Raw genomic sequence first — 144,179 nt, 5'->3', positions numbered from 1 at the left:
CTCTGGGTCAACCCACAGTGCCAGGTCTAAGCTGCAAAAAGTAGTGATACAAATATGCAAGAAGAAAGTGGTTATATCTCCAGGGCGAGGAGCAGAGGATATCTGAAAAAAGAAAGCAAGGTCAAAGCTGTCTGGCAGAGCTCCAGCTTTGAATTATGTGTTTGGGACTTTGGTAAATGGCATTTGAAACATTTAAACACCTGTACCTATGGTTAGTGGTGTTTTGTTTTTTCTTTAAATAAACTTGTTACCCCAACAGTAACAGTATCACACTTTCCTTGAGGGATCTTGGATCTAGGGATTAGATTTAAGTTTTTAATTTTTTGTGGAAAATTCCTTTTTTCCAAAGAGACCATTACCAAGTGGCTATACCCATTACCTATGGTGATAGAGGACAACAAAATAACAAAAGTTACTTTGTCATTTTATGAAAACGTGGCTAAAAATTCTGGTAAATAAAATAAATATGCCCTGGATGACTAATGATTGTAAATAGACTCAGGTACATCAATCTCAATATGTATACTTTAGAATGCTATATTGCAGTGTGATTTGTACATGGGAAACATAGATATTAACTCAAATATGTACTTAATTGTCCAGAAGTTAGTGTTTTTTGGGGAAAATCCTTGAAATAAATCCCAACAATAAACTATTTAAAAATATTTCTGCAGTAGCAGTAATTCCATATGAATATAAATGTGTTATATAAGTGTATTCACACATTTTTCAGCCAGATTAAACTTTCATGCTAAATTATATTAAAAGCAGAAAATCAGTTTCTGTGATTACTCAATGGAATATTTTAAGTAGATGCCAAGTTGCAGCCATTTTAGAAGGCAATTTCTTTACAAGTTACTTTATTACACTTTATTATGTTTAAAGAAACAAAACATTAACGACTCAATGTTGCCAATTCAACGCTGGGGATGTGAATTTTGTTGGCATCATCTGTTATGGAACTAACATCAGCGAGATCAGCAATTAACCTTGGAAACATTTCAAAAACAATAAACTGACATGGAGTTTCAAATCTATGATAGAAAGCAAAATTTGTAGCATTCTATATTAATCTTACAGTCATTAGGTTCAACATCTGGTACGATACCCTAAAATAAATCCTTTATTCCTGCAGCAATAACTGTGGCACACCCATGTCCGTGCATATAATGCAGTTGAAGCTGGTGTCATTCGTCTTTAGGACAGTATTAAAGTGGAGATGGAGTTACACAATGATATATCAACAAGTTTTAAATACTTCTTCCTCTCCTTCCCTTCCTCCTCCTCCTCCTCTTTCTTCTTGTTATATTACTTGGTGACTGGTTATGTCTTTAACTGCATATTATTTTTTAGCAGATATTTTAACCTATTCATTCTCAAAGCAGCTGTATTGAGTAGAGATTAAAAGTGCAGGGTTCAGAGCAGAATGCAGAGTTCAAATCCTTGTTCTATAACCTGTTGCCTAGCCTGTTGGCTTCGGGGCATCTTATTTCCTAGACCACCAGTTCCTCATATACATACATACCTACAATAATAAAGAATACCCTCCTTATGGGACTTCTGTGAAGATTAAAGGTCTTGATATATAAAAAGCACTAGAGCTACATATGGCACATGGAGAAAGAGGAGTTTCTGTTAGCTGCTGTCATTTAGTGGAGAACATCGTAATATTATGTTGGTTTAGTTCTCCTTGTCCTCTAGGCTCAAATCTCAAGGGGAGAGGTAGTAGAGATGGGGATCGGGAGGTCATTAATTTATTTGTCCACAGTGTTTACAGGACTTCTTATTGCTGAAGGGTGTGACCAGCAAAACTTATGGCGTATCCATGCATCTCCAAGGAAATCCTCCTGTGTGGCCTCAGCAGCTGAATGATTTCAGCATAACTGCTTTTCTGATGTATTTTGTTCGTGTAAATTATATCATAATGTTCATTTGTCAGCATTCATCTTAGGGGAGGCAGTTTTCTCTGGGTGGCACATTCCAAGGACAAAAAAAAAGCAGTAATTGAACAAATTTCAGTCCTCCAGAGGTAATGATCAATCAAATGAAGTACTATAGATGGTCAGAAAAAAGAAACGTGACAGCAACTTACACCTCAAGCCCAAATGCCGTTTCATTTATTATTTATTATTTTTAGTCACTGCTTTTAGTTTATTCAAAAGTAATGAATCCATGTCTGGGAAAAAATATGACAGTGACTTGTTTTGATAAAAACACTCAAAACTCTTCCATGATTTTTAAATTGGCTTATCATTTTTTAAAAATAATAAAAGCACGGAAAAATTGTCTTTCATTTAAAGCTTGTCAGCTACAGGAAACATGTTGCAGCAGACAGTGCTGAATACGATTATTTGGCAGTATAGGAAACAGGCATGTGCAATGTGCTCTGAATACCCAATTTATGGATCAAGCAAATTAGCATCATCTATAATGTGGTGGTAGAAACTATTTGACTTTTGCTTTGAAAGAAGACCCATGTGGAGCCACTGGAGTTCGAGATCAGTCACAGTGATCTCAGCCAGGGTGACATCAGAGATGATAAACTCATGCTACATTGACTTTATAGTAAAGTTTTAACGTTTCTGGGTCAGAGGACATATGTTCAGTCTGTTTTCTCCCCTAAAAAAATAGGTAAATTAAAAGTATAATAAAACTTTTCCCATTCTGACATAACCACTATTTTGGAGCAAATACAAATTCACTGTATTTCAAATGACTGTACCCTACAGAATAACAAATATTTATTTTTATCTTAAATAATGGAAAATTTCCAACATACACAAGGTAGAGATACTGTAATGAACTCCATTACCCAGCTTCAACAACTGCCAACATATGGCAATCTTATTTCATCTAAATCTCCAACCTACTTCACTCTATCTTGGATTGTTTTGAAGCAAATCCCAGATTTGCTTATATAACCACTTATACATAACCACTATACTGGTATCACACCTAAACAGTTAACAAAGATTCCCTGATGTTCACTAATGACATTTCCCTGATTGCATCATAAATGTTATTTTATGGTTGGTTTGTTCAAATCAGGATCCACACACTGCAATTGTTTGGCCTTGGTTCTCTTTTAATATATGGGCCCTCCCTTTTTTCCCCTTTGTTGAAGATCCTGATTTATTTATTATGTGTAAATTTCTCATCAGATTTTTCTACTAATGGTTTTGACAGTGATTGGTGATCATTGCTCAAATTCATTATTTCATTTACAGGTTAAAAAGTAGTGATTCTAAGTTTGCCATTCTTCATAAGTTAACTGGAGTTCTAAAAAGATAACATTTCTCTCATCAATTATGTGGTACAGCCCAAGATACAGTTTGCAAAGGAAAGGCAGAAAAAATTCTTTCCTTTTTTTTTTTAACCAGTTTTCAGAATATTAAGTCGAGTACCTAGCATTCCTTGGAAATTACCCATTTTTTGGCATTATTATCACAAGTCCATAGAATTGTAACACACTTAATGTATTTCAATTATTTGTGAATACACTTTTTGATTTTCAAATTGTCCCATCTCTCACTAACGGAAGTCCGTTCAAGTTGAATCCAAGTCATTGTGACATGACCCCAGTAGTCTTTGGCTTCCTCACTGTCAGCACAGGATACTCGAGGCTCATTCTGAACATTTCCTATCCCAGATTTGGATCTAGCCATTTCTACAAGAGCGACTCTGCTCTTTAAATGGCAAATGATTTATAGAGACCAAAATCTGAATGCTTGAGATGCTCATTGCTATTAATATTAGGTTAGCTGCCTTTCATGAATAAAAGTTCTGCTTTGCAGAGCCAGAGGTAATAGTAATGTCACAAATAAAAATAACTAACAATTGACTAGTACCCTCTGTGCTGTGTAAACGTGTGGAAAGTCTGCAGGGTACAATGGTTTCTGTCATTTGAAAAACTGCTTATATGAAAATAAAATTTGGATTCACAACATCTCAAATCAAGTTAGTATAGTTTTAATACCTTATACGAAGAAGTCTAAGAGAGGAGATGCTTTATATCAAATTGAGTTAAATGAAATAAGGTTTGTTAAGGACCTAGCAATGTCTAAAAGATCACAGCTGCTTAAAAACAATTTACCTCCTTTCACCTTTCCCTACACAAGGAAAATGTACTGGAGGCATACTTAAATTAATATTTGAGTTTAATTCTTGACTTAACCCAATTTCCTATTTAATCCTCATCTTCAACTTTACTTCATTTTTTATAACCTGTAAAAATACTGAATCACTATGCTGTACACCTGAAACTAATATAATATTATAGGGCTTCCCTGGTGGTGCAGTGTGGTTAAGAATCTGTCTGCCACTGCAGGGGACACAGGTTTGAGCCCTGGTCCAGGAAGATCCCACATGTTGTGGAGAACTAAGCCCGTGAGCCACAATCACTGAGCCTGAGCTCTAGAGCCCGCAAGCCACAACTATTGAAGCCCGCACGCCTAGAGCCCATGCTCTGCAACAAGAGAAGCCACTGCAATGAGAAGCCCACGCACCACAACGAAGAGTAGCCCCTGCTCGTTGCAACTAGAGAAAGCCCGTGGGCAGCAACAAAGACCCAATGTAGCCGAAAATAAATAAAATAGATAAAAATTTAAAAGTATTATAAATTAATTATACTTAAAAAATTAAAAAATGAAATGAATGTACTTTGTGATAAAACTAAAGTACCTTTATGAGCACCTACAGAGGCTGGTAGCAAAACAAGAATTTATTGCTAGTCTCTAACTTAAGACTATATACCTTGAAAATGACTAAACAACAATAATAATGAAGTATTTCTTGTATGCTTACTATATGTTGGGCATATATATCTACAAATAGCTACTTGCCCACTGTTAATAGAACTTTTTGCCTCAATTCTCTCCAATTGTTCCTAAGTCTTTGAGACAGCTGGAGAAACCTTTGGAGTCCTCATTTTAGTTCTCAGCATCCTTCCTGCTCTTGGAGCCTCTTCCTAGCCTGCACAGCTTAGGGAGCTGTCCAGCTGCTGGAGCTGTCTCCACTTTGTGTTATGACTGACTGAGGTAGTTGGTCCTACGGTTTGAAATTAGAGGCCACAGCAAGGTAACTTAAACAGGTGGAGAACTCAGGGAACAGAAGAATTTGGTCAACAGGATTAAATGACCAGGAAAACAGAAGATGAAAGGATAAGATGCCGTAAAATCTTAGCTGAATAAAATGGCATGTAGACAATAGAGACATCTGGAGGGAAAATAGCACTTCTAAGAATGTAAGCAATGTTAAAATGACATTTGTTCCTCTTTTTGGATAAATTTAGCCCAATCAATCAAACAAAATGAGATATTAATTGTGATTATGTGATATGTTTTAAACAACTTCATCTGAATCACTGAATTTCATCTGTATGTGGGTAGAGGGCGGACCAAGTACAAATTTAGGGAAGAAGGGCCTCTGCTCAAGCAAGCTGTGTCCCATGGCTGTATCACTGAGCATTTTCTAGAGATTCTTCTGAGTTAGAAGTGAAATTTACAGGTTGCTCAACAACTGTGTTTGAACCTAATTGTTTACATTTGCTCTTTATAGTCTAGAACCACAATCCTCATAAAGCAGTTTAACAGACATTTAAAAATGTAAAACACAAGCACAAATGGCTAATTACTGGTTAATTTTTTTCCAGTTCTGGACCATCATTTTTGCCAAATCATTGAGGCCAGGAGTAAGGATTTTCAAGTGTTTTTTGAGGGAACAATTCTAATGGCTATTTATTATAGATCATAAAGGACTGGCAAAAGATGCATTTGAATCTAAACCAAAATTAAAATGTTTTCAATTATCTAAATGCTGCCAGATGTTTAAAAAGGGAAGATCTGTACTAGAAAGCATTACAGTTTCTATACACATTCACATTCACTGCACTCTAAGCCACCCTCCCCTTCTCCCCACTCTTATTCTCCCTCACATGCAAGAATGCGTACAGATAGCAAAAGAGTAATGGCATATACAAACTAAATGTGACAGAGAATCAATCGTTGAATTCTTCAATTATGAATAAGTCACTAACTGAGATCTTCCTTAATCTCAATCTTAGGTTAACTGAAGTTGAAAACAAAACTATATCCAATAAGGCTAAATGTACTACAATAGCCAATATCACTTGCAGTATTAATACCTTTTGCCTTGTTCATCTCTTCCACATTGATATCCTCAGACCTGCTACGTTCTCATCCTGTACCCACTGTCTGTGTGATCTCAGTATCAGACCCATGGATTTGGCTGACATCTATATACTGATAGCTCCCACATGTCTATTTTTAGCCTCTGTGTTTCTCTTAACAGATGTATACATTCAGCTACTCACTGGCTCTCTCCAACTGATGATCCACAGTCACATACAGCTCAAAATATTAAAGTATATTTATCAACACCATCCTTCCCCAATGTTTTCCCTCCTTTTTTTCTCTCACTCAAAGAATGGCATTATTGCTGTCCAACCACCTAAGCCTAAAAACTTAGTTATATTTTCCACATTCTTTATCCTCCTCTGCATTCAGCTGACTTGACTACCAAGTACTATAAACATGACCTCATTAACATTGCTCAAATCCACTCCTTCATCCTCCACACCCCTGCCATGCTACTGCCTTAGTACAGGCTTTTAGCAATCCTTCTTCAGACTATTGCAATGGAGTCCTAAATTACTTCTCCCTAAGCCAGTCTTTCCTAATGCCCACGTGAGCATCCATACTACTGTGAAGTTTATCCTTCTACCAGGGGAATCTTTCAATTGCTCCCGCCACAGTCAGAACCACAGCCAACTTCTATTGCTCCCATCTCAGCACCCATGGCTCACTCACGCAACCTAAATTTGCAGTTTCCAGAAAACTGTGTTCTTATCATCAGTTTCTCTGAATGGACTGTTCTCTCTACAAGAATGCCCACTCTCTCCTTACTGGCCTAATGTGTACTTGGTCTTCAAGATTCAGATAAACATCAAGATTCAGAGGAACTTTAAGACTCAGATACAGTGATATTTCTTTCAAGAAGCCTTTCCTGTCCCACCTGTGAGTTAGAAGTCCTGCCTCTGTCTTCTTATGGTCTCCTTACAAATTTCTATTTCAATATTGCATGAAATATAATAGCTGTATTGCTTGTTCTGCTTCCTCTATTAAACTATGAAGGTAACGACTATGTGTCTCTGATTCAGCATTTCCATATCTATAACACTGGCTCTCAAAATTCTTGGTCTCAACTCCTCTTTACACTATTAAAATTATTGAGTACACGAAAGATAATTTGTTTATGGGGCTATACATAACAGTATTTACCATATTTGAAGTTAAGACTGATAATTTAAAAATAATAACAAGCCAATCACATGCTAATACAGATAACATATTTTTGTTGAAAAGTGGCTGTATTTTCTAAAACAAAAACTTAATAAGAGTAGTACTGTTTTACATTTTTGCAGATTGCATTAATGTCTGGCTTTACAGAAGACAGATTCTTATTTCTGTTTCTGAATTTGTTAATGAGATATATATTAATAGTTTTAGTTGATATACATGAAGAAAATCAGGATTCATACAGATTACATAGTTAGAAGGAGAATATTATTTTAATACTTTTTTTTCAGATAATTGTGGATATTTTACTTTGAAAATACACCCAAACTCAACAGTAGTAGTTTCTTAAATATGAAATGCAATGTGAAATCTAAAACCATACTTTTCATACAATGTTATATTAAAATCCACTATATTTTGAATGAATCTTTTACCAATGCATAATTCTGTACCATCTTGCATTTTTTAAAAAAACATTGGTTCACTGACTTATGTAGATCTTCCAGATTTCAACATGTTTTTTGCAATACAAAATAGTCACATTAATTAATATCATCGGTCTCATTACACCTGTCTCAAACTTTTAAAATATTATAAAGCTGTCAAACTCATGTGGTGGATATAATTTTTTGAAAATTTTAATTTTTACTTGAAAGGTTAAAATTTACCATTGTCAACAAGTACTGTCAACTATTTTTCTTTAACTCACAGCTCATTTCATTCATTTTAAAGAAAATATCTGCAAAATATTCAAGTCTGAATAACCAGAATTTATCTGTTAGTTGTTCTTTCAAATACAAATGGTGTTCCATGAAAAAAGTGGTTTGTTCAGCTTGCATCTGAAACAAACACATTTGTTTTTTATTAAGCCAAACATCATGCTTCAGTATGAGACAGAAATTTATGCATATTTCAAACTGTGCACAGAGAATATTAAAATGATGTGTCCTCAAGGATAGAGATTTAACAAAATAGTTGGCTTTTATTTTTTAACTGCTTTATCTCAAGCATTCTTAAGTGAAATCTGTGTGGGCAAGGGGTAGTGAAGACTACAATGACTAGTAGTTTTGTATCCCTTTTGTATCCCTAACCTGATTCCTGCTAAGGAACCAGCAGTTTTATTTACTATTGTTTTTACACCATCAATGCAAATGTCAACAATGTAAATGTCAACAGAGTATCAGCTTAATATATTAAAGAGTTCTGACCTGGTGTACTCCTTTCTGGAAAAGTCTTGAAAAAAACCCAAAAACCAAAAAACATCTCAACAGACCACACTTGGAGAATTGCTGATCTAGACAACACCTTAAACACAATGAGTACTCAAAACACTCCAAATGAAGAACTGAATGAATGAACCTGTGTTGGTTTTATCTATAGCAGTGATAGTCCTTTTGGTGGCTCAAAGGATACAAATAAGTGTGTATGCATGTGTGTGTGTGTGTGTGTGTGTGTGTCTACAATGGAGACCTGCCTGCTGCGTGAAAGATAGACCTCTGAGTCAAATTTAGAATGAAAAACAGAGACTTTGTGCCAAAATTTCCATTCTGATTTGGGAATATCCTAAAGGGAAAGGATTAAGTTATTCCATTAATTGCAATACCATCAGCTACAAGGGAATAAAACACTTCTGCTTCATTTTCTATAAAGACTTGTCAGTGTACTCTATTTTAATTATTTTGAAAAAAATTATCTACATAACACATAACCAAACTACTATCGTGAACTTACAAAACAGGGGACAAAGATTGAAAGATCTAAAACACTCATTCAACCAAACTGAGTCAGGAATATTGACGGATGGACGTGGTGTTTTCTAGGAGATTTAGTTTTTTCCCCTAATCATTGTACCTACATTACCTCGTTTACCAGAGAGTTGGCCACAACAATCGTATATCCTGATGTTGCATAAATCACAAACTCAGGATTTATGCCAGGACCCCTAAGGTTGCAATCTCTTCTATCCTAATCTCATTCAAATGGCCTGTAACCCTGACCACCAATTTAGCTTATCTTAGTGCGGGGTGACATGAGTGTGTGTACGTTCAGAAAGAAGCAAGCTGTTTCTTCCACTTAGACAGGAAACCTTTATCAAAAAAGGCAGAGAGGCGGTTAACTCTAATTCTGCTGACATTGTGTGAAAAGGAAGTAGGTTATGTAGATGAACTTGGTTGGGTGATCTATCCCCTTTTTAAGAAAGGTATCTTTTTTTCTTGTACTCTTCCAAAGTGACAAGTGTAATCCTGGAGAAGTTCAGTAAGGAAACTTCGAAGGCAGCGAGAATTCCTGACAAAATAGTGCGTAAGTATATTAGGTACAGCATGTTTGAGATGCCCTTGTCCCAGGATTTTCAAATTGTGCAGATAGAAACTAAATAGATGTGAGGTGATTAGCCATCTACTCTAGGAGCACATGTGTGGAGAGCTTGTCTGTCAGTGGAGCAGGTTTGCAAATATACAGCCTGGGAGACTCACCAATGGCCTTAATGAAGCATGAACAATTCAGTGCTGAAAGCAAATGGTGAGGTTGGTTGTTTTTTTTTTTTTTTTTCTCTTTTCTCCCCGCTTCTGTAATACTTCTCTCACATACTCTTAAAAAAGTCATTTGACCCTTGCTGATCTGTGGAGGCAGAGTGCCCAATTAAATTACTTCCATTATACAAGAACATACAGCCAAATACTTTTTATAGCCCACGATTCCAAACCTATAATAAGCATCAAGGAGAAGTAGCACAAGAGCTTTTTAAAATTTAATAGAGACTTTTAAACAATTGGTAATACCAAGAAAAGGTCAGAGAGAGTGCCTCCCTGTCGAGGGCTCAACTGGCAAAGAAATTATGAAACTGACATTTTTGAAATGAGAGAAGATTTTTTTTTTTTTTTTTTTTTTTTTGCTGTATGCGGGCCTCTCACTGCTGCGGCCTCTCCCGTTGCGGAGCACAGGCTCCGGACACACAGGCTCCGCGGCCATGGCTCGCGGGCCCAGCCGCTCCGCGGCATGTGGGATCCCCCGGGACCGGGGCACGAACCCGTGTCCCCTGCATCGGCAGGCGGACTCTCAACCACTGCGCCACCAGGGAAGCCCTGAGAGAAGATTTTAATATTCATCCTTTTGGGGTCAGGGCCAGGCTCCTCAGAATAACAATGATATCCAAACAGAAGATGAAGACCTTCCAGGAAGAATAACCTTCAAAATAGGCTATACCTCTTCACTTGAGATTCATACTAGTACATGATAATAACTTACATACACAGAGAGGTGTCCATGTGCTAAGTCCATTGTTAGTGCTACATTTGGATTTTACCATTTGATCTTCACAGTAACTCTGTGACGTAGGTACTGTTATTATACTTATCATACAGGTGCCAAAACTGTGGCTTAGAGTTTAACTAATGTGTGTAAAGTGATTGGGGTAGTGAGTGGTGGAGCCAATATCCAAACCCAGGGTTGCTAACTCTCTAGAGGCGACACGCTTAACTACTGTTCTGGTAGCCTTCCAGGACATCTACAATTCTCTACTGCATCATTATTAATTCAGATGATAAATATCTAATAAGCACTGCTATCTGTTAGGCACTGTGAGATGCTGACATCATAAAAGTAAATAAATCATTCTGATTTATTCACAAACACACAGTTTCATCAGCGCATCATTTCTTGGAGTTGGTTCCATCAGGCATTTATTGTCGTGTCTGTTTTCACAGAGGAAAACTAAAATAGAGATTGTACAGGATATTATGCTCAATGGAACACAGAATTACTGCCCATTGACTTCAGGCAAGAGTTTTGTCCACTAAATATCACCATATGTCTTGTAGATAATCAGGAAAGTAATTGTTGAGGCCATAAAGGTGAGTCCTAGCCCCACAAACCTGGTAAACCACCTGGTAAACCTCTCTAGATAGAGGAGTTGCATTAATACTTTATACTTTGAAGTCTATGGTAGTCATATTTTTAAAAAGGTAAATCAAAATCAGTCAACATATAATAGAAAAAAACTAAATGTCCAACAAATGGGGTCTAGTTTAGTAATATAGGGCACATGAACTCCATGGGTATTATGAATTTACCATTTATTTTTATTTATTTATTTTTTTGGCCATGCCCTGTGGCCTGCGGGAATCCTAGTTTCCCCACCAGGGATTGAACCCAGGCCCTCGGCAGTGAAAGCACTGAATCCTAACCACTAGACCACCAGGGAACTAATTTACCATTTTTTATTCAAAAGTTCAGTGCCAAGATGAACATTATTTATAATACACAGATAAAACATATAACCACTCACAATGTACCAAAATTACATATTAATATAAGTAAATCTAGACAAAAAATTAGAAGAGCTAATATGCTAGATCAGGAGTTAGCAAACTTCCATTAAAGGACCTGAGATTTTCTATTCTATCTGTGCAAACGGATGAGCATGGCTGTGTTCCAATAAAACTTCATTTAAAGAACAGTCAGTGGGGCACATTTTACTTGAGGGCCCTGGTTTGCTGACTTCTGTGTCAGACTATGGGAGTATGGAAAAGTTTAACAAATTTTAAAAAGGGGAAAACGTGCACATCTCAAGAATCAGACTATACTGTTCCTCATTTGAATTCAAGCCAGCAACCATTTTTATTTTAACCCACTTCACCTTTCCTTCCTTGAAATAGTTTCCAAATTCCAGGCAGGATTTTAGGGCAAGGAGTCTGCCTAAACTATTTAGCCAGACAGCAGAACTCTCATTATTGTTGGGTAAATAATTCAAAATTCATGATCTGACTCTCAATCAGCCAATCAACAAGTATTCACAGACTGGTTACAGAGTGTTTTGCCTTTTCTAAGCACAGTAGGGATTCACACTTGTAAGAGTTTCCCTGTTGTCAAGAAGCTTAAAACCTAATAGATGAGGCAACTATATCACCTTAATTTATGCAGTGAGACATCTGGTATGAAAAGTATGAACATCCATAGAAACAAGTGGCGTATCTACTAACAAGAAACAAAAAAGCACATCAGGTTGCAGAGGGTGGAATTATTCTAGTATATAAAAACATATATACTCTTCTATATTTGCATCCATTTTAAGTAAACATATATTCAATTTTAGTTTATATATGTATATTTCTACCTAATATGTGTATTCATTGAATTTATAATATTTTGCAAACAAATTATCAATAATTTATTGGCTTTAGGCTCTTACTTAATATTCATTTTCCAAGCTTCAATTTAACTGTTACGATGGTAGAAAAACCGCCCAATCACTTGGTAAAGTATACTAGCATTGTACCACAAAAGCAAAGAAAATATAGTGCCATTATTCTCCAGACAATGATAAAGCTAGAATTTTTCTAATAGCAAAATTATTTTCAAAAAATCATTTCCTAGGTAACTTCCAAAGTGCAAAGTATGTTGAGGAAGGAAATTAAGTTAGAGAGGGAAGCAGCAGCCAGATCAACGAAGATGCTACCCTTAAACGCTCGGCTTACATTTACAGATGATGGGAAGAGTGCCATACGGAGCATGCGCTATAGAAGAACACTGCTGGGGAGGGAGTGACGAGGGGTTATTAGGCAAGATTAAATGAGAGAATAAGTGATTGGCTGCTTTAGTAATCAGGTCCAGAGATGACAAGGGCCTGAAATAAGGCCCTGGTATAAGAATGCAGAAAATTTAGGAATATTTACATGGTAAAATCATCAGGTCTTGGTAATTGATCGCATGTGGGAGATAAGAGAAAAAAAGAGGAAGCAACTAGAATTTCTAGCTTAGATGATTTGGTGAAAAGCTGAAATACGGCATGCCGAAAGAAGATTAAGGTGCTCTACTTGAGATATGTTTAAAACATCCATGTGGAAAAAATGCCAGATTGGTGAACCATTATTATAAACTAGTCTAACATCAGCATGTATTAAATGTGTTCTTTGCACCAGGAACTGTGCTAAGCACTTGACTATACAAGGTCATTGAATCCGCACGATAGCGCTACTGGTATACACATTCTACAAGTAAGGGACCTAAAGTCTAGTGAGGTTAAGTAACTTCCCAAAGCACACACAATTAAATACATGGCAAAGTCTGGACTTTAATCCATTAATTCATACTTCTCAAATTGACTCTTAACCACTATAATATCTTGTGATAATAAAATATCTCCATCAGAAGGACACTCCAAAAAATTACTGTTTTTTCTCAGTGCTAGCCCCACAGGTGCACTGTTTGGGCTCTGCCATGTGTCTCATCAACAAATGACCTGAGAAAGAGAATCACACTTACTATACTCCACTGGGAGCTCAGGACATGCTTCTGTTAACCGGGGAGGTTTTATAAGGACTAGAATATACTCATGCCCTCCTCAGCTGACATTCTTGCCAAGTTGACCACTGTTCCAGCATCTACAACATGGCCAACAAAGGCAAGGCTTCTGGCTTTGGCCAATATTGATCTGCACAGAGACAAAGGGTAGATTTGTAAGTTTTCAACTATATTTGAAAGTCACAGAGATTGTACACCTTGGCTTTAGTGACTATCAACTCAGGGCCCAAATATACTCATTCATAAAATGGAGTTTGTTTCCTGATTTTTTGTAGTGAAAGTCCCTGGATTTTCGTCAAGCTCCACAATTTGGCACTCAACCAAGCTGGAGCTGTAAAGATGCAAAATGCTACTCGTCTACACCTTGGGGCCTCATATTTAAGTTCTAGACAGCAGGGGCTCAGTGGTGAGAAGAGAGGGGGCCACAAAAGAGCTGTATTAGCCCTGGGTCAGTCACACTGACCACAGTAATTTCCAATCTAGTTCTAGAAACATTTCATACAATTCACCCCAAAGGACAGGGATCATATTTAATCACTTGACATCCTAGCATGATTAGTGTAGTGAGATACAGCATATAAAGCACCAAACACTGTGTCTGGCACAAACAAATTGTTCAATATCTGTTAGCTATTATTATTATAAGTTGTGGTAATACAGTTTAGTAATAACATTAGAGGAGCTTAATAAACATTTGTCCAATTGTTGAACTTGCCAGTCCTTGTGACCCATTATGCACTTTAAAGATAAAGTTGAAAATATCAAGTCCAAAAAAAGTAAAAAATCTAATTCTGTTTATGTCATTGCTGTCAAAGATAATATAAACTATTGATCTTTCAAAGAAAAATATTGACAAGACATTAAAATTAAAAAAATAAAAGCTATAATTCAATTATACTTTAGAAAACTATTTTATCCTCATAATAAAGTACCTCTAGAAATTACTTAGGCCCTGTTTTATGCTTACTGAAGGGAACTGTTTCCTGTGTTTGGTATTTCTGGTAAATAAATGAGTGATGATGCCCTGCATATGGCTACATAAATTGAAGTAATGGCCTCTTTCTCATGAAAGCAGATTTAGATAGCATTGACATTGCAACTCAGCAATATTTTTCACATTACACAGAGGAAATAAGAGATAGAAAACAGAGGGTATTGAGTAAATTCGTAAGTCTCCATTGACTCCAAGTGCTCATCTAGGTTCTCTCTCTCTATATATATCTCTCTCTCTCAATAAGGAACTATCAAGTTTTAATCAAAAAAATTACTACAGTGATGACACAATCAACCAAACCTAGTTTGAATTTTATTTCCCTTTTAACATTTTATAATCTCTTAGGTGATATCTGCTCTATGTCTACCCTGGAATGTACTTAAGAAACTCACGTAAAAGAAATGTGGGACTCAATACAGCACAGTTGTGTTTATGAATTGTGTTCTTAAAAAAATGCATAGCTTTTCCAGGCTTATAATTCACTTGAATGATCGTCATAAATGCAACTCTTGCATATGTTGGTTTAGCTCTAAATGAAATATATTACTTGTACATTAAAGTTATCTTTAATAGTTTAAATATTGAAGATTCTTAACTCCAGTATACTTGCATTGCAGACGAGGCATTTGTATTGCTCAGTGTGCTTAATGAACAGTAACTCAATGAATGAAAACTGGGATGAAAATAAGGTAATTGACTTGACCAAAGTCACAAATAGGAATAACTACAAGACTAGAATTTACATCTTCAGATTTTGTTATTTGTGTCCTTTTTACTATTAAACTGCGAGGAAAGATTTTTGAGCTGGTAAAAATAATACTTAAATTGGGGAGGGGGCAGATAGCAATAATATCTGTTTGTGCAGCTAACTAGGTACATCTGAGTGGTTAGGCCCACATGGCCAAGGGGCGCTAAGAAACGTGTCCCGTAGGTTCTTTTTGTTTTCTTAGCTATCAACTCAACCTGACTGAAACAAAGGCATATTTCACAAGAGTGGAAGAAAACTGGTTTCAGTCAATCCTTTTAGCATTTTCCAGGTGACTACATCTTTATAAATCGCCTGGCAAAATCAAGTGGTTAAACTGCTTCACAGGCTTTGGCTGGAACATTAAAGAAATTGAACAATTTATGCAGGAGAAGATCAAATAAGTTGCATTGTTTCTAAATGCTTATCCCTTGAACCAAAAGCTGAATGTGAACTGGGTAAATAATTATTTTTTTCATTTTCTTCTAGGATTTCATCATCTGGAATACTTTTCCCTACCTTTTGTTGAGGGTACAAATTTTACCCCTTTTCAAGGTCCTTCTTAAAAATACCTCACTGTCCTGGAAATCTCCCACATCAACTCCTTTCCCTTCCCTCACCTTCTGCAACATTTACTTTTTCATGCTACAATTTTATATTTTTTTGGTCTTGTTTGCATTTTTCTCCAATTGTTTCGCAGGTGCATATAACACAAATGAGTGCATATAATCTCCTACCAGATTATATAACACTTCTTTTGTATTTCCCATACTGTACAAAGAGAACACATTGATTATTCCATGATGAATTTTCAATGTAGGAATCATTTCAATGAAATGTTCTTTATTTGAACTGACAATATGTAAACGATTTTTCTCATTCTTTTAAATCTGTTACGAGGGCATTTTTTCTGACCTTCATTAAAATATAAACTCCCATTCTGAGTTACTTTCAGTTGGAAACTTTGTACCGCCTGTTAATGAAATGCATTTATATCATTCATGGGTTACACATTATTGTGTTTTAGAAGCCCTGAAACCATTAATGATTACTCAATAAAATGTCATTCTTAATGTTTAATGCCAGACCTATCATTTAAATGTGGTTCTTCCCACTTGATCATGAAATCTCTGGGATTATGATCTTAGCAGAGCTATCTGAGCTGGGGGGAATGGTGGTCCTACTGTAAGGTGAGCTGGAGAAAGCCATTCCTTTCTTACCTATCACTAACCTCATCTTCTGTATTCAGCATTCTCTTTGAAGAGAATTTCACTCACGGAATTATACAGGGAGTCTTTTATAGTATCTGTTCTAAGAACTGAAACACATTGGGTTTTCTGAGAAATTGACATCCTTACACAGCATGGAGTTTGGGCTTTTGACATATTCCCAGTTCTTCAGAAGAGTGCTCCTTTAATTGGATCACCTGAATAAAATTATCATTATTTAAAAATTCACAATATATAATTCCCATGTTATAATAATTGATGGAGCTCCTTCCTTAAATAAATATATATTCTTCTCAAAGCTATTTCAGTTGAGTGTAAATAAAACAAAAATAAAATTTTAAAATGTATACTGTCTCTCAACATAATCACTCCCTGCCATAGATATTTCAAGAAGAAAATTTAATTCACATTGAAAAAAGTGCATTCGAGAAAACCTAAGGGGATGGCACTTGTCTTTATTTTCATTATATTCAAGGAGATGACTACTTTGATGTAAGGATCAAATACAATACTCATGATTTCCAACGCGAATTTCATAAGACTTTGTTTTCTCTTTAAATCATGCCTGTTCATGAACTTTTACACAGTAAAAGCTCTAGAGAATCAAGTAAGAGAAAATCTAAAAGAGAAAAAAAACACACTCAAATTTCCCGTATCTCTACAGACAAAACCCTTGAAGACTTGGGAGTAAGCATTTGGAAATACAGGGATATTTAAAACATCACACTGAGCTCTTTGTTCACTTGGTAACTATTTGCAACATGTAAAAGTCCCGATTTTTTTGCCCTGAGAAAACTGGAGCCAAGTGGCATTAGAGAATTACTGTTTCATTTTAATAATCCAAGCTTCATTTGTAATATAACTTTTATTCTATCTTAAACTTTTTTTTGATTGGGTGCTCTTCTGTCTCTGAATAAATGACAAGATCATGAATTGCCAGTGGCTCTATGAAACCCAATATGAATAACATACGCGAAGAAAATAAGGCAAAGTTTCCAGTTTTAGCAAAATACATGCACACGTTCTATACATTCTGGATCATCTTCACTGAAACCATAAGCATTACCTCAAATCGCTACTACAGCATGGCTCATTAGTCTGCAGGTTGGATACACAGCCTGTCAAATCCCTTCCCCTGAACCATAATAAGGAGAGTAATGACACAGCTATAACACAGTTTGCAAGTCTTCGCCTTGCTTCCGAAACTTAACGCTATCATAGGTCTCCTGTGTATGTATTTTTAGTGCCTAGTTCCTAGTTCAGTGTTTAAAAATCCTGCTGATTCTGGAGTTGGAGCAAAGCTTTAGGAAGCAATCAACTGCTCTTGCCATGACAGGTGCCAAGCACACACACAATGTCCTTTTATTTGTGGAAATACACACAGATCTATTCTGCATGTGCTCAGAGCCCAACACAAACACCACCTCTTTCCCACAGGCAGCAGGAAGGATGTGGTCTGAAGGGCACGGTTGCTTCATCCGAGTGTTCAGTTCTTCAAAGACCTCTTGTTTTACACAGAATTGCTGAACAACTACTTAAGTTTAAGATACAACTAGGCCATGCCTGAAATCCCACTTTTATTTAACTAAAATTGGCATTCAAGTAGATCATGCAATATTTTTCCCCTTACCTTCAATGGACACAGGTCAAAAGTGTGCTCATAATCAAAAGACATTTCCGTGAGCTGGTGACCCAGTAATTCCTTATGTCTACAGGTCAGCTGCAACAATACAGGACTAAAATCGCCAGATGAAATGGCTGGAATTACCCAGTGGCTCGCTAAAATCAGCTTACTTTGAGTCTAATCCAAGGATAAATGTATAGAAAGCTCCAAGCAGTGGAAACTATAAACATTGTACATCTGCCCCCGAAAGAGTAATACTGGCAAGTCTGTCACTGCCAGGGAAACAAATATTTGCTAAATTCTAGGGCATTATCTTGATTTTCCCTGAATGCAAACGAGGGCTAAATAATCACAAGCTACTGTTGAATGGAAATATGGTTTAGTGGAAAAATGTAACATGCAATAAAATGGAATAATTCCGTCCCTCCAAACAACTATAAACTCAGAACAAGCAATCCATCAAACCTGATTATCCCGCATTCCTGGAGTTCATGCACTTTATCATTTCACTTCCGAAACCCTTGAACTCTAACTATGAACCTCTAATCCACAGGCCTGTGCTCTTTTTATTTTCTTGGAGTCATCCGCCTTTTCCAGTGTGTTAATCTACAGATGATGTCTTTTTTGAAGTTTAGCACCTTGCATTTCCCTGGAGCCCTAACTAACCCAGTATTTCTAAGCTCCTAAGAAATATGTAGGTTTTTCTACTCTGCAGATTAAGTCTTTTTTGTGACTTAAACTTACCTTAGAAAAAAGATGTACTGTTAGTTACCAATTGCTTCTTCAGTTTTGCATGCTAAGTCTACTCTCCTTTACGATTCCCCTGCAAAGTTATGGGCTCATAAGAATCTACAGTTTGAGAAAACAGCTTTGGCAACAAAACAGGGAAATTGCTGCTGGTGGTTACTCCTGAATTACTGGAAGTTGATTCTTGTGTTCTCTCCAGACACTTCTCTTTCTTTCTAACTAGTTTTACTATGTGTGATAGATAAAGTCACTTAGAACTACTGAGGTAGACATCAAAAGAAAGAAAAATGGAAATAGGATGAAAATATTCTATTGGTAATACCAAACTAAAAATAGCGCCTTCTGAGAAAGCATATACAACTCCATCCACCAGATGGAATGTTACTCCCAACCCCAGGGTATTAAATAAGTGTCCACGTTTCCTTCCCCAAGCAGAAACAAATAGCTCTGGACCAATTGCCTGTGCCCTGGTCCTGCAGAAATCCATATCTGGCTCTTCTAAGATGCCAGGAAAATTTCACCTTGTGTCATGTTCCATGCTGAGAGGTTTGTGTAGCTCTTGTGTAAACCCTGGCCTCTAAGACACATTCCAAACTGAATTTATTTCAAATTCCAAACTGAGTTTATTCCATTCCACTCACTTAAAATTCCAATTGTGATTGGAAAATACACAGTTCGTTTACCTTCTGCGCAGTGTTCAATGAACCACTTGCCATGTTTCAACCTTGTAAGCTGCATTTCAATCCTGAGTGTGTCTGTATATCAGTTGATTAAAGCTTTGCCATTATTTGACAGGAACATTATAATATGCACTGTTATCTTTCTCGGCATTTTTTGATACCATTTGTATACCATTATTTGCAAAATAATATGGTGGTTGTTACTCTTTTCCCTTACACCTATAACATTTACTTGTCAGTATGCAAAACCACGCTTCACATGAAGTGGAAATAAATGTAGAAAAATCCACTTCCCTGTCCTATTGTAGCTATGTCACTCTAGACACTGACATGGCGTAAAATGAGCTTGCTTGATAAACTGCTGGAGTTAAACACAAATTACTACCATTTAGCCAGGGCAGGACAAATCATTTCAGGACACTGCCTCAAGGAATGTCAGTTTCAGAGGAGGAAGGATAAAACTCAAGTCTGGGACTGGGTTCTTTGTTCAGTGTTGGTGAATTTCCTGGACAACGGTTAAGCTAGAAGTGACAGGTAGCATAAAAGAGTAAACCACACTTTGAGAAAGCAAAAGGTATAAGCATCCCCAACCTCACATTTCTGCCACACAAGGACTTTACCGCATAGGTCACTGCTCATATCTGAAGAAATGTCACTTCAATCCCTAAATCCCTAACCAACTGATAATAATCAACAACCACATTTAATTTACTCTTTAGTAACATAACTATGATAAATATGTGTGTCTGTTCCTTCTTAAATTCTGTATTAGTGTTTTCCAATGATGATGGAATTGTTTGGTAAGAAAAATATTTCTATTTCTGTCAAAGAAATGGCCCTATCTCCTTTCTGTGATACTGAAGTGTCCAGCAAGGCTCCCGTTATTCAAAAGAGTCTGTTCTGTGCTTTCTTGGTGCCAGCATAATAAAGTCAATACAACTGATTTCTTTCAAGGCCAGTGGCTACTTTCTCAGCAAGCATATGGGTCCAGCATAGGCATAAGCCTTTTTGAGAACCTCACAATTTATCTCAGATCTTACACTTGAACTTCTACTTCTTTGGAAGATGCACTCATGACTTTATTCACGCCAAAAAAAAAAAAAAAACCCACAAAACAGGGACGGTGATTAAGAATACCTATATCTTTCTGGAACTGAAGACATTTCAATTACTATTCCTGAAAATGTCATCTTATAACTCTCTTCAGAAACATATATTCTTCAAATATGCTTGTGTGAATGGCTAAAACCAAATTAAATAACAAACGTAAACCAAGCCAAGTAAACCAAAACCCTCTTGTGCATTCCCATCTTGGGAGAGAGCTGCCTTCCCCTGATTTCCACCTTAGCTGCACCTGGGCTCTTCCCTGTGTCTCCTAATGTTTACTGAAGTGCAGGCTCTTAACTAAAAAAAAAATAAAAACAAAAAAAAACACAAAAACATACTGTCTCAGGACTCACTGGCTAGCTTTCTTCATTATCACTTTAAAAAATACTATTTCCTCACTGTCCTATAAAGCATGCTCTCTTTTGAGGCTTGCACTGTTTAACTATACCCCATTTTCCCTTGCGAATGGCTGTAATCCCAGTGACCCCCCTTTCATCCAACAAAGACTTTGACATGTGGTTTAAAGTCTTAATATTCAATCCAAGACCCTGGGTGGCTATAACGTCCTTTTGAATGACCATCCAACGCCTCGCCTTACTCACTTTAATGATCTTCACCTCTATTCTGCTTCAGCCAGTCACATTCATGGCCACCCAAACTCTGTTCCCTCTTTACTTATTCACTCTGTGATACTCTCTCACCAGCACTGCCCCATCTTTTCAGCTTTCTCGATTTCATAGTTCCTCTACGTCTGTTCCACAACCTCATTAAGAATTTAACTCTCTTAAAAGTCGCATTTTCTTGGATTTCCCTGGCAGCACAGTGGTTGAGAATCTGCCTGCCAATGCATGGGACACGGGTTCGATCCCTGGCCCGGGAAGATCCCACATGCCGCGGAGCAACTAAGCCCATGTGCCACAACTACTGAGCCTGCGCTCTAGAGCCCATGAGCCACAACTACTGAGGTGACACACCACAACTACTGAAGCCCACACGTCTAGAGCCCGTGCTCCGCAACAAGAGAAGCCAGTGCAATGAGAAGCCCGTGCATCACAATGAAAAGTAGTTCCTGCTCGCACCAACTAGAGAAAGCCTGCGTGCAGCAACGAAGACCCAACACAGCCAAAAAAAAGGCCACTTTCTTTTTTCAATGGCAATGGTTGAATCGATGCTTCTGGCTCTACTCTTCCCTCTCTTCATCCTAGACGTCAGAGCCTATCACTTTAAACATGCTTTTGTCAATACCCACTGCTCCCCTGAATTCTTGCCCACCCTCCACATTCTCCTGCAAAATTTTAACCCAAGAACAATATAATAATTTTTATTTCTGTGCTGCTAAGTTCTGGAAAAATCCATGTGACTGCAGAATGGTGCTGATACAAAGCCCTGGTCTCAGTATCACTGGGACCTCAATGCTGTCCAACTCTCCTACCACATCCACTTTTCCTTCAAACATTATCTGTTCCTTCCAATCCAATATTAGATACCAACCGCCACTTGCTCCCTCTCAGCAAAGCCCTCATTTCCTAATTTACATGGGCTTGTGCTAGCCCATGAAGTGAGAACTTATTCAGCTTCATCTCCTCACTATCAATTTATTCCAACCCAAATCTTTGCCTCCTAACCGTCACTCTCTTTATCTATTCTATCAGATATTTCATTTCTCATACAAACCTTCAAGCTTTCCCATTGCAGCAGCTTCTATGCAGTGGTACATTGGAGCTGGTGGCTGATTCTAGGTGTGTATAACTTTTTTTTTTTTTTTGTGGTACACGGGCCTCTCACTGCTATGGCCTCTCCCACTGCGGAGCACAGGCTCCGGACGCGCAGGCTCAGCGGCCATGGCTCACGGGTCCAGCTGCTCCGCAGCATGTGGGATCTTCCCGGACCGGGGCATGAACCCGTGTCCCCTGCATCAGCAGGCGGACTCTTAACCACTGTCCCACCAGGGAAGCCCCTAGGTATGTATATCTTTTAACTGCATTCAGTAATATTACACTTATAGCTTGACTTCAGTCATGGTGGGATTATGTGCACCAAGGCAATGACAAAAGTTACAAATCAGGGCTTTTGTCTCCTCTCCCATCCGCGGGTTACTGGTTTATCAGGGCACCACTGCATACAAGCCTGCTCAAAACAAAAGAAACCAGAACACTGACAAAAATCCTTGCATCTAGCCTATCTCCTCTTCTAGTTATACTACCCTCTCTCTTTCCTTTTATGTTCTAACTACTTAAAAATGTACTGTGTACTCAGTCAAACATTCACTCCCAACCAATCTAAATGTCTTCAATTCTTACCACTTTTTCATTGAAGTTGATATTTTCAAGGCAATCGATAACTTCCTGGTTGATAAAGCTAATGGATACTTTTCAGTTTTTACTAACTCAATCTGTGGTATTTGATACTATTTGCCACTCCCTCCTTCTAATTCTCTCTTGCCTTGGCTTCTAGAATATCACCATTTCCTGAATTTCTCCTTACCTCTCTGGCCATTTCTTCTCCAGGGTTCCCCTCAACCCCGGGACCATTCATTTGCCCACTTTTGACAAGTTCTTCTCCAGTTTTCTTTCCTCAGCCTTTTTTTCTCTCCATTTATTTAACACCTCACTCATTTGAGTCTTACGCGATAGTGCCTTTATCCACACAATTCTATCACTCTCTTTCCCACATCTTTTTCACTTGTTGCACTTACCATTGTGTAACTGTCCATTTATTTAGATGGTCCAAGACACCAAGCACCTCTAACCCAAAACTCACCAAACTGAGCCCATCAAATTCCTAGCTCAACCTAACACTTAACTCTGTGACAGGCAACAAAGTGTTCTGAAACATTATCCCATTTGATCCTCACAACCATCTAGTAAAGTAGGCATCACCCTTCTCGCTTTACAGATGTGGTTATTGAGGTTTAGAGAAATTAAGCAATTTTCTTAGGTCAAATTTCTAGTATATAGTAAACCAAGTCTGGAAACTAGATTTGTTGTTTCCAGAGCCTTGACTCTTAATTACTATGATGTATTGCCTTAATCATTGAGCCTTAATGATATTGATTTTTTTTTTCTTCTGTGTCTCTCTGCGTCACTACTGTCACTACCTTGGTTCAAATTCTCATCTTCTCATGTTGGGATTGCTATGGAAGTCTCTTTCTCACTTCCATATACCTAGTCTTGCCTCTCTCTAGTCCATCATCCACACTGCAGCCAAAGAAAGCTTATGAAATCTGCTCATAACACACCCTACTCCAGGGTTTATCTGCAGGGGGTAATTTAAGTCCGAATATCACAGAATGTTCTGATTTTGTGTTCCCATCTCATTGACCTATTGAGATCATAAGACAAGATGACACCCCTTTTGCTGGGAGGTTGGTTTTTTACCAATAGAAGGGTCATCTGCAGAGTCAATTATGGGAAGAAGGTAATCTTGGGAAAGGAAATGAGGGCATTATAATAGAGTAAGGAAGACATGGCCTTATTGGCAGAATTTTGGAGGATAGGACCTTAACATCAAGAAGCATCTACATGTGTGAAATCACTCCTATTGGTGAATGTAAGTCTACCCTTGCAACCTGGTGGTATTTTCTAGGTTAAGTAGTGATACACCTTGTTATAGACTCCATAAGGATGAGTGTGGGCTTTCGGCCTCCAAAAGTAGTTACTTCTGGGTAGTTTTGAGTTACTCTCTGTGTTATAATTCTCTTCTGTTTTCCCTGAACTTTAGTACAGTCTTCTAAAAGAAAGAAAAATGCTCACAGTTATCCTCCTGGGGAATTAAGATCAGGGTCTTTGCCCACTCTTGGAGATAGCATCCCATGCCCTGCAGCAGAATGAACACAAGACTGGTGTCAGATGGACAAAGTGAAAGATGAAAGGCAGCCAAGATGCATTTGTGAACCATGAAATTGCCCAAGCTAGAAACTGGAAGTCATCCTTGGTCCCATCCTCACCTTCCCCGCCCCCGCCACACATCTTACCAACATCACCTCGAGTATCAAGCCAGCATATTTCTCTCCTTTTGTAATCTGTCCATCTTCATCTCCAGCCAGGACTGCTATGAAAGCCTCCTTCCTTGTAATCTTGCCTATTCTGGTTCCCTTGCCTCTCAATCTATCTTACACAACTTAGGTGAGTTGATATATTCTAAGCACAAATCTGATCACATACCCCTGGTTTAAGACACTTCTGTTTCTTCCCTACCTCTTGTGATACCTCTGCAGCTTCATTTCCCACAAGGCTTTCCCTGACTGCTGTACTGTGTTCGGGCAAGTTCTGGCCTTTTGTACCCTCCCACTCTTGTGCTCATAGTCCCCTCCCACCACAGGACTTTGGCCCAAGAGATCTTCCACATCTACTCTTCTTCCCTCACCAAGGTAATGCTGGCTTATCTTTCTGATCTCAACTCAACTGAAGCTTCTGCAAAGAAACCTTCCCTGAATATTTTTGATCAGCTCAGATCCACCTATTATCAGCTCTCAGAGCACCCTACACCGCCATCTCTCTTTTGAACATTATCAGAAGCATAGCTTTATGTTTGGGTGATTAGTAATATTTGTTTCTCTCTTTAGAAGGTGACCTCCATGAAGGATGGTCACATTCTTGCTCACAACTGCACACCTAGCTGTTTATGTCATGCTAGCTGTGCTGATCCTATAAATATCTACTGAATGAATGAATGAATGCAGACCCTGGGACTTTCCAGTTCTTCAGGTGGGGAAACTGGTAGAAGACTAGATTTCCTGCAGGCAAGGAAATTAAGCCAGGAAATTAAGGCCTTGAGGTAGAATCTGACTTAGTAAGCATTGCTGGTTAGACATAGATGGATGACTTACTCAAGTGATATAAGAGAAATCTGTTGTTTTAACACTATGTCTAGTCTCAAGATCAAGGTATAAAACCATAAAGAGCGGTATACATTTCTCCAGTTTCTTGCTTAGTCTCTTTTCCTTATAGAATATAATAGAACATCATTATTTAGGCTTAAATAGAATGACCATATGATTTATCATCCAAACTGGGACATTTGCTGGTCAAAGGGGGTAATATTAATAATTATGCTGGGACAACACAGGTAGACTGTGGAGGTCCCTGGTAAACTGGGACATGTGGTCACACTAGCTTTAGCTGACATAACAGAATAAAACAGGTAAGTGAAAAACTCTCTGAGCATGGGAAACTGTGTTTGGAGTCACAGAATGACCAAATCCATTACACAAGAAGGCTTCTTACAATGTGGTGTTGGCAGACACAAAAGGGAAACTTATGGTTATCGAAGGGGGGATACATTGGGAATTTGGGATTAACAGATACACACTACCATACATAAAATAGATAAACAACAAGGACCAACCATACAGCACAGGAAACTATTTTTAATATCTTATAATAAACTATAATGAAAAAGAATCTGAAAAAGAAGATATATATATATATATATATATATATATATGTATAGATATGTATAACTGAATTACTTTGCTGTGCACCTGAAACATTGTAAACCAACCATACTTCAATTAAAAAAAAAAAAACCAACCATACTTCAACAACAGAATCATGTGGTGTTGGTGTTTGTGCAAACTGTTGAATAAGTAATGTTATCTCCAATAACATATCATCGATAATATAATTGCATTCATCATTCCATATTTTATCTGGACTTTGTTCTGCTTATCATTTTATTTGATGACCACAACAAACCTAACTCAGTTCCTCAAAAGGCACTTACTGAGCACTGGACCAGGCACAACTGCAGATGTGAAGGACGCACAAGATATCAACCACTCCTACAGCATGTACAGTTTAATGATAAGGCAAGTAGTATCGCCCATATTTACAGATGGAGAAACTGGCACCCAGAACTCAGAAATGACTTGCGTAGTGTTATGCAGACAGTAAATCGCAGAGCTGGAATTATAATTCAGATCTCTGACTTCCAGTTCAGAGTTTAGTTTATTTGGCTAAGCTACCAAAATGGAGATGACACCCTTAAATGTGTTTTATGTTCTTGTCTACTACCACATAGAAACGCCCATGAAGAACGTTTACACAGTCTCTGCAGAAGCAGACTGTGCCCAGGCTCAGCAGGCAGTGTTTGTGTTGCCTGTGTGGACTTCCTTTTTAGGCACTGGGAACTGGCCCTGTGACAAGGATTTAAAGGGGCTTTAGAATGCCAACACATCTCTGATTGGCTCATCATAGATCATACCCATGTTTAAATCCTGGGTAAATTAAAAGGCCAAAAACATGTCCTTTTACTTTACGGTCAAATTCCACTTCAGGGGAGCAATGAAATAGTCCAGATATAGTCACTCTACCCTTGGGGATAACAGAACATCTCTACCACACAAAATATGGTAATCTGTCCACTATGGAACATTTTATCTTATCATTAACAGATGAATTCTAATCTAACAGATGAATTCTAATAAGGTTAGGGTTAGGGTTAATTTATTGGTGCTTTGGGGTTCTCTTTCAGTCTTTACAAAATAGATCTTTCTATTACCTTTCTCAGGTTCTTAAGGGAAATTGCTTTTGAGATTGCCATTATGGTGATAGAAGCAATATGCCATCGTGCTTATATCCTCCTAAATGTTGGCAAGAGGAGCTCATTAAAATGCTGAGTGTTTTCAATAGTCACACATATCCTCCCAGTTACAGAGACCTCTGGGTTTTCATTCATTCCAACCACAGAGTTCTATTAGTACATGATCCTACGGATAAACTCAAAGGCGAATTTTGATATTTTTAGTTTTTTTAAATAATAGATGTCACTTATTTTACACAAGTATTTCTAAGTAAGAGATGACTTCCACATGATCTAGTTTTCTCTTCTGATCTGAGGAGAATTTTGTAAAGGGCAAAAGGAAAATTAAAATAACTCACAAATCAATTAAGTCATGCAAATCACAACCAAGGATGACCAAAATAGAAGACAGCTGAAGTTGCCTGAAATTGATCAGGGACCAAGTTAACTGAGACAACAGAGTCCAGCGTATTTTCTTTTTAGCATCTACAAAAATCTTGGTCTTGTACTCCTGACAAAGACGAATAAGACTTGAGATAAAACAGTTGTTCCCTTTTTGGGTAGTCTGAGAGTTTCTCTTAAAGGGGGAGCTTCCTTTGTGGGAATGTGTCTGAACAAGCTTGCGAGGGATAAAAGCTTGAGATCACGAGGAGCCTGTCTAGGAGGAGCTGCCCTGAGTGAGCTTTGGGGAAGGATCTGGCTGATGCTTTACACAGGGAAAGGGAGACCGGGAGAGTGGCAGGGGACTGAGGGTTTGTTGTGTTTTGTGACCCTTTCCTCATAACCCCTCAAATCTTTGGTGAATCATTAACTAAGCTCATCAAATTCTGGAGAAAGTCAAATATTTTTTTCTGGCAAATTGGGAAGGGGCTGAGTGGTGAGTCTGGGTGCTAGGGAATTACTAAGGCACGTTGAGCTTGGAATGAAGACACTGGTGATTGAACAGAAATTAACTCGAGTAATTTTCAGGACTTGTGGGGCGAACTCTGGACTCTAAGACAATGCAAAGTTAGATACGGGTAAATAAAGTTTACCAGATCTCAGAGGAGCAGAAAAATTCCAACTTGTTACAGACATAATCCATGCAGAGCCCCAAGGGCTCATGGTGTGGAACGAGAGACAGACAGATGGGCAAGCAATGAACTAAACCTAAATAATCTCACCTGAGCCAGAGTGGTCGCATCTGCACAAAGCCATGGGGGCCCCAAGGAAGCCCCCATTTATCTCACCTGGGGACTCAGGCAGGTGTCACAGGGGAGGTGGCATTTTTGGCAGCTCTTACAGGGTGAGCACGAGTGGTCAAATAATTGGGAAAACTCAGAACAGTATCCCTTCAATTCCCTAAAATGAAGCCGAACAAAACCAGAAAAGAAGAGGATGGGCTTTCCCAGCAGAGGGCAGAGCATGAATGAGGTTGACAAGGAAGACAAATAGGTTGTCTGGGGAGTACTGAAAAATGCTGGGTACGTGGATGAGAAGTGCTCAGAGACAGGCTGTATTTTTTTGTCCTTATGCACAGAAAGGAGTGATTTCCCAAGAATGAGAAAATAAGAAAATTTTATTAAATTACTTAATCTAAACTTGATATTCTATAGCTATCAAATTCTCTGCACTATACCTGGTTAAATGATTAAATAATATGCAGTAAAATATTTTAATTTACATGCTTAATTGAGGCTTGCTTTTGAAGTGAACCTCAGGTTGCCCCCTTCCTGGATCCCTCCCCATGTGTCGCATACACAGACCCACATCACATCTATCTCTACAGTTTTAACAATATTAATCATTCACAATGCTATGTCATTACTCAGACAGTCCTGATGTATTTTCTTGCATTATCTGCCTACCTACTGATATGAAACTTTATGAAATCTCTGCCCAACTTAGATCGGGGAATTTTGCAATGATTGATCTTCAATGATACAAATATAGATAAAGATAGAAAGATTGTTTATCTTTTAGTATTTAATTGGGCTATTAAATTGTCTAATTCACAATCTTTTGTTCCTGGGTTCCCATGATAAGTTCGACAATATTAACCAGCGTTCAGGGTCAATGATGGTGAAAAGAAATTGCCATTATAAGAATCATCATCAGTTCCTTTCTTATCCGGCCATGGTATAGGAGGACCACAGAGTTTCTTTTAGTTGTATCTCATGATACAATGACATTTTGGGCCAAATGCCAATTAATATCATTTTTAACCCATATAATATGGATATTGTTTTGACTTATGGTATTGACTTTTTTAAACACTTAGGCTTTAAGGATAAAATTAAACAAGCAGCTTTGCTACCAAGCAATTATTTGTCAGTAATGAAGAATTTAGATATACCACTGGTTATCTCTTTAAACTTATTTCTATTTAGTTACTTAATTAGAACTTCACAACAAATAAGAAACTGCCAGAAACTGCCTAAGTCAGAGAACTCTTAAAAGCCTGCCTCTAACAAATTATTTCCAAAAGCAGCCAATAACCATTTAAAGGGATCCCAACCCCTCAGTTGATCCATGTCTATAACATGGATTTCATTCATTCATTAATTCACGTATTCACTCATTCATTCATTATTTCAACAAATACGGAGTACCTGCCACATAACAAGGACTATTTTAGCTTGGTCTATATGGACAGAATAGATAAAGTCATTGATTAAAAGGAATTGTATTCTAGAGGGGAACACAAAATTGCAGCAAAATTAATAAGATAACATTAGCTGCTTTACTGAGAAAATAAAGCAGGGTACGTATGTAAAAGGAGCAACTGTCTGGAGTATGACTATTTATTTTAGATCTGGTCGTCAGTGAAAGCTGCTCGAGGATGGAGACATTTGAGCAGACCCCTGCTCACCAGGGGACAGTCTGTGAAAGCATTCTAGACAGTGGCAACAGAGAGAGCAAAGGCTTGGGGTGGGAACCAGCTTCACGGTTTCAAGAAGCTGCAAGGTCAGTGTGACAGTACTAGGTTTGACTGTTAAAACTTTTGATGAATACTCGATTTAGTTGCAGAAAAATAGGAAGAGGAAGCATTATGTTTTTTAAAATATGCAAATGACTAGGCAGGACTAGATAGATAAGAGTTTTGGGTAACATTTTTTTTTTTAAGTTGGAAATTTCTTTTTGGCAACATGGACCTTGAAGGCTGGTTGATATTACTGAACTTGTCATGGGACCATAGGAACAAACTATTGCGAATGAAACAATTTAACAGCCCAACAAAAGATAACAATAAATAAGCTCAAGTCTACCTTTACCCTCAGGCTCAGAAACCATTTCTACACCCAAGGAGGAAGACAAGCTTAGAGACTCATAAAAGTTATTTAATTAATTAACCATTCTAGCCCTTTTGCCTCTGAGAAGTAGCTACCTTCTTAAGTTACCTTGCATCTTTCATAAAAGGAACTCAAATATGTATCTTACATACTCATAAACACCACTTCCAGGAAGGAGGAAAAGCTTTTTGATCTATTTTTGCTTAAGCCCACAAAGTAATATCAATTTGGATATCCTAATTTCTCAGAAAATTAATTTTATCATTTCTTTATGGAATATTTAATGCTAACATTGTAGGTTTATTTTCTTAAAAAACTCAAGACACATTCATAGTCACTCTGCTAAGACATTTTTCTAATTTGAAATATATTTTCTTTCCTGGTTCTGAGAAGTGGAAACCTGAACAATCTAACCTCAGGAATTATATTCTCAGGCAAGACACATAACATGAAATCTTAGTTAATATAAGAGAGAACTTGTTGCATGGTTATTTATAATTTTGAAAATATTGACACAATGAGATTACTATAAATGCCTAACAATAGAGAAATATTTAATAAGATGAAGGACTATTTTCTGAAATATTATATATCTAATAAAATGATAATTATAAATCTAATGAAGCAATGTAAAAGTTCACATTATGATGGGAAATTTAATTAAGGCTCCAAAATATAATGTCTGTAAACTTTTACACATACTGTGATTATAACTAGGAAAAAGAATAAAAATGTTAATAGCTGAGTGAAACTATGACTATTTTTTTCCTATTTTCTAAAAAATTGTGTAGTGTTATATTGGTAGGATTGGTTTTTGCTTTGTGTTGTCTCCTGGTTATTTTTTCAATCCGTAAAATGAGGTGTTACTACATAGACTCAAACATCCTCCAGGCTACATTCTCTCCCATGTTCCAGAATTATTACGTTCAGATGCTGCCATAGTCTACTCTTTGAAAAGATAAGTGGGTATTTCACTTAATAAAATATCCCAGAGCATTTATTTACCAAGTCAGAGACAGATTGAAAGAAAAAGCTAAAGTAGTATACATGAAAGCATTTACTGTCTATAACCTTATAAAAGATTGCTTCAAGGGCAAGGATACCCAATACTTTTCTATATTAAGTTATCCCAAGGTATGTTTATTTTCAATCTATGCTTAAGTTTAGCTACAGAGTCAGGGGTAAAGTAGGATAAGTGAAGGTATTTAATTACTGCTTTCTTTTCTACATTCTCAACAGAGTAATTGCTGACAAACTCTGTTGCCCAGAAAATGTCTACTGGAATTATTGCGTACCAAACAATACAAAAGCAACGAGAAAAGGAGGATGTTTTATTTACATCCTATTTCAAAACCAGTGCTTCCGTGCTATTCTGTTTCTCTGCAGGCCCAATATCATACATCTGCATTAAAAGTTTAGAATTGTTCCTTAAGTTTTCTTCCAACAAAATTATTGGTATATTCATTTGAAAATGTAGACTTTATTTACTTCTAAAACAAGTACCTCATTATTCAGAACATCTAGGTTTGCAAAGCTAAACAAACTGAAGGAAACTTTACACAAACAATAGTTACCACTTTTGCTAAGAATCATCACAGTGCCACAAAAGCCATGTGTTTTTCCATCCACAGATTCAGATTAAAATTTTTATTATCCAGTTAATTTCTTTTCAGCTTAAGAAAAAGATAGCAAGTCAGTCTGTGCGTAAGCACATGTTTAACTCTATGGGGAGTAACGTCTGGAATCCTTTTGCTTATGAAAATTAGAATTCATAATAATGAAAGAGTTATGTAACACTTATTGTGTTCTTTATATAGCTTATTTCACCTAATCCTCCAAATAACTATATGACATATTTATCCCCACCTTACATAGCACATTAACCTAAGTTTGAAAGATTAGTTCATTTGTCCACAGTCACCCAGAAAATAGATTATGGAGCTCTGTGTAAGGCTGCCTGCCAGACTCCAAACTCTGTTCCTTCCACTTCTGTATACTGTCCTCACTTTCCTCATATACGTTGAAAGACATCATTTTGTTTTTTACATTTTTTTGGAAATTACTTGTATAATAAATTTAGTTTCTGTATGTATCCCCTTAGCATTTCCCTGTCTCTGGTGTGTGAGAGTATGCCTGTTCATGCCTGTGTGTGTGTGCATGTGTAGGGCAGAGAGGAAGTAATTTTTGTTTCTAGTTTTAAGAAGTTAGTGGGAGTCTCTCCCAATTCTGCTTCATGGCTAGCAAATTCTCCTCCTTCCAAACTTCCAAGAAGACAGTCCATCCAACACCATTCAAGATGGTGTTTGAAAACAGGGTTTTAGATACTATCATAACGTGGAGTGGGGAAATGGTCTGCACATTGGTCATGGGTCCTTGCTGTGTTCAGTGTCTTTTCCAACTCTTGGAAGTTGAATGAAGGTATTCTTTTCCTCAATACATCTTCCTTCCATCTTGTAATAAATTAACCATCCTCCCTTATATCCAAATTCCTCATCTCAGAGTTAAATTTTTTAAATTTGCATTTCTCTTTGTCTTCAATATCATTTATGTCTACCCTTTCCTTCACAACTTTGCATCCCAATTGTGTATAAAAGCTTATTTGGTATTGCAAGGTAATTTAATCACCTTGCACATATTGGCCACAAAGCGCCACTGCCTAAAATAATGTCTATGTTCCTTATTATGAACATCAAGGCCACTTGATACATAAAGTGAATCTCTTTTCCAGCCCAAATTGTCACTTTTCTCTCCTTTACATACTGTTATGGGTTGATCTGTATCCCTTCCAAAAGATATGTTAAACTCCTAGCATCTCATAATGTGACTTTATTTGGAGATAAGGTCTTAACAGAGGTAATCAAGTAAAAATGGGGTTGTCCAGGTGGGCCCTAATCCAATATGACTAATGTCCTTATAAAAAGTGAAAATTTGGATACAGAGACATGGGAGAACACCATCTGAAGATGAAGGCAGAGACTGGAGAGATGTATCTACAAGCCAAAGAACACCAAAGATTGTTGGCAGGCATAAGAAGCTAAGAGAGAGGCATGGAACAGATGATTCCTTCCAGCACTCAGAAGGAACCAACCCTGCCAACACTCTGATTTTGGACTTCTAGCCACCAGAATTCTGAGACCATAAATTTCTGTAGTTTAAGTCCTTCAGTCTGTGGTCCTTTGTTACAGCAGTCCTAGGAAATTAATATATGCAAGTATAACTTGAACTATATTCAAAGGGGGCTATTTGCTTTTCCGCAACCACGTTCCATACTTTTTTCTTTTCCAAATTTATCTGGAGAGCCTTTTCTTTTCATATGCATAGAGAATTTCTCATTAACGTTTATGATTAGCACAAAGATGATTTCCACGTAAATTCTTCTGCAAAATCCCTAGTTGGAGTAAATTTATTTCCTCTAAGCTCTTTCTAGCACTTTATTTGTATCTTTATTATAAATACTAACAAATTCTCTCTTGCATTGTAGCTACTTGTATACACATCTTATCTTCCTCTAATAAATCAACCAAGTCCTTTGGGACAAGGGCTACCTCTTCCTCCTCCTGGTGCCGCTCATGATGTTGATCGGAGTGCTCTACACAGAGAAGGTGCTTCATATTTATTTTGCTACTTGTATTGCACAAGAGAGATCCAGCTACTTGGGAAAAGGTTGCAGAGAACTGTCTTCCTGCTTCTGCGATAAGAAGCTAAATACACTTTTGATAGTTTACTGTCTTCTCAACATTCTTTCAAATTACGTCTTCTTCATGGATCTGGTTTACCAAAATTTCCCTTTTTGTAATCCATACAAAAATTCAAATCACCATTTTGCAAAAAGTTCTTCCCTGACTGATACATAAGTTAAATGGGAGGAAGAATTCTCCCATTCATTTATAATTTTCATGGCCAGCTCTTCATTGTTTGTTTCACCCCACACTTCCCCAATGGCACAAGATGCAGAACCACTCTAAAGTTTGCACATGCTTTTGATTCATATGTGCAGCACTTTCTGCTTTTTGTGTTAGTTATCTTCAAAGTTATTTGTTGTGCAGAAATCACAGCTGATATAGACTACTTCCAAAAAAGCTGTGAAAGGGTGTTTCAAAAACTTTCCCCAACAAGATTTCTTCTTTAAAATGAACAAAGCTGGATTAAGCCTCTGAGACTTTCATAAAATGTCTAAAGGACAAATGTTTATTACCATCCCAAAGAACTATTCCCCCAAAGTTCTTCCACTTCTTTCCAGCTGAAATGTCAAGTTTATGAAAAAAAAGAGTTATTCCTGCATTAATTAATAAACAAGTACATTCTGAATAGAGGTGAACCAAACACAAGTTTCAACTAATTCTTACAAGATGACATTATTACTTATTAAAGTGATGTATATACATATCAATTTGTGTTATAATTTGATTAAACCATTTCAGCCTAAAGCTTTGAAGACAGGTATACCAAAATTTGAATTTAATGCTTATTATGTTATTATCTCACAAGAGCAAGAAGACTTTGCTTCCTTTATCTGGAATAAGAGGACACATATTTGGGGTAAAAAGAAGAGAAAATGAAAAATTCCCAGATAACAGTCATCAGCTGGTTGCCCTTATGCATTTCTTGATTTGTACTGTAGTAATTTCTCAAACCTCTACCCAAAACAATAGAAATCAAACCATATTAGTAAACACGAATGTTTTTGTGTTTTGCTTAACCTGGTGCCTCCTGAATGTGACTGGGACCTGGAAGTGCGTCGCACTTTGCTTTTTGCCCACAGGCACAGCAGTAGTGAAAGCTACATCACCCAGTTAAGGGGATTCCAGTGTGTAGGGATATGTAATTTCCAGACAATTTAGAAACTTCCTCTGTCACCCTAGTAACCAGAAACTGGTGTAAATGTGCAAGAGAATCAAGCAAAATGAGTGTCCCAGGAGAGTAGAAATATGGCTTATCTATGTTGCTCTCTTTATGCAAGATCGAGCCCAATGCCATTCTTAATTAGGGGCCTAATCAATTTATTTCTGCAGTGGGTGATACAACTTTGAATTAATTACAACAATATATAATAGAGGGGGATGGGATAACTCAGTCTGTGGAATTTTGAAAGCACTTTAAAATTTTATCAATTCATATATTATATCTATTGAAGACTGTAAATGTTGTTGAAATAAAGACACTATAAATCAGGACAAACAAAAGAAATTACTTATTGCATGCTACTTTTTTGAATGGAGACTCAAGTCTCTATAGAAATATATAACTCAGTGGGTTGAATTCAAGCCTTAAGATGTTATTGTGTAGCAAATGAGGAGAATTTTGTTTTTGTAAATGTTAGACATTGATTTAATATATGACATGAATTTAAAAAAAAGAATGGAGAAAAAGGCAATGCCTACTTTTCTAGACTTAAACTGCACACACATGCAATGTGTTCTGAATGAGCATTTGTGAAAGACAGCTCAGAGTAGTGGCCATTACTCAGCAAAGGGAAGAATTTACCTACAGAGTTTTTAAAAGAAGAACTGCCCACAGTGTCCTTCTTTGATAGGAGTGCCAGAATTGAATCAAGATAGCCATGCTTGTGGGGCAAGTAGACAGCTCTTCAGAAATATTGTTAGAAGAGCTGGAAATAAGTTGATCATCCCCAAATATTATCCTCAGTGTAAATTCCACACTCTACCCATCAATCAAATTAATTCCGTGATTAAATAGCGATTCATTTTAGCACCACATTCCTTTGAAAGATAACTGTATCAACCCAAGAGCAATATTTACCAAGCATCAACTAGAGGATTGATGCTATTTCAGGAAGTGGTTTAGACCAAAGCATTAATTGACCTGGTGCCTTCTCAAGGCACTTACTCTCCAGCCCAGAAGGAGGAACATAACACAACTGGAGCTATTAAGAGAGTGATAACAGAATATTCATTACCTAGATTTTAGCAGTTGACTTAAAGTTGACTCGTGTGGACCAGGGTAAATAAATTATATAGAGGAAAAGGATTAAATCTGGCCTTTAAAGAACAGGTAAGAACTGGACAGACGGGAAGGAGAATAAAGAATATTTTAAGCAAAAGAAATAGCAAGAACAAGAAAGGAGTGAGCATGAGCAAACACAGAAGTCCAGGCTGCCTAGGACAATGGGTGGGTTTGAAAGGAAGGGGATCATTGAGGCCATGTACCCCACAGAGAAGAATCAGCATGGCTAACTACCGCCTATTAAAAGACCAGGAGCAGAGTTTCCTATCACTGAAGGTGATTTAAGATTAAATGAATACTTGCTGAAGACGTTACATGGAAATCATCTTTGTGCTAATCATAATTACTCACAAAACTCTAGGCCTAATTAGATGAGGGACAGCTCCCACCCATGAGAATGAGGAGAAGAACCTGAGGGCCATTTGAAAGTCAGACCTCCCACATCTCAGTGTCAAGTCTTGGTGAAGGAGGAGACTCCAAGACAAGAAAGGAGAGCTGAACTTGGGGGGAAGAAGAACGTTTGCAGAACCCTGTTTCTGGGTACCTCCTCAGTATGGTCCTGCTCACCAGCTTATCAGCACATGACAGAGACAAAGCTTTTGCAGACAACACAATCCTGTGAAGGACTGATAGAACCAGGACACAAAAAGTTCTCCAATTTTGCCTTGGTGGACTGACTTTAGGAAAAGATAAGCAGTGGTAACAAATGCAAAGTCTTACTTAGGTTCAAAAAACTAACTGCACAAGTAAAAGACAGCCCAGAAATGACTCATCAGGAATGTCAAAGAGTGGAAAAATGTCTTAGGAACTTGAGTTATTATTAAGAAGACATATGAAGAGTAAACAAAAGCCAAGAGTATAAATGGCTGATAAAAGTACTACATTGATTTTAACCCATTAGTAAAATGTAATGAAATGAGGGAGAGGACAGCTCTCTTTTCCTCCAAACTGTTCAGATCACCTACAGTATGGAGGTGAGTTGAGGAATCTACCCTTTAAGACAAAGGCCACAGAAATGCTTCCAAAAGTCGGCAGGTAACTTAGATGACTCATAACTTCTAGCAGTAGGAAATAAGGGGGAACATGCCAAACTAAGGACATAATGCCCTTCGGATCTTTCTTTTTTTCCTCCCAAATACTCAAGGATCAAAAACTAGGCTGCAGGCTGTGGGTTTATGACATCTGCTTTCACAGGAACAGGCCCACAGTGGAGAGCATCCTGAGGATGACAGAATGCTAATGAGACTCAAGGTTATATCACACAGGGACAGGGGCTGGACTGATAAGAGTTATCCAGGAGAAGGTGGATTTGATTGCTCTTCTCAAATTTCTGAAGGTTTTCAAGTCAAAGTGGAATTAGATTTGTTCTTCATGGTCCCTCCAGAAGGTAGTATCAGTATTTACAGGACAAGGTGTCAGAGTTTGGGGCTTGCTATTTGGGGCAATTTTCCAACAGTCAGAGATGGATATCAGTAAATGAGACTGGCTTGTGAGATAGTGAGTTTCCTATCACTGAAGGTGATTTAAGATTAAATGAATACTTGCTGAAGATGTTACAGAGTGAATAGCATATATTAGATGGGATGTTGGTTGATAGCCTCTGAAATCCTTTGCACATCTAAGATTCTAGCATTATATAACATCAATGTCTCAGGTAGGGGAGAATGGAAAAGAACATTGGTACCCTGGCGGAAAGGTACAGAATAAATTATAAAACTGAAGGCATATGGATCCAGGATTCTTTTTCCTTCCAGAGTGAAGGAAAATATAATCCTGCTGAATGGGAAGAAAATTAAGAGTAGGAAAAAGGAAAGATAAAAGAAATTAAATGTCTTCCCTATTTTCCTAAGTCTGGTTTCAAATATAGCTCTGATATTCTAACTAATATTTAAACAGTTTTAATCATGTTTTTCTGTTCAGTGCTGTTAGGTTGAAGACATCCTTTTTCCATATTCCATTTGGCTATGTAAATTGGTACAGTTTATAAACCCTTAGCAAATGTTCTTCTCTTTGGTCAAATAATTCCACTTCTGAGAATTTGCACAAAAGTAATATGAAATATAGAAAAATATTTTATGTAAAACATATACATCACAATGATATTGATTGCTATTAACAATTAGAAACAATCAAACAGTATATAATATAGTCACTTGTTTTAGTCTGCTCAGACTGCTATAACAAAATAGCACAGACAGGATGGCTTAAACAACATTTATTTCACATGGTTCTGGAGGCTGGGAAGTCCAAGATCAAGGTACCAGCCAATTCAGGCTAATGAAGACTCTCTTGTCTTGGCTTACAGACAGCCACTTTCTCACTGTGTCTTCCCATGACCTCTTTGTGTTTGTATGGAGAGAGAATGAGCTTTCTGCTATCTCTTCTTAAAAGAGCACTAATACTGTCAGACCAGAGCCCCACTACCACAATCCCATCTAACCCTAATACCTCCCAAAGACCCCATCTTCAAATATCACTGGAGGTCTGAGCTTCAACATAGGAATTTGGGGGGGACACAAACATTTAATCCATAACACCACTCATCCATGAGTTTTATAAAATTATGTAATAAAGCTGAACATACTTTTGATACATTAAATAAAGAAGTCAGAAATTACACACGTAATATTATTAAAGTCATGGTGAGAAAAACTTAGAAAAAAACTCTTTAAAGAAAAATATCAATAGGCTAGCTGTGGTTGTGTTGTGTGTTAAGACTATGAATGTTTAAAAATTTTTATTTTCCAGGTTTTAATAAGTAAGTATATACAACTTTAAAACTGTGCTAGAGAGTTAAATTTGTGAGAACACACCTGCTAATTAACCCTCAAGAATTGACTGAGCCTCTACCACCTGTGTTATACAAGTGACTTCCAGGGGCAAGAGAGACACAGACAACCAGGACCCTGGCCATGTGGAGGTAGGGGCCATACACTGCAGTCACAGCCCATAAGACACATAGTCTACCCTCAGTAACTAGTTATTGAACTTATTGTTTCTTCGGGCTGAATACTACAGGGGCAATGGGAAACTCAGTGTGGTTCTTCCCCAAGCAAGTGTATGTATTTTATTTAGTTAACCTTTTTTTTTTTTTTTCGCGGTACACGGGCCTGTCCGGAGCACAGGCTCCGGACGCGTAGGCCCAGCAGCCATGGCTCACGGGCCCAGCTGCTCCGTGGCACGTGGGATCCCCCCGGACCGGGGCACGAACCCGTGTCCCCTGCATCGGCAGGCGGACTCTCAACCACTGCGCCACCAGGGAAGCCCAATAACCTTTTTTATTTGGAACAATTAACTTTTGCCAGATGTGTGTATACTCAACTGGAAGTACCTTATGTTTATTGTGACTTAAATCTTTTGTACTGCTGAACAATTGAACGGCTTCATAGCAATGTGTAATTTATTTCCTCTCCAAAATGCAATTGATTCACTTCACTCTGTGTCAATGAAGTACTGAGTAGAATTCCAGAATGTCAGGCATATCAGGTAGTCACAATTCTATCTTTTGAGGGCTCCACAGCTGTAAATTAAATTACTGCAGCATGTAAAAGAATAAATCTGCCTTAAACTTTTAAACAATTTTTTATATATGCTATTAAAGCACTGTAATATTTCAGATTAATGATTTAGGAATAATGACCTTTAAGGAGGAAACAAGAGAGTAATTTCTTGAGATTTGAAGTAATCTATTCTTAATTATGTAGTAATGTCAAGTACAGACATTGTAGCGTTCATAATAGCTGTCACAGTGCATGGTTTTACAAAATAATAATTACCTCTTAATGCCTGTTTCTGGAAAATGAATTTGACAAACTTGGTTTGTCATTTCTTTCTTAGAATCTTTTTTTTTTTAAATTGCCCCTGTGTATGAATAATTCTCCAGTTCCATCAGCATGAATCCAAGGATGTCAAATTTCCTTCTCTTCCTCGTTTTCTATGCTGCCAGTTCCTACTCACTCTCTGTCCATGAGGACAGTGTTTTTTTGACACCATAAGTATGAAGGGAAGGATAGAGGGAATTTAGTGATCTTTCCTTTTTCTATTTTATTTTTCTAGGGAAAGGATTGGAAAGTGGTTTATACCTCTGGACCCCTCTCCCTGTGTCTGTGTGGATAACTCTGTAAACCAGGCTTTGGAGATATCACTGATAGTAGGGCAGCCAAATGCTATGGAGACAACAGTGAAATCAGTGCGACTCTACCCTAAGCAAGGGCAAGTGCTTTAGTTATTTAGTCTCCGGCATTTTGGATTAATTATCAGTCCTTGTTAAAACTGCCTTTCGTATGCTTCCTGAGTCCGTGCCTCTGCCCTCCACCCCAATCCCACCCCATCCACTGGTTTCCATTCTTAGGGACTGGTTCCTCTGCAACCCAAATCCGTCCACTTTCTACTGCTGTCATCTATTTACCTTCGTTTTCCCTGAAATCACTTTTGCTCAAGTATTTTTCCTTCTGAAACATGTTAAACAGTGATTATATTTGGATAGTTGGATGGCTGGTACTTTTGTTTTCTTCTCAGTGCTTTTCTGTATATTCTGAGCTTTTACAGCACATATGTATTATCTAGTACAGAAAAAGAAATAGTATAAAAACTGAAAAATCACTTTTTTTCTCTTCTAAACATACAGACTACTCTGAGCATGTACTGCAAATGCCAAGTACAAAAATGTGTCAGTATGCTGCCGAATATGTGTATTTTAATTATTATTATCTTTAATGAAGATAATAATAATTATTATTTATTTTATGCTCAGAAACTTCCAGGTTCTTCTACAAGTGCTTTACATGTATTTTCTTGTTTAAATTTCACTTTGCCCCAGGAAGGGAATGTTTTTATAATTCTTATTTTAAAAATGAAGAAACTGAAACTCAGAAAGGTGAAGGAACTCATCCTAAGTCACTAGGCTGGTAAGAATGGCAGGGATGGGATGAACTGTAGGAGGAGGACACGAGTGTTCATGTTCCTACCAAGACACCTACTCTGCGGCCCCAATGAGAGCTTGCACTTAAAACAAATTTAATAATATATTTTATTTAACCCTATATATCCAAAATATTAGAATTTCAACATGTAGTCAAATAGAAATTACTAATATGATATTTTACATTTTTTTCATAGTAAGTCCTCATAACATGATGAACTTCATACTTGGAGTATATTTTAAGTGCTGCATAGCCACATGTGGCAAGTGGCTATATTATTGGATATTCTAGCCACAGATAATTTTCTACTCATAATTTTATATTATTTCTTGTAATGTCTCTTTTTTTGTTATTTATTCTTCTTTATTTAAAACAATCCCAGATTTATTGAGATACTAACATAACTATGTAAGTTTAAGGTGTACAATGTGATGATTTGATTCATGTATATACTGCAAAATGATTACAACAATAAGGTCAGTCAGCACCTCCATCCCCATATATAATTACAGTTCTTTTTGTGGTAATAAAACTTCAGATCTACTCTCTTTAACAGCTTTCAACTTCTACAAAGTGAGAGCATACAGGAGCTTGCCTTTTTATAGTACGTTACAGCTTACAAAAGATAGCACTTATATATATATATATATATATATATATATATATATATATATATATATTTTGTGCGGTACGCGGGCCTCTCACTTGTTGTGGCCTCTCCTGTTGCGGAGCACAGGCTCCAGATGCGCAGGCTCAGCAGCCATGGCTCACAGGCCCAGCCACTCTGCGGCATGTGGGATCTTCCCAGACCGGGGCACGAACCCGTGTCCCCTGCATCGGCAGGCAGACTCTCAACCACTGCGCCACCAGGGAAGCCCAGCACTTATATTTTTGACCGAAGATTTTCATACAAGCCACAGGGAAGGTATCATTATCTCTATTTTAATGATGCAGACCTGCAGCTTAGAGAGGTTAAGTGCCTTACCCACGGCCAGAATTTTAGCAAGTAACAAAGACAGGGCCAGAAATCATGTCTTCTGGCTTCAAATCCAAATATGTGCTTTCTATTACTTTACTTGATAAAGATGGTTTACATACTCTCTGTGTTGTAAATAATATTCTTAAGAGATAATTTGTTAGTGCAAAGACAGAAAGGGTGAAGAAGATGTTGAAGTTAGAGGTAATGCTTCTTATATATTATTATGCCTACAGATGTAATGCATACATTAAATGAAAAAAGAAATCAAGATAAATGATTTTGAGGCAATTAGGTCACTTGAATTGTACATATCCTCTAGCATATTTTCCAAATAAGTGAAATTAAATAACTGCGTAAGTCTAGTTCAAAATCCAATTATAGAACAGTGAATCTGAAATATTTCAAAGAAAATAAAAATTCTTTCTCTGGTTCTTAAACATAATTTTGAGAACCAGACTCATAAAAGTAAGTTTCCTTTCCTTTTCATTTTATCTAAATATGCCTACCCTGAGGCATATAAGGGAAAAAAGTTAGTTTTTCTAACTACAAAAATAGTTTAAAAAATTCTTACAGCATAGGTTGAATTTTCATCACTTAAGCTCATAGCAGGAACTTCAACCTTTATCACTTTACGTGTAATGACTGTAGTTGACTACATAGAGTTTAGGGTGATGATTTTAGTCACTGGCTCCTCAAGATCTCCCACATTTCTTGTGAAAGTAAGAAAAAATAAATTTATGAGTAGTATAAATGTGCCAACATGTCAAAGCAGGAAACCAAATTTTCCTAAATAAAAATAACCCACAAAATACCATTTTATTTTGTTAGTGTTGTGTATAGTAAAATATTTTTTTAAATTTTCAGAAAAAATTTTAAAAGTAAAATTAAAATATTCTTTAATATTCAACTCCAACTTTATGTGTCATTTCTAGGGTTCTTTTTGTTTGTTTTTGCCTGCAGCATAGATGTCAATGAAAAATAAACATACATCTCTAAAAGGTAAATAAAAACTGATGAAAATGAAAGTAGTTTTTATTAAAATTACCTATGTATTATTAATAAAATTGAGGATACTTTTCTTTACACTGAAGATGCAGATCAAGATTAGTGTGATACATCAATGAGAAGCCTGTGCATCGCAACAAAGAGTAGCCCCCACTCGCTGCAACTAGACAAAGCCTGCATGCAGCAACGAAGAACCAACACAGCCAAAAAAATAAAGAAATTAAATAAATCAATAAATATATAAATTAAAAAAAAAGGTTAGTGTGATAAATTTTAGGACGTTAAGTTTATGTTAGAAGACAAATGATGACTCAGAATTTTTTCTTCAGTTCCATTTTTATATGTTCATTAATGTGCAAGAGAATGGAACATTTTAATTGCTTTGATTTTCAAGCCCAGAGTCTCAAGGTAAAAATGAAACAAAATATTTTTAAAACAGAGGGAGGGAAATCTCTACTGTTCTAACACCAGACAGAAAAAAAAATTAATTTACCATTATGCAAGAGCAAATTTACATTATATAAGCACTTCACCCAGTAATGCCAGAGACCTTTTCTTATTTCTTGGAACATCTAACCTCATTTCAAAGATTCAGAACTTAGATGGCTCATTTACACAAGGCCACCATGTGGGAGCACAGACATAATCATATGCCCGATTTGGCTGAGGTCCCCATCACCTGTGACAGATGTTTTGTACTTTGTTCCTTCCAACCCAGGGAGCTCCCATGTGCCCTGGTGGAAAATGAGGCAGAAGACCTTGCCTACATTATGTGACTTCATATCTTAAGAGAATGTAAACATATCTTCATTATGACCGTAAGTTTTGGTTATATATTGATCTATTTTTTTATGAATAAGACAAGTTTGAGAGGTAGAGAAGCTTAAGGGTGAGGCAGTATGGACTCTACAGAGGCTAGAACTGGTGAGAGGCAGTATAGACCAGAGGAGGTATGGACTCAAGACTGCTGAGTTCAGCTCCCTTCCCTGAGACTTGCACAGGCAATATCCTACAGCCTTAACTTCCTCATCTGGAAAACAGGCACAATGATCAGTGTCTACCTCAAAGGAGGACTGCTATGAAGAAGAGAGAAATTAATAAATGCAAAATTCTTAGAAATTTCTATGGCTCAAGAAATTCTAGGTCTGAGGATTCTCTAAATTTGCCAGATCATAATAAATCCAGCCAGTATCATGAAGAGGCTTCTGCATTCAATTATAAGCTTCTATAGCAAATCACCAGTCTTTGAGACAGTTCTTAGATTAATATCTATTACTCGTTCAGTCTTTCATTCTGGGCATTCATTCCATTATGAGCAACTGTTATCATCTATGTGAATACACAAATATAAGAATGAAACAGTTATTTGTTCAGTGAAGTTTTAAACAGTAATGATATCCTATGAGAAAACAAAGCTAAGTTCAAGTTCCATTCCTAACTGAAGCCTTCCTTAGCTGAACTCCTATTGCACTGGGGGTAGGCATCAGATCACTTAGTCTTCAACTGGCAAACACAAGTCTTCAACTGTTTTTCAAATATGACTCTTCTTTAACTATATTTTACAATTCTGAGTGTTGACTTCTGTCCTTAAATGTCTTAAACTTCGCAGATACCTAAAGGTCTGAAACCTGCATAACACACATAACATAAAGCTCATGGCATCCCAATACATATTAAAAAAAACTATTGCTATGTGTAAAGGAACTGAAAATCATCTTTCTGAAGTATGGCTTTCTGTCCTTCATATATTTGTCAGAGGCTATCTTGTAATCATATTGGAAAAATAAGTTCCAGGGGAACTTATGAAATCAGGGGAAATTCTGTAAGTTTATCAACTAATCTATATCATCAAAGCATTAAGTAGGCCCAATTTAAAGATTAAAGGAGTATTCTGGCACTTCTCAGGTATGGCGTCAACCAAGTCTCTGTTTTCATTCTGATGAAAAATGGCTGAAGGTAAACCTGCCTCAAGCTTTTCTCACCACCCTCATCTTATCCCTGATACCTTGAGTTTCCCCACCTCTCACCTCTGTTGAGATAATTATGAGAAAAAATTTTCTAAGGTTTCTTCTCATGAGAACCAATTTGAAACAAATGAAATTATGACAGTCAAGCAGCAAACTTTCTTCTGTATATCAATGTGCTCAGGTTGCCATAACCAAATGCTATAGACTGGGTGGTTCGATAATATATACATTTATTTCTAATAGCTCTGGAGGCTAAGACATCCAAGGTGAAGGTTCCAGTGGATTTGGTTCCTGGTGTGGGGATAGAGGCCACCAATCCTACACTGTTAGGACCTGTCCTTATGATATCACTTAATATTTATTACCTCCTGAAAGCCCTGTCTCCAAATAAAATTGCATTGGGGGTTAGGGCTTCAACATATGAACTTGAGGGGAGACAGCTGAATCAATAGCACCCTGAAAAGGCAAAGAACTATTGTAGCTTTGTGAACAAAAAGGAGGTGGAGAGAATCTATTTTGAACTAAGTGGACATCATTTTGTAGAGTGCTGAGGGCAGTGACCGTCAAACTTTTCTTACAAAGCCATGTGAGGAAAATACTGAGGAGACAGAGATGTGCATGAATACAGAGCAAGAATATAAACACGGGGCATGATCTGATTTCCTACTCCTAAATGCACTTAAGATGTATTTCTCTGGAGTACATGAATAAATTCATAGAAATGGTTGGAAAAGACGAAGGAGTCAATCTGGGTCAGAATTTACTGAAGCCAAAAAACAGATGAAAATAGATCTTCTACTCACCCTAACTCTTTGAACTATTACTATTCAACTTTACAATCTCTTTTGGTTCCCTCTCCTGCTATTTCCCAAGTTTCACTGTCAAGGAACCATTCTCTTCCTGCAGTGGAAAGCCCTCCAGCCAGGAAGAGAGCAAACATGTACACCATCTTCTCTCAAGGAGCTACTCATGAGTTTCAAGAATGTTGAAGTTCTTGACACGTTCTTCAGTTTTCCTAACTTTTCCTGCCTTTTGTTCTGTTACTTATCTTTGTGATTATCCTTCAAACCCTCTTCAAATTCTCCACACTCCTCTTGAGTTATGGAACCAATACACTCATTAGGGTCTCACCAGTATTGAGCATAACAGCAGGATTACCTTACTACTTTTGAAAATAGCTGGCAAAACCTCAAAACAGAGAGGGACGACAGTTCCTTACTCCATCTCAGCTGCTATTTCTTATTCCAGGGGAGTCTGTCTTTTGCAACTGTAACTAACCACAAACCTTCAATTATTTTTGACATATAAATCATCTCAAACTAGAGTTTAAATCCCAGAGTGTTGTTCCTTGAAAGCTTAATTCTCTTAAACTCCATAGATTCAGTGCCCCCCCACAGAACTCCTTGGCCCATTGCATATGCAAAATTCTCTGGAGGATGAATGGCACTGTCCTCCACAAAGCCAATTTCTTCAAAAGAAAGATGCACTTATTTTTTTCCCTGCTCCACTGATTCCAGCCTCTGAATATTTATCTGGAAGATATTAAATGTTTTGCTCAAGATGCCTAAAAGGTGGTCACCTTTCAGATTCAAGAGAAAGAACCTGGAACAGATTCCAGGGAATTAGCCTAGAGGAAACTGACATACCATGACATTTGAAATTGCTAATTCATTTTGAGAGAGTTGCATCCCCTGGGGTCTATTGCCTCAGGATACTTGTCAAAACATGGAAATAAGTACTCTTTGATTTCATTACTTCACAATTGATCTTTCCAGACACTTGGTCTTGAGGGAAAATCCTCAAATGGTGTGTCTTAGGGGGCTGTAAGCATTGAGTCTAAGAGGGGACATTCTATTTCTCATCAAAATATGGAGAGAGCCAATTCTTTCACTACTTATAGGCGCCTCCAAATTAGGAGACATCATCATGACTGAACATAAAACCCTTAGAGTTCATTTAAAATTATGAATATTTTCTCCATAGCAACAACATTTAAAACTTAAAATGTATGAATTACTATATGATGAGATCCCCAGGTAGACGGGAGGAACTGTGGCTTAATGTCACTCTAATCTATCTTCAGCTAATTGCTTAGTAGTTACGCCCTCAAGCTGACACTTTATTTAAATTAAACTGAATACATGGACTATATTACCTATGTCTCTTACGATGAAAAGCTTGTAGCCTCTGACCTTTAAAATATTTTCTTTTTCTTGATTTTGGGTAAGACTCAGAAAATGTTCAAACAACATGTTGAGTAACAAAAATGCTCTGAGCAAACACAAATCATATCCATGATATTTAAAAAAATTACTCTTATAATTGAAACCTTTGAAAGTCCTTAATCACACTTACCAATGCCTCCCTTTACAAGCAGATGGGCTCCTACAAGTTTACCATGAAATCCTACTGCTTCCTGGAGATTGTGAATCAGCCCTTCAAGTCCCTCTGCCCAGCTCCGTGACCCTGGATGATTCCTTACCTGAACAGGACTACTTCCTGGCTTTTCACACCCAAGAGCAGCTTCCTCTAGCCAGCATCAAGGGCTCAGCCCTTGACAGCTCCCATCTGAGTCTGACACATTTTCCTGAGCGATGCTGGTTCCTTAGCTCTTTTGGTCCCGCCTAGGGACCTAGAAACCAAGGGTTTCTGCTTTTTTTAGGCTGTTCTCAGCTGGGGTCCAAGCATCCTTAATGACTTCAACTTCAGATACTCTGCAGTTTCTCATCAACTCTCTGGATTCTTTTCACTTGGATTTTATATATTTAGGTATTTTGTGATGAACAGATGAATTAGAAATAAATATACGTTAAAAGTTTCAGCCACTACATGTCACACAAACATTTTGAATTTTTAGGAATACTAACAAAAACAACTATATGCAACTGTTTTCAATGACGGTCCTTTTCCAAAGCAGGAAAAAATTATTTACTGTGAATTTCCATATAAGGAGTAATTTTTGAGAAACATAGTCTTATTTTTAAGTTTTTTTTTTTTTTAAGATGAGAAAGTACTTTTGCAAGAAATCTGCTCAATTTATGTTAATGTAGCCCTTTCTTTTTGTGATTATTTTGCCAAGCTGGGATCAATCTGGGAATTTCAAGTATTATACCTCCCCAAACTGGCTTTCACATTAAGTTGGAGCCACAAATTGGAATGTGAATGCATGGGACTCTGGGAGTTACAGCAAAAGGAAATGTACAGACTTTGAAGAAAAAGAGAAGTCCACGCAGCAACCTCTCCTTTCTCTCCGAGGGTTAGGTGACCCTTTGAGTATTTTTTAGGACCATATGGGCTTAGAAGCACCAGCAGGGTTCTTATCCCTTCTCAGTTTACATGCTCTCGTTTCCAGGCCTTGAACTACCATATAATAATATGAAATGCCACCAGATCTTCACCAACCAGACAACTCCTGAAATCCAAACCTTCTGGGGGCCTCTCCCAAACCTTCCCCTTGGAGTTCATCTAAGAACCTCAGATTCTTCATGTGCAAATCCTAACTCATGACCTCCCCTCCACTAACTCCTCCTACTCCAGGTCCTACTCCTAGGAGCAACATCAACACTGCCCTTTACACACCTCTAGCCATTCTCCCTTTTCCTGGAATCATAAATCCCTCAGACACTGAGTTGGTCACATGGCTACCTTCCTTGCAGCAAGGCGTGGCTATGCACGAAAGAGAAACACTCCCTTCTACTCCTCACGCTCTCGCACGTTGTTGATGGAATGCAACTCTTTCTCTAATCTCTTCTTCACAGAAAAGCCAGAATGATTCCTCTAAAAAAATCCTTATAGGACCTCCCTGGTGGTGCAGTGGTTAAGAATCCGCCTGCCAATGCAGGGGACACGGGCTCGAGCCCTGGTCCGGGAAGATCCCACATGCTGCGGAGCAACTAAGCCCGTGCGCCACAACCACTGAGCCTGCACTCTAGAGCCTGCGAGCCACAACTACTGAGCCCGCATGCCACAACTACTGAAGCCCACATGCCTAGAGCCCATGCTCCGCAACAAGAGAAGCCACTGCAATGAGAAGCCTGCGCACCGCAACAAAGAGTAGCCCCCACTCACCACAACTAGAGAAAGCCTGCATGCAGCAACGAGGATGCAATGCAGCCAAAAATAAATAAATAAATTTATTTTGTAAAAAAATCCTTATATTAGTTCATTCCGTAGCTCTGATTGGGGTTCAGGGCAGGCAGCCCCAGCATGTGTCACTTTGGCATGTGGATTATCTTGATCTGAAGACAATCAAGGCCCAACAGACTCAGGAAGAGTTTTTTACCTCCCCTTTAACTGTCTAAAAGTATATAGATAGAAGACCTGGTCCAGGAAGAGAACCATCACCATGCATAACTATAAAGAGTGTGGACTGGTGTGAGAAGCTGGGAGGAGCCAGGCAGGGTGTTTGCTCAAAGTCTCCTCTGTGTCCCATGGCTTCTACCTGTCACAGCAAACATTTGTTTGCCAAACATTTGCTCTTCCCACCATCCTGTGAATTGTCTTCCTTCCCTTTGAAGCCCCAGATCCCTCCTCCCTTCCCCTGAGCTCAGGATGGAGCATAAGCCTCAGATGCCTGACTGTCTGGGAGCTTCTCGTATCTATGTGAAATTCCCATATGTACAAAATTAAATTCGTTTTTCTCCAGTTAATCTGTCTTATGTCAATTTAAATTAAAATACCTACAAGGGTAGAAGAAAAATTTTCCTCCCTTACAGTTCAAAGTCTTACAATGGCTTCGCAGATCAATTAGTACAGAATTCAAAGTCCTTACAATGGTCTACTTGGCTTTGCATGAATGGCTCCTCCTCCACTCATCTCTGGCTTGATTCCATTTACTCACCATTTTCCTGCTCTCCCTTCTAGGCGTGATGGCTCCTTTCTGCCTCTCCTCCAATACCCCAACCCTAGGGCCTTTGTTGATGGCTGGTTCCCCTGCCTGGGCTTCTTCTGGTCTCTCTTCAAATGTGACCTTACTAAAAATGACCTTCTTGAACACTCTCTATAAAAAAACACTGAAGCTTCCCCCTTCCCCCCACTGCCATGATTCTCTGTTGCCTTAATACACTTAATAAGACTGATTTCACTTGACACTGTGTATTTACATATGTTCCTTCTATCTGCCCCTTACTAGGATATAACCTCTATGAAGGCATAGTTTTTTCTGTTCTATCTGCTGTCAGAGCCTCAGTACCTAAAAGAATGTCTGGTACAGAGTATGTAGTCAATAAATATCCCAGTTTTAGGATCTCTCAAAAGAGAAAGTATACTCTTTTTGAAGACATAGTGCAAAGTTGGTGAAGTATAGGAAATACCAAATACAAAATAATTTTCCTATATTTGTGGAGGGCGTTCATGTTTTTTAATGTGCAGCATTTTCAAAAATCTAATTCATGAGCCCCACTACTTTACAATTTTTTCACTCTTATTAAAGAACACTCTAATCAGAGAAATTTACATTTTTATTCATGTTCTTATCACTGTTTTATGCGAATGTTTACTTGACCTAAGCTTCAATGTAAATCTCTTTGTATACAAAGGTAGTGCTCAAAGCCAAGGCAACATTTGGCTCCATTAATATTTTATTATTCATCATTCTTCCTGCAACTAAAACTTGTGACACTTCAATACAGAATCCTCCCCAGAAAAAAAATAAACTGAGAAAATCTCATTCTGCATCTTTCAACAAAACGAATTAGTGACATTCAAATAAATCACATTTTTACTCAAATTTTAGTAAAACTTCCATGGAGAGACCTAGTGACGTTTATCTTATTTTAAAACAAATGGTATATTTTCAGTCTTTATTCTCTGAGCTAAATCTTTAATTGTGACTTAATCAATGGCAAATTTAACATAATATTGGGACCAAAGTGATAGAGTCTTTCATTTGACTGTCAAAAACATGAGAGTAAAAAAGATTTCAGTGCAAGATTAACTGTCCTAAGAACACAAAATGACTTAAAGGACTTTACAAGTGTCTGTGTTACTGAAACTTGTTATGCCCAGTGAGTATCTTTCTTTTTTTGACCTTGTAACACAGATTCCTCAAAGCACCACCATCACTACTTTGCTACCTGAATTTGAGTTATATACTATGTATAAACCAAAGCAAATAAATATCTACAAGTCTTGACTTTTTATTAACTTAGTACACATGAGTACTTTCATATTATTTCAATAAGAGTCTTAAGAAGAAGATTAACATTGAGAAAACAAAGTTGTTTATAAACAAACAAACAAAAAAACTAAGAGAAGACAAAGTTAACTGTAGAATTTTAGACTGAATGTAGAAAAGAATACAGTAAGGCAGACTCTAAGATAAAAACCTACCGGAGAGGAGCTTCAAGATGGCTAAAGAGTAATACGCGGAGATCACCTTCCTCCCCACAAAAACATCAGAAATACATCAACATGTGGAACAACTCCTACAGAACACCTACTGAACGCTGGCAGGAGACCTCAGACCTCCCAAAAGGCAAGAACCTCCCCACGTATCTGGGTAGAGCAAAAGGGAAAAGAAAAAACAGAGACAAAAGAATAGGGACAGGACCTACACCAGTGGGAGGGAGCTATGAAGGAGGAAAGGTTTCCACACACTAGAAGCCCATTCGCAGGCGGAGAGTGTGGGTGGCGGAGGGGGGAAGCTTTGGGGCCACGGAGGCGAGCGCAGCAACAGGGGTGCGGAGAGCAAAGCGGAGAGATTCCCACACAGAGGATCGGTACCGACCAGCACTCACCAGCCCGAGAGGCTTGTCTGTTCACCCGCAGGGGTGGGCGGGGCTGGGAGCTGAGGCTCGGGTTTCAGAGGTCGGAGCACAGGGAGAGGACTGGGGTTGGATGTGTGAACACAGCCTGAAGGGGGCTAGTGCGCCACAGCTAGCTGGGAGGGAGTCCGAGAAGAAGTCTGGAACCACCGAAGAGACAAGAGACTTTTTCTCGCCTCTTTGTTTCCTGGTGCTTGAGGAGAGGGAATTAAGAGCGCCCCTTAAAGGAGCTCCAGAGATGGGCGCGAGCCGTGGCTAACAGCGTGGATGCCAGAGACGGGCATGAGACGCTAAGGCTGCTGCTGCCGCCACCAAGAAGACTGTGTGTGAGCACAGGTCACTCTCCACACCGCCCTTCCAGGGAGCCTGTGCAGCCCGCCACTGCCAGGGTCCCCAGATCCAGGGACAACCTCCCCGGGAGAACACACGGCGCGCCTCAGGCTGGTGCAACGTCATGCTGGCCTCTGTCGCCACAGGCTCGCCCCACATCCGTACTCCTCCCTCCCTCTGGCCTGAGTGAGCCAGAGCCCCTGAAACAGCTGCTCCTTTAACCCCATCCTGTCTGAGTGGGAACAGACGCCCTGAGGTGACCTACATGCTGAGGCGGATCCAAATCCAAAGGTGAACCCCGGGAGCCGTGCGAACAAAGAAGAGAAAGGGAAATCTCTCCCAGCAGCCTCAGAAGCAGCGGATTAAATATCCACAAAAAACTTCATGTACCTTGCATCTGTGGAATACCTGAATAGACAACGAATCATCCTAAATTGAGGAGGTGGACATTGGGAACAACGATATATATATTTATATATATATATACTTCCCTTTTTCTCTTTCTGTGAGTGTGTACGTGTATGCTTCTGTGTGTGATTTTGTCTGTATAGCTTTGCTTTTACCATTTGTCCTAGGGTTTTATCTCTCCTTTTTTTTTTTTTTTTGGATACTTTTTAGTGCTTGTTATCATTGGTGGATTTGTTTTTTGGTTTGGTTGCTCTCTTCTTTCTTTCTTTTTATTACTTCAAAATAATTTAATAATTATTTTTTATTTTAATAACTTTATTTTATTTTCTTCTTTTTTTCTTTCTTTCTTTTCTCCCTTTTATTCTGAGCCGTGTGGAGGACAGGCTCTTGGTGCTCCAGCCAGGAGTCAGGGCTGTGCCTGTGAGGTGGGAGAGCCTGGTACAGGACACTGGTTCACAAGAGACCTCCTAGTGCCACGTAATATCAAACAGTGAAAATCTCCCAGAGATCTCCATCTCAATGACAAGACCCAGATACACTCAACGACCAGCAAGATACAGTGCTGGACACCCTATGCCAAACAACTAGCAAGACAGAAACACAACACCACCCATTAGCAGAGAGGGTGCTAAAATCATAATAAGGCCACAGACACCCCAAAACACACCACCAGATGTGGAACTGCCCACTAGAAAGACAAGAGCCAGCCTCATCCACCAGAACACAGGCATTAGTCCCCTACACCAGGAAGCCTAAACAACCCACTGAACCCACCTGAGCCACTGGGGGCAGACACAAAAAAACAATGGGAACTATGAACATGCAGCCTGCGAAAAGGAGACCCCAAACACAGTAAGTTAAGCAAAATGAGAAGACAGAGAAACACAGAGCAGATGAAGGACCAAGGAAAAATCCACCAAACCTAACAAATGAAGAGGATATAGGCATTCTACCTGAAAAAGAATTCAGAATAATGATAGTAAAGATGATCCAAAATCTTGGAAATAGAATGGAGAAAATACAAGAAACGTTTAACAAGGACCTAGAAGAACTAAAGAGCAAACAAACAGTGATGAACAACACAATAACTGAAATTAAAAATTCTCTAAAAGGGATCAATAGCAGAATAACTGAGGCAGAAGAACAGATAAGTGACCTGGAAGATAAAATAGTGGAAATAAGTACTGCAGAGAAGAATAAAGATAAAAGAATGAAAAGAACTGAGAACAGACTCAGAGACCTCTGGGACAACATTGAACGCACCAACGTTCAAATTATAGGGGTCCCAGAAGAAGAAGAGAAAAAGAAAGGGACTGAGAAAATACTTGAAGAGATTATAGTTGAAAACTTCCCTAATATTGGAAAGGAAATAGTTAATCAAGTCCAGGAAGCACAGAGAGTCCCATACAGGATAAATCCAAGGAGAAACATGCCAAGACACATATTAATCAAACTATCAAAAATTAAATACAAAGAAAAAATATTAAAAACAGCAAGGGAAAAACAACAAATAACATACAAGGGAATCCCCAGAAGGTTAACAGCTGATCTTTCAGCAGAAACTCCTCAAGCCAGAAGCAAGTGGCAGCACATATTTAAAGTGATGAAGGGGAAAAACCTACAACCAAGATTACTCTACCCAGCAAGGATCTCATTCAGATTTGATGGAGAGATTAAAACCTTTACAGACAAGCAAAAGCTAAGAGAATTCAGCACCACCAAACCAGGTTACAACAAACGCTAAAGGAACTTCTCTAGGCAGGAAACATAAGAGAAGGAAAAGACCTACAATGACAAACCCAAAACAATTAAGAAAATGGTAATAGGAACATACATATCGATAATTACCTTAAATGTAAATGGAGTAAATGCTCCAACCAAAAGACAAAGACTGGCTGAATGGATACAAAAATAAGACCCGTATATATGTTGTCTACAAGAGACCCACTTCAGACCTAGGGACACATAATGACTGACAATGAGGGGATGGAAAAAGATACTGCATGCAAATAGAAATCAAAAGAAACCTGGAGCAGCAATTCTTATATCAAACAAAATAGACTTTAAAACAAAGACTATCACAGGAGACAAAGAGGGACAGTACATAATGATCAAGGAATCAATCCAAGAAGAAAATATAACAATTTAAATATTTATGCACCCAACATAGCAGCACCTCAATACATAAGACAAATACTAACAGCCATAAAAGGGGAAATCGACAGTCACACAATCATAGTAGGGGACGTTAACACCCCACTTGCACCAATGGAGAGATAATCCAAAATGAAAATAAATAAGGAAACACAAGCTTGAAATGATACGTTAAACAAGATGAACATAATTGATATTTATAGGACATTCCATCCAAAAACAACAGAATAAACTTTCTTCTCAAGTGCTCAATGAACATTCTCCAGGATAGATCATATCTTGGGTCACAAATCAAGCCTTGGTAAATTTAAGAGAATTGAAATCATATCAAGTATCCTTCCAGACCACAATGTTATGAGACTAGATATCAATTACAGGAAAAAATGTGTAAAAAATACAAACACATGGAGGCTAAACAATACACTACTAAATAACCAAGAGATCACTGAAGGGATCAAAGAGGAAGTCAAAAAATACCTAGAAATAAATGACAATGAAAACACGATGATGACCCAAAACCTATGGGATGCAGCAAAAGCAGTTCTAAGAGGGAAGTTTATAGCAATACATTAAGAAACAAGAAACATCTCAAATAAACAACTTAACCTTACACCTAAAGCAATTAGCGAAAGAAGAACAAAAAAACCCCAAAGTTAGCAGAAGGAAAGAAATCATAAAGATCAGATCAGAAATAAATGAAAAATGAAGGAAATGATAGCAAAGATCAATAAAACTAAAAGCTGGTCATTTGAGAAGATAAAACAAAATTGATAAACCATTAGCCGGACTCATCAAGAAAAAAAGGGAGAAGACTCAAATCAATAGAATTAGAAATGAAAAAGAAGTAACAACTGACACTGCAGAAATACAAAGGATCATGAGACATTACTACAAGCAACTACATGCCAATAAAATGGACAACCTGGAAGAAATGGACAAATTCTTAGAAATGCACAACCTTCTGAGACTGAACCAGGAAGAAATAGACAATATGAACAGACCAATTACAAGCACTGAAATTGAAACTGTGATTAAAAATCTTCCAACAAACAAAAGCCCAGGACCAGATGGCTTCACAGGCAAATTCTATCAAACATTTAGAGAAGAGATAACACCTATCCTTCTCTAACTCTTCCAAAATATAGGAGAGGGAGGAACACTCCCAAACTCAATCTACGAGGCCACCATCACCCTGATACAAAAACCAGACAAAGATGTCACAAAGAAAGAAAACTACAGGTCAAAATAACTGATGATCATAGATGCAAAAATCCTCAACAAAATACTAGCAAACAGAATCCAACAGCACATTCAAAGGATCATACACAATGATCAAGTGGGGTTTATCCCAGGAATGCAAGGATTCTTCAATATATGCAAGTCAATCAATGTTATATACCATATTAACAGACTGAAGGAGAAAGATCATATGATCATCTCAATAAATGCAGAGAAAGCTTTCGACAAAATTCAACACCCATTTATGATAAAAACCCTCCAGAAAGTAGGCATAGAGGGTACTTTCCTCAACATAATAAAGGCCATATATGAGAAACCCACAGCCAACATCGTCCTCAATGGTGAAAAACTGAAACCATTTCCACTAAGATCTGGAACAAGACAAGGTTGTCCACTCTCACTATTATTCAACATAGTTTTGGAGGTATTAACCACAGCAATCAGAGAAGAAAAAGAAATAAAAGGAATCCAAATTGGAAAAGAAGAAGTAAAGCTGTCACTGTTTGCAGATGACATGATACTATACATAGAGAATCCTAAAGATGCTACTAGAAAACTGCTAGAGTTAATCAATGAATTTGGTAAAGTAGCAGGATACAAAATTAATGCACAGAAATCTCTGGCATTCTTATACACTAATGATGAAAAATCTGAAAGTGAAATTAAGAAAACACTACCATTTACTACTGCAACAAAAAGAACAAAATATCTAGGAATAAACCTACCTAAGGAGACAAAAGACCTGTATGCAGAAAACTATAAGACACTGATGAAAGAAATTAAAGATGATACAAATAGATGGAGAGATATATCATGTTCTTGGATTGGAAGAATCAACATTGTGAAAATGACTCTACTACCCAAAGCAATCTACAGATTCAATGCAATCCCTATCAAACTACCACTGGCATTTTTCACAGAACAAAAAAGTTCACAATTCGTATGGAAACACAAAAGACCCCGAACAGCCAAAGCAATCTTGAGAAAGAAAAACGGAGTTGGAGGAATCAGGGTCCCTGACTTCACACTATACTACAAAGCTACAGTAATGAAGACAGTATAGCACTGGCACAAAAACAGAAATATAGATCAATGGAACAGGATAGAAAGCCCAGAGATAAACCCACGCACATATGGTCACCTTATTTTTGATAAAGGAGGCAAGAATATACAGTGGAGAAAAGATAGCCCCTTCAATAAGTGGTGCTGGGAAAACTGGAGAGCTACGTGTAAAAGAATGAAATTAGAACACTCCCTAACACCATACACAAAAATAAACTCAAAATTGATTAAAGACCTAAATGTAAGGCCAGACACTATCAAACTCTTAGAGGAAAACATAGGCAGAACACTCTATGACATAAATCACAGCAAGATCCTTTTTGACCCACCTCCTAGAGAAATGGAAATAAAAACAAAAAGAAAGAAATGGGACCTAATGAAACTTAAAAGCTTTTGCACAGCGAAGGAAACCATAAACAAGACGAAAAGACAACCCTCAGAATGGGAGAAATATTTGCAAATGAAGCAACTAACAAAGGATTAATTTCAAAGTTTACAAGCAGCTCATGCAGCTCAATATCAAAAAAACAAACAACCCCATCCAAAAATGGACAGAAAACCTAAATAGACATTTCTCCAAAGAAGATATACAGATTGCCAACAAACACATGAAGGATGCTCAACATCATTAATCTTTAGAGAAATGCAAATCAAAAGTACAATGAGATATCACCTCACACCAGTCAGAATGGCCATCATCAAAAACTCTGCAAACAATAAATGCTGGAGAGGGTATGGAGAAAAGGGAACCCTCTTGCTCTGTTGGTGGGAATGTAAATTGATACAGTCAGTATAGAGAACAGTATGGAGGGTTGTGAAAAAACCAGAAATAGAACTACCATATGACCCAGCAATCCGACTACTGGGCATATACCCTGAGAAAACCATAATTCAAAAAGAGTCATGTACCACAATGTTCATTGCAGTTCTATTTACAATAGTCAGGACATGGAAGCAACCTAAGTGTCCATTGATGGATGAATGGATAAAGAAGATGTGGCACATATATACAATGGAATATTACTCAGCCATAAAAAGAAATGAAATTGAGTTATTTGTAGTGAGGTGGATGGACCTAGAGTCTGTCTTACAGAGTGAAGTAAGTCAGAAAGAGAAAAACAAATACCGTATGCTAACACATATATATGGAATCTAAAAAACAAAGAAACACAATGGTCAAGAAGAACCTAGGGGCAAGATGGGAATAAAGACGGAGACCTAGTAGAGAATGGACTTGAGGATATGGGGAGGGGGAAGGGTAAACTGGGACAAAGGGAGAGAGTGGTATGGACATATATACACTACCAAATGTAAAATAGATAGCTAGTAGGAAGCAGCTGCATAGCACAGGGAGATCAGCTCGGTGCTCTGTGACCACCTAGAGGGGTGGGATAGGGAGGGTGGGAGGGAGGGAGATGCATGAGGGAAGAGATATGGGGATATATGTATGTGTACAACTGATTCACTTTGTTATAAAGCAGAAACTAACACAGCATTGTAAAGCAATCATACTCCAATAAAGATGTTAAAAAAACAAAACAAAAAACCTTCTGAAAGACATACATTCTTTCCAAAATGCTAGTGGCAAAATAATAATAATATCTTTTTAAAATTAAAAACATTTTAATTAAAACTTAATTCTCAGTTTTTCAAGTTCATCCATTTATTTATTCAATTATTAAATAAAGCTGTACTGAGTGTCTACACAAGGCCCTCGCTTAAGTACTGGCAACATAAAATCAAGTAATATAGGATTCTTGCTCATGGGGTGTGAGAGCAACACAGTCTCAGCAAAAAAGATTATTTTCTGCTACACTAGTGTGGCTCAATTTCCATGTGCTCATCCATGACTTTAATTCTTCACAGGAATTCTTAAAACTCACTTACTCATTGTTTCTGGAATGCTTACTATGTGTCAGAACTTAGAGGATGCAAAGATCAGTCAGGCCTAATGTTGGCCTGTAGGATGGAAGCCTTCACGCTAGAACATCAAAGCTGTGTGACCTGGAGTTAGACACTTCATAGTCTCTGGGGACATCACTTTTTCCCTTTGTCCCTCCCTTTGACATAAAATTGAACTATTAAGGACCTTGGTGAGGTCTAAATTAAAATCACCATTCTCCAAACTCTCACCATGCCCAAGCATTCCTTTTATATACCTCATCTCACTGAATCCTTTCAATAGCCACTCCACAAAGTGGGCCTGATTGCCCTCATTGGCAGAATGAATGGGAAAGCAGAGGCCAAGATAAGTCAAGATAAGGCCAAGATAAGAAATAGGGAAACACAATTGGTAGGTTTTAATCTAGGTCTTGAATCTAGAGCTGCTGGGTGCAAAGCTGATGCCCATATCCACTAACTATACTACTTACTATATGGAAGTACTGCTAAACCATAGCTACACCAACATAAAATACTTTTACTCTTAAAGGAAGATGAACATGTGTACAAATAAATATGCACAATGTGCTTAGTAAGCTTGAATAATTTTAGCATTCAAATAGACAGCAACTAAAACACTAAATATTGTACTGATAATGCAGTTTCAATAAAGTTAAAAAAAGGTCATTAGATCTTTGTTGAAAATCAGCATGATAAAATATTTGTTCCGCAGCATGTGGGATCCTTCCAGACCGGGGCACGAACCTGTGTCCCCTGCATCGGCAGGCGGACTCTCAACCACTGTGCCACCAGGGAAGCCCAACACTACATCTTTTAAAGGTGTTAAAGTTTTAGGAGTCACCTTCTAAAACATTATATTTTTCTCTATTTGGACTTTTTTCCAACTAAAAAAGGGTGAGAGTGTGGAAGCTCAAGTTAATGAAACTCACTGCTAATCTTTTTGGATGCTTGGGCAAATTAATTTATTGCATCATTTCCCTAGCTGCAAGGGAACGATAAATCAAGAGGGATTCATGGATCACTTAGCATTTATTCAATACACAATAAAGCATTTGTTTAGTGACTGTTTTGGACTACCTTTAAGGAATACTATGATGAATACGATGGGGGTGCCAGTCCTCAAGGAACTCAGTCTCAGGGGTAAACAATCAAGGAAATCAACAAGTTGCGATACAGAGCCATAAGTGCTGGGTAACTATGAAGGGAGGGGTTGGGGAAAGAACGTGGTGAACTTAACTCTGCCTGGGGAGAAGTTGAGCAGGGCATGGGGAAAGACATCAGCATTCTGGTGAGATTTCATCTGGGTCTTGAAGATGAATACACATTTGTCAGGAAAGGGGGTTCAGGGTACTCCAGGCAGAATGGTGAGTAGGTGCAAGCACAGTGTTGGTATAATTCCGAGGAAACAGTAAGACACTGGAATGTGGAGCATACGTAGGACGCATGGAAGAGAGTAGCTTATACGAGCTTGCATAGAAACTCAGTCGTGAAACCAACTGAGTTTCCCCCTCAGTTATGAAAACCAAACATGGTTTCAGACATTGCCCAATGTTCCCCTAGGGGACAAAATCACCCTGACTGAGAAGCACTGATTTAGAGGAAAAGGGTTTTGCATTAAGAGAAGACAAGTTCCGATTATCACAGTTTATCCTTCTTAGTAATTAGATAGGAATCACTCATGACATAATTTTTCTGTAACCCATTTTTCTTTGTTACATGTAAAGTGAGGATATTACTTATCTCACAGGGCTACTCTGAAGACTAAATAAGAGATTCTGAAGTAAGCATATGTGTTAGGGGACTCACACAGGGACTGGACCATGACAGTGCCTTGTAAATGTGAGATGGTCCAGCATATTAAAGGGGAAACTCAATTTTGTTAATTGTCTTGCACTGTACAGATAATCAGTTTAGATTAAAATGGTTTTTATTAGTTGAAAAAATGTCCCAGAAGGATAGCTTTCAGAACCACCATGGTGATATTTTGTTTACAACTCTGAGACAAGCTCTCAAATGTCTTTATCTTTTTTTTCTAAACAGGAAATAAATGTACTGCAACCAGAAGTTAAGAATATGCTCAAAGTCATAGGTAACTCGTGGAAGATGAACATTAAGTTGACATTTTGGTCACTCATTACTTGCTTCTGTTTGCTACCATTGTTTGAAAACTGTGTGTAGTTTATAATGTGGTATTTGGAAATAAGCTATATGTTAATATATAATTAAGTAATTTACCAGGAGGAGAAGCTTTTTTAAATTAATGACATCTTTTTTTATAGATATATCTCTACTGGTTTTCCAAAATGAAAATAAGTCTTCAATCTTTTAAGGCCAGAATCCACGTGTAGGCATTCCCAACTCCCTTTATCTTATAGAATGATGCTTGTAAAATACGATCCCCTTTTTTACTTTTTAAAATGATTAAATTGTGTGCCGTGCTTTTATGAGGATTAATCACGACAATTTTCATATTGCCAAGGATTTGACAGAAGATTTAAAATGGGGTAGATTTCAAGAGCAGGACAATGATATAAAGCTTGTGCCATGAATCCAACAAGTTGCTGTCTAGGAAAATAAGTAGCACTTTACTTCTCTTTGTTCAATGGTCTCAGTAAAAGAAAATATAAAGACTTGTCTTTTTTTCCCCCCCCAAAAGTTCAAAGAGTAACAAATTAAAAATACACGTATCATACACTACCAAATGTAAAATAGACAGCTAGTGGGAAGCAGCTGCATAGCACAGGGAGATCAGCTCAGTGCTTTGTGACCACCTAGAGGAATAGGGAGGGTGGGAGGGAGATGCAAGAGGGGGGAGATACGGGGATATATGTATGCATATAGCTGATTCACTTTGTTATACAGCAGAAACTAACAAAACATTGTAAAGCAACTATGCTCCAATAAAGATGTTAAAAAAATACACATATTAAAATACATAAAATTCTGACTTCAATGGTTTCCTTTCAACCATCAGCTGAAGCATGACTACAAATATAAATAAAAAGGGGCTGATGATAGACACACATGGTTCAGGACAGCTGTATCTCATTCCTACATCAGTAATCCTCAAATATTAGTCCAATGTTCCCACAGTATCATAAGCACTCTTTGCTCCTCCATTCCTATCAGATGTGTAATTTCTGTTTTTACAGAATGAGTATTTTAATGTTAGGCAAATATGTCTTTTTCAGATAGCAGAATTGCCCAACAAAATTTTGCTTTAGCCCCCACTAAACTCAGAGTCATGTCTGATGATCAACAGCAGCAACTGTTGGTCCCTAGGGTCTGCCTAACTGTGACTGATATTTATTTCTCAATTGATTCTACAGTTTTATTAATATTTGTTCTGCCTTAATTTTCTATTTCGTTGATAATTACTAGGTTTTATTCTTTTTATAATCTATCTAAAGTATTTTTTGGGGGGGTAAAAAAGCAGAGTGCAGACATCAATACAAACAAGTGAACAGTAGAGAATGAAAATGTTTAAAGAAAAATAATTAATAATATAAAGAGAAATATGTTTGAACATTAAGATGGCTAAGTTAAATATGGTAAAGTTCCCAATGCATACTTGTAATCAAAGTTATCATTGATCATATTATTAATATTCAGATAAAGTAAAATAATTTGTTTTAAATATCTCTTCAATATAGGAATATAACTTAGGGATCCGAAATATATGAAATTATTTATCCCTGAGGCACGGTATGTTGTGATACTAAGAATGCAATATAATTTCAAAGTGAAATTTCACATTCTTCCGAGAAAAATAATTTTATGTATGAAGGGCTTATATTACTGTTGGCTGATAAGATAATCACATCCAATTGGACCATCTACTCTTTTTCTAAAATGCAAAAGTGAAGCAATATAAAGCATTTGGGACTTTAATTGGCTTTGAGCTTTGCCAAGAAAAGTCAGAGATTTAATAGCTAAGTAGATGGAGGCATAAGAATGATTCAAGTACTTCCAAGAGAGTTTACTTGGGTAGCATTATTACCTGATCAGACAACATTAGACTCTGTTCAATTATTCACAAGTGCAGAAATGCTATAGTGTTTTACCTCTTAATGTCCCACAAGCCCCTAGCAAAGTTTTTAAAGATAAGGCACCTCAATCAGGAGTCTTTAGACTAGAATGTCCCCTTAACATGACAGGTTAAAAAAAAAAGATTTTAAAGATGAAAATATTGGTGAAGGAGAAAAGGGAAGTGAACAGCCATGCCTTAATGAAATCAGGATGAGCTGCTCACCAAAATATAAGATTTGCTGGCCCTTTGACTTTGTCCAAATCCTTTAAAAATGATGCCCATCTCTCTGATTCCACAGAGCATACCAGATATAATATCTGATCTGATGAATTACCATTTTTATTGGTCATTATTTTATATATTTAGTTCATTGGCTAAGTCAGTTCTTAGCTTTGGTATAATTTTATCTGCTTGTGTCTAAGATTAAAATGCATTTGAATTATTCATCATTCATTTCACAAATATTTTCTAAAGTCTAATATTGTTCAAGCATGGAGGATCCTGGAAGAATGTATCTTTTGTTCCAAAATATTCACTCTTAAAAGTCAACACAAAGTGCTAGAATAATGATGGGAATAAGAAAAAGTCTGATATAATAGTAAATATCTATGACAAACATGTATATTTTTGGAGCCGTTTGATGTATTACTATAACATAACACAGATCTTCACAATCAACTCACCGTCCATATTGTTCCTGCCCTATAATAAATATAGGATACATTTATCTTTTATATTAGATTTGAAAAATTAATCCTAATTAATTTAGGGAACCTGTCTGATTAAAGGGAGTTAATGGCAAGTGAAAAAAAAAGTAGAAAATGCAAAGTGAAGTATGCTTAACCCAAGCGTTCATTTCAGACACTATTAATTTCCCTCTCAATAGCTGTTTCATATGGTGGCAATATGGTAGATTTTAGAGAGATTTTTAATCTTCCTCTGTCCAGATCCCAGGCATTCAATGATATAAAGAATTTAGAAAAATGGATTTATCTTACTGGAAAAGCTTTGTCTGTACTAATGTAGAACCCTAAAACATAATGGACATCCCTGCCTGAATCCTTTCAAAGAAATTCCTACATGAGAAGAATCTGTGGCCTTATTAAAACTCTATACACCACAGAGAAGAATTATATGCAAGGCCAATCCAGCTTGATCCCCAAAGGAAATATAAAGGCATCTTGTCAATAAGCACTATCCTGTACTGTGTCTAGGGATGCTCAGTGTGTATGTGCTTGTGCCTCTCTGTGTATTTTGTTCTCCATTTGTCCTCCAAAGTAAATATTTAGGAGAGAGCTGAAAATATCAACTGTTTCCTTAAATGTAGGATAGCTCTGCCCAGACATATTATTTGGGTAAATTAGGTCCCCTAAGGTAAATGAGATAGCTATTCCTCATGCATTAATTTAATACCTAGGTAACAGAGTTTTCAACATCTTTATTGGTCTCCATTACCTGAACATCGGAGGCACATTTTTGTCTTAACACAGATCCTTGAACTTTTTATAATGTCAACTGTGAAACACTGACGGTTTTATATTGAAGGAAAAAAATGTCACCAGTATGAAATAAAGTTGATTATGTTGTACATAAGGAGTGCTGACATGGACCCAAGTTTCCACTCAGCTTCAAAGAAGTTTGCATTTACTGGTTTATTTTTAAACTCTGAATAAAATAACATCACAGTATGTCAGAAGGTGTCTTTGATGAAAACTTTCTGATGACACCTTACCTTCTTCCCTTCCAATGGGAAGCGCACCGTCTCCAGTTATGGGTGGTTGGAGTCTAAAGGAAAGACTTCAGTAACTACCTCTATGGTCTACACAGTCATTACACAGTCATTCTGAGAAAAAAAATCTCCACTGCAGCTCAAATAAATAATCAGATTTACGTTTCTTGTTGGTGAAAAGGAGGAACTATATGTCAGACAGGCAAGAGATATGATCCTAGGTTTAACTACCAACCCCGACAAATACACATCCCTAATTCAGTTATTCTGCCTAAAAATTTACTAGTATCAACTTACTTTGCTGGGTGAATCACGCAACTACGAAGGAGTGACATTTAATAAACTTTGGTAGCTGTGCTCGCACATTAATCTTATAATAATGTCACTGCCAAACTATAAAATCCCTTTGCTCATGATAGTAGTGTGACATCAGGACACTGACTGGATGGCAATTGGTAGAAGTCGGCAATGCTTTTGGCCTAAGGGTCACTACCTGGAGGGGCAGGCAAAGGGAAGGTATTGTCATATTAGGCAACAGGCCCCATGTGGAAATGGAATTAAATTTCCTTGGTACCTTCAGTCACACCTTTTGTGCCCCTTCCCCCATTTGCTTCTGATACTTAATGTCTCAATGACTTGATCCTTCAACAAAGCCTCAGCTCAGATTCTTTATTCAACCAAGGTATCAATGTTCATCATCAGTTGATATCATTACTGCTATTATTATTGAAGAGCTTTAAGCCAGGCATTGACCAGATATGTTTCTATTTATAAACAATGACTCTGGCAGTTGGGTGAAGATGAGATTGAACAGGGACAAGGATAGAAATGAGAAGGTGATTTAGGGATGACAGTGGAAGACGGCTGAGACCAGAAAGTGGTGAATGTGACTTGGACTGGGGGCACGGCCTTTGCCATAGAGACATGAAGATGTTAGGTCAGTGGTTCGGAACCTCAGCTGCACATCAGAATCATCTGAAGAGCTTTCTACAGTTCTGAAGCCCAGCTCCACCCTCAGAGCTATTGGCATAATTTTCTGGGTGCAGCCTGAGCTCTCAGAAAATGACCTTTTCACAGTGAGGGCTGAGAACCACTGGGTCCCAGCAAGGCTTTGGAGGACTTGAGGGATTAGACGTGGAGAGGTTAAGACGAGGGAGGTAATTTGTATGACAACTAGAATTGTGGCAGTTTACTTTAGTTTACTTGTAGTGCAATTTCCAGAGGAAAAGAAAACTGGAAGCCCAGATTTGAATGTGAACTCTCCTGATGTTTTTGATTTGGCAATTTTTTAAACACATGCGTATCAATTTTGTGTATGCCAAAGAAAACCCACCAAAACTATAAAATAAACCTAAGATAGCCCTAACATTCAGGGGACCAGTCGCAACTTCTGCCTTAAATCAGGGAGGTTAAACTCTAATTATGGATTTCAGACTGTCACAGAATGTAGGAGTGAAATTCTCTGGAGACTCCTGGAAACACATCGATTAATTACTTGATACCTCATTAAGAATAAAGGTGACCTGGAGTACTTGGTGCATTGCAGTTGTGAATTTATTTTCTCCCTCCTTCTCTCCCTCCCTCCCCCCCTCCCCCTTTCTAAGGAAACATAACCTGTTTTTCCAAGATTGTGGGTTAAGGAGTAGAGCTAGGTCTTATGTTTGATTAAGTCTCAGGTCGGTGCTACTTCTCAAATGTGGTTTTCAGCAGACTTTTTTGGGGGGAGGGGGTGGGCAGGGGAGCTGTTATTAAGTTTTACTTTTGAAAATACGATTTATATACATTGGACACTTTTCTAAATACATACCAGAATTTCAACAAGTCTACCACATTCCCAACAATATTTTGAAAGTTGAATACAATAAAGCAATGCATCTTGTAATAAAGTATCTGTTAGTGATAAAATACCACAAACACACACACACACACACACACACAGAGTACTCATCAAAGTAGTCTGAATTGAATTAAATCAGGAGCTACAAGGCTTATGTCTCATGAAAATCAGAATATTCCCTTCAAGAGTATTCATTAAACAATGAAACTTTCAAATACTGTATTTTTTTTTGGTATTATGTCATATTTATGTCATTATATACCAAGGGAGTACTTGTCACAAAACCTAAGAGGATCAAAGGATCATTAATTAATTCCCATTTAGTTCATAATTTGGTACTCAATTTTGTCCAAGACTGAACTAATTTTGGAAAAAAAAGTTTACATCCTTCTGTTAGACTTTTGAACTACAGATACTATATTTATAAACATACCAGGGGATCTGTCATATTTCATATACTTGAGTTCCATAGAGTTGTATATTAAATCTTATTAGTTTCAGAACCATATGAGCATGGAATTTCCCTTCTCTACTGGCATGAACATATTCTTAATTTGTATTAATCCCATAACAGAGGAAATGAAGGGTCTGGGGAGTCTTGTAGGTCATACTATAAACACATACGCTAAGTAGAAAAGACAAAGGTCATCTCTGACACATGAATTTTACTCTCCAGAACAAATTTGATCCTCAGGTAACAACAAGAAAAGCAGAAATGGATATACATCCCTACGTATGATTCAAAGGATGGGTAAGCAAACACTAAAGCTTTTATGTACCTGTTTCAGGTAGGATCATCAAACCAATCCAATGTATCACGGACTGTGCTGTGTGCTGAACTTTCCTTGTAGAAAAAAACCAGATGCCATGTCACCACAAAAGCTGAAAACCAAACAAATAAAGAAGGAGTAAATAAATCTAAAACAAGATAAAAGAAGAAGTAGGATACTTGGATCACTTGATTGTGAAATGGCATTTTAATTAAATGATAGATTTCATAAATGGAGATTTATCTCAGACTTTCCCCAAATGGACTTCATCAAGAAACCCTTTCATTCCACAACACCTGTTAGCATCCTGCTGCAGGAGTGATCCACGGCATTTACTGGGGAAACAATGAGCTGTGTACCCTACTTTTCCACGAGATGCCACATCTCGTAGACTTTGTCATATGGTCACATGTTCTCAGGTTGAAACTTCCAATAACTGGGAGTACTTTATATGCTTCCCCATTAAAATATGCACATAAGGCACATATATTTAAAACACATATAGAAAGCTAAGTGTTGAGTTTCCTTCACAAGTTTCATAGCGAATTAGCGAAGAACCACTCACCTGACTAGTACAATTTATTTCATGGCAACAAGTATTTGACATTCATTCATCATTTTGATCAATATTTACTGAGTGAATAACATGAACCAGATATTGGGTTGAGAAAATGAATAGGACTTGGGCCTGCTTTCAAAAAACCCAAGTCCACTCAAGTGGGAAAGGCCACATTGGACCCTCATCAACTCTGAGGACTAAGTCATTGTGTTCACAGTGCAGACAGGGTACAGGGGTGGCATCACTGAGCAGAGGGTCTTTAAGCTGAGCCTTGAATGTTGAGTAGAAGAGTGACAGGCAGACAAAGAGATACGCTGGCAAAGCAGGGGTGAGGGAGGAGAAGGGTGTTATTCAGGCAGCATGTTCAAACACAGGAAGCTGGGAGGGAGAACGGCATGTTCTGAAAGTTGCCTTATATCGGGCCTACAATAATGTGAGGGAACAGAACATGCACAAAGGAAATGGCAGAACATCCTTTTACAGATTTAAAGGGCTGTAAATCAGTCCACGGCACAGCAGTACAAACAAAAGCACCCACTCCAATAATTGTATAGAAGCTGAACCTATTCCCAAGCTCCTCTACACACGTCATCGCATCCTGGCTTCACAAGGTTGAGGGGTCTGCCCAAGACCTGAAAATAACTGGTGTAAGTTCATCTGTATCATTTTTTCAGATTCTGCATATATGGGATGTCGTATGGGATTTGTCTTTCTCTAACTTACTTCACTTAGTATGATCATCTCTGGGTCCATCCATGTTGCTGCAAATGTCAGTATTTCATTCTTTTTTATGACTGAGTAATATACTTATTTAAAAAACAGAAACGGACTCACGGACATAGGAAACAAACTTATGGTTACCAAAACGAAGGTGGGGGAGGGATAAATTGGGAATTTGGGACTAAGAGATACACACTACCATATATAAAGTAGATAAACAAGGACCTACTGTATGGCACAGGGAACTCTACTCAATATCTTGTAATAACCTATAATGGAAAATAATCTGAAGTTACATACATATATGTGTGTGTGTGTGTGTGTGTGCGTGTGTATATATAACTGAATCACTTTGCTGTACACCTGAATCATTGTAAATCAACTATATTCAATAAAAATTAAAAATTAAAAAACTTCATACAATTGGAAAAAAAAAGTGATTCATGTAGACCAGTCCAGTGCCCTCTCTGTGCAGGGAGAGGTGCATGTGGCATGTGATATGGACATTCCGGTCTCTGTCCTATTTCATGACATATGCTTTCCCAACTGTACTGCCGTGTGGACTCCGGGTACAACCAAACCGCTGCCACCATCACCTTTCCTGTTTCCAATTTCAGGAAGTCAAGCATGGGGTACAAAAATTATGATTAATTCCACGTTTTCACCTCCTGGATTTTGATATCTTTAATAAAAGACTTCTCCGTGTGGCCATACTGAAGGCAAGACTGGTGACTGTGTACTGTCCAGCAACTGTGGAGAAACTGGTGATTCTGTCTACGTCCAGCTCTGATCCTCAAACGCCCTCTGTGGACGTAACTGTTACATATGAGCCTCTCTCAGGCCTGGTGGTTCTTGCCTCTGACTTCATCAGCACTTTAATAACTTTGCTGATGTAGTGTGTGGATAAAAGGGCTTTGAACTCTAGGCAGAGGTTGGAATTAGTGCATCTATTCAGAGAGGAATGGAGTCCAGCACTCATTTGTAACATGTAAAAATGAGGAGAGAAAGCATGGAGATGGGGGAAAAGCAGGTTTAGTAATGCAAAAATGAAGAAACCTTGTCTATGACACATAGCTTATATAAGAAAAACTCTAAAGGAGACTGTGGCATTCTCCAAAGGATGAGAAATATAGTTGCTGAGGTTGGAAAGATTGTAGAGGATTTTTTCCCTTCCTCTTCTTCTCTCTCCTCCCACTTTTTCTCTTTTAAACTCCTGAAGTGAAACTGCTTAGAATACATCTTACTCAGTTCAATTTCTCATCATGAAGGTGAGAGACTGGAAAAATATTTCAGTAGCCCTGAAATCTTCTTGCCCTCATGAAAGAGGAGAGAAGTTTTTATTTTCAATGCTTTTCCAGTTGAGAAACTGTATACTTGTTACAGGCTTTCTGAGACCTTACAACATATTAGGAATTATTTTGGCTTAAAGAAGTGTGATTGCTTAAAAAGGCAGCTTCTGCTACAGAGGCTCTCAAGATAGAAACCAATGCCAGGCAACAGATGAACAATAATGCCTAGAATACAGACAGACACTGGATGTAAGACAGACAAAATCCAAATGACAGTATCATCCAGATATGCAACTTCCAGCAATGATCTTGGTTACAGCTGCTTGACAAACCACACTTGTTACCACAGAAGTAAGATTGTTCTTGACATGCAGCAGAGAGCAGATGAAGCAGAAGCATTATTTGAAACCATAACGTAGAAGCAAATAAACGAATCAAAAATACCTGTGAGCAACCTAATGGAAGAAAACTTGGATAAGTCATTTAAAAGAGAAACTGGACTACACACAACATTCTAAAATGAGTAATTTATGGAAAAAAATTTATTTCGAATGTATTTCCCATTTGTTTGTATGAATACTTAGGAAATTCATGGGATCCAACAGATTTGACCTCAGTGATTTGCTGTATAATCCAGCATTTGCTGGCACGATAGAAATTGGTTCTCTAGAGAAACCTGACAACTAGCCCCTGTAAACTCTGGAATGAGAAATCGGGTTGTATGAAAATTTGTACCAAAAGAACCCGGATGCTTAATCCATGCAAGAAGAGGTCAGGGCAGGAGGATTGGTAGATGAGATGAGGGAGGTACAGGCAGAGGGAAGGAGAATTAATTATTTCCCTTATGGCACTAACACACCAGGCATTGATTACTCATCTGATCATCTCAACAACCTTGTGAAGAAGATATCACCATCACTAGTTTACAAATGAATTATTTTTTTTTGAGAGGCTAATTTACTTAATACACAACAAAAAGTGGCCTGAGCTGAGATTTGAAACTAAGTTTGCCTGATACTTAGGTGATTGTCCTAATTAAAACCACAGTAATTCTCAAACAGTAAGCAATATGTAAATTTAAAAATCTCAGTAGCAATCAAACAAATCCAAAATTTAAAAAATGACACAGATTGCATTAGCTACAATTATAAATAATAAAATGCAGATGAGACTATTGGGAAAACAATGTATAAACTCATATATTTTGGTGGTATTATACATATGTAGAACCCACTGAATCACCAATCTCACCCACACCTATATTTAGCGTCCTTAAATATATTCATATCTTTGGACCTAGTAATCCCACTCACAAATTATCCCAAAGAAACAATTCAAAATTAGGAAAATGTTCATTGTAGCATTATTCATAATACTAGTGAATAACAGAAACTATTTGTGTATCCCACAGCAGGGCATCTAAGAAAATGTTTGTATATTAACTTCACAGTATATTAAGTAGCCAATAAAGTAATAACTAAGTCACAATACAGAAAAAGTGGTATAGAAAACTGTATGTTCTGATTATAAGTAGGTACAAAATGTATACGTGAATAAATACTAGCCAGGTAACCAGAATAAAGAAAATTGTGGTGCTAGGATAGAGTAGTTGTGAGTGCATTAAAAAATCTTAACCCCATTCTCATAATATATTTTAAAATTGTACTCATTTGAAATACCTACTGAATAAAAATACAGACCCACAAACATGATATATATTTGGAATATGTGTTTACATGGTTAAATGGTCTCCAGCACATAAAATATTATTTTGTTACATTGTTAAGTGTTTGATAGTGGAGGAAGGAGGTAGGAGATGAAAGAGATATACTTAGTATGATGCTGAGATAATATATATATATATATATATACATATTTTAACAGAATGGTGAAAATCAATTTCAATGACAGTCCACAAAAAACTTAGATTAGATTACAAAACTAAGAAAATTTGTTGACATAATCGCGAATGCATGTGATTTTAAATGAATCTATGATCAACAGTCTTTTCCACACTGTAACATAACTTTCACCTTCTTACATTCCCTTTAAGCCATTTTCTAAAGGAAAAAAAAAGCTAAAGAAAATTGGCTGAGCCTCAGAATCTCCCATTTATTCATTTTCTTCTTTACGACATTACCCATCTCCCAAACAGGGTCTCCTCCATCCCTGGGAAGCCATTTAGTCTTCCCAAGGCAGGGAGAAGGTGCATTTGAAGAAACTATAGCTAACTCATAGTTATTGGCTTCTGTCTCACGTAAGAACAAGGGTGAACTAGCAAGTGTTCGTCGTTTGTCTCAGATGGTATCTATTCATCTCTCTCTAGTCGTGGTCTCATTCCTGGTTTCAGGCAGTAAAGTTCTAGCATTTGCTGCTCCAAAATATCTCCTACCCTCTAGAAGTGAGATTAAGGTGGAAAAACTACATTGCCTATCTCCTAGCTCAATAGCTCTTAGAAAGCAAAGGAACATCCTAAGTCTGTAAATCTCACAAATCATTAGAAATTCACAAACCACATCCCCTGCCTCTCCCCCGGCAGTTGTTTATACATTTACATATAAAGAGAAATGCAAAATTAAATGTAATTCAAGTACTGTTCAATCTCTTTTGTATAAGTCAGCCTTTCCATTAGTCTTCCTCTCCCACTCTTTCTTTAAACACACACACACACACACACACACACACACACACAGTGGAGAGGGGTATGGCTTCAGTAAACTCAGGAAGAGAAGAAACATTCTGCATCTCAAAACATGACTTAGTCTATCTCCCTTGACCTATGGGGCAGGGCTCCTTATCCATCTGGGTGCTCCTAGCTCATCTGACATTTAGAATTAGGCTCGCCACTGGCATGCATACCATTTGTTACTTCTTTTTTTTTTTTTTTTTTTTTTTTGCTGTACGCGGGCCTCTCACTGCTGTGGCCTCTCCCGTTGCGGAGCACAGGCTCCGGACACACAGGCTCCGCGGCCATGGCTCGCGGGCCCAGCCGCTCCGCGGCACGTGGGATCTTCCGGGATCGGGGCACGAACCCGTGTCCCCTGCATCGGCAGGCGGACTCTCAACCACTGCGCCACCAGGGAAGCCCCATTTGTTACTTCTTGACCAATTAAAGTTGGGTAGACATTTCTGTTTAACTCAGCCACATCCAACCTCCTGCTGACAGCGCAGCCTTCTCTCACGTCTGACTGCGATGCACGTTCAGCCCTGGGGTGCTGCAGCCCTCAGGTAAGAACCACTGACACATTCTGCAGCTGTCCGGGGTCCTATCTATGCCACACCAGAACGGAAGTTCCAAGGCTTTCCTCCGATTGACCAGGCTGAACTGCTAAGTTTGCTATGATGCTGGCAGAGGGCTGCATGTGAAATAGCTGCCTGTCTTGGTACACATGTCCTTCTCATAAATACAGTCCTCATTCTCTGGGCTGAAACTCCAAGAGAGGAAGTTGGGAGGCACCTATTAGACTGCTTCACTTTCCTTCCTTCCACTGTCATTCTTGTTTTGCAGAATTCCTCGGACTCAGCAAGGGGTCATGTCTTCCTTTTCTTTCTTGGTGTTGTAGTCTCTTAATATCAGAGAGTGAGCCTAGATGGAATAAGTTGAAGGGTTTTTCCACCATATATGACTGGCGTTTTCTGGGCTGACCCTTGATAAACTAAAAAAATCTAGAAAATTCTTTCTCGAAAACTAACTTGGATTTCCACTTTTAGCCATGACAGAGTACAGGGATGGAGTATAACCTATACCCTGGCACCCCCCCATCCCCCCCAAACCCCGAGAAAATATAATAAATGAAATAACTATTTTGAGGAATTGGATAAGTAGTGTAGGACTGTGATGACAGAGAAGGGAAACCAAGAAGAGAAGAGAAACTTGTAACTGGGTTCTTGGTTTGGATGAGGTTTCTGGAAAGTGGGCACAGGAAGGGGAAGTCAAGCACAGCTTGGTTGCCTTACTAAATTGAGGAAGTGGTGATCAAAGTTTGAGGAGTCTAGTAGTCCTATGAAGAAGATGCTCAACAACATTAGTTACTAGGAAAATGTAAATTAGAACCACAATTAGATGCCATGACACCATTAAAACAACTGATTATATTAAACTTGGCAAGGATGTGAGGTAGCTGTAACTCTCTTACACTGCTGGTGGGAATGTAAAATGATACAGCCACTATTGAAGACCGTTTTGCAGTTTATTATATAGGTAAATATACACTATGTAGCTGAGCAATTTTACTCCTAGCTATTTACCCAAGAGAGATGAAAATATATGTCTATACAGAAACTTGTGTATCAACATTCATAGCAAAGCAACTTCATGCATAATCAAACTGGAAAAAAATGTCCATCAGATGGAATGGAGAAAGCAAATCTTGTTACTGTCATACAATGGAATTAAATAGGGATGCAATGCAATAAAAAGGGATGAATCACTGATACTATTTCACAATACCATGTATAAACCTCAAAAATATTATGTTGAGCAAAAGAAGCCAGATATAAAAGTGCATACTGTGGGACTCAATTATTATAAAACTCTAGAAAAAAGAAATCTAATCTAAGGATCAGAAAGCAGAACAGTGATTGCCTGGGACTGGGGTAGGACAGGGTATATGTCAATTGACAAGGAAGGGCTACACAGGAACTTTGTGTGGTGATGGAAATGTCCTACAACTTGATTTAGTGGTAATAACATGGTAGATAAATTTGTTTAACCTCAACCAAATATGTACTAAAAGTGAGTGCTTGTTATTGTATATACATTATATCTCAATCTAATATTGAGATTAAAATTAACTTTACCTGGTTTCTTATTCTTTTATAATATCAGAACTGATCTCTTAAAATAGTTTTAAGTAATTTTTAATATTAAAATATTAATTTAGGTACAATAGGAAATACACAGGTCTTATATTTGTTTTAAAGGAATCCAGGGTTTGTGGGAAAAGGGTGCCACAGAAAAGAAATAAGCTGGCCATGTACTGCTACTTATTGAAGGCAGGTGGCCAGCACAGGGGGTTGATTACATTATTCTGTCTACTTTTGAATATGTCTGCAATTTTTTATTTAAAATGTTTTAAACATCTAGTGGATTCTGTTTCTTTAATTAAGATATTATTAATATATTAGTTAGCGGTAGATGTCTGCCTTAACTACTTCCTCTCCACAGCCTTATCTCCTGATTCTGTGTACCGTCTTTCTGCATCTTTGTTACATTTTCCATTTCATCCTCTACTTTTCTCCTTTTATCTCTTAGTCAACAGCAATTTTCACAGAATCCACTTGTGTGACATGAATAAGTCAAGACCTGAATAATTTGAGAGAAAATTAATTAAACCTCTCAGTCCTTTATATTTGACAATCACGAATTGCAGTAAGCCTACCTGCAGAACAGAGGCCCTTTCAGGAACAAATGAAACAGCAAGATGCAGAGAAATACCACTTTGTTAAGTAAAGCTGGATGACAGTCTGCTTAACGTGATGATTGAAACAAATGGAACAAGGAAACCAATTCAACACAGTGAACACAAAGAAAGAGTATGAAAAATTTAAAAGGGAAAGAAAACTGGACTCAATTATTTTCATCCTACCTTTCCCTTTTAAGGCATTCGGAGTCTTGCTAACTTCAGGCAAAGCTGGCTCCAGGCTCCCAGTCACATGAGTAGGGCTCTGGTCTGGAAGGGCTGAGCCCGGTTCTGGCTAACACAGAGTGTGCACAGACTCCATGCTGACATTATTTTTACAGATTTTATAAATCATTTTATAGATTTTCCAGTGAGACTGAAGCTCAGAATGAAGTCAGTCAAAATAGACTGATTAATGATATATTGAATAGATGGCAGTGTTCAACTATGGAGGCAGGGATGGTCTTTAGAGACATTAATGTCCCTTTCAGTTTCTTCGTGATGTATAAAATAGAAAATGGTGTTTTCCCCCTGATCCTATTATCTCTAGAACTACCCATTCTTTCTGTGTATAAGACCCCAAACTGTTTTTCTAATGAGCAAGAGTGGACAAAAAACATGTACTAATTACCAACAAAGAACATAAGTGCTGCAATCACACTCTGATGTGCTAAATTAGAACTTTGTTCTCCAGAACCTAACCCATTATGGACAAACTGAGAATTCTTCTTAATGTTAAACTAGAACAATAAGGCACAGGATGTTTAAGAGTGGAAGCTGTGCAGGGGCTACACACAATCCTGTTATCATAGACCTCTCATTTTCCTTTAGACACATTCCTTTTCTAAGTATATCTTCTTGTAAAATGTTTCACCTTAGGAGCAAACTTAAAGAACAAAAATTTTAAAAGGAGTCTGACTATAGAACAAGGGATATAGAAAAATTCCTAGGATAGGGACATATTACACCTGTCTCTTTACCAAGATATTCTACATTTAATTATTCCAAAGAAATGCATAGGTAGAAAGCATGATATACTAGTGTCTTTGTGGGATGTAGAGAAGTGTAATTATCTCCCTTGCCTTTGAGAAGTTCATTTTATCTTTTAGGCAAAAAGATAATCACATCATAAGTAACATGATAAAAAGTTATATATATGTGTATATTATGTATATAATGTGAATCTATCCATCTATGTATTCATCCATTCATCTATCTATCCATCCACCCATCCATCTATCCATCTATCCATCTATCTATCTACCTACCTATCTATCTCTCTATCTAATGTGTTGCCCGTGTTATTGGCAGTGAGGACTATAACTTCATGGGAAAAGCACAGATTCACAAAGGATAAACTGAGAAAGAAGGAAATGCTTTGTGGGAGATAAGCCAGATCTCAAATTATGACTACAACTCATAAAATAACAGGAGGGAGGTGCTTCAGGGATGGGGGACAATAAAAACAAAGGCTAAGAATCAAGAAGAGAGATGACACACCATGGGACCAAGGGAGAATGACACTGAGCTGAGATAGAGGAAATCAGGTTGGAGCCCGACTTGGGAAAGCCTTGAACGCTGGTCCTCAGGAACTTGTATTTTAGCCTGAGAGCAGCACAGTCACTGAAATGTTTTGAGTAGAAGACTGACACACTAGAGGTGGTTTTTACATCAAAGAGATCTAGAAGCTATGCTGACTGGACACTGGGCAAGAGGCTAAGGAACGAGAGGCCAAATCAAATTTTAAAAGCATATCGACCTTAAGTGATGACTAAGGAACATTTCTAAATAGTAGTAAATTCCTGATAAAATTAAGTGCTTAGAGTCTGCACACATTGCTGAATTTCAAAGTGATTCAACACAAAACACTGACGGCATACGGCTTAAAGCTGTATGAGAAAGACAACAGGGGTCATCACAGGGTTGTAAAGCCACAAGAGCACAAAGAAGGATGAGTTTGGTGTCCCTCAGGCCCTGGAAGACAGTGAAAGAGGACAAAGAGGAAGTCGATTTGTGCTAGAACCTGTGGAGTGGGGTCAGGTTTTGACAGGAACACACTGAAGACAAGGGGATTCGGACACAGAGAGATACAGGAAAAGGTCGGGAGGCAGCATTAGAGAACATGTCAGGGGGCTCCACGAGTGCCTGTCCCTGTATTTATAGGAGGTGGCACTTGCGGAAGGAGAAAATGAAGGAATATTTCCTTGAGAAAGTTACTTCTCCCCTTTGGGCTTCAGATTCTTCATGGAACTCTTAGGGAACTGTTGACCGAAACCACCTGCCTTAGCCAGGAATGAGGATAACTGCCTGCCTGAGTTGTCTTACAACAGGAGATCCCACTGCCTCTGGGAAAAACTAACTGGAAGAATTCGGGAGGGGCTGAAAGGAGGAGGGAGGGGGCCAACGACATGCCCTGTCAACCTCCCAGAAGCCCTCACGCCGGAATCCACCTTGGCTGAGAGATGCACGTGCCACCAGGAAGGAGCCTGAGTCAGACCCGGCATGGGCCAAGCAAGGTGATTGGCCAGAGGCAACCCAGAAACTCACCCCATTACCAGAAAACCTGAGACTGGGAGCCACGAGGGTTCTCTTCCCCTGCTGTTCTCTGCCCAGGCATCCCTTTCTAACAACGTCTTTTGCTTTGTCAGTATGTGTGTCTCCTCAGACAATTCATTTCCAAGTGTTAGACACGAGTTCACTCTCAGGCCCTGGAAGGGGTCCCCCTTCCTGCAACGGAACTTTATATTTTTACGGTTTAAATTCACACTGAAGACCTGCTCAGAAGTTAAATGATAATCACCCTGTAACTGAGAGCACTGAAATAGAGAGATCGTGGGGCACAGTCATGGGGGGAATCATAAGAAAAGACTAGGTCTTGATAGATCCTGGGAGACGACTGCAATGTAGCAGGCACAGAGAAACAGAGAAGGATGTTCAGGTGGGGTGGCATAAGGGACAGGTGCCAAAGAAAATGTGTCACCAGAGTTCTGAGTGTAAGTGCCTGACTTTGAGCTTTCTGACTGTAAGTTCCTGACATTAAGCTTTTGATTGCCAAGGCACCCATTTCAAAGTCTCAATAAACATACTGCCAGCTGTGTGACACAGCCGCTAATAAAGCCACTAGATAAGAAACCGTGCTGTCCCGTGCACGAAGTTCCCCTCGTAGAAAGAACTGGGTGACCTAGATAACAACCTACTGGAGTGACCCTGCTTTTCCCTTCCTGCACCCTAATTCCTGCTCTTATGTCTTAAATTTGCCAATAAACAGTGAACCTGAGAAACCCTAGTGACCCCACCCTTAGACGCCAATAAAGACAGAGTCTCGGGTCTACACGCCCTCCCCCTCTCTCTACCCTCGACCTTGCTGTCTGGTTCTCAGGAGTGCCATGTACCCTCCAGGACCTGTGAGTAATAAATTTTGTTCTTCCAAGTTCCCTAATGGTTTTTGCTACGGTGCATCTTGCAATAATAGGAACCACAAGGGCTGGTCAAGCCACAACTCTGGCTCTAGCTGGGGAAATGTCTGTGGTGGCCCAATACAAGTAATAATACAGGCCCAGGCATTCTTAGCCTATCAGTTCACTATCAGTCACTGTCAACCTGCTGACACCCAACAAGACAAATTCTCAACAGACTGGATACAAAAGAAAAAGGTGATTATTCACATATTTTTACATGGTCAAGGATCCAGAAGAACAGTACTTCCTTTGAGATAAAAAGGGAAAGGGGTGTGTATGTGTGTGTGTGTGTGTGTGTGTGTGTGTGTATTTCAGGAAAGAGAGTAAATAGATCTGTGTTTTCGAGATGCTGAGTCTGGGGTGAGGGGGACTCATTCAGCAATACAAACAACTAGTAACACAGAAATTAAGTTTTGGAGAGAGAGTTTAAAGATTAAACATGAAGATGACCTACCTGCGTTAACAGCTGGGAGAGTGACTTGAGAGATGTAGAAAAGGAAGCAAAGAGAGTGTAAAAGAGTAGAGGAAGACTCAGTTTTAGGGAATCACTATTTCAGGAGGCAGGAGGTGGAAAAGAAGAATCCAGTCCAAACCTAGAGACTGGCAAGAGAAAGCAGAAGAACCCAAGGATGCTAAGATACTGACTGCAATGTCAGAAAACCGCCTCAAATTCTAAGAAGTTTTCAGGTAGAAAAACTGGAAAAAAAAAAAAAAAAAAAAGGTCAGGTTAGGAAAAAGAAGGGTTCACTGATAACCTTTAAGACCAACGTTTCAGGATAATTAAAGTGGGGACACTAAATGACAGTGAATTAAAGATGAGAGGGGAGGGGAAGGCAGGGCAGGGCAGACAACGCTGATGAATCTGGCAGTGAAGGTGAAGCAGGAAAATGCGTGCGAGCTGGAGGATACAGCGCCAGGCACACAGCAGACACTGGAATCTTTCCGAAGGAGTAAAAGGAGGCTGGGAGGTGAGGTCAAGAAATATTTTACATTCAAAACACTTTTTTTTGGCCATGTCACGTGGCTTGTGGGATCTTAGTTCCCAGACCAGGGACTGAACCTGTGCCCTCGGTGGTGAAAGTGCAGAGTCCTAACCACCGGACCGACAGGGAATTCCCAAGAAAAAAATTTTAATTAAAAAATTTCATTGAGGTACAATTGACATATAATGTTATATGAGTTTCAAGGGCATAACACGATTCGATATTTGTAAACACTGCAAAATGATGACCACAATAAGTCCAGTTAACATCTGTCATCATACGTAGTTATTCACTCTTTTTCTCATGGTAAGAAAAAAATTGAGTTTTAATGTTTAAAACTCCAGGATTCGAAGTCAGGAAATAGGCAGAAAGGGCAGATGTTAGAGACCAGAGAGAGGATGAGAGTCCAGGTAGAAACGTGAATGTCTTAGTTGACGGGACATTTACTCTTCAGAGACAGAGAAAGGGGCAGAATAAGGACAGATGTGTTGAAGAGACTGGAGGAAAGATGTGTGGGCGCTAGGTTTCTCAGAGAAGCAGGTCATGGGGGTATTATTATTATTATTGTTATTTTTTTGGTGGTACGTGGGCCTCTCACTGTTGTGGCCTCTCCCGTTGCGGAGCACAGGCTCCGGACGGGCAGGCCCAGCGGCCATGGCTCACGGGCCCAGCCGCTCCGCGGCATGTGGGATCCTCCCGGACTGGGGCACGAACCCATGTCCCCTGCAACGGCAGGCGGACTCTCAACCACCGCGCCACCAGGGAAGCCCAAGGGGGGGGTATTCTAAGAGAGCTTTGGTCAGAAGGGTAGTGTATAGAATTAGGGGTGGAAATTGAAGGGGAACTTTTGGCAAAGCCACTCTGAAGAGTGGACTAAGCCATGGTGAAGGCTGACCGGAAGCGTGCTGAGGAGGCAGGAAGAGCCACAGTTACAATGAGCCTCGTCTACATGCCTCGTGGCTTTGCCCAATAATATCCTGTGACACTGAAACATGAGAAGAGGAGGGCTTCAAGGAGGGTGACGGGGCAAGTCCAGAGGAAGGGGTGAGAGAGGCTGGAGCATCAGAGAGGGTGGCAATGAGGGGTCTGGACAAGATGCCTGGTGTGGCCTGAAGGGAACTCGCAGCCCAGCCCCCATGGGAGACTGAGGAAGAAAAAGAGCTCAGAATTCACAAGGCAAGATTCTGAAGATAAGATGTGTGGCGAACAGAATAAACTTTCTACACGGTACAGGCCCCTCCACCAAAGGAACAAGGGTAATTGTGTTCTCTATGTCACAGAATAAAAAGTGAAAATGTTTGGAAAGTATTTTGGATATATATAGAAGGCCCCATTAGTTCAAAGGAAGCAAGACCAGTGTGCTTGCAACTTTCACTGCAGGGCACAAAGAATGGGGCCACACACAAGGAGGAATTTGAAAAACACTTTTGATACTGTTGAATCAGTGATAAACCAAACATGGAATAACAGCTATTTTCCTTCCCTGGCTGTGTACATGAACTAATAGAGCTGGACTGAATAGAACAATTTAAGTGAAGATACTGTTTTATGCTCGAAAAGAAAGGACTCTTAAGTATTTACAGGCAAAGAGGGTTCTTAGATAATTGAATGCTTATCTATTGCTTTCTGATGTCATAAAAGTTTTTTTTAAGTGGAGATGACATTAGGATTTTGGTAGCTTTCAATACTTCATGGGGACCACAAGCAAGACCCAGAGGATAAATCTGAGGATCACGTTTGTGAAACTTGGTTTCATGACTAAGAAGAAATAGAACACTGTTATTTTTATAAGTGTTTCATGTATATATAATAGAAAATTGTTCTGATATGTGATTGACTTTCACCTACCATTCAAGATTGTACAAAGATTTTATCCCACTGGTTCCCTAAGCTGATGAACTCATTGAAATTCCCCAGAGGCTTCTTTAGAGGGAAAGATTTCTGGTACATCTCCAGAGATTCTAATTCTAGAGGCCTGAGACTGGGAACAAGGATCTGTATTTTTACAAAAAGTCTCCAAAGAAATACTGAAAGAGTCTTCTACTGGTAAGGACTGACTATAATGAACAAACTGCAAAATAAATGTATTTTGATTGACATTGTACAAAATATAAGAGTAAACTGGCATTGCTTAACTCCTGTCCCAGATATAAGACTAGCTTTTTATTGCATTGGAAACCTAATATGAACGACTTTGGTTTTATTTATTCCTCCTTAAGAATATAAATCGGACTAAAGATAATTAGGCCATAAACTAGAAATTAATTTACTACTGTATATTCTTCCTTTCTCCTATGATTCCATTCCACTGGCCATTATAGCACTCATATGTGATGAGATCACCTTCCACTATATTTGCAACAGGGAAGCATTCATGTTTCACTCTCTTGAGATGGGCAGCAAGGGAAAGAAAAGTAAGAAAAAGAAATGTGAAGTAAATGGGATCTGGGAGTTCAGCAAACTGTTGACAAAATTCCTTGTGTTAATTCTTCTGATATTCTTGTAAGTTTGCTGACATAAAAGGCAAAGCTCTCAGGGTGATCTGTATTGAAAGAGGGGATAAGAAAAAGAAGGAACAAAAGAGGTGAGATTGAAAAGCTTGAGGAAGCAGAGCAGACAGGACAGCAGCCCCTCTCAGCTCCAACTCAGAGCTGCCCCAGCACCAGGACCACACTGGCTACCAAACAAAGACCTCCTGTTTCCCAGACATGGGAATCCATGTGAGATATTTAGAAAAAATGAAAGAACACCAAAAAACCCGAAAAGAAAGAAAAGAAGGATGAAAACTAACCAACCTGTAACAAAAACAAAATCACCAAATAAACACTCCTATCCTTTTTTAACAATTACATAAAATTGCTAACTTTAGTCAGTCTAAAATCGACTTGTATTTATTGGGCACCTATTCTGAGCAAGCTTAGGGGACAACAGTAGGAACCAAATAAATACAGTCTCTATGCTCATGGGTTACTTCAGATATTTCCTAAAAACTAGCCCTGATATTGTTTTGAGGCTATAAATCAGTTCTGCTGTATTAAAAAGAAAAATCAAGAAAAGACAACATACAGACTGGGAGAAAAGATTTGCAAACGATGCAACTGGCAAGGGCTTAACTTCCAAAATATACAAACAACTCATACAGCACAATAACAACAAAAACAAACAACCCAATCAAAAAATGGGCAGAAGATCAAAACAGAAATTTTTCCAAAGACATACAGATGGCCAATAGGCACATGAAAATATGCTCAACATTGCTAATTATTAGAGAAATGCAAATCAAAACTATGAGGTATCACCTTACACCAGTCAGAATTGCCATCATCAAAAGATCTGCAAATAATACATGCTGGAGAAGGTGTGGAGAAACAAGAACCCTCCTACGCTGTCAGTGGGAATGTAAATTGGTGCAGCCGCTACGGAAAACTGAAAATTGGGCTTCCCTGGTGGCACAGTGGTTGAGAGTCTGCCTGCCGATGCAGGGGACATGGGTTCGTGCCCCGGTCCGGGAAGATCCCACATGCCGCAGAGCGGCTGGGCCCGTGAGCCATGGCCACTGAGCCTGCGTGTCCGGAGCCTGTGCTCCACAACGGGAGAGGCCACAACAGTGAGAGGCCCGTGTACCGCAAAAAACAAACAAACAAACAAAAATCCAAAAAAACTGAAAATAGAGTTACCATATGATCCTTCAATCCAATTCCTGGGCATATATCCAGAGAAAACTCTAATTTGAAAAGATACATGCACCCCAATGTTCATAGCAGAACTATTCACAATAGCCAAGGCATGGAAGCAACCAAAATGTCCATCAACAGATGAATAGATAAAGAAGATGTGGCATATATATATATATATATATACACACATACATACCACATATATATAATGGACTATTACTCAGCCATAAAAAAGAATGAAATCATGCCGTTTGCAGCAACATAGATGGACCTAGAGATTATCATACTAAGTGAAGTAAGTCAGACAAGAGAAAGACAAATATATGGTATCAGTTATGTATGAAATCTAAAATATGATACAAATGAACTTATGTACAAAAGAAAAACAGACTCACAAACATAGAAAACAAATTTATGGCTATCAAAGGGGAAAGTGGGGAAGGGATAAATTAGGAATTTGGGATTAGCAGAACTACTACACACAAAATAGATAAACAACAAGGTCTGACTGTAGAACACAGGGAACAACTTTCAATATCTTGTAATAAACTATAAGGGGAAAGAATCTGAAAAAGAACACACACACACACATATATATATATATATATCTGAATAACTTTGCTGTACACCAGAAACTAATACAACATTGTAAATCAACTATACCTCAACTTAAAAAAATCAAGATACTCCCAATATCTTACTAAAACCTGAATAGGTAGCTACCACATCCAGTCAGGAAGGCTGAAAAATGTTCAGACAAGAGTCATTTTGTCATCTATACCTTTTGGGTTAATTCTGTTATATCACATGGTTAAAGGCTTTCATATAGCCTCCTATAACTATCATGTATAATCATTTTAGAAAACAGATACATTACACCGGTGACATTTCATACCTACTGAAGTCTGGATGAAAGACTGTTCCTACTTACGTGAGGCAAGCTTACAGTCATTACCAGAATTCTAAGATGGCTTTCAACCAGCTGGCAAGTGGTTGTTTTGTATTTACAATAATCTCTGAAACAGTGACCTTCAACCTTTTTTGACTTCTTACCGGCAATCAGATACGTACTTTTTTACATTGCAACCAAGTGTACCCATGTACCTGTGTATACAAATGAGGATCTAAAACTGCAACAAATGTTTCCTGTAACAACATTTATTCTCACAGTGCATGGTGTTCTTAGATATTTTGTTCCACTTTTTTCATTAATAAACTTTATTCTTTAGGGTAGTTTTAGGATTAAAGAAAAACTGAATAGAAACCACAGAGAATTCCCATATATCCCTCTCATCACTCCCCCCAGCCTCCAGTTTTCCTTATAGCTAACATCTTGCATTATTGTGGTATATTTGTTACAATTAATAAACACATATTTATACATATTTATTAACTAAAGTCCATAGTGTACATTAGGGTTCACTCTTTGTGTTGGCCATTCAATGGGTTTTGACAATGTATAATGGCATGTGTCCACCATGACAGTATCCTACAGAAGAGTTTCACTGCCCTAAACCACCTCCACCCAGGGCTCTATCTATTCATCACTCACTCCTTCCCTCTCCCTCAACCCTTGGCAACCGCTGATCTTTTTACTGTCTCCACAGTTTTACTGTTTCCAGAAAGTCATATAATTGGAATCCCACAGCACGGAGCTTTTTTACTGGCTTCTTCCACATAGCACTATGCATTTGAGGTTCCTCCATGTCTTAGAGAGCTCATTCTCTTCATTGTTGAATAACATTCCATTGTATGGATGTACACAGTTTGATATTACTGCATTCTATTTCATTAAAATAGTCTGGCTGTGAAGTAGGCAAACAGTAAACTGATTTCAGAACCTATGAGTGAGTCATATCTGCAGTGTGGAAACTATTGCCTAAAATGTGATGTTAGGTTCTTGCTGGACACAAAGGAACAAACAGCTTGGTCCCTATATTAGGAGTTTAGAATGTTACTGGGAAGGAAAGGTCTACATCTGTGAGATGCTTAGTAACCAAAGGGTAAAACAGAACAGAACTAGAAATCCATTAGTACTGTTGAGGAACATGAAGAACTGGCAAGTGCCCTGATAAAACTCTATAAGAGCAGGACCTTACTGTCAATTACTGACCAGGAGACTGAGCATGGTACTTTTGGATGCCTCAGTCTCCTCATGTGTAAAATTTATATAATATTAATATTTATCACACTGTGTACTATGAGAAGTAAATGAATCATGCACACAAAGCTAAGAAGAGGATCTGGCACTTAAGATTTCAACAAATATTAATCTATTATTATTAACCACTCTTATCTTTGCCTAGAATATAGTAAAACTTCGATAAATATTTTTTAAAGACTGAAGTATTCCACTTTTCATAGGCTTAATTTGGTCTGTGCAAGCTTCTGAGAAAAGCCAAGATGTGAGCCTTGAAGAAAGTATATAGTTTGGTAAGTGGAGAGAGGAAGAAGGATGTAAGTGGTTGAGGATATAGCATAATACTGGGCTGAGAAGTAGAAGTAAAAGGAGCATCTGGAGGACAGTGATCAATTTGATTAAAGTAGAGAGTTAGGATGTGCGAATGAGAAACGTATGCTGACTGCCTTTTAGACATGCTGGGGACCTTCACAAATGACAGATATTTAAACTTCCCCTTTCAATGGGCAGGAAAGAAAGACTTCAGTTACCTAAGCAGAAAGCAGAAAGTTCTAATGCTGTCAAGCATCTACTGTATGTAATGACTTAACTTCTCTTCTACGTATCTTGGAATAGTACCGGTTATCCTTGGAGAACTGAGAAGATAGAGTCAAATAATTTTCGGTGTTCTGTGGGTGAGAAGGTTGACCCATTGCCTACTATTGTAGCCATTTTCCATATGGGAATGGTTTAAATTTAAATTAAATGCAAAGAAAAAAATAATTTCTTCAAGTCACACTAGTTACATTTCAAGTGTTCAATAACCACAAGAGCCTAGTGGCTACTTCACTGAACTACAGAGATGTAGAACATTTCCATCATCATATCAAGTTTCTTAGGAGAAAGAAGGTCTAGAGGCTAGAAAGGCACCTGTCAGAGGGGGAAAAGGGGATGGAAGCTGGAGGCGAGAGACAGAGAGAGCAAGATGAAGTGCAGCTTATATTGAAATAGCAGAGACGAGTACATCTTTTATGGAGAGGGGAAGGCTCCAGGCAAGAGGACAATAGGGCAGTTATTAGAAATCTTGGGAACAACTGAGCTGAGCTTCAAGATCCCAGGAGGGACAGAGGATAATGGCAGAGCAGAGGCTTACTCAGAGGTGAAGGGGAAAAGCCCCTTCTCCCCAGAGACATAAGGAGCAGAGGACAGGCACAAAAGCAGACAGTTTGAAACAGAAGATAAAGACACTCATACCTGTGCAGGTATGAAAGCCTGGAGCAGAAGGAAAAACAGCCATGGAGAATAAAGAACTTTGACTGGACTAGTGTTTTCACACAGTGGATATGGAATAAGTATACTTACTGAAAATCAAAATCAGTAAAATTATTTTGAAGAAGCCAAGAGGATGCACAGATACTTTTTACAACTTGGCAACTTCTAGGTGCCAAAATAGTTGATAATTTTCATATCCATTAATCAAACAATTATTATTATGTATTGGATCCTAATATACCAGGCATTCTAAGCAAACATAATGAAATTGAAAGTATGGATTTATGGAAAGATCTTGGAGAACAACATAAATAAATGTTACATTACAGAGTACAGCTTAAACATGTTATCTCAGATTAGGGGTGGCAACCCTCTGGCGCTCAGGCTGCAACTCGTTGCTCTTGTCGTTTTATAGATATCATGAATCAATCTTGACATTCCTTCTGTCGAGCCCAAGGAAGCCTCAGGATGCCTTTCAACACAAGACCCATATTCAACCTACTAGTTAGTATGAGAAATAAAACCTATTTGTAAATCAGTACAAATGACATTAGAATTGTATAGTGAATCACACAGAGGAAGCCCATGGTAAAGCTACAGATTTATTTGATAACAATACACTCATCTCACTGTTTGAAATCCAAAGAGAATCACTCATCAGAATAAAAGAGTAGACCTCAATAGCTGGTCTCAGCTCTTTTAGATATTTAACTCATAATCTGGGAACTTTTCCTTATTAGAGAGACCCATAAATAGAGCATATTAATAACTGCAAATTGAAATTAACAAAGAGGCACATACTAGACCACTTAAGATAACCCCAATAAAATATACTCCATTGTTCTCAATTTTTCAGTAAGGATGTAACAACAAAGCTGTCAGAGTAAGAAGATAAACCTTGCAATTTCTCTCCAAGGAATGTAGGAGGAAGAATATGGACATGTTAGTTATTTAAAGGACATATGAAGCCCACAAAGCAACCAAGGGCAGTGGAGACAGATGAGATTTTTCATGAGATTTTGCTTTATTTTAAAAGGCAACCTACCACTGTGAACATTTTCTGAGGTCCAGTGACTTACCTGTCCAAACTTCAAATCACAGAATCAAACAGGAGTTAAAAATTGGTTTTATCATGAGATTTAGTACCTAATATAGATTTCTGATGGAGAAAAAAGTATCATAGTATAATAGGGAATTGAAGAAGAAAAGGGAGTCTCAAACGCCTATTCTGGTAGCAATCTTGACGAATAGTTCACATAAGCTGCTGACCTTTGTGTGTTGAATCATCAGGGCCCATAACTGCTGAGCCCACCTTGTTAGCCAGTCAGCTCAGTCCTTAATACCAGGTTCTGCAGTGGAAAAATTTTGGCAGGGTGGTGTTCTACCTTGGTTTCTCTCAATTTACTGGAAACATTCCAAATTGAGTGCAATAGTATTAAAGACTATTGTTTCCATTTTCTCAATATCCTGTGTAAAGCTGGGTAATTTTATAATGGCAATAAAATTACAGAAAGAACATTGAGACATTTTAGGTATTCCAGCTCCTCTTCATGTTCCACTGTAAAATGGCTGTTTCCAAAATAATTTATTCAGTATATGTCATTAAATAGAAGTTTAATGAATTTGAAATAGTATATACATATATAAATATATCATGCATAAATGTTGCTGCAAATATACCTATGGCCTTTCTTGTGAAAGGCCCTTTTTTATTCTTAGACTAAATCCTTTATATTATAAAAAGTATATTATATAAAAAGCATAGTATTATAATATCCTTCCCTAAAAATGTTGTCAGCAAAGATTAGTTGCTTTAAGTGATCCCCATTTTCAAAACCCCAAATTCATAATTCTCTCTTGGCCTCCTAAGCTATTTTGAAATCCTAAAATTTGAGAACCATTGCTATAGAAAAAAATAACTCTTTGATGTACAAAATCATCAGAACATTTCAAGGATACGTCTTTTAGAAATAAAACACAGAAGTTATAAAAATGAAGTATGATGACTACAGCTAGAAAAAAGTACTTTAGTAATAGTTTTTTTTTTAACTCAGGTAAGTAATATTTGTTCATTATGGAGAATCTGAAAAGAAGAAATTATTAAAATTTTAAAAATCACTTATAATCCCAATACTGATATATTTATATGTCAGTTCTTTTTCTTTACATTTTCTTAATATTTATTTTTACAAAAAAAGGGATGGCATCTAGTCGATTGTTTCATTTCATATTACTCGGGAAGCCTTTAGAAACACTGTTTATACAGAGAAGATGTTTCAAGATGACACTAATATCATGCCTGATTTGCAGGTTAATGAACTATAGAGATGAGAAGGCAGGTAGGCACCAAACTCTGCGAGTAAAGTGAGATGAAGGCAGATAATCCACAGTCTAAAGAATTACACCAAGGGTGAAACTGGCCTAGAGCCACGTGTGGGAGGATATCTGAAGTATATTTAATTTTCAACTCTGTGAAAATATCTTGAAACCAAGGAGCTCAAAAAGCCTTTCTTAGAAAGGCAGGAATAGATGAAAGTATGATTATCTCTCATTCAACAGATGGAAAAGACCAGGCTCAGCCAACAATCCAGGAGGTTAAAGAAGGGACTAAAGTTTCTGAGCCAGACTTGACCACTATTGTTAGATCCTGCAAATTTTCAAGAGAAACAAGAAACAATTTGACTTGACTTTGCTTGGCGTTTTGGCCTGCAAAAATACTAAGGCAGCCTGACATTTCCGCTACAACTTTTTCAGCTGTGTAATCAGTGGGGTCTGGGAGACCTCACTATACTTGGTTCAGCCCTTGAATGCCTTTTGAGACCAAGACAATGGAACTTATTATTAGCAAACTACCATAAGTCTCAGAGTATGACACACGAATAGAATTCTTCCTTTTTCTCTTTGCCTGTACAGGAACATAAAAATAGAATAAATAACTAGTGTATTTGCATATCTACTCACACTAACTTTAAAAAATATACTGAGAGATGGAACTTGGCAAGAGCAACACCCACTATGAGGTGAATCATTTTTATTTTCCTCTAACATTGAGGTTTCTTGCTGACATGAAAGAGTCAACTTAAACCTGTTAGAAAGGTATTTGCTGCAAACTGTTCTTTCCTTTCCATTCCCAGCGTTAAAAATTCAGCTCAGGGTCTTATTACTTTTCCTGGGCCACAAAGTATCTGCTCTGAGTTAGTCTCCCTACTCATTCCTGATTTAAAGCAACTCACACTTGGCTGCCAGATAAATGTTCTGAGACACATCCCTGGTCGTGACAATTCCCACCTCCAAAATAATAAATGACTAGCCATCAATGAGAAATTAGGAATTGAGCAAACAAGGTCCTTCAAAATCTGACCCACACCTATCCGTACCATTCATTTTTCCTTTCCACCCCTCTGTAATCTGGAGTTTCCAAAGTAGACTTTTTTTTTTTTTTTTTTTTTAATCCTTCCTTTATGTGCATCAGGCTTTTCTGGCTCTGTTTTTCCTCATGCTACTCCCTCCAAGAAGACTGCACTGCAACTCCCTCTCAGGAGTCTACTCCCCCAAGGCCAGCCATAAACACCTTCTGTCTCAGAAGCCCTGCTGACATACAACCAGATGCAGTCCTTCCTCTAATCCTCCTCAGAAACTTTCCTCAATGCCTACTTGTTTAATTTTGTCTTACTCTTTAAGTATATGCGTCTCATTTTCTGCTGCTATGGAGGTAAAGAGCAAAACGCTTATCCCTTTTAAGTCTAGATGATTTTTCAATGATAGACCTTCTGGGATCTACATGCAGAGGCCTCTGTCTCTGAAGAGGGAACCAATTTCCTCTCCTCCCTATATGCAACCAGAGTCCACCTTCTCTCTCCCTATCAAAGGGGGAATGGCCGTATCAGTCACTGAAACCATCATTATTATAAATGATCTAATTTACCATCTTATGTTATTTACCCTCTCATCTTCAGATGATTCTTCTGTGAAATCTGTTGTGTTAATTTCCACAATGAATGAAATGCTGTCTTATGAACCACTTCACTTGATTTTTACAAGTCTGTGAGATGGGATGATGTGACCATCCCATAATACTGAGGAGAAAACCGAGGCTCAAAGAGGTTAAGTGACTTGTCCATAGTAATGTAAACAGAAAAAAAACTTCCAGTGGCAGAAGTAAACTCAGGAAGATTATGAGATCTAACTGCAAGTGTATGCGAAGTATAAGATTGAGGAAGCATGGGCCTCCCTGGTGGCGCAAGTGGTTGAGAGTCCGCCTGCCGATGCAGGGGATACGGGTTCGTGCCCCGGTCTGGGAGGATCCCATATGCCGCGGAGCGGCTGGGCCCGTGAGCCATGGCCGCTGAGCCTGCGCGTCCGGAGCCTGTGCTCCGCAACGGGGGAGGCCACAACAGTGAGAGGCCCGTATACCGCAAAAAAAAAAAAAAAAAAAGATTGAGGAAGCAGAGGGAAAGGTCACAGTGAGAAGTCTTCCTCACTATTATTTCCTTTGCTCAGCAGAAGGGAAATAATGAAAAATACCTAAGATTTATTGGATGCTTACTAAACATCCAAGGCACTACATAAACACTTTACATGGAGCTATCTCATTTACCTTACATAATAGTATTTATGAGGTACCTATAACTACGGAGTACAGATGATGAAACAAAATCGGAAAATTAGCTTGCCCATGGTGGAATGGGGATTTGAATCCAGATCAATTTGCATTAAAGCCCACACTTCTCATCTCTACACCAGTACTTTTCTAATTTTAATCTGTGATTTAATGTGAATCACCTGCAGAACTTGTTAACTGCAGATTCCGATTCAGTAGGGCTGAGAGGAGGGCTAAGACTGCATTTGCAAGAAGTTCCCAGATGATGCTGAGGCTGATGGTCCAGAGACCACACTTTAAGTACCAGTTTCTTTATACTCCCCTGAGACAGTGCTAGAGTGAGCAACTCAAGTCACTGATGTTCCAATTTCTGGGGACTAGCTGGGGGCAGGGAAAGAGGGAAGGAGAGAGGATCCTGACTGTCTTAGCCAAGCCTACCGTTCAAGCTTCTCTGAATGCCCCTCACTGTTCCTTGTGCTACGCTCTATTGCTTCCAGCTTTGACTCTTCCCTTCCTTGTTTTCTCATAAGAATATTTTCATCTTGAAGCACAAAAGACATTTCAGATAATAATTATGGTATCATTTTGTCTGGAACACAATCCTATCTACACTTACCTTACATGTATTTCATAATGCCCTGCTTTGTTCTTTGACTTGACACACCAACTCATATAAAAGTCCTTAATTATCTAGATTTCCATCATTAAGCATCACTTTGTATTGCACTTGTTTGTAAAGAAACAAATAGAATGTGTTAGCTATTTTTTTCTAAGATGGAGAGATCCAGTGTAAGTCACAGGAGTTGCAAATGTGGGATTTATTAACCCATTTATTCACCCATCACTGTCCAGCAGCTATGGTATACCAGGCACCATGCTAGGTTTGCCCTCGTGATCCCTGTGTTCCATTTGGAAATCAAAACATAATGTATATATATTTTATTACACTATTTTTATATTATGTGCATGATGCTACAAAACACAGTAATTTAATTAAATAAATTTAGCTTACTTATTTTTAACTATTTTAGTGTACTTGTTCAGATGCTCTGATATAATATGGTAATTAATGTCACTTCTCAATATAAAATCTCATTACGTTAACTCAGCCTCTGCAGATATTCATTCTAAAATGTGCCCATGCACACACACAATCTCCCCTCATCTTTAGTGAAGTGAAAAATGAATCAATTTTTATTAAATTTATCAGCTTCAAAGGAAAGGCTTTGTGTCCTCGGCCACATCATCGGGCTTTGACTGGCTTCCATTCTGTTACAAATGAAGTTTTAAAAACTTTGCCTACAAATCACAAGTCACCTTCTCTCTCCCAATCTTCATTCAAAAGTTCCCAATCTCTGGCTGTCCAGTGGAGCCATCCCTGACCCTCACTCACACTTCTTTTTTCCCTTTACACTCACTTGCTGTAATGCTGAGAACCTTGTATGTAATGTCTTTTACTCTCACAACAATCACATGTGGCAGGTCTATTATCTACCCCATTTTACAGATGGAAATGAAAACTTAGAGAGTGAAATAATAACCACTAACATTGACTAGAAACATATATGCTCTACAAAATTTACAGTGTTCTCACTATTACTTATCTCGCCTATGGGTAGGGTCATCTTAAATCTCCACTTTTACACAAGAAGCGCCCAGGCAGAAAGGGCCAAGTGCTTGATCCAAGTTGACACAGACAGTTGGTGATGGAGCCAGGATCCCAGCATTGGAGTCCAGTCCGGAACCTGGGCCCTTACCCACCATCAGCTAACCTGATGAGGGTCCCACAGCTGAAGGAGAGTGGCAGAGCCAGGAGACAAAGGTCTGTCCAAAAACAAAGCCCCTAAAGTCAGTCACTGTGCACACGGCTTACTTTCTCCGGAGACATCCTTCTCAGTCCAAAGGACAGGTTTAAATCTGTGCATTATTTGAACTCAAAGGAGCACAGGGCAAGTAATAATAATTTGATACTTGCTTCCTTTTCTGACCATCATCATCTGTCTACCCACTGGCATCCGTGCCCCTGCACCTATCCAGGGCCAACCCGGCCCACTGTTCTCACCCACTCAAGGTCTTTAGTCCTGAAGTGCCCCCCTCTCCCATCCACTGTCAGTTTATCCTTCCTTTCTCAATTATTTCCATCATTTTACAAACAGGCTATACAGTCTCCCAGCTTCGGAAAGCCTCACTTGGTCCCAGGTCCCGCGTCTTCTACCTGGACCACACCACTACCGCACGACGTTTCTGCTCCCTCTCAAGGTCAACCTTGCCTACAAAGTCTTCTATACCACCTACCTCCATTTTCTCACCACCATTTCATATCAGACTTATATTTCTCTGACTGCCAATATTTCTATGATAAACACTGTACTACTCTTATTATCAAAATATATTAAAATGTATAGGTAGTATGCTTTTATATATGGCACCACACACACACATCTCATAACAAAAAATACTGTGACTCATTAAAACTGTGTGTATATGCCAATGTTACAGCTCAAATTCCTATATATCACAAATTTATGTTATCAGTCTTGTCCTTTCCTCATTCTTGAGACTGAAATCTTGTTCCAGAAGATTTCATACAGATTTACCACCAGGTCAGCATGAGCTCTCCTCTCCTGCCAGCCGCCCCTGTGTGAGTCCCTTCCACTGTGACTCACGGAATCTCTAATCCATTGTGAACAGTCTACCAACTGGCTTCCATTTTTTCCCCTCAACATCTTTGTTTTAGATTTACCTTGATAGCATCATGTTGCCTTTTGTTTTCTGCTCTTCAAACTTCCCCCTTTTCAGCGACCTCAGGCTCAAACGGAGGAGGAAAGACGGCTGGCTGTATTCAGGGCCACATCTAGGTGTACAATTGGTGCATGCTACTGCTTATTCTCTTTTGTTGTCCATGCCCTGTGGTTACACTTCCTCTCAAAACCACTCCTACCTAAAGATAAATAGTGCATCCTCTACCAGTAAGAAGCTGGTAGCACAGAGGTGCACACACAGTGGTAACGCAGCACGAACGATCTCTAAGATAATGGCTCTCAAGGAGCACATGGAGGAAAAACTAGTTTACACTTGGGGAGAAGAGGGCAGGAAGAGATATCCCCCACACACGTTGAAGATCAGTGGAAATTATCATGGTTAAGTCATGATCCAGTAACGGGAAGAGGCACCAGTGAGCTTGGGGGAGGGAGGGGCAGAGCATGGCCTGTTAGAGCATCTTTTTGTAAAGGGTAGAAATCAGGGTGGAAGTTAGGAAACGGTGGGAAACAAAGCTCGAGAATTAGGCAAGAACCAAATCACACGCTAAGAAAACTAGTTTTGTTTTTTTCAAGTCAATGGGGAGTCTGCTTACTTCAAACAATAAAACAGCTAATATTTACTGAGGGCTTACAATGTGCTGTCTATTTATTATCTTCACAACACTCCTGTGAGCCAAGTGCTATTTTTTTTTTCCATTTTATAAATAAGAAAACTGAGAGACACAGAAGTTAAGTAATGCCGAAGGTCAGACAGCTAGGAAGAGGCTCAATTTGAATGATAATGAGGCTTTCATTTCAGAAAGGTAAAGGGATGTATTCAGTTTCTGGGTTGCTCCTGTATGATGCACAGAAGGCTAGGACAGAGATATGGAGAAGTGGGGAGGGGCAAGAGGAACAGAGCAGTTCAGTTCCGCCATTGTGATTGGGGGTCTGGGGTGAAAGTCCAGCTAGAGTGGTCCAACTGGATGCACAGATGTGGACTAGGGAAAGATGTCTAGGCTGCGGGCAGAGATCTGAGTCACTGGGCTAAAGGTCATAGCTTAAGCCTGGAAGTTAAGTGAATTAGGCAGAAAAGAATTCTGAACAGAATTTCTGGCAGGGGCAGGGAAGGGGATTTGTACTTAAGCAATAGGCAGAAGAAAAAAAACAGAAAGGAAGGAAAAGAGGGAGAGAGAAAGAGAGAAAGACAATGAGGGGAAAAGAGTACCAGGAGATTCAAGCAGAGGAAAGTTCCTTGGAATACAAGGAAAGAGGGAATTTCAAAAAGGTCATTGGTAACAAATTTTGCACAGCAGTCAAGAAAGTTAAGACTCAAAAATTCTTGGGGTTTATCAACCAGGGGATCTTTCTCATTTTGGCAACTGCAGTTCCAGTGAAGTGGTAGAATCAGAGGCCAAAATGTAGCTGTTTGAGGAGTTCTGGGAACATGAGGAAACCGATGGAAAGAACAGGGTCATGGAAGATGGGAGAAAGAGAAGGAGGGAGACATAGAAATCAAAAGAAAACCTAGGCAGGGGTGTTGTTTGCTTTTTCTTTGCTACTTGAGCCCATTTTCCATTTACATATGAGAGGCAAATCTTCCAAAGAACCAGAAAGTGTGAAGACCCAAGAGGCAGCAAACACAAAACGGATGTAGGAAGGACTAAGGTCCAGACTTTCTCATGATGTCTTTTGAATCTATTCTTTCCTCCTGCTGGCAGTTTCCTCTTTTGTGTCTAATCTCCTTTTTCCTGAAAAAGTTATCAATGTATTTTCCCGCTTTCAATCTATTTCCACAGAGTGTTGCCCAGTTAATTTTCCTCATGTTATTCCCCTGCTCCTACTCTTTCAGTGTATTCTGTTATTTTCAAATTAAATTCCAGGCTCCTTTAGAAACATAATTATTCTCCTTTTGGTCTTACCCACTTTGCCCTGTTCTTAGAGCACCACCCCTCATCCACACAAGCCAAATCCTGAGGCTGTAACATTCTACCCTATACCTGTGATCCTCTGCAATGCCTACTGGGTTGGTTTTTTTTTCTGCCCATATAAACCCTACTTTTCCTGAAACCTCATAATATGTCACCCTCTTCTTATAGAGGGGTCTCCCTGCCCTTGAAGCCATATAAAAGTGTTATCTTTTATTCTACCTTGGCAGGTCATCAACACATCATAAACATTTTCCAAAAGTTATATATGTTTATCACTATGAAAAGTATCAAGAATATAAACATGCTAAAGCTACAATCCATGACAACTATGGGGTCATAATCTGTTTGGTATTTAAACAACTTGGTCACATTATTGAAATCTGGTCTGATATTTTTAACACTAAAAAATGTGTGTACCTTGTCATCAAAACTGGACTGCAAGCCCTTCAAGAGAGAAGCTGTGTATTAAAGCATTAGCACAGATCATCTGAAATTTCATCTCAGGAACATACAACAAGAATTGAATAAGTATTTTGCTGAAAGGAAACTGGACAGAATTTGCAATCTCAGAATAATAAGAAACTGTGTAAATTGAATTTTCTTTTTCCCCCCTATAATATGCTGGAATGTAAATATAGCACTTCCACAGCTTTTGCCTTTTATCACATTATGAGATTTTTTTTTTCAAGGCATTCTTATATGTGCTTTGGATTTATTTCTTCTTATACCTGCATGCATGCTGCATGTTGTTTGCTGTGAAGATTGTGCCTCCATTTTCACATTCTTTTCTATGATTTTCACTGTAAGCCTATGAGCTTCCTCATTTCTCTTAGAATGTAATTTAATTTATCCATGTTACGGAACTGTGTCTAAAACCTTCTTTTAGTTAAAAAGTATCATCTACGAACTCCAAATTTGGATTTTTATGAAATAAATCATCTCTATTACTTTACCTATCACTCCTAGTTTTTTTTTTTTTTTTGCGGTATGCGGGCCTCTCACTGTTGTGGCCTCTCCCGTTGCGGAGCACAGGCTCCGGATGCGCAGGCCCAGCGGCCATGGCTCACGGGCCCAGCCGCTCCGCGGCATATGGGATCCTCCCAGACCGGGGCACGAACCCGTATCCCCTGCATCGGCAGGCGGACTCTCAACCACTTGCGCCACCAGGGAGGCCCCCACTCCTAGTTTTCTACAGCTACTCTCGTTATAATTTTTAGTTATCCCCTAAGATTTATTTTATTTTTATGTCCATATTCTGATACTATTTTTGTGGTTTTCTTGTTCTGTGTCTTAAATGCTACTCTGTGATATATTTTGATCATTTGATCAACTTATTTTGATTTTTTTTGCATTTTATTTCTTTTGTGTATAGCATAACAAATGCTCCTTTTATTTAAAAATATGATCTGTAACTTTCTGCTTTATTTTGTTCCTGATTTGGATTTTCTTTTCCTTTTAGTTCAAATGTCCCACTGAGAATTTAAGTATTTTTTTAAAAAATGGATTGCTTTCACTTGGGTCATTTCTGAAAACGAATTTGCTTTTTCATCTATTTCCATGTAATGTATTAAAATCTCGCTAGAGAACCATTAGATTTACTACCTTCACTTACAGTGCCTTCTTAAACCTAATTGTGGGGCATTCCACATGTTGGGCAGCAGTACCCTGGTGTATAAGATTCACACTGGTGCCCTGAGACCCCTGTGTGGCTAGCAGGTTTTGGGCATGGGGCCCAATCCTCAGAGGCAGGTATGGCTGAGCGAGTCTGGTGCTGAGCCTCAGGTCTCGCAGGCTGCAAGGATAATGGGGACCCCCAGTACCTGCTGCTCCTCCGAGATGCTCTGAGCACAGAGGAGGTGGACTCTGCCACCCGGATGGCAAGTTCAGTGTCCAAACAGAGAGTGAGCTGCCGCCCCTCAGGGACCAGGGGCTGTGAGCAGATGAAGGAAGTGGAGGGACAGGTTGCCAAGGGGCTTGGGGCAGAACAGGGAGGAGGACCAGGTGGACAGGATCCAGGCCGGGGGTTCCTGGAGGGAACAGCTCTCCATGGCAGGCCCACGTCTTTGTCTTTACCTAAAGCTGGTACTTGTGTCCAGTACCTCCTGGAGACCCAGGCAAGGGACCCCTGCCTTGGTCTGTGCATTACAGTCTTGCTTCTCAGAGTGCAGTCACTGACGGCAGCAGCTGGGTGCGCCGCAGAAATGCAAAAGCGCAGGCCCACCTTAGCCCTTATGGATCAGAATCTGTATTTGAACAGGTGACTGTACACACATTTGCATTTGAGAAGCACCGCATCAGAGGACCTTCTCTGACCCTCACCCTTTCCAAGGGACTTGCCCAAGGGGAGCTGGGTTTCTTTTAGACCAGGCTTCATACTCAGGTCCCCAGAATCCCTTGCCCACAGGCCCAAGTCTGCTCATTTCTAGGGTATACAGTGGTGTTTTCACAAGATACATCCTCCCCTGCATCCAGGACCCGGCAGGTGGTCAAGAGACAGCTGTGACACAGTGGGGAGGGGTGGGTTAGACCTTCCAGGCTGAGCGTCCACACGAGGCCCTGGAGGAGCAGGAAAGAGCCAGGGGTGGGAAGGAGGGTGGGTCCAGGGCCTCCAATTATACTTTTGCTCCTGGTCCCTTTAGACAGGGTTGAGCCCACTTCTGTCCATTTAGAGCTGATATACACATCTAGTGAGGTCCAAGCTATGGGCAGGGGGATGGCTACAAAAGAATATATGCTTTCTATGAACATTTTAAATATTTGATACTAAAATGTTAGGTTGGATTCCAGAATCACTTGCCTTATTCTAAGAAATTTCAACATTACAGTTGTCAAGGAAAGAAAGTAATAGTCATCAGATTCTCTAGGTATAATTTCAATTCCAGGAAACCTCTGAATGGCTATAAAATCGGTTTTAAATTTTTTATCATCTCCTTGTTCTTACAAAGCGTCCCACAAATAGCAGCTATCAAGACTTTGGAGAGACCACTGACTGGAAATTACAAGTCAACGTTTCTAACATAATACCTCATAAGAAAAACTTATTTGTGAATTTATGCTTTTCATTAAAACATTTGAAAATATTTTATCTGGAAATTCAATACTTAGTTTTCTTCCCAATACTTTTTATTTTCTCTTCTTCTTTTTTTAAAACTTATTTTATTGAAGTATAGTTGATTTACAATGTTGTGTTAATTTCTGCTGTACAGCAAAGTGATTCAGTGATACATATATATACATTCTTTTTCATATTCTTTTCCATTATGGTTTATCACAGGATATTGAATATAGTTCCCTGTGCTATACTGTTGCTTATCCATCCTATATATAATAGTTTACATCTGCTAATCCCAAACTCCCAATCCATCTCTTCCCCACCCCCCCCCACCCTTGGCAACCACAAATCTGTTCTCTGCATCAATGAGTCTGTTTCTGTTTCATTATTTTCTCTTCTTTTAATACAAAGTATATGTATTGAAATTTTTTTTCACGAAATTCCATATGGATGCTCCCAAATCCTGTCTAATTTACCCAAGTACCTACCACACAAATATCACACGTGCATAATTAAGTGAAAAAAGGTGAGAAGCGTATACCCAGCTAAACAGAGTTAAGAAAAGCTAAGGGACCCAAAACAGGCAGAGTAGAGAAGGATACTCCTTCCCATCACATGCAGTGTGTCTTCAGGTCACAAATGTCTATTATTTCTGACTTTTATTAGCAGTATATCCTTTTATAAAGTGGATTTCCTTCCTTTGTACAATTTTTAAAACAGATTTTCCCCCTCAACAGATCAGCTTCAAACTTTTAAAAACATTTTCCTAACATATAATTATCATCTTCCAAAGATCCAAAAGTGCTGTCAATGTGACTGAAATCAGAATGTAAATATTTTATAAACAGCTGTCAAATCTCAATTGGCAGAAAACAAAAACCCCCCGAATTACTGTAATCTAACCACGAGGCTACATCATTTAATTGACAGATAAGACATTTTTCGAGCTTCCATTTTCCCATCAGCATTTTAATACATTTGCATGGTGTGCCATCCTGGATCGTCCCTGTGACAACTGACTTGGAAGATGGAATTAACTCTGAAGCTCTCTAAGGGAGAAGCCTAGCACAGTAATTGAACTCAGTTTCATGGAACATTTTTCACACTCACTGTATTTGGAATGTCTTACTAACAGGGACTAAATATTGGCATCAAGGGAATATTATGTTGGCCACTGGAAAAAAAAGGCAGCTTTGCTCTTAGTAGTTTGCTCATAGTACATAAATCTATGTAAGATCCAAAGAACTGGGCTCTGTCACCCATCACCACAGATCAGAAATGCCACTAGTGACAATACCAAAAGTGGTCCCTCCCAAGGATTTACTGCTATTTTCTGTGTGCACCGTTGTCTGTCTCTGTTCCCAGATTTGTTTTTTCATCTTTTCTTCTTCTTTTTTTTCCCTTTCTTTCCAGTCTAGAGCAATAAACCTATCGGGGACATCTATAAGCACTGTTTAATTTCTTTTGGGATATTTTACCTAAGGCATTTTTTGACTCTACATTCATTCAATAAATATTTACTAAGCTTCTTGCAGGGAACAGGCATCTTTATAGGTACTGCGGTTCAGGCAGTGAGGAAAAGAGACCAGAGAGGCCCTGCCCTCAAGGAGCTTAGACCATACAACAAACCATAAACACGTGTCAGAATTCTTCATGTCCTGCCTAAATCCCTTAAGCTATACAAATAAGTACTTTTTCCATATGGAGGTATTTTAATATGCCTTAAAAATAAAACTTCTAAGTTTTTTTTTTAATACTTATTTTATTTAGTTATTTGGCTGTGTCAGGTCTTAGTTGCGGCACATGGCATCTTTGTTGCAGCATGCGGGATGATCTAGTTCCCTGACTAGGGATCGAACCCAGCCCCGCTGCATTGGGAGCACAGAGTCTCAGCCACTGGACCACCCAGGAAGTTCCTAAAACTTCTAGTTTTTAAAAGGAATTAAACTTGGGATAGTGCTCATTTAGAGAGAGTGGTTAGGGAAGATTTGCAGCTGAGATCTGAATGGGAAACTTCAGGGACAGAGCCCTGCAAGCCAGGGGACTGCCGTGCCAGGGACCTAGGGAGAAAAGAACACAAAGGAACAGAATGAAAGACAGGGCCACTGGTGTTGAGGAAGCAGGGAGAAATGGCACAGGTAGAAGCCTGACTGTATCAGATAGGTAAGACATGGTCATGTGTTTGGGTTCTACTCTAAATGCAGAGAAAGGAGTTGAAGGGTTTTGAGCAGGTCTCAGGAGAATAACAAGCTCTGATTTAGGTTCCCCAGACACTGGTCTTGCACACAGAAGGGATTTTGGTGTGGCAAAAATAGAAGCCAGGAGACCAGCAGGAAGCTTACACAGTTGTCCCGGCAAGACAGAATGATGACTTGGAGCAGGGTTGTAACAGAAGAGACAGAAAGAAATTAAGAATTTCAGGATGTATTTGAAATAAAGAACAGGAAAAGGAAAATAACTGATAACTCTTTAGTTTAATGGCCCAAAAGAAAAAAGTTGACTTTAGTAGACAGAGCATTTCCCTGCATTAGCAATGGACATCCGACAAGGTAAGTTATTATTTTATATTAAGAGAAGATCAGAATATCATACAACCTCCATTTACAAACAAAGAACAAAGGTCCAGAGAGGTGAAACAGCTTTTTTAAGCCTCCAAAGAGCTGGCTGTCACCTGCATTTCCCGTCTCCTAGTTTCCAGCCCAGGGACTTTTCCATTATCCAGCACCTCCTCCCCCGACTCAGCTCAGTACCTTATTCAGTATCTTGCATGTCTTTCTTTGGAAAGGAATTTTATTATATAATTTATCTTTTTCCTGCATGTTTTTCTGAGCCTACTGAGTGAAGTAATGGACACTGTTAGAAGGCAAGTATTTAATATTAGGACTGTAGCTTAAAAGCTTAGTTTTGGTGGCCATATTTAGACCATTAGTCCTAAACTTTTATTTCAAAAGAACAAAAAGCAAAATAACGGCTTCCCTGGTGGCGCAGTGATTGGGGGTCCGCCTGCCGATGCAGGGGACGTGGGTTCGTGCCCTGGTCCGGGAGGATCCCACGTGATGCAGAGCGGCTGGGCCCGTGAGCCGTGGCCGCTGAGCCTGCATGTCCGGAGCCTGTGCTCCGCAATGGGAGAGACCACAGCGGTGAGGGGCCCACGTACCGCAAAAAAAAAAAAAAAAAAAAAGCAAAATAAAAAACTTGGAATTAGTATTTCTTTTACCTGCTTTCATAGGCAATTTCAATTCATCCTGATTCCCCCAAACCAGAGTTTTCTCTTTCCTTTTTTTTAAAAAATATGGAATAGCCCCAATTCGCTTAGTTGTGTTTTTTTTTTTTTTTTGCGGTACGCGGGCCTCTCACTGTTGTGGCCTCTCCCGTTGCGGAGCACAGGCTCCGGACGTGCAGGCCCAGCAGCCATGGCTCACGGGCCCAGCCACTCCGTGGCATGTGGGATCTTCCAGGACCGGGGCACGAACCCATGTCCCCTGCATCGGCAGGCGGACTCTCAACCACTGCGCCACCAGGGAAGCCCTCATTTAGTTTTATAAATGGATAATCTAGTGGAATTTCTGTATTATTGAAGAACATGCAAAGGATTAGTGCACTGATGATGCCACAACAACAGTACAGGCTCCTGGCATCATAATATGAGGACCAGCACTGACGTAGCAGAGTACAGGGAAGGGCACCTGACAGGTCCAAGTTCAAACCTTGCCTTTGACACTTACTATCATAGGACAAAGTTGTTAACATCTCAAAGCATCAGTTTCCTCACTGTTAAATGGGGATCATAATACTTCCCGGATGGCACTACTGTGAAGACTAAATAAGGTACAGAAATACATCTAGCATCATGACCAGATATGAATGCTAGAATCAGCTAAGTCTGCATTTGGCTCCGAGTATCAGAAGACCTAACAAGCTTGTCTAAGGGATTTATTTGTCTCCTACAACAGGAAATGTAATGGTAGCTTCACTAGAGCTTAAGAGTGTCATCAAGGTGTCAAGCTCCTTTTACCTTTCTGCTCCAATATCCCTGGTTGTGGCTTTTGTCCTTGTGATTACAAGATGGGGGCTGTGCTTTGTATTAATCATGTTTTTTATTTTCTGTATTTTACGATGTTTTGACATCTTAAAAGTTGCTGACCAGGGAGAAACTGTCCATCCCAAGACTAGCCAATTCTTAGAAATAGCAAAGGGTTTGGCCTGGAGCACATCTTTCGCATGTAAACCAAACAATCCTGAGTCTATAGTCCCATCTACCTTCTTATCTAACTCACACACCAAGTCGATATTTCCCCTGCCTAAATCAACACCCTGCCAAGTACCAGGCAACCAGAGACCACCCTTGCAGCCCAGGTCCCACCGACATTATTCTAACTGGCCAACCCTAATCTATTTACCCTGCCCTGCCTTTTCTTTCCTGAGGAAACTCCCAAGAAAGACACTGACCTAGACTTTCTCCTCATTTCTGTTTTCTGCCCCTTGACCAGACCTGGTCTTCCTCAGATGGCCCTTCATGGAGTGTCCCCTTCTCTCGGGAAATGCAAGTAATAAATTCTTCTTCCAGTGACACTGACTTCTCTGTGTCATCACTCAGTCACTTTCATAAATTAAGACCCTGCAGCTACAAATTTTAGAACTACTTTCCAGGTAGAAAGACGGGGCAATAACAAAGGAAAATGTTCCAAAAATATTCTCCTCTTGAAACTCTGCTCTTTTAATTCAGGAAGGGAATTAATTCAGGAAGGGAAACCCTCCCCAGGGCCCATCACTCAGAACTCATTAGCCAGAACTGGGTCATGTGGCTGCAGCAAAGGAGTCTGGGAAGTCTTACTGTCCTTCAAAACTTCAGGAATTTTTAAGAAAGGAATAGGGGAGAATGTATATTGGATAGGCTATCTGTACTGTCTGCTGAATAGAAAAAGTATTATGAACAATAACATTTAAAAAGGATTGAGCTTTTTCACAATGTTGCTCTTTCTTTATACTTACAATTGGATTTTGTACAGGATTCCAAATAAGGCAATATAAATAATCAAAAGATAATATTTAAGCTATGAATTAGACAAGCTATAAGGTCCTATATTTGTTAAAAAGTCAAACATTTTGCACTATTTAAAAAACCCTCACATTACTACAGTTAAGATACAATATGTTTTTGAAATAAAATCAACTTATTTCATATTTCAACAAATTCCTTCATTGTAATTTTGAATCTGATGAAATTAGTAAAATAAGTACCTTTATTGAGACACAAAAAGTTGAGCATGACTTATTTATATTAAGATGCACACAGTAACAATTATAAATTGTACTGAAAAACACCAACCTAGAAATTCCTATTCTTCATTAACCTCTGCTCACAGATCAAGCCATAAGCTCCCTTTTTAAAGCAAAAAACTCAACTCAAAAAAAGATCTTACCTTACAGTACCTTAGTGGAAGTTCTGAATGTCATTTATTTCGTCTCTAATCAGAAAACAGGTGCTAGAAGAGAACAAGAAAATAGGGTTTACATTAAGCCAGGACCCTGGAAAAGGGAAAGTCACTAGGTTATACACAATGATTTCTAAAAATGTAAGAACATCACAGAATTTTCTAGACAGTGACTTCAAAGATCATGGTACCCAACCGCCTCTCGTAACTGATGAGGACACAGGTGGTCAGAGAGTTAAGGCACCCGTTATTGGCAAAAGAAACACATCTATTGACTTCGGATGAAAGGCTCTTCCTGTAGTTCCACTCCTCATACCTGCCAAAGCTCCAGTCACAGTGAAAGGACATAAAGTAAGAAGAAGAGAAAAAAAAAGTTGCTCATCCCTTAATTTTACATGTTAGTGATGGTGCCTTCCTTTTTCAGTAAATGACTTAGCACTGTCTACTTTCAAAGAGAAGTCACAGGAATGATCCCTTAGAAGTTCCAGTCCACTGTCTTCTCCCAGACACTACTGGAAGTATATACATACCATTATCTTATGATTAGTTCAATTCTCACACAGAGATAGGATCAAATCTTTATAAATTGAATTATAATTGACACACAATATTCGATTAGTTTCAGGTGTGCAGCACAGTGATTTGATATTTGTACACATTATGAAATGATCACCGCAATAAATCTAGAGACCATCTGTCACCATACAAAGTTGTTACAATATACTGACCATATTCCCCATGCTGTACATTACATCATTCCGACTTACTTTACAATTGGAAGTTTGTACCTCTCAATCCCCTTCACTTATTTCATCTGTTCCCCCATCCCTCTCCCCTCTTGCAACCACCAGTTTGTTCTCTGTATCGATGAGTCTGTTTGTGTTTTATTTTGTCCATTTGTTTTTTACATTTTGCATATAAGTGAAATCATACAGTATTTGTTTTACTCTCTCTGGCTTATTTCACTTAGCGTAGTATCCTCTAGGTATACCTATGTTGTCACAAATGGCAAGATTTTATTCTTTTTTATGGCTGAGTAATATTCCAGAATACCACCTTTTTATCCATTCCTTTATCAATACACACATCAGGTGCTGCCATATCTTGGTTATTGTAAATAATGCTGCAATGAACATAGGGGTGCATATATCTTTTCAAATTAGTGTTTTTGTTTTCTCCAGATAAAAACCCAGAAGTAGAATTGCTGAATCATGTGGTAGTTCTACTTTTACTTTTTTGAGGAATCTCCATACTGTTTTCCATAGTGGCTGCACCAATTTACATTCCCACCAACAGTGTACGAGGGGCTCCCTTTTCTCCACATCCTCGCCAACGCTTGATATTTCTTGTCTTTTTTTTTTTTTTTGCGGTACGCGGGCCTCTCACTGTTGTGGCCTCTCCCGTTGCGGAGCACAGGCTCCGGACGCGCAGGCTCAGCGGCCATGGCTCACGGGCCCAGCTGCTCCGCGGCATGTGGGATCTTCCTGGACCGGGGCACAAACCCGTGTCCCCTGCATCGGCAGGCGGACACTCAACCACTGTGTCACCAGGGAAGCCCGGTGTTCTCTTTCTGACATTCAGTTGTATACGTTTTTAAAATATATTTTGGATTTCAGTCCCTTATCAAATACATTGTTTGCAAATATCTTGGGATATTTAATCCAATCTTAAAGAAAATCCCCTAACCCCTCTTTGGACACTGATATTCACATTTTAAAGTGTACAGAGCCAGACACTTGGGCCAGAATCTTAGAAAAGCACCTCTCTTAGAAGGTTGATCCAGAGAAGGAAAAAGGCACCAAGTTCCATGAGAGGAGGAGGAGGGAAGTGTGTTCTTGTGAGGGATGTCCTTGAGGACAGAGCATCCATCTGGAAGGAACAGTAAGTGCTACAGGAGAACCTGAGGATGAGACCTGATAAGATATTCCTGGATTTTTAAAAGGAGGACTTTGCAGTTTCTAGAGAGGTGAAGGGTAAGTCAGATGACAGGAGGATGAGAAGAGGCTGCAAGGTGAGAAGTAGAGGGATCCTAGGGGCATGTGCAGGGGGATTTCCTCAGCAAGGATGCAAGGAACTCCTCTGAGAGTGTGTGACAGGATAAGCCTAGAGATGGAGAAATGTTTGATTAATAATTTAAAGACAGATTTTTATTTTACATGTCTTTTTTAAAAAAAGTATCAACCTGCAAAGGACTGGGAAAAAAGAAAAGAAAAAGAAGTCATTGGTCCTTCACAGCTGGAGAAGCACTGTCTCAGGGAACATCAGCCACTTTACTGGCTCAAAACAACCCATCCCCCCATGCCCAGAGCCTCTCCCTCTACTACTGCTCCCAGCACTGGAACTATCAATCAAGGGACCCTCTCCTCCTTTTGGCAAAAGGCGGGCACCTGACTCAAGCGAGGCCTCTCAGATTGCTCCTCCCTTGGGGGTCCCAGTCTGAGGAGTGTGTCCTAAGGAAGGAAGTGGCTGGAGCCAATCTTTCATGAGAGCCGTTCACTTTATGCGTGGGGAAACTGAGGCTGAGGGTGTGAGTGAGCAGAGGTCACTTGAATCCAGGCTGTCTCTTTCCACTCATTGCCCTGCTCCTTTTAGATACAAGCATCTCCTTAGGAAACAGTATCTCTACAATGGGAACTTCAGGAGAAAATTCAACGGTGTATTAACACGCCCATTCCTACCAGAGGAAGTGATGGGTAAGTCATCAAACAAGGAAAATCAACCTTGTTGCCAAAAAATGCAATCCATAAAAGTCTAAAATAAAGAAAGTATAATCAAGGAAGTCTACCAAAAACCAATATGGAGGACTTTTTAATACTGTTTTCTGTCTCTCCTCTCTAACAAATAGACATTTTCTGCCATATGGGGCATGCCAGTGAGCCTAGAATTCATCTTTCACCATAGATTCCTTATCAAATCTAATGAGTTAAAGGGCAAGTGCTCAGTGAATTCCACTAAGCACGTGCCGGTCTTTTCACAGTAACTTACTAAGTGTCTTGCACCTAGTAGTTGCTCAATATGTCTTTGTTTTATGGGTTTTATCATTAAAATTAATAAATATCCAGAACACACTTGCCTAATTTACAATTAAGAGTGTCCCAACATGCCTACATATTGAGATTCACATATGAAAATAAGCAAATACATATCTCTCAATAATAAAAATTAAGTGGCACAATTAATGACAAAAGAAATGAACACCATTCAGTCATTAACGTGTCTGCTAATAAAAAGACCTTATTCACTAAATGAATTGGAGAACAATAAATAAGACTGAACACCCTGAAGTTTATCTAAGTTTCTCCAGATTAGATTCAGCAAAGCATTCATTTTGAAAACCAGAGAGGGGAGTGGCTTTCATCCTAGCTTCACATTCACTCTATTGCAAATTAATTGCACATGATATTCATTTGGGGTAAGCTTCAAATCTCTCAGTATAAATGACAGGTTCTTCCAAATTCCAGTAAACATGGTTCAAAAGGCTTCATAATCAAAATAAAATTGGCAAAAAAAAAAAAAATATATATATATATATAATTGGCGATTCTAGAGATCATTGTTGTAATTATGCAATTAGCCAAATGATGAGGAAAACAAAGCCAGAGACGGAATAACTTCTAGTATTGGGTTGAAATTAGACCCCAACCTCTCAGGGAGGACCTAGAATATATTCCCCTATTTAATTTCACAACATATCTTTAGTCTTTTAACCTCCTTATCTGATAACAAGTGCTTTGACAAAGTTGAGCCTGACAGCCTATTTCATGGGAATAGGATAAATATAGTTCCAAAAATGTATATATTATGCTAGGTCTGGTTTGCATTCAGTTCTTATTCAAAAATAGCATTCACTAAATATCTTTGCTCATTCAGATTTGTATTTTGATTTGTTCCCTTCAGAGCCCATCTTCTCTTTTTTATCCACACCGTCTAGAGAGGGAGAGACAGAACTAATGAAAACATGCAACAGTTCTTACGAATAAAATCATTCATTCCTTTGTAACTGAAGGAAAACAAAAATCACGGCAGGTGAAAGAGGCTGAGAGAATAAGTGTTGTTTCCTGTGTGCCAGACTGGTTATTACTCCCAATTTGCAGAGGTGGCTCAGGGATGAAATAACTGTCTCCAAGTTGACCAGTTGAGGAACTAGCTTAGATCCTTTCCATTTCAAATTCCATTTAATAATAGTAGGAACAACAATAGCAACAACAAACATTTACTGAATGCTCTCCAGGTGCTATTCCAAGCCCTTGACATACACCCAATCATTTCATCATCACAGCCCTATCTATTGCTACCCGCATTTTATAAAGAAACAGATGCTTGCTTGCTCTGTGTAGAACCACAGCTCTACAGGGATTATTGAGAGAAAACTTGGTGCTGCTTCATCTTTTTCCATTTACCATTATCCTCCTCTCTCTATCCTTCTTGTTTTACTTCATCCTGCTTATGAAATGAACACAACTCCTGGTCTGAATGAGTAGAGAGGTTCCTTTGGTCCATCAATCACTACAAGGATTCTGAGAAGTTGTTTGGCTGTTTTGGTCAATAGGCCTTGCTCAGAGCAGCACAACAAGAATTCCTGGTGGACACCAAGTGTTCTAAGATACGCTCTACCTGGGTATTCCTGAGAGCACAACACTGTGGAAGGGAAGAGACAGCAAATGGGAATGGCATTCTGGAGCTAAAGAAAATCATCCACTTTGGGAGTTTTTTTTTTTTTTTTCAATCAGTGAGTATTGTATCACCACTGACTGCAGCATGGAGACAAACAATGTTGCCTGCCACATCAGTAAACAAAGGATATTGTGGCCATCAAGTCAACTGTGCACCCTGAGGGGATTCAGGATGGAGAAAAGCAAGACACTGGCCCTAGATAGTTAAGATGCACATCAAAGGAATGATTTCAATGAGTCTAGATTCTTGCATCTTCCTACTCAGACAAAAATGCTAAATTCATTAACTTGACATGTCTGTTTTTCTTTAATTAACAGTAATCTTTTGATGTTCCGACTACCTAGTTATTTTGCAAAAACTCTTTGTATCCTGGCTCCTCCCTTATCTCTTCAGAGCAATCCCTCAGAAGCTGTCACCTAGGCTTAAGTATGTCTGCCGAATAAAACATAATTCTCAATTTTTAGGTCGTGCATTTTTTTCAGTCGACAAGTATCTAAGGAGACACTGCAAACCCAGAATGAGATCCAGTGGGCCAGGCTGGCTGATGGGGAGCACAGTTTCAGAAGTCTTCCAGGCAGGTTCCACACTTGTTATCAAGATGGCAGCCAACTTGGTGGTTCATATAAGCTGACAAGACCTCAGCCACTGGTTGGGAACATGGGCAAGATTCAGTATTTTGGGGTGAGTGGACTGGTAATGGTGGAGCAGATCAGATCATTAAGTCCCTTACCTTCACAGAAGTTGTGCTGGCGTGGTGGTGGATGGCATCTACATTTAAATTAGAATGAGGAGAGCAAACCAGGATTTGAGGAAGATAAACTACAAACTGTCTCTTGCCAAGGCCTACCCCAGATCTCTTGCTGGTTCTCCCAGAAACCACTAACAGGAGGGGATGAATCTCCTCATTTACTGCACAGAGACTGGGCAGGCCTGAGACCTGCAGCCTGCTAGTTTTCAATTCTTACCACTCCCTGAGCCTGAGGCCTGCAGGAGTGGATACTGAGACTCCTATAAAGTCTCATTAGACCAAGAGTTCTAGAAATTCGAGGCAGTATCAACAGACAATTAAGTGAAAAGTATTGTTCTCCATTACAATTTTGACAGAGTCTTAATGGGAGAAGGAAACATTACCCCCATTCATGGAAAAGGACCGCTTGTCAATCCAATTTGAGCAAACCTAATCTCGTACTGCTGAGGTAAAAGTTGGAGGCTAAATTCAGCTAGACACACAAAACAGGGTGAAGAGTATTACCCAAATTTTGTAATTTTACTTTTTGCTGTGTAGACACAGAAAATTGACTGAAAGGAATTTAACCAATAATATGAATGTTTGTTGGTTAGTTCTTCCTGTAATTAGATGTGAGTTTTGTGTTCTATATTTTAATTTGTTTTATAATTCTGAAAAAAAAAGTATTTAACAACTAATTAGTATTTCTACAGTGCCAGTTAAATAACAGAAACTTGATGACATTTAACATCTAAGTGAGGTTTAAACAGTTCTTTCAACACTAAAGCTATTTTAAAAGTAAAACTTTTTAAAAGATAGTTTTAAATGTAACTCTTTAGAAAGATATATGCATATATATATATTGCATAAAATGTTAAACATAAAGACATTTTAACAATTTAATGAAATAACGCATGACTTTATAAAATCAGACTTTAAAAATTATGACTGCTGGCTGGAAAAGGCAGTTAAATGTCAATTCAATTTATTGCTTTTACTAAAAGATGCACTGAAAACTCAGAAAGCAGAAACTTAGCATAAAGTGAAACATACACAACTTTAGTATCCTATAGGATCCTATGCCTATTTTTCTGTTATGGACTAAACTGTGTCTTCCTCAAAGTTATAATAAGTTGAAGCCCTAACCCCCAAGGTCGTAGGGTTGGGCCCTCATCCAATAGGACTGTGTCTTTATAAGAAGAGGAGGAGACATCCAGTGCTCCCGAGAACAAGCTCTCTTGCTCTCTCTCTACCCCCATCCCCCATGCATAGAAAAAAGGCCACAGGAGGACACACTGAGAAGGCACTGTCTGCAAGCCAAGGACAGAGCCCTCCCCAGAAACCAACGCTGCTGGCACCTTGATCTTGGCCCATCAGCCTCCAGTTTAAGCTTAAACTGGTATTTTGTTATAGCAGCCCTAGAAGACTAAGACACTCCCAATTTTATATTCAGTTCTACAGTGAACAAAAGCCTTCAGAAGATTGTCTAGCTTTATCTGTAGTTTTGGCTTTTATTTTTCTTTAAAATCATAAAATCATAGAATGTTGAAGCTGAAAAGAATTAAAGAATCACTTAGCCCAAGTCCTACCATTTCTGAATTTTGTCCTTGTCTTCCAGGTGGTGGATTTAAAATAAAATATGACCTTTGTGTAGAACATGATGATAGAAGAGAAATATCCCTGCTTGCTAACTAACACCTTTCAGTATAAGGATAAAAAACAAACAAGCACATTTCAAAACCACAGCTCCTTTCATAACAATTAATTTGAAGGCAACTCATACCACTGGATATTATGTGGGACCTATTATCTGAATTAAAGGGTGAAAGAGTAATTTATTGCATGTGACTCACCATAATATTTCTTAAACTGGTAAGACAGGGTGGTCAGAAAGTAGTTAATCTGTATTACTGGTAGAAATGAGGCGGGAAGAAGAGGGGCCATGGGTTACAAACTTTCACTTTTCCTTTTATCCAGAAAAACTATTATTTTCTACCTTTTTATTCATAGTGGAGATAGAGTTATTTATGAGTTGATACATGCACTTATGAGTAAGTTTAGGAGACTAACTTATTTATAATTCTAAAGAACCTATGGAAACAGAGTGGGAAGAATCCTAAGGGGCAGGAAGCTGTTTTGTTCACCCTGCTTCTGTCATTCATTTTCTGTTCTTAGGTCTTAATCTCTGTCAGCCTGAATTCTAGGCAGCCTAGCAATTTAGAAACAGAATTAAATGACCATTCCTGTATAACAATACATAATAAAACGTTTTTCTTTTTTTCTAAGTTATAAAGTAATAAAGCTCATGTAATAAACCAAACAATGCGTAGTTACATAAAAGGAAAAAAATGATTTTGTCTTCCTCCCATTCTCACTCCCAAATTTAATCCCTTGAATGTTTACAGTTTGATGTTTATCATTACATGTGCTTTCACTTTTCATTCAAACTTACCCATTGCCTTTACTGTTATCCTGTCATTTATATGATTAGGCATATTCCCTTCTCACTAAACAATACAGCACAAATTCCTCATCCATCCCCGTGGATCTAACACATGCTTCGTAAGAGCTGATGAACTCACCTCAGCATGGATGTGCCACAATCTATCCAATCCTTTTACTGTTTATGAGAACAGGATTGTTTCCTTTTTTCTATAATAAACAATTTAGCAACAGTAATCCTTGTGTCTCTGTTCATGTATGTTAATTTTTATAGTTATATATTCCTAAGACTGTAACTTATAGGTCCTAGGATCATCACATTTATTTTAGTAGAAAATGCTATTCACTTATCAAAAATATTTAGCAATTTGTTTCTCACTTCCCTCACTGTAATTGGATATTATCTCTGTCTATCTATTGATCAATAGATAAGTCTATCTGATTTTTGGCAAGAAAAACAGTGTTCTCAGCAGCATCTCTTTATTATCTGTTGGTTCTCAGAGGCAGTCTTGTACCAAGGGCAGACTGGAAACAACCTTTAGCCAATGTTCCAATGCTGTGTCATAAAAGGGAAATAATCCTTGGAAAAATATATTTCAGGAAAACAACAAGAACTACTATTCAGAGAAAGAATTTTTAAAGGCTTGTGTTGTATCAAGTGAAAATGAGTTAACACTCCTTTCAGTAAGTTGCTCTACATGGAAAAACACAGGAATCAGAAACGCCTTAAAAGACCACTAAAAAATTTGCAGTCTAAGATCTCTCCTTGGTAATGAGACAGCCAAACTCATCAACTACACTTTGGAATTCATTAGATGATGACGAATTAGTAATCATATTAGCTCAGTTTAAAACATCTAAGGCAGATATGTTTTTAAAAATTAAAATTAATAATAATAAAGGCATATTTTTCTCTATGCCTAGAATTTGCTTGTTTGGAGAACAGTTTTTCTTTCTTTCTTTTTTTCCCCCCACTTTTTACTCTTCATTTCAGGACTCAGGAAATTTCCATGCTGGGTCTTCAGCAATAGAAGCAATTTGGACTCTGGGTAGTTAATGTGATTCAGTGTCTTGCTTTTCTCATCCACAGCCTGAAGTTAAAATCATCAACCTACCTCAGAGGAATGATAAAAAAATAATTGCACCTTGTGAAAAAGAAGAAGGAAATACTACAGCTAAATGATAATGTGCCCGTCTTTTAAATGATGGGAATGTGTGTGATTTTTAAAAATCTAACATTCTTATTTTCTAAGATTTTTTTTTAATGGCCATATATTACATTCTAATGGAAAAGTAACTTGAAAACAAAGCCCCGACACGATGAAGGCTGAGCTCCTGTCCAAGTCAGACAGGGTCTGCCACACCAGATGCCCTGCTGGTCTCTCTCAGCTTCTGTCCTCACCACACTCCCTCTCTAGACTGCTAGGTTCTGAGACTCCCACACTCCCTGTAGTTAAAAGTTATCCCCACTCATCTATTCATGGGTCCATCTCTTTCACAAGACTGTAGGTAAGGACTGGGTGCCCCAAATGTGCCCTTAGGTTCACGTTGCTACCAAAGTAGACACACAGAGAAGACCAGAGCAAATAATGAGGTCCTGCCTGGTAAACTCTTAACTGCAGGCACTTCTCAGAGAGAAATGCAGCTAGGCCAGACTCCTTGGGAATACAGGTGATTAAAATAAACAAACAAACTTAACTGCAGGCAGAGACTGAGAAGATTTATAAATGCTTCTAGAAGATACAAGATAAGCAGGGTACTCAGTTACTGTCATGAAACAGTAATTGTATGGGGAAATAAAAGGGACTGTCACAGCCATTTGTTCCAGACACAAAAGGAACCTCCAGGGGACCATTCGAGTGGTCATCTGATCTACAATCTGTCATCCATTGTGTGTGTGTGTGTGTGTATAAGGAACACAATGGAAATTAATATTAGAACTCATCATCATTCACAGTGCTGTATACTTGTGCTTATTAAAAATATTGATATTTAAATGCCACACTGTAGATCAAAAGTTTTTGATACAACACTTTATCATCTTTATAAAAAGTAACTCTTGCTGGCATTGTAGTAGAGAGCCACCTTAACTGTCTGGATTCTAATAAATGACCAAGATGACAGTGTGTAGAGGAGACAAAATCGAGCAATCAAAGGACTCTCCATAGGTGTTTACAGTATTTTCTGGACTTCACCCCAAGTCCTAGGGGCCCCACAATATTCCAAGAATAGATTTGGTGCTCAAATAAATTTGGGAAATACTGGCTTAAATACTATGTTATCATTATCTTTACAACAGGATTAGTCAGAAATGTTAAAACTGAGCAATGCATTGGAATTTCCTCAAGGCAGGTATATCCTGACTCTTGCTTTTCCCAATCTTGTTTGGCCAGGTGAGGTTTTTTCTTAGGGGAACCAGGGTAAATGCTGCATTGCACAAACAGCTCAGGATCCTTCTGTACTTCAGAAAAAAAAAAATCTATTCGTCAGAGTCTAGCCTAGCTTGAAAATTAATTTGCTCTTGAGTCTGGATAAGTATTTCTCTCAAAATTCAAAGACTCCATGACATCACGAAAAATAAATTTATTTTTCTGAAAAAGAAATACTGCATGCTATGTTGCAAAACAAAAACTAATCGATCTGGGATAGAAAAAACATTCAATGATAATATTTAGAAATACATATTTTCGAATACCACATTTTGAAATGCAACCATGACATTCTTAGATACCCTCTTGAAAATTGAACGAACTCTTCAAAATGGATTTAGCTAAAATTCCAAACTCTCAAATATTTGGAAAGGTCAATTTTGATATGACGAATTATAATTTTGTCAATTCCTATTGTACAGCTGTTCTCAGGAAATATAATACTGTTGGTGGCGTAAATAACATATTTAATCAGTTTCCTTGGAGTTTTTCTTGTTAAATACCTTTCAGGAAATGCTCAAATGTCCTAAGCTAATATAGTTTTTTCTGCTGGCTTAAGCAATGCCTTTGGTTGGTAAATGGTTAACACATGCTGCTGAAGAACACCCCTCCTGGAGCCCAGGACCCCCAATCTATGAAGCAAAAAAAAAAAACAGATGAAGGAGCTCCTTAAAAGAAACTCTCATTTAAAAACTATATTTTTAAAGAACAGTCACATGGCAAAATGTACTCTATATTATATTAAGATAAAAAACCAACCTAGGTATGTTGTCTGGACAACCTGTCCACAATCTTAAAAGCACAAATACACACATAAAGTAATCTTTAAAAAGACACAGAGGGCTTCCCTGGTGGCGCAGTGGTTGAGAGTCCGCCTGCCGATGCAGGGGACACGGGTTCATGCCCCGGTCTGGGAGGATCCCACATGCCGCGGAACGGCTGGATCCGTGAGCCATGGCCGCTGAGCCTGCGCGTCCGGAGCCTGTGCTCTGCAACAGGAGAGGCCACAGCAGTGAGAGGCCCGCGTACCGCAAAAAAAAAAAAAAAAAAAAAAAAAAAAAGACACAGAAAATTTAGGTTTAACCAAATGAATGTGCTGACTGAGCAGGTCCAAAACAGTCAATTATCAGCAATTTCATATAGGTCAAATTGCAGATCAAAATGTTAACAGTGGGTATAACTTGGGAACTGAATAATGGTTTATTTTTATTCTTTGTGTGTGTGTTTGTCGCTTATTTTCAAAATCTCACAATGAGCACTCATTGCTTTTATACAATACACTTTTAAACTTTTACAAGAAGACACAGAAGCAAAAATGTTAATGAAAGCACTAGGTTGTTTACTGGAGGGGAAGATAAAGAAACCAAAGGAAGAGTGTGGACTGTGATTTAGGTATCATTTTCAAAAGTCATATGTGGATTCCAACATCTCACTATAAAACTGATATGTAAGAAAGGATCCTGGCTTCCCAGAGTTTAGGGAAAAAAATGTTTGCTGCATCCAGTGTTAAAAGACTTCCCTCAGTTTGGGTCCAAGTAGTGGAACAAAAGGATGACACGAATTGTATCAGGGAATAGGCACTATGGTAATGAAGATATTTGTATTATTCATGTAGTATTATTCTCCTTTCCCACTTAAGATATTGGACTCTCCTTAGTTCATTTGTGAGTTCCCAGATTAAAATCCTGAAAATACCTATAGAAGTTATATTTTGTCTTGGGCTGTGTTTGTTGTTGAACAATCAATGCCTTCTAGTAAGCAAGGCTATATCCCGGTCTTTGTGAACCAGAAGCAGTCTGGAGGATGCCCAGGGCCAGGCCAGGGGAGAAGCTTATTCTTGATTGATGGCTGACAGCAATGGAGGGGTCCCTGTCTTCCCTTAGAAAGGTCCATCTGGATTTTACAGAAACGGTCTCATTCTAGTAACACCCATTTTTCTGAGATCACCCCTGCCAAACTCATGGGCAAGGTTAAGGGAAGAAGAAAACAGACTCTAATAAAACTCTACTTGTTAACCATTGGTTTGTTTTCTATGTCTGTGAGTCTATTTCTGTTTTGTAAGTTCATTTGTGTCATATTTTAGATTCCACATATAAGTGATATCATATATATTTGTCTGACTTACTAAAGTTAGTATGATAATCTCTAGGTCCATCCATGTTGCTGCAAATAGCATTATTTTATTCTTTTTTATGGCTGAGTAATATTCCATTGTGTGTGTGTGTGTGTGTGTGTGTACCACATCTTCTTTATCTATTCATATATATGTATAACTGAATCTCTTTGCTGTACGCATGAAACTAACACAACACTGTAAATCAACCATACTACAATTAAAAAACCTCTACTTGTTAAAAAACAACAGTAAGACTTATTTAAGGAATAGTCAACCAGATAACACTTGAAAATATATGTTGACTTTTTCCCACCTAATGGAGACTAGAAAGAAGTGAATACTTTTCAAACTAACAGTAGGGTATTTTTATTTGAATATTAAACCTTTGTATTCCATTTTGCTTTTTAAAATACACTAATCCCACTGTGAAATATTCATTACTTTGAAAGAGATTACCTACATTTTTGGAAATGAGACACTCATTTAGGGATTCAAAAATACTCTAAGTGTAAACATTTCTGTAATACATGAAATCATTCCACCTTTGCATGTATTAAAGCACACTATTTTCCTTTAATCACACGAGGTATACTGAGAGAATACAAGTTTTGTTGGACAAGGTAACGGCCGGGCATTGTAACAACCTAGAAGGGCAGCACGAATCACTGGGAATCTGAGGTACAGTTTAAAAAAAGATGTTGGAACTTAATTCAAGATTTACGTTTCCTAGGTCTAGTAAAAGCCTGTTCTGTGAATAAGCATTAAAATTATAACAATTATTTCCATGTCTTCCTAGTGTGACCTGACAACCACTACCCCACATACACAATATGATGAATCCTTAAACTCAGATTTTTATTTTGTCGGAAATTTCATATGTAACATTGTTCTTTTGCATCTTTTGGTTGCTCATCCAAATACTATCCAATTGACGTTTTCATTTCATCCTTTACAGATAAACAGTTGTAAGGGATCAATATTGGTTGCAAATTTGTTTTCAAATAAGTAGCTACCTTCCCAGCTTGTGTATTTCTTCCTAAGTCAGACTCATGAGAGATTAATTTTTGACGTGTAACTAGTCAGCTTGAGACACAAAACTCGATCTTGAAGAAAGTACGGGCCAGATAAAGGGATACTTAACTTCCCTATTCTTATCCTTTTCTCTTACATGCAATGCTCCATCTTTCTTGATTATTGTTGTCATATTTCCATTTCTGAATAATTAAAGTCATTAATATGTGTATGTGTGCACATGTGTAGGATGGAAAGAGAGAGACCGAGAAAGACAGCATGAGACAGAATGAGATAGAGTAAGAAACACACACACAGAAAGATTAACAGAGGGAGAGAGACATAGACAGAAACATAGATAGATACACACATACACAGTGACAGACATTTGCTTTTCTTCCCCTTATGGTCTCTTTGTTTTCATTTCTCTTGTACCTACAGACCTTTCAGCAACTAACATTACTCATTTTGAGGCCTGGCTCATTTTAGGCTTTGCCTTTGTGTGCTGGCATGAGACTGACAGTGAATTAAGTTATATTATGTGGTACTTGAGGCTGGGAGATTTTAAAAATACATCATCTGTGTGATCCTCATTTTTCTGTAACTACAAACCCTATATTTAAATATGCATAACGATGCACATTGTCTTAATTCTATTTTTTAAAAAAAACACACCAGTGTGTTGCTCTGAAATTGCTTGTTCCTTCTCCAAGTCATCAGTTATTCCTCAAAGATAATCAGCAATAGGGCAGAAAAGGCTATAAGAAGGAGCGCACCTAATTTAGCCTTTGCTTGTGCACAGTCAGTGTAGTTTGAACTTGGCTTAGCAAAAACTTGGGGTGCATGAATGTCACATCACCTCTTCACTCACTGCTTTCGTCCCCCTCGGAGTATTGGAAGAGTCATATGGAAGATGAGGAGAGGACACCCCAAATCACATCTGCCTGTTCTGCAATATAGTTTCAGGGAACAATACCCTAATCTTGAGTTTACATTCAAAAATGAAAGAGCATACATACCTAGCACTTAACATATTCCAGATGATTTTCATGAATTACCTCCTGTAATTCTCATGATAACTCAATGGCAAGGGTACTCTTATTATCATCCCTGTAACTGAGTAGCTTCCTCAACATGACACAAGTGGTGAGGGGCAGCGTTAGAAGCTAGGCGTGAGGCCCCAGAACTGGGACTCTTCTCCCCCAAATGCAATTCCACACTGCTGCTGGGTGAGTGAATCCCACCTCATCCCACAAGGAAACACACAGTGGGGAGTAAGTTCCATGGTGGGTACAGAAACACCATGTAAGTGTGAGACAATAGTCAGCATTCTTTTAGGTGCATCCTGCAGGGAAAGGGAAAAGAAATGATAGAGAAGAGAAGAAAAAAAACCCAAAAACCCAAAGAAATGAAGCTGCTTCTGGGATGGTGAACAAGACCCTGTCTCGGTTGATATTTCTCACTGCATAATGAAGAGTGAGTTTCACAGGCAGTGAGGAATGGGCTGGGTTCTGTTTATCTGTGGGTTTGATTGCTTTTTTCTTACCCGTCTGAAAAAAGGGCATGCAATTTACAGAATGAGAAAAAAGATATTTTCTGATTTAAGGAAAAGTTTTAAATCCTAAATAGGACTTTGCAAAACTCAGAAAGTGTTGCTATCTTTGACTTATAGAAGTGGCAATTCATCATGCAAAAATGCACACTACAGCTATCTATCAATTAATAAAACTACCTAATAAAAATTAAGCAAAAGCTGCAAAATGATATGTGGTATTATGTCTTGTGACATACCAATGAAAGTAAAATTTAACATCTGGCATATGTTTTCTAAGAGCCTCCCTTCTAAGAAGGTTAGGGCAGCAGCAATTGTGATTATCCCTTTGACATGATAAAATACCGAGATTTATGATAAAAAAAAAAAAAGACGGCGTTTCTATTTCTGAGTATCTTTAAGCAGAGAGAGAAGTTTATTGCCAGGTTCATGAGGAGATGATAAAGGCAGAGATCCACATTAGAAAAGCCACAGGAGCCATTCTAGCTCTATGACCTAATCATTTTATGAATGAACCTAATTGCATAAATTTACATAAATTAGAATTTTATAAATTGTACTTAGAATTCTTAACTTCAATTAAAATTTTCTCTTTACTTCATTTTTCATTAACGTTGATATCATAAACATCTTAATTATAACCTGTTGACAATAAGTTTTAGGTAGATCTGTCCAAATTTGCCATGTTAGAGAATTTTGTCTACACAGGCTACATAGAGAAATGACCCTCCTTAAATTTTCTCTGAGGCAAAAAATTCTACTTGTAAACTTTGGATCTAGCCAATGCTCAATGAAGTGTCTGTTCATATGATACTATACTCTTGGAAGTCATGTTGTAAAAAATAGCACGTAAGAGTGTATCATATTCAATCTGTATAATGGATAAGAACTCAGATTACAATTTACATATTTTTCCAGTAAGCTAAACTTTGTTTTCTTTCCTCCCATTACATATATTTAAGCAATTTCATTGCTTAAAAAGGAAAATAAGATAAAACTGAACATTTTCTTTTGTACAAAGGTTAACTGGAGGGAGAAAATTAAGGCATGATTTATACTCTGCTGATAAAAAGATTATTGTCCAGAGCAGTTTTTTAAAAGAAGAATTTCAAGCTTTTAACAGAAGCACATATTTCAAGCTTTTAACAGAAGCACATACTGGAACTAGAGAGCCTGATGTGCATCCTAGCTCTGCCACTTAGTCATGACCTCAGGCAAGTGTCTTCCCTTTCTGAGCCTCAGTTTTCTCATATCTAAATGGGATCACAATAGTACACCCAAGCTGTTGTGAGGGCTAATTTGTTTAAAGCATGTAAAGGGCTTAAAATGGCTTAGTGCCTGGCAAGTTTTAGCTATTATTATATCTATATAAACCTACAAGGTTTTACAAATATACTATAGATATGGAAAAGCATTAAAAAGAACTTGATAACCATGGCATGAGAAATGTGACAGCAATATATCATTTAAGAAGAAATTATAATCTCATATATACAAGACATACACATTAAAAAATAACAGGCATAAATAATGATGTCAGCTCTTGAAGCATGAACAGTAACACTAGAAAGGGTTCACATTTTGGACCATTCTTTTAAGATCAATTTTAAAGGATATGGAAATTTAGTTTGATGAATTTATGGATTAAAAGGTGATTTTAAACAGCATCAAATTAGCTCTAAGTTTTAGTTTATAGAACTATACCTGAAAAGTGGGCAAAAAATTGTTATACTCAATAATAGGATGAACAGCCCAACAGAAAACATGAACAAAATATTTCAAAATATATTAGACACTTCACTAAAGAATATACACAGATGTTAAATAAGCAACAAGACAGATGCTCAAAATCATGAGCCATTAAGAAAATGCAAATAAAAATCAGTACCACTACACATCTGTTAGAATAACTAAATACTGATCACAGCAAGCTTTAGCAAGGATGTAGAGGAACTGGAACTCCTATCTGCTGCTAGGAATGTAAAAACTATAACCACTTTGAAAAGCAGCTTGGGAGTTTCCTACAAAGTTAAACATACACCTACCATAAGACATTCTAATCCTGGGTATTGAACTAAGAGAAATGACATCATTTTCCATACAAAGACACATACACAAATATTTAGAGAAGATTAATTTTAATAACTCAGTGCTGGAAACAAGCCAAATGTCTGTTAAAGATGGATGGATAAATAAATAGTAGTGTATAAGCATAATGGAATAATAATAAGCAACAGATGGGATAAACTGTTGATACACACACAAAAAATGAATAAATATCAAAATAATTATGCTGAGTGAAAGAAACAAGATCAAAAAAGAGTACCTATTACAGGATTCCATTTATATGAAATCCCAGAAAATGCAAACTAATCTAAACAGACAGAAAGCATATCAGTGGTTCCTGGTGATGGAGAATGACTCGTGGGAGGTGGAAGGGAGGGATTACAAAGAATTACATTACAACACTTTAAAAAGTGATGGGCATACTTATTATCTTTTGTTGACAGTTTCATATATGTATACATTATGTTATAAGACAGAATGGTACACTTTAAATATGTGCAATTTATAGATAAAATTCTTGCTTTAATAAAGCTGGAAAATAATAAATCAACTGTATATTCAATTTATAGTATTTTTCAATGTCCTGTAATTTATACAAATAGAAACTAAAGAAAAATGGGGTGCGGAGTCAAGATGGCATACAAGGAAGATGCGGAATTCACATCTACTCACAACTAGGGCACTGACCAGGCACCAGTGGCAGACCATGGGCAACTAATGGGATGGGAGGAACCCCCAGCGACTGGTTATTTCAATTATAGTTTTATTTTTCCTAATACATTTTCTATCTTTCTAATTTTATTTATTTTTTATTCTTTGATATTGTACTGCTCTTTTTTTCTTTCTTTCTTCCTTTTTTTTTTTTTTTTTTTTTTTTTTTACCATGCCACAAAGCTTGCTAGATCTTAGTTCCAGGCAGAAGGGTGAACCCAAGATCCTGTGGTGGGAGGTCTGAGTCCAAACCACTGGACTAACAGAGAACCTCAGACCCCAGGGAATATCAATCGGAGTGAGGCCTCCCGGAGGTCCTCATCTCAGCACCAAGAACCAGCAATATCCAACTGCCTAAAAACTCCACTGCTGGAAACCTCAGGCTAAACACCCAGTAAGACAGTAATACAGCCCCGCCCATCAAAAAAAAAAAAAAGAAATGGCAAAAAAATACAGATAAAGAAGCAAGGTACAGACAAAGAAGCAAGGTAAAAAGCAACAAGACCAAATAAATGAAGATGAAATAGGCAACCTACCTGAAAAAGAATTCCAAGTAATGATAGTAAAGATGATCCAAAATCTCAGAAACAGAATGGAGAAAATACAAGAAACATTCAATAAGGACCTAGAAGAACTAAAGAACAAACAGTGATGAACAATATAATAATTGAAATTAAAAATACTCTACAAGGAATCAATAACAGAATAACTAAGGCAGAAGAACGGATAAGTGAACTGGAAGATAAAATGGTGTAAATAACTGCCAGGGAGCAGAAAAGAGAAAAAAGAATGAAAAGAATTGAGGACAGACTCAGAAACCTCTGGGACAACATTAAACACACCAACATTAGAATTATAGGGGTCCCAGAAGAAGAGAAAAAGAAACAGTCTGAGAAAATATTTGAAGAGATTATAGTCAAAAACTTCCTTAACATGGGAAATGAAATATTCAATCAAATCCAGGAAGAACAGAGAGTACCATACAGGATACACCCAAAGAGAAACATGCTGAGACACATATTAATCAAACTATCAAAAATTAAATACAAACAAAAAATATTAAAAGCAGCAAGGGAAAAGCAACAAATAACATATAAGGGAATCCCTGAAAGGTTAACAGCTGATTGTTCAGCAGAAACTCTGCAAGCCAGAAGGGAGTGGCAGGACATATTTAAAGTGATGAAAGGGAAAAACCTACAACCAAGATTACTCTACCCAGCAAGGATCTCATTCAGATTCAATGGAGAAATTAAAACCTTTAGAGATAAGCAAAAGTTAAGAGAATTCAGGACCACCAAACCAGCTTTACGACAAACGCTAAAGGAATTCCTCTAGGCAGGAAATACAAAAGAAGGAAAAGACCTAGAAAAACAAACCCAAAACAATTAAGAAAATGGTAAGAGGAACATACATATCAATAATTACCTAAAATGTAAATGCATTAAATGCTCCAACCAAAAGACATAGACTGGCTGAATGGATATAAAAACAAGACCTGTATATATGCTGTCTACAAGAGACCCACTTCAGAACTAGGGACACATACAGACTGAAAGTGAGGGGATGGAAAAAGATATTACATGCAAATGGAAATCAAAACAAAGCTGGAGTAGCAAGTCTCATATCAGACAAAATAGACGTTAAAATAAAGACTATTACTAGAGACAAAGAAGGACACTACATAATGATCAAGGTATCAACCCAATAAGAATATACAACAGTGGTAAATATTTATGCATCCAACATAAGAGCACCTCAAGGCATAAGGCAAGTGCTAACAGCCATAAAAGTGGAAATCAACAGTAACATGATAATAGTAGGGGGCTTAACACCCCACTTTCATCAAGGAACAGATCATCCAAAACCAAAATAAATAAGGAAACAAAAGCTTTAAATGACACATTAAACAAGATGGATTTAATTGGTATTTACAGGACACTCTACCCCAAAACAACAGAATACACTTTCTTCTCAAGTGCTCATGGAACATTCTCCAGGATAGACCATACCTTGAGTCACATACCAAGCCTCAGTGAATTTAAGAAAATTGAAATCATATCAAGTAACTTTTCCGACCACAATGCTATGAGACTAGATACACACTACAGGAAAAATACTGTAAAAAATACAAATACATGGAGGCTAAACAATACACTACTAAATAACCAAGAGATCACTGAAGAAATCAAAGAGGAAATCAAAAAATACCTAGAAACAAATGACAATGAAAACACAATGATGCAAAATCTATGGGATGCAGCAAAAGCAGTTCTAAGAGGGAAGTTTATAGCAATACAATCCTTCCTCAAGAAATAAGAATCATCTCAAATAAACAACCTAATCTTACATGTAAGGCAATTAGAGAAAGAAGGACAAAAAACCCAAAGTTAGCTGAAGGGAAGAAATCATAAAGATCAGATCACAAATAAATGAAAAAGGAATGAAAGAAACAATAGCAAAGTTCAATAAAACTAAAAGCTAGTTTTCTTTGAGAAGATAAACAAAATTGATAAACCATTAGCCAGACTCATCAAGGAAAAAAGGGAGAAGACTCAAATCAACAGAATTAGAAATGAAAAAGGAGAAGTAACAACTGACACTGCAGAAATACAAAGGATCATGAGAGATTACTACAAGCAACTATATGCCAATAAAATGGACAACCTGGAAGAAATGGACAAATTCTTAGAACAGCGCAACCTTCCAAGACTGAAACAGGAAGAAATAGAAAATATAAACCAATCACAAGCACTGAAATTGAAGTTGTGATTAAAAATCTTCCAACAAACAAAAGCCCAGGACCAGATGGCTTCACAGGCGAATTCTATCAAACATTTAGAGAAGAGCTAACACCTATCTTCTTCCAAAATATAGCAGAGAGAGGAATACTCCCAAACTCATTCTATGAGGCCACCATCACCCTGATAATAAAACCAGACAAAGATGTCACAAAAAAAGAAAAACACAGGCCAATATCACCAAGAACATAGATGCAAAAATCCTCAACAAAATACTAGCAAACAAAATCCCACAGCACATTAAAAAAGATCATACGCCATGATCAAGTGGGGTTTATCCCAGGAATGCAAGCATTCTTCAATATATCCAAATCAATCAATGTGATACACCATATTAACAAACTGAAGGATAAAACCAAATGATCATCTCAATAGATGCAGAAAATGCTTTTGACAAAATTCAACACCCATTTTTGATTTAAAAAACCCTCCAGAAAGTAGGCATAGAAGGAACTTACCTCAACATAATAAAGGTCATATATGACAAGCCCACAACCAACATCATCCTCAATGGTGAAAAACTGAAAGCATTTCCTCTAAGATCAGGAACAAGACAAGGTTGCCACTCTCACCACTATTATTCAACATAATTTTGGAAGTTTTAGCCACAGCAATCAGAGAAGAAAAAGAAATAAAAGGAATCCAAATTGGAAAAGAAGAAGCAAAACTGTCACTGTTTGCAGATGAAATGATACTATACCTAGAGAATCCTAAATATGCCACCAAAAAACTACTAGAGCTAATCAATGAATTTGGTAATGTTTTAGGATACAAAATTAATGCACAGAAATCTCTTGCATTCCTATACACTAATGATGAAACATCTGAAAGAGAAATTAAAGAAACACCCATTTACCACTGCAACAAAAAGAATAAAACACTTAGGAATAAACCTATCTAAGGAGACAAAAGACCCATATGCAGGAAACTATAAGACACTGATGAAAGAAATTAAAGATGATACAAACAGATGGATATACTATGTTCTCGGACTGGAAGAATCAACATTGTGAAAATGACTATACTACCCAAAGCAATCTACAGATCCAATGCAATCCCTATCAAATCACCACCGGCATTTTTCACAGAAGTAGAACAAAAAACTTCACAATTTGTATGGAAACACAAAAGACCCAAAATAGATAAAACAATCTTGAGAAAGAAAAACAGAGCTGGAGGAATCAGGCTCCTGGACTTCAGACTATACTACAAAGCTACAGTAATCAAGGCAGTATGGTACTGGCACAAAAACAGAAACATATAACAATCGAACAGGATAGAAAGCCCAGAGATAAACCCATGCACCTATGGTCACCTTATCTTTGATAAAGAAGGCAAGAATATACAATGGAGAAAAGACAGCCCCTTCAATAAGTGGTGCTGGGAAAACTGGACAGCTACATGTAAAAGAATGAAATTAGAACACTCCCTAACACCATACACAAAAATAAACTCAAAATGGATTAGAGACCTAAATGTAAGGCCAGACACTATCAAACTCTTAGAGGAAAACATAGGCAGAACACTCTATGACACAAATCACAGCAAGATCCTTTTTGACCCACCTCCTGGAGAAATGGAAATAAAAACAAAACTAAACAAACAGGACTAATGAAACTTAAAAGCTTTTGCACAGCAAAGGAAACCATAAACAAGATGAAGACAACCCTCAGAATGGGAGAAAATATTTGCAAATGAAGCAACTGACAAAGGATTACTCTCCAAAATATACAAGCAGCTCATGCAGCTCAGTATCAAAAAAACAAACAACCCAATCCAAAAATGGGCAGAAGACCTAAAACAGACATTTCTCCAGAAAGATATACAGACTGCCAACAAACACATGAAAGGATGCTCAATATCACTAATCATCAGAGAAATGCAAATCAAAACTACAATGAGGTATCACCTCACACCAGTTAGAATGGCCATCATCAAAAAATCTACAAACAATAAATGATGCAGAGGGTGTGGAGAAAAGGGAACCCTCTGGCACTGTTGGTGGGAATGTAAACTGATACAGCCACTGTGGAGAACAGTATGGAGGTTCCTTAAAAAACTAAAAATAGAACTATCATATGACCCAGTGTTCCCACTACTGGGCATATACCCTGAGAAAACCATAATTCAAAAAGAATCATGTATCACAATGTTCATTGCCGCACTACTTACAATAGCCAGGGCATGGAAGCAACCTAAGTGTTCATCGAGAGGTGAATGGGTAAAGATGATGTGGCACATATATACAATGGAATATTACTCAGCCATAAAAAGAAATGAAATTGAGTTATTTGTAGTGAGGTGGATGGACCTAGAGTCTGTCATACAGAGTGAAGTAAGTCAGAAAGAGAATAACAAATACCGTATGCTAACACATATATATGGAATGTAAAAAAAAAAAAAAAAAAGGTTCTGATGAACCTCGGGGCAGGAGAGGAATAAAGACACAGACGTAGAGAATAGACTTGAGGACACCGGGAGGGGGAAGGGCAAGGTGGGATGAAGTGAGAGAGTGGCATGGACATATATACACTACCAAATGTAAAATAGATAGGTAGTGGGAAGAAGCTGCATGGCACAGGGAGGTCAGCTCGGTGCTTTGTGACCACCTAGAGGGGTGGGATAGGGAGGGTGGGAGGGGGATGCAAGAGGGAGGGGATATGGGGATATACATATGCATATAGCTGGTTCACTTTGTTATACAGTAGAAAGTAACACAACACTGTAAAGCAATTATAGTCCAATAAAGATGTTAAAAAAATGATGAAAAATTTAAAAAAATAGAAAAAATGGGGCTGTGCAAGGAAAATAATTTTGAATTGAATTGCTTTATATAGCATGTAGAATCTGTGAAGTTAAAAATATTCTTTGTGCTAACTTCATGTCTAATAGCTTTGTATTTAAATTTTTGTTCTGATGAATATTGTCATTTTCTCTAGAATTGAGTAATGGAGCTGATCAACTTTGCCCTTTGTTAATGTTCTTGCGTGTGTGCCACTGTCTAGTGGTGTCATTGTTACTCTCTGCATTAGCAAGGTGGTACTCAAAATTACCAAATGAGTTTTTCCATGTTCTAAATCACAGAAGTATCAAGGTTTATTGTTTTATGGTTTGGAAGAGAACTATGGTACTTCCTTGCATGTAAAATATCCATGTTGCTTACTTTAGGGCATACAGAACAATTAAAACAGATGGAAGTATCTAGCAGGAAATATCCTTGCCAACAAGAATTTTGTCAGAGCAACTCTTTTCAGAAACTGTAATTTATTAAAACCCACAAAAGTTCATTTCAAGTAACTATGTTTGGAATATTTTCAAAAGCAACCTCTGAGCGAAAGAGTTATATGTGATAAGCACTTAAGGATTCAGATGTCAGAATACTTGGGTTAAATTTTGCATCTACCATGGAATATTTTCAAAAGCAACCTCTGAGCGAAGGAGTTATATGTGATAAGCACTTAAGTATTCAGATGGCAGAATACTTGGGTTAAATTTTGCATCTACCATGATGTTTATCAAGAAATCTCAGCCACTGACAAATAAGTTTGATTCATTTGTAACTAAATGATTCCAAAATAAAATTATACATAAACTTCAAAGTTTTACTGCAAATAATATATTGAACATAAGATGTTGTTGCAATTTATTATATTTACTATGATACAAGGTTGGCCCCATAAAATAAAGGAACTTAGAACCTGAGAGAGTATGAAAACTGCTGTGCTTATTAATAAATATTTGGGCATTTCTTCCAGTGAAAATGCACCTTCCTTTAAAAATACACAGACTCCTAGAAGGCAATGGGAAATTGCCGAATGAAAGCTTTCTCTAATTCTAAATGCAAACAAAAGAATGAACACTTATGTTCCAATATTAAAACAGAACATAGGGTATAATTTATTTTTCGTGCCTAATTGCTCTGGCTAGGACTTCCAGTACTATGTTGAATAAAAGTGCAAAGAGTAGGTATTCTTTTTTTGTTCCTGATCTTAGAGGAAGCTTTCAGTTTATCATTGTTGAGTATGCTGTTGGCTGTGGGTTTGTCATAAATGGCCTTTACTTTTTTAAAAATATTTATTTATTTATTTGGCTGCTCCGGGTCTTAGCTGTGTGGCATGTGGGATCTTCGTTGCCACGTGCAAGGTCTTTTTAGTTGCAGCATGTGGGATCTTTTAGTTGTGGCATGTGGGATCTTTAGTTGTGGCATGTGGGCTCTTGGGGCATATGGGATCTAGTTCCCTGACCAGGTATTGAACCCAAGCCCCCTGTATTGGGGGCGTGGAGTCTTAACCACTGGACCACCAGGGAAGTCCCATTAAGTGGCCTTTATTATGTTGAGGTACATACCCCCTATACTCAGTTTGCTGAGAGTTTTTATCATAAAAGAATACTGAATCTTGTCAAATTTTTTCTTCATTTATTGAGATGATCATATGATTTTTATATTTCATTTTGTTACTGTAGTGCACCACATTGATTGATTTGTGGATGTTAAAACCATTCTTTTTTTTTTTGCCGTACGTGGGCCTCTCACTGTTGCGGCCTCTCCCGTTGCGGAGCACAGGCTCCGGACGCGCAGGCTCAGCGGCCATGGCTCACGGGCCCAGCCGCTCCGCAGCATGTGGGATCTTCCCGGACCGGGGCATGAACCCGTGTCCCCTGCATCGGCAGGCGGACTCTCAACCACTGAGCCACCAGGGAAGCCCTAAAACCATTCTTGTAGCCCTGGAATAAATCCCACTTTATCTTACAGTTTTAAGTTTACAACCACGACTTACATTGCAAAAACACTTCAAAATAAATCTAAGGAATGCAAGTTAAGTTTAGATATTTTTCAGATCAAGGAATAAACTGCAAAATTAATTTATAATACACACACATATACATAAAATGGAATGGCTGATTTAAATTGAACTTTCTTTGGTTTTCACTTTTATATTAGTGGCATACCAGTGAGATAAATAATTTAAATAAAATAAAAATAAATTTTTAAAAGTCAAATAAAATAAAATTTTTATGACAAAGAAAAAGCTGAGTCAGGAATTTTTAAAAATTTGCCAGTATTCCAAATTATTAAAGAAACTGGGCCCACAATTAACATCAGTCTTACATGTACTTTTATTTTCCCTAGGTATATAAAAGCAAGGAATACTGCACCCAAGAAAAAGTTGTCTCAACAAGATGCCTATGCATTTGTTAATGGGAATTTGACAACTTTTAAAGAAATATACAAATAATTGGGTACTTTTTCTACAGTTACCATGTACCAGGAATTATTATAATCACCTTAAATTTACTAATTCATCCCTCCCAACAATCCTATGCAGGATTATTGCATTATTATCAGCCTGGTATAGCTGAGAGTACCGAGGCCCAGAATGATGAGGTAGTTTGTCCCAGGGAAACAATGGGGTTAGCCTGTCGGGCTTGCCCATAACACATGGACTTTTATTTATTTATTTATTTATTTTTGCGGTATGCGGGCCTCTCACTGTTGTGGCCTCTCCCGTTGCGGAGCACAGGCTCCAGACGCGCAGGCTCAGCGGCCATGGCTCACGGGCCCAGCCCCTCCGCGGCATGTGGGATCCTCCCGGACCGGGGCACGAACCCGTGTCCCCTGCATCGGCAGGCGGACTCTCAACCACTGCGCCACCAGGGAAGCCCCTGGACTTTTATTAATATTCTTTTAATGTAGAAACTTTATTCTGTTCTTTAAGCTTAGAAAATAACACATTTCTACCTAAATGAAACCTTAGCAGCAAGAGGGAAGAGAGGGCATGTGGATGACAGTGAAAACCCAGTACCCTGTTCAGATAGAGTGTGTGACAGGATTGCAGTCAGGAAACTAAAACTTAGGTGTTGCCTGATTTATGTAATCACACATTTTTTATTGATTTTAAGAGCATTTTTGGTGCACAGAAGAGACTATTTTTAGGTTTACTTCGGAATTAAAATTTCAAATTGAATTTGGAATTCAGTTCATTAAATTTACAAATCAAAATCAAGGTTTCCTTAGGCATTTTACTTAGCCTATCTTACTTTATAAATCTGGTAATTTTAGCAATCATCAGAGTAGTGAGTCTCAAAGTTTTAGGTCTCAGGATCCCTTGACACTCTTAAAAATTACTGAGGACCCTAAAAGAGCTATTCTTAAATGAATTACACCTGTCAACATTTAGTGTTTTAGAAATTAAAACACATATTTATTTAATTCACTTAAATCAAAAAATAAATTCATAAAAAATTAACATAAATAATAATGTTTTGGTGGAAAATAACTATGTTTTTCAAAACAAATAAAATGTAGTAAAAATGTTGCATTGCTTTACGTCTTTGCAAATCTCTTTAATGTCTGGCTTAATATAAGACGGCTGGATTCTATCTGCTTCTGTAATCTCTCTGTTGCAATATAGTATACCTTCATGAAGTCTATGGGCAAGTCCACTGGACATGCTGAGGGGTAGGAGTGAAAAAGGCAAATAGTCTCTTAGTAGTATTATGAAAATAGTTTTGACCATATTAGACCCCTTAAAGGACCTGGAAGGACCCCAAAGGGTACCAAGGCACACTTTGGAAACTGATCCCAGGGTGACCTTGAATGATAGGTGTTCTCAATTGGTATGTCTAATCCTTTTAAAGTGTTATACATGCTTGAATGGAAAATTTCCCTAAGTATTAGGTAGTTCTCATAACCTAATAAATTAACCTTACAAATGCCAGAAACTTTATCTTAAATATTCTAATGGAAAATATAAACAGTGAGATTTCTGGTCAAAATCCCAAGTTTAAATGATTACACATTTTAAAGTAGAATTATCAGACTGCAACTCTACTAAGACAATCTTAAAATGACATGTCTGTAAATTACCAAATATGCACAGATTCTCCTTAAAACAAAAATGTTAATATTATGGTCTTGATTTTTTTAAACATTTATATTTTATTTTTATTTTTATTTTTTTTTTTGCTGTACGCGGGCCTCTCACTGCTGTGGCCTCTCCCGTTGTGGAGCACAGGCTCCGGACACACAGGCTCCATGGCCATGGCTCGCGGGCCCAGCCGCTCCGCGGCATGTGGGATCCTCCGGGATCGGGGCACGAACCCATGTCCCCTGCATCGGCAGGCGGACTCTCAACCACTGCGCCACCAGGGAAGCCCTAAACATTTATATTTTAATTCCACATCTTCTCAGAGTTGAAAGATGCTTGCTTTGTCAGCCTGATTGTGAGTCCTTTCGACCTGCTCCTTTGGCCAGGGTTTTCATGGGATTTTGTTGCTCAATCTTATGAGAGGCACTCAACTCCACATGGTCATTATATCAATGGCTCCATCACTGACTATCAAGAGGGGAGAAAACATAACCCTAAATTCCATAACCCTAAATTCAGTTATGGGCATGACCTATTTTTTCCTTCTACTAAAAAAGTCTGAAACTTTCACACAGGCTGATGGCTTGATTAGATTTTGAATATATCTAGATCTTAAGATATGTAAATGTCTTCTTGCATAAAAACTTTTGAATGTGACAATAATTCTTCACTCATTTATATTATCTGGACCATACAACCATACAGATATTTAACATGTTAGCTGATTAAATTTTGGATAGCTCATGTGGTTCTTCCTGGCATAAAAACCACTGTAACTCAACCCATAAATGACCTCATGAGATATGTATTTCATCCTACCTTTAGAAATATATTATCAAATCCAATTTTTCTATTAAAAATCTTAGTCATTAAATAGGGAATTCTGACTGAAAATAAAGAGACCTTAATGAAATGAACTCACACAATCATAAATTAAGAAAGCAACACTGAAGAAACTTACTCTGTAATTAATCATTCCAGAAATAGTACCTTTACAAGGTACAGAAATTTAAAATATTAGTTGGCGTTCCACTTTCCCCAACAGCACCATTTCAGAGGAAAGATATCTGCAAATGCCTAGATTAAAGGAACAATGGAAATATCTAAAAATTCTCAGGTTGAAATGCTTCTGATGACATTGATGCTGGGACCTGTTTCTCTTGGATTATTTGTAAGCCACAGAAAATGACCCCAGTCTCTGGAGATGCACAGTCTACCACTTCATTAGAGGGCAACTGCCACCTGACATGCTGAGTGTACAGGGGAAAGAGAGCCAGCTAAGATTCCCTTGGCTCTAGACATAAATCTCAGAGAAGCAAGTATTTTGCTAGACATATTGTCAGAGACTGTAGAGAATCTTTCCGTTTCTCAATAATTTCAAAAATAGGTGAAAATATATTCAGTATTCATCTAGCCCAGGAAATACAGGGGTCAGGTAGATGAAATCAATGGAGTGAACGAATATCATGGCAGTATACTAAAGTTGTGTTTAGAAAACTTAATTTTTTTCACATTGCTTTTGTCATTAAAAAAGAAAGAATCCAACTTCAGTTTACCCAGATGGGCTAAGTTTTCTAATCCATTTACAGTTTTATTAAATTTCCAACCTAAGAAATATTATTTCTTAGAGTGTAAATAATCAACATCTTTCACTCATGGAACACAAAGACACAGGCAAGAAATGTTTACTCCTTTATCTTAAATCTCAAACTCGACAACAAGGATGTCTAATTCAAAGAAAAAGGATTTACTTAAGGAGAGAATTTTTTTTTAATATATTTCAATTTTTAAATGTACAATTTATGAGTTCTCTTCATTTTTATTAACGTGTAACTAGGTATCTTCTTGTTCTTATCAAAGTTCACCTTTTACTGCATGTCTGAAACTTCATAATACCACCAAAAAAAATCAAATAGTATTTGGGCCATAAAACCACTCTCTCCAGCGGCAAATGACTAAGCTATAGAAAAATATTTATAATTATAATTTTCACTCCAAACAGAACTTAATGTAAAGCTGTTCATTTATTGTGAAATTTATCATATCTATGAACTATCCATAATGTGTCTGTGTCTATGTGTGTGTATAAAATTTTGTTATATATGTGTGTGTGTGTGTATGTGTAGATAGATATAGATATAATGATATATGGTTAAGGTTAAAAGAAATGCCCATGCATCTCAACTTACCTTGAGGTTCATTAATCATATAAGGCTCTTTTTCATGGGCCACTAATACATTTTCTCTGGTAAAACAGAGGGTCAGTTTCTAGACCCAGACTGAAAAACCCTTGGCTATAATAAAGGTCAAACCCAGAGCTCACTGGCATTTACTATACATGCTTACTTTAGAGACAAATTCCTTCCAAAGGCTAAGGAAGACTGAATAACCAACCTCAGGTGAGAACTTGGTGATGAGTAGTCTATAAATAGCATGTGTCTATTTTGTCCAAGACAACTGAATGCCCACCAGGATACAGGATACGTGGCCTTGTCTATCACTGAATAGCAGTAGTAGTTACAGCATCTGTTTAGAATAACTCAGATAGTCTTGAAGTATCACTTTATTATTTATTCTTGCCTTATCTATCTTTTCCAAAAAGTTAACTTTGCCTAAATTCTTGCCTTTAATTGCAGGAATTCCTTACAAAAAACTTCAGATAAAAATAAGAATTATACTTCTTAAAAATGTTATCCTATTGTGATAAGGGACTATTAATATTTCCATGTTACTTCTTTTCCATAGCAAACAACAACAATGAACTAGAAGTACTATAATACAACTCTATATTCATTCACTATATACTTAAAAAATTAAAAAATAATTCTAAAAATTAAACAAATTGAACTATATCGAAATTAAAAACTTCTATACATCAAAGAGTATAATCAACAGAGTGAAAAGGCAACCCCCAGAATGGGAGAAAATATTTGTAAATCATATATTTGATAAGGGATTATATACAGAATATTTAAAGAACTACTGTAACTCAACAAAAACAACTTGATTGAAAAATGTGCAAAGGACTTGAATACACATTTCTCCAAAGAAGATATACAAATGGCCAATAAGCATATGGAAAGATGTTCAATGTCACTATGATTAAGGAAATGCAAATCAAAACTACAATGAAATACCACCTCACATCCATTAGGATGGTCACTATCAAAAACAAGAAAATAACAAGTCATGTTGAGGACGTGGAGAAATAAAAGTGCACTGTTGATGGAAATCTAAAATGTTGCAGTCCCCATAGAAAACCGTATAAAGGCTCCTCAAAATAATTAAAAATTGAATTACCATATGATCCAGCAATTCCACTCCTGTGTATATATATCCAAAAGAATTGAAAGCAGAATCTCAAAGAGATATTTGCACACCCATGCTCATAGCAGCACTATGCACAACAGCCATGAGTTCTGGAAGCAATCCAAGTGTCCATCAACAGATAAATGGATAAATGAATGTGGTATATATCAATACAAACAATGGAGTGTTTATTCAGCTTTCAGATTTAGGCTACAACATGAATGAACCTTAGGACATTATGCAAAGTGAAATAAATCAGTCACAAAAAGACAACTACTGTATGATTCCATTAACAAGAGATATCTAAAGTGGTCAACGTATAGAAACAAAGAATGGTACCACGTATAAAATACCTAGCTAGTGGGAACCTGTTGTATAGCACAGGGAGCTCAGCTCAGTGCTCTGTGATGACCTAGATGGGTGGGATGAGCGGGGGATGGAAGGGAGGTCAAGAGAGAGGGGATACATGTCTACATATAGCTGATTCACTTCGTGTACAGCAGAAAGTAACACAATGTTATGAAGCAACTACAGTCCAATTAAAAAAAAACAAAAGAAACAAAGAATGGTGGTTGCCAAAGGCTGGGGGGAATAAGGAGTTGTTTAATAGGGACCGGGTCTCAGTTTTGTAAGACGAAAAATTCTGGAGATTGGTTGCATAACAGTGTGTATGTACTTAATGTAACTGAACTGCACATGTAGAAATGGTTAAAGTTCCTTACACTATTATTGCAAATAGCTTGAAAAAGTGGATTTTTCTACAGATTTTTAGAAAAGTGCTTCTAGTCCTATAAGACATACTTCCAGCAGGCTTCATAAATAATTGTTTGAATACTGAGCATTACTTCAAAAGGTATGTATTAAGCATCTACTGCTTACATGTTTTTAAAAATGCTACCTTTTATTGTGTAAAGATCTATCAATGAACACTTTTTTTGGTTTGAGTCCAGGATGTGCTTTTCATGACAGATATCTGTTTTCTCCTACCTGAATGCATCACTAATTAAAACCCCTCATTAGGTCAGTATTTCACACTCCCAATTATTTAGTTTCTTCTCATACCAAAATTCATGATCTTAAATGGAGACTTCACCCCTAACAATACTGAAAATTGGGACTTCCCTGGCAGTCCAGTGGTTAAGACTTTGCCTTCCAAAGCAGTGGGTACGGGTTCAATCCTTGGTCAGGGAACTAAGATCCCACGTGCCTCACAGCCCAAAAGCCAAAACATAAAACAGAAACAATATTGTAACAAAATTCAATAGCAACTTTAAAAATGGTCCACATGAAAAAAGAAATCTTAAAAAAATATACTGAAAATTGTCCAGAATTGTTACTAGAATTAATTTTTTATTATAAAATCATAATCTTAAAGTCAGACATAACTCCTCTTACTCAAAACAAGATTTTTTTAAAAAGGACCAAATTATTGGCATTTATATTGATATTAAAGGTTTTATGAGAATAAAGGAGGACACTATGGAAGCTTTAAATTGAAGATTAACATGGTGGAAAGATTATTGCACAACTAGGAACAAAAGGATTGAGACCAAATTGACATAAAAAGCATACATACAGACAACAATGAGAAGCACAAGAATGTCTAAATAACAGCCATGAGAACAGCCACCAGAACAGAGCAAGAGCCATCATTTACCCATTTACTGAGCACTCAGGCTTTGTACCCTCTTAGATGTTTTCCAGGTTATCTATTTTATTGAATCATCACAGTAAGTACATGTGATATACTCTTTCTCCTCATTTCAGAAATAAGACTGAGGTTCAGAGAAATTAAGCAATTTGTCCAATGTCACACAGTCTTGCTTTCATGAGCCTACTTTTATTTCCCCCCTAATTGGTCACAGAACTACAAAACTGTAAAAAAAAAAAAACTCAGAAGTTTCTCTAAAACACATGCCCTTTTTCTGGCTCTAAACTCATTCCCATTTCTTTCCACTTTATTATTCAATACTCTCTGCCAGATTTTCATGCATATTGACATTTCCTTTAAGGAAATACAGTTTAAAAACCACTTCTGTCACAGGGGATCAAATCAGGTCACAGAAATTATTTGCTTGTTTTATGGATCAGGAAACAACCCAACATTGTCATTACTTGTACCACCACCACTCAAGAGTCCATGCTTCTCTAAAATCTCCCATCAATCACCCGCCCCAGACCTCAGCAAATTAGATGGAGAAAACACAAGCTTTGAGAGTGGAGGATGGCGGGGGGGCGGGGAAGAGGGGGGCTTGCTGAAAGGAATGATCCAGCATGAGATTCACTCCCTTAGGAAAAGTAATACCTTTCCTGAAATGTGAAGATCCACTTAAGAAATTACATAATCCTCTCCACTGGATTCTTGAAAGTAATATTTCAAAGGAGAACCATGACCCCAGACTTCTATCACTAGGCTTTAAAATTACTCTTCTCCCTCTTTCCCATCCCACATATTTAAATCAATGGGTTTAAAAATCTCAAATACACTTCACATAATGTAGGAAAACATGTCATGCCTAGAGATTAATGCTAAGTGAAACATGAATAGAAACAAAGATGGAAGGAGTGAAAGAAAAGTAGAAAGAAAGAAAGGAGGAACAGAGGGAGGGGGGAAATGTTCCTGTGATCTATCCAGAGGTACTTGCATACAGGAGAAAATGCCTCTTTCTTGAGCTTCCCTGAGTAACCCTCATTTCATCCGTCTTGTTTTCATCCTTATTTTCAATTTAACATCTTCCAAGGAAAAAAGTCATCCACTGGGGAAAAAAGAAATCTTTCTCATTTCCATTCCTTTTCTTGGATATTAACCTAAGTGACAAAATCTGAAAAAATACCTATTGGTTCACATGGTGGTAGCACTGGGAGAGGGGGACCAGCAGGTCACACAGAGCACAGCCAGAGCCAGTCTCTCCGGAGCTAGAGTACAGGGCTTTCTGTACTGATTCAGCTTATAAGCACTTAGCCTTAACTAGTTCCACCCTGAGAAGGGGCAGGTGGTGTGGGGAAAGCCTGGAGGGGCTGCGAATCATAAAGGACACTGTTTGCCATAGAAGCCTTCATTCTCATTCTTGGAGCGGAGGAAGTCACTGCAGGGTTTTAAGTAGGTAGGTGACATCAAATTTACGTTAAGAAGTTCATCCTGCAATAAGAGGGTGGAGGAGGGATTGGAGAAATGCAGAGCTAAAGACAGAGATTAGTTAAAAGTCATGTACCAAAATGTTCATTGCAGCTCTATGTACAATAGCCCGGAGATGGAAACAACCTAAGTGTCCATCATCGGATGAATGGATAAAGAAGATGTGGCACATATATACAATGGAATATTACTCAGCCATAAAAAGAAACGAAACTGAGCTATTTGTAATGAGGTGGATAGACCTAGAGTCTGTCATACAGAGTGAAGTAAGTCAGAAAGAGAAAGACAAATACCGTATGCTAACACATATATATGGAATTTAAGAAAAAAAAATGTCATGAAGAACCTAGGGGTAAGACAGGAATAAAGACACAGACCTACTAGAGAATGGACTTGAGGATATGGGGAGGGGGAAGGGTAAGCTGTGACAAAGCAAGAGAGAGGCATGGACATATATACACTACCAAACGTAAGATAGATAGCTAGTGGGAAGCAGCCACATAGCACAGGGAGATCAGCTCGGTGCTTTGTGACCACCTAGAGGGGTGGGATAGGGAGGGTGGGAGGGAGGGAGATGCGGGAGGGAAGAGATATGGGAACATATGTATATGTAAAACTGATTCACTTTGTTATAAAGCAGAAACTAACACACCATTGTAAAGCAATTACACTTCAATTAAAAAAAAAAAAAAAAAAGGTGCATCCGTCTGAGTCCTGGCAGGAAACAGACTGGCACACTTGAAGGGTTTAAGAGAAGACATTTTACCGAAGGGGCTATTTACAGAGGTGTGAGCAGAGACAAAGAACCACCAAAAAAAAGGTGAAGCACCAGAGACCAGTAACAATGAAAACCTGTTACCAGCCCAAAGCAGAAAGGGGCAGGAGGGAGCCATGTCAGAGCCTGGAGAAAACTGGGGATGGAAGGAGGGCCTCCCTGGAGGAGCTGTGTCCCTGGAGAAAGGTAAACAAATCAAAACCATGGGGACCCAACCTCTCTCCTCACTCCCTGTCATCCTCCAGAGCCTCCCATGAATCTAGTTCAATAAGAAGAGCCCACATGGAAGTTAGCCTCCCAGGGCTCAATCTAGGAGGAAGGGCAGAGAATGTACTGGGATGGGGGTGCCCAAGGGAGACTAACCGTCAGAATGCCTACTGATACCATCACTGTTGAGAAGATGTGGGCTTTAAAGGGAGTGGCAGCGAGGATGGAGAGGAAGAGGAGGATACCAGAGATGATCTGAGAGATAAACTAAATATGACTTAGTTTTGAACTGGATGTGAAGAGGGGGAAAAGAGGAGCATTCACAGACGACTTGGAAGTTCCTGGTTTTGGTAGTGAGTGGCATGGCTTATAACCAGGAGAAGAAATATACATGAATATGTAGGTTTCGGGGAAAATTAGCTTTTATGCGTGCATAAGAGGAGTGGCCAAGTGGGCATATACTGTATGTTACTGGGTGTGGGTCTTATACTACCTTGGCAGGAGGTATGGGTAAGAAATCAACTTTGGGCAGAATCAGCAAATGAGTAGAAGTTAAAGCCAAGGGAAAAGGATGGAGAGCCCTTGGACATGGTGTCAGGAAAGAAAAACGGAGGGTCAGGGAGTAACCCTGTGGAACACTATTAATGTTTAAGGATCCAAGAGAGGAAGAAAAGCCACCTAGAGCCTGCAAAGGAGACTGACAAAGGATGAGAAGTAGGCGAAAGTCTGGGAGCAGAGAGCTGTGTCGAGAGTCACCGTGAGAGACAGCTGAAATGCAGAAGGGTAGAGAAGTGGAGGAGGGTCCAGTGAGTCTGGTGATGAGATGGTGGTCTTTGTTCATCTGAGAAAGAACCGTTTTATTGGGTGATGAAGGCAGAATCGTCATGGCTGCCGGTGGAGCTGAAAATGGGAGAGAAAGAAATGGACAAAGCCAAGTCCCTCTAACCTCTGAAGAAGTTTGCTGGTGACGGGAAGGTGTGCAGCAACATCTACATGGGAACATAGAACAAAGGGAAGGATCTCTTTTCAAAAGAAAAGAAAGCTGAGTCCAGGCTGTGGAAAGGAGCTAAAAGAGAGAGGGGTTGAAAACACAGAGAAGAAATAAAATCCCCAAAGAGATATCACAGAGGAGGGAGCAGCTGAGACAGGATGATGGAAGAGCCAAACTGTGAGCGAGGGGTGCCTGAACTTGGAGGTGGTAGCGTGGGAAGTCTTGGTTGTGTTTGGTGGCCTCTGTGCAGACCTTGGTGGCGGCACAGGTTTGGGTTGGGGGTTGGGGGAGAATACGATTAGCCCTCAAGCTCATCTCTTCTGACTTTCACAGCCCACATTTGGAAAAAGCACTCTCAATTTTGGCAAAAAAAAAAAAAAAAAAAAAGAGAGGAGAGGGGGGAAAGACTAGGGGCACTTTGGTGTGTAAAGGAGAAAAATTAGTTCAGAGCAGTTTGCATCCACTCAAAATCTGAGAGCCAATTAAAGTGTAAAGATGGAAACCTTTAGCGCTGCTTCCACAAACAAGTTGGGGGGCACTGACCCTGCTCTGAGTCATCTGTGACTCTGTCCATGGGTCATATTCATGTCTTATCTGTAATCAGGAACCTTTAATCAAGTGACCCTACCTTTAAATTTGGGGTCATGGAGACAGCAAACTCCATTTAACATCACTTCATTGAAAATACAGTTACAAAGTTATTCATGTCCCAAGTTCTACTAAGACAAGGTTGCAATCCCAGACTTAGAATCAGAGTCTCCTGAGCCCTAGTCCAGCATCCTTTTCATTACATCAATTTCACAAGAATATAAAAGTAATGGATCCTGATGTGTCTCAGGGCACATTCAAGATGCAACGGAGCCAGGAAATAACACACTTTCTTATCCTCTCTGAATCAACAAAGATCCAACTTGAAGCCTCTGTTCTGCTGGGCTGACAGGGAAATCATAACATAACAATAACAATCTCAATAACGACTGAGGCCTTTCCCAGGTCCCGGTGGTGTCTTACGCAGCACCAAAACACGAGGGAGCCCCTCACCCACCCTAGCAGTCATTTGTCAGCTATCCACATTGGGTTTTGCCCTCAACGTCCCGGCTCTGTGCTATGATGAGGCACAGGAATTAACTGTACAATTAAGAACTAGATGTCTAAGCCTAGAATCTTTCTAGAACATCCTCTGAAGACGTGCTGTGTCCCCCACTGAATTATACAAGGGACCCCATTCTCAGAGACCTCAACTGTCAAGAGTTGTACTTTTGGGGGAAAGGAAAGCTCTAGCAAATCATTTCTTCTCTTCTTATTGCCCTCATAAGATACACTGTGGCAAAAAATCCTGTCAACAAGTTTAGGCTTTAACAGAAAACAGGAAATATTCCTGATAGAAAAAAAAAAAAAAAATACAAGAACCTAACCAGAGGTAAGAAAATACTAAAGCATGGCTATATGCTTGAAGTGGGGTCTGGGGACAGCTGGGAGAATAAACACAAGTTAATTTTGTAATCATTTAGCCTAATTTTAATGAGATTAAAAACAATCAAAAGGTATCATTAGAAACAATTCATGATGAGAAAGCTAATTTGCAGTCCCTTCATTAAAAACAACCACCAAAAAAACCCACTAGACCAGAAACTTCTGACACTACTGTTTTTACTGTGGTTTTACTTTATACTTTGGACAAGATTTCTCAGCATCCTCTACATGTTAGCTACTGGTAATTGTGCTATTATATACCATTTTACGTTTCGGACATAAATTTCCCTCTTGATAAAGCCACCGAAACAAAAATAAAGGTGCAATTATTTTTTTCCAACATAAAAAGTGAAAACAGATTGGAATCACTAAACGACAGAGAACATTCCGTATACCCTCTTGTATCCTCAGGGCCCTGCTCATAGGAAATGTCCAAAAAGGCATTGTGATGATGATCATAAATGGTAGGATGATGTAAAAAGAGGAATGTTCCCCAAATATAAGTTGAAGTGAATTATAATTGAATTCTCACCCATAAATCTTTCACTTTAATTTAATTCAATTTACTCAGATATGTTTATTTTACTTTTTATTCTGATTCTTCAGTTTAAACTCTGAGCTATTTGGAAAATTTTTAAAGTTACTTATTTTCTTTGTGAAAAGGCTCTGGTTCTCAGATTCTCCCTCCTTCCCTCCTTCCCACAGAAACACATATAAGAATGAAGCTTCTTTTGTTTTCTGTTCCCTGAATCTTGCTTAAAAAATTGTGGTCACTTCCGCAGCACTAACAAATATATAAATTATTTGTGTTTATGTGCAGATACTCAAAAGAAAAAAACATTTTTGTGTTCTCTTGTCCATTAAATATTAACCTACTTTAAAATCATCAACAAAGAGTACCTCTGCTTCCTCAGAAAGTGCTGCAAATTCTGAAACACTGTGACATAACATGCACTGCTGCAAGAAAGCACCCTTCTCAAAATGTGTGATGGTTAGAGCTGGAGTCCATTCTCTGATTTAAAATTAATCAATTTCTTTATGAATTAAAATTTAGTATTATCAGGTGATATACTTATTGCTGCTAAAATTTTTTTATCCATCAAAAAGAAACTGCAGAGTTATGCAGCTATTTTTTTTAATTTGTCATACTCTCCAAGGAGTAAAACAATGGCTTGTTATTTTTGCTAAGAATATTTTAAACACTAGAGGCTCTACTTTGGTTCTCAGGACTTTCCTTATGGATGAGCTAATTGTTGTCTCTCCTTTCGTACTTGCAGCAATCTTTCACTTAAAAAATAAAATAAAATAAAACTTTCAGGGACATATGGCTTTTCTTCCACCTCCATGTTTCAAATTTACTTCAAAACACCTACACAGAGTTGGAGGTTCCTGAAGTGTCAACAGCTGAAATGTCCCAGGAGCTGCAAATGCTTTTCTCGTGAAGAGTCAGAGGTGGAAAATTACTAGATTTAAAGAAGGCATTCTTAGAGGGGTTATCTCAGCATTGATTTATTTCTAGTGACTTCAAACAGTCTAGTGAAAGTTGAGAGATGGAAGAAATATTACATATCAAATTTAAAAAATTTTGAGTTTCATAAGTCCATCCAGGTGAAATGTATTTTAAAGTGGATTTTATTTTCTCTAATTAAAACTAAGAAGCATGAACAAACACTGATTCCTAGTATAAAGACGCTGTATGTTGTAGGCAAGGTTCTGTCTCTTAAATAAAACACATGTAAGAAAGACTGGTGTAACAGTGGTCAAAATTATGGGACTCTCTGCAAAAACTTGCAGTATTCTAAAAATCAACTCTAAAATTAAGGAAGTAAAGTAGAAAGTAGAAAAATAGAACTAAATTTTGACAATGATGTTTATATTGAACATATTTCCCCTGGTATACAATCCAGTTTTCAAGCAGCACTGGAGCTAGTTTTACCATTTTATGGCAAAATGGTTAAGGTAGGTTTAGATTTGTGGGAGGAAAATTCTAATCTCTTCCACCGAAATGAATAAATACAAAATGTAATTACAATGACTACTCACAATGTTCACAACC

The sequence above is a fragment of the Mesoplodon densirostris genome, chromosome 1 (assembly GCF_025265405.1).
Source record: "Mesoplodon densirostris isolate mMesDen1 chromosome 1, mMesDen1 primary haplotype, whole genome shotgun sequence".
Classification (NCBI taxonomy): domain Eukaryota; kingdom Metazoa; phylum Chordata; class Mammalia; order Artiodactyla; family Ziphiidae; genus Mesoplodon; species Mesoplodon densirostris.
The sequence above is the reverse complement of the archived record's forward strand: the minus strand, read 5'-3'. Positions refer to the sequence as shown.